This window comes from Lissotriton vulgaris, unplaced genomic scaffold (assembly GCF_964263255.1).
Source record: "Lissotriton vulgaris unplaced genomic scaffold, aLisVul1.2 SCAFFOLD_987, whole genome shotgun sequence".
NCBI classification, from domain to species: Eukaryota; Metazoa; Chordata; class Amphibia; order Caudata; family Salamandridae; genus Lissotriton; species Lissotriton vulgaris.
The window spans coordinates 112,901-257,079 of NW_028246738.1; the positions used below are offsets into that span (position 1 = coordinate 112,901).

Sequence of the window (144,179 nt, forward strand, 5' to 3'; positions counted from 1 at the left end):
TACTCGATTTTTAACTTCTGAAATACTTCAGGGTCTAATGTATATTAGAACATTGGATTGTTGCAAGCTCCTTTGAAGACAATTAAGGGCTCCCTTCTTCTACGGCCTGGTAAAGGCCCGCAAAGCAACATTCAAATGTTTTACAAAGGCCTCTCAGAGCTCGAGGGGGATTTAAATCCCCTCGAGCTTCGAGAGGCCTTTGTTTTTTTGTTAGAACATTCTGCCCTCTAGAGGTAGAATGTTCCAATAGCCTTATAGCTCTTCATAGTAGGGCTATACTGGCTATTAAAGTCTCACTCCCTTGTTAAAGTCCATTGCCTTCGGCTCGGCCCTTTAAGGCGGTAGCGGGCCTTTAATAGCAGGTATAGCCCACTACGGCGAGCTATAAGTCTGTAATGTGAGACAAATGTAAATGTAAATGTATAGGCATTTATATAGCGCACTACTTACCCGTAGGGTCCCAAGGCGCTTCGACCGCTGCGAAACCCTTCCTGGCTTCCCTGAGAGATGGTCCCTTAATGGGTATCTCAAGGGTGAGACCAGGCATCCCCGGCAGTCTGGTGGGGCCGTTAGTGAAGATGAGGCAAGCTAATGCCCAGAGTTGCCGAGTGTGATCGCTGATCAGAGTGGGCACTGAGGCGAGAGAATTATCGAGTCCGCTGACCCTGGTCCAGAAACCTACCGCGCCGGGAATGGAACCCTGGTCCCGGGCCGTCCTCTGCTCTCGGGTCTGCCGCCTCTAACCAGTGAGCCACACTACTTCAATGTATAATTTTTCCCACCAGAGTATAGCTAATTTAATGATATTTGAAGTGCCATGTGCTAATGCCACTCAAGTAAAATGTATTCATTTTATATTGGCATATGTATTATAGACCATTAAATCTAATTGAAACTTAACCCTGAAATCTGAACAGTTGTTAATAACGCACTGTGCTGTCTTGCCAGCCGATTTAAGTCATGCTGGTCATATTTAGTTCATTACTCAAATTGCGAGATATCATTAGCAATGTGCATGTCACCAATACTTACTGCTCTGCACAGCCAAACATGACCCCTTCCTCTTGGGGCCATGTTTTATTTATGTTTTAGTGCAGGAAGGTGGTCCTTCCTACACACAAACAATCCTGTCTGCAACACAGATGCACCAATGCACTATGGTGCAAGCGGGCATGCATTGGAACTAGGCTGTCAAAAGTGCTCCAGCACTTGAAAGGAGCAGGAAAGCACCATATATTTGTAGAAATGGTGCACTTTGGCCCTCTCCCTTTCACGCAGCATAGAGAAACAATGTGGCTTGCAGCATTGCATTGCCTGAAAAATTATACATATGGCTGTTCGTGCATAGCTCCTTCATGTGAAAGGAAGAACATGTTTGCGAATATGAAGAATAAAAATGTAATTTCTAGTACGACTATTAAGACATCAAAAAAGCTGCAGTGGATCACAATATGTATAACCATGCAAAAAGATTCCAACTTTCCTAGAATTACCTAAGGAGTGAAAAAATAAACATGTTGCTATACATATGACCTTTCTGCTTGTCACTGTAAGCTAAAAACAGTTGTTTTAATTCTGCTCTGTGACCTCACATCAGAATGTCTGCCGCAATTCTCTATAAAAGGTGACTGGGTACCAATCAACTCGCCGATTAAAAAGAAATAAAGGCAGGTTTTATCTAGGGATTGTAGAATCCCACTTATTATAATCCAGTTTTGCTTGCCCCATTGCTTTGCTACTCAGTGCTAAGTTTTGAAATCTTTTTAATAATGGTTTATCTTTAATCTCCTTTATATATCAACAGCACCAATGTATCTTATTATAAGTTATGCTTTCAGGGATGGTTATGGACCTGAATTAGAGTCCATTGTGAATGGGAACATTTCCAGTTTATGGACAATGTGCAAAATATGCCTACAGTCGATGGAGGTACAAGGTTAAGGAAGGAGCACGGAATAAGAATTACGAGGATGTCATGTTGATCTGTTGGACGTTTCACCTGTAAAAGAAGGGAAGGTGGTTTTAGAGTGTTTGGTCGGGGGGATAATGTTTATGGGAGGGTAGATGGGTTAGAGTTCCTTGTTTTTACAATATTAAGGACTTATGGAGAGTCTCTACATGTCCCTAATATTCAGAGAATAGCAAAGCCAAAAGTTGATGTATTGTAAACACCAAGGGGCTCATTTATGAGAAAGTCATGCTGTGTGCGCTGCGTAACAGGGAAAGGGCATGAATGCACTGTATTTCAGTCAAAATGGCACATTCCTGTCTTCTCCCGTGTGCTGGTGGCCTTTTGGCAACCTTGCGCAGGAACCTTTGCACCCTCCTGCACAAAAGCAATACTGTGAGGCATATTCCTCTTTCTATATGTGCTGCAGGATGCAGCACACATAGAATGAGGAGGTAATGACGAGAAATAAAGATATTTCTCCTTGTTATACCTACTTGGGAAGGTGTATCTTTTTGGTGCATTCCCAGGTTTACTAGATCTTGTAAGTATGACTATGTGTCACAATCCATGCACGCTGCACCCATGGAATGCCTTCCCAATGCAGAGTGATTCAATGCAACAATTTGCACTGTTTTGCGTTACTCCAGATTTTTGAACACACTCAGAGCCACACAAAGTGGTTTTGCGTGGCTTTAAATACTTGACTTAGAGGATTGCGTCACACATGTACCAGCTCCTATTTGCAGTAAAAACACATTTAAAAACAAGCAAGAGCCGTTCTTCACCAATGGAAGAGCAAGGAATAAATAGAGCTTTGCTGCCCCCTTGGTTGATAAATAGCATTAATTCTCTCAGGAGAGTATTATTTTCAAAGTGTTAACACAAAAAAATTCCTTTGATAGTCTATGGTGGAAATTGCCTTGGCAGACTGTGCAGGAGAGAAGTCACAGTCTTGTGAGCTGCAACTGGTTTCCTTAGTGCCCAATCCTCACAGATAAACGTGTTTCACTGAAGGTATTTCTGCTCACCTTTGGATAGTACAACCATCAGGACACTGCTCCTGAATTGAATCCAGCCCTGCCAAGTACCACAAATCAGGGATTAGACTAATTCATTTTAGTGTGGTTGTGCGCATCACCACACTGAAATACATTGTCAAACATTTATAGCGCCTCCTCAGATGTCAAGCAGACCACTAGCTACTAATTAGCACTACTGACAGGAAGCTGGCAACTCTCGGTCTACACTGCTTGCAGCATGCTTGGGGGCTGGATTTAGGGGCTACAGTGTAACAACTTCATCCGCGGCACCACATTCAGATTCACTTATGTCACGTGCCGACTGGAGTGAATCAGTGTCTTTTGACAGGTAATGACTACACACACTCATAAGCATGCCTGGGCACCTGCGGCATGAGCAGGCAGTGTAACAGTCAGTATAAATTTGGCAGCGGACACCATGAATTGTCGTGCCATGTGGCCGTAATGTGATGACAGCCGCGACCCATCCCAGATCATGGTCACTGCCGGAGCGGCCATACTTTAATTTCAGCAGGCAGCCTGCGCGAGCCATCAAATCGTAGACAGTGGCACTGTCCGCAGCCCAGGCCGTGCAGGGGGCAGTCATCATTGTGGGTCCAACTAGCTTTGAACCAGGCATGCTGAAGCTAAACCCTGTTCACCCATACCAGACATGCTGTTGAAGCGGCCTGATCACTGCAAGCACTTTATAGTAGCTTGCTGAGTCTGAGGATGGCTGCCAAACACAGGTTAGGAAAACTGAGGATGATAGACCCTTCTCCTTGCTGAATCTTTCCCAGAACTGAGGTGGTTAAATAAATAAAGCACACAAATTATTTTCATTGGGATACATCAGCTCCTCTGAATACTGAAAACAGATATTTCACTTGGTTTCAAGAAAATATTTCTTCTTATTCTGTGTTATTTTTCCCCATATGCAAAATGAAATCTTTTACACATTTCTTCATAAAAATATTTGTTTCCACAAAGCATACATTGCAAAACCATGTTTCCATGTATTTTAGGTGGATTATTATGTTATTCGTTATTAATGTAAAATTCAGCTGTCCTTTAATCTTACAAGTAGTGTTTAAGTTTAAGAGGTTGGCTCTTCAGTGTTGATCACTTTATCATTCCTTTATAATATTTGGCAAGTCTAATGCATATGCTAAGTTTTATTTAAAAATAAAAAACACCAAACGCAATGGAAATTATTCAATAACCCTCATTAGATTTACAAGAAAGAAACAGCAGTATATGTTTGACTCCACTGGGACAAGCAGATATTTGGTGTCAGTCAAAAACAGTGGACTCAAAGTTACATTCAAATGAGCCAATTTCCCCCCAAAGTGGAGCGGAGCAGTAACAAATGAAGCTTCATCCAATAACATCATTAGGAAGTGATTTAGTGATATCACCTGAAATAAACACATTTTGAGCTGCTCTGCTAACTTACCCCATTGGAGACTTCACTGCTTAACCTCATTTGACAGCTCCGCCGAAGCATTGTACTTGCAGTGTCACAGATGAAGCTAACAGCAGTTCTCTCAGCTATGCAAAGCTTTTCATGGGTGTTCAGTGGTTGGGGTCCTCTCTCATCATTGTAATGCACTGAAGATTCTATCCTATCACTAAAGTCTTCAGAAGTAGACCTGGCCTGGCAGTTGAGGCTGGGCTCGTCCCATTGGGTGCAGGGTCAAGACGGATTTGCATATGGCTGGTTTCAAACTGGAATGGCATGGTGAGCAAACAAACGATGGATTTAGGACCAGATCTCTGTATTGGGGTGAATGTATGACATTGTCCTACATTATGTCCATCAATTGTTCTTTTTGTACCTTGGGATGAGGATGCTTGTAGAAGCATCTCTCACCATGAAGGGCTCCAAGTTTCAGAGATGCCCATGTCCAGGAACAATGTTCTCCACTTCATTTTCACTGGAACAATGTGTGAGCTCCTATCCAGCTATAAGACTGACACACATTTCACACAGTTGGGATCATACCTCAAAAGTTACATTAAAGCAGAAAAAATAACTGCAGTTCAGAAGCTGAGGAAATCCAGCAGGGCATGGGCTTTATCAACAGAAGAGTCATATGTGATATTGATATAATTAACTGGGCAAAACTTTTTAGTTTTACATGCATAAAGGTGACACTCAAACAGTCACTCGTAAGGCACTGAAGTGTCCCACACGATCACAATGCACACACGGAAAGTTCACACATATGCAGACAAACTTGGCAGCTATGATCTTCTCCAATGAATCCCAATTTAATTTACTAACTTAGAGCATGCCACCATGAGCCTAAGTTGAGTCTTTTGAAAAAATTACAGTGGGGAATTTCTGGTGCTTTACAGCAGTTTTGAGATCTTCTTTGAATTTCGTGTTGCTCAAATGGTTGTAACTTCTGATATTTATATGTTTCTCCCCTATACATTGCTTGGTTAGGCTAAAAAAAGAGTGTCACTCACAGTCGCTGAATGTCACTCATAATTACACTGAAATTATGAAAATATCAATCATAAGCAATCTGAAACCTTGGCAGTTATGTAGGTCCCAAGACTCAGTGCTAAGGCACCACAGGCTTCCTGTTTATTTCTGGGTGGTGGTCCTGAACATCGTGCAGAGGACTTAATTTGCTGTGTCTTACCTCGTCCGTGTCATATCATGGTGTCCCCTCCACTATCTCAATAGTCCCAATCTGAAAATGATCATCTGTTCCAAAACAAACAAGACACACGAGACCTCTGAGGAATTGGAGGCTTCATGTTGATTTTTGAGACACAGTTCTAACCCTCATACAGAAGACTCAGGGTGTAACTTACAAGGGGGCTGCACCGCTGTTAAGTCACTTTTTTATGCAATAGTGGTGCAAGTACTTCAATCACATCTATGAGGTGGAGCAAAGCAACTTTGCGTGCCTTTGCATGGCCTCATAGATAAAGAGTAAGACAAAGCAGTGCAAGTTGCTGCCTATCCTTACTCTACGAATAAACAAAGTGGAATCCACTCAAAGTGATAGTGATCCCTAGAGTGATGGGGAACACACAGTGTTGTTTAAATGCCCCTCACACACCAACAGGCCCCTTGGTGTCATGCTTCATCATCGGGGCCTTCGCACCCCTCTACGGGATGTGGCGTGCTGCGACTCGCGGATACGCAGGAGCACTTAGAAGTGAACTATGTGTGGGGATGTGTGTTTTACCAAAGTGTGAGTGAGGTGAGGTGAAAAAAAAGTGAATGGTTAAAAAATACCTGGCACGTGGGAGGAATTTTTTTTTTATTTTGGTTAAATAGATACGAGTTAGGGTATCAAAACCACTGTTTAGAGTGTCAACATGTTTCGGAGGTCAAAGCCCCCTTCTTCAGGACAAGGGTTATGCACTTACCCTCCCCTTACTCACATGTAGAATGTAAAAGTGTATTTAAAAATAATTACCACAATGTGTAATATTCCTAACTATGTTTTTATGTTAGTGAATGCCGTTGCGCCCAATTGGCGATAGAACTTAAAGTTCTCAACTATAAGACCTCATGAGCCTATGCGTATATTGGGGGATCCTTCCTTTCTGCTCAGAAATGACGGTTACTGCAATGGCTAATCGCCTGCCTTCCCTCTACGCGGCTCCGATGAGTAAAACACACACCCCCACACATAGTTCACTTCTAAGTGCTCCTGCGTATCCGCGAGTCGCAGCACGCCGCATCCCGTAGAGGGGTGCGAAGGCCCCAATGATGAAGCATGACACCAAGGGGCCTGTTGATGTGTGAGGGGCATTTAAACAACACTGTGTGTTCCCCATCACTCTAGGGATCACTATCACTTTGAATGGATTCCACTTTGTTTATTCATATAACTAGGGAGACTGAATCCACTGACTCTCTCTCTCCCCCCTCCTGTTAAAATCTATCCTTACTCTACATCAAGGAGTCATTCTATGGGCATTGATATGGGGTTTCCCATGCAACACCCATGGATTTTGACGCTGCCCCAGATTTCCTCAATCACAAAAACCTGGGGCAGCTCCAAAAACATACACCTCCCCAGAGTAGGCGTAACAAGGAGAAATATTTTTACTTCTCGTTTTTTCTGCTTGTGTTGTGCATTGTGCAGCACACATAGAAACAGTAAAAAGCCTCTCAGTATATTTTGTGTGGGAACAAAGCAGCACACATAGAAAGAGTAAAAAGACTCTTGGTATGTTTTGTGTGGGAAGGTATCCATTCCAACTCAAAAACAAACCTGCATGAAATGGAGGCACCCTTGCACCATGGTGAAAGGGTGCCTACATTGGTGCTAGGCAGCAAATTATGTGCCACTGGGGGGGGGGGGGCGAAGGACAGGAATGCACCTTACTTGATGAATACAGTGCATTCCTGCCCTATTTACATTGGCCTAGGGAAGCACAGCAAGAAGACTTGAGGTGCTGTCCGACTTCAATTCCTCATAAATTAGTCCCTTAGTCTGCCCAGGAAATTCTTGGATCTCGCATACACTGGTGAGAAAAAGCTTTAAGTCTTTTTAGACTGAAAATCCCATGGTTAGTGATGTAGCTAGACGCATTATTTGTTGAACATACACCAACTTTATTTCATTGTCCCATCTCACCAAAATACTATTTCATGCTAATATGAGCCTTGAGAAAGCTCATTGGGTACACACTAGCTCTGTGGTACAATAATTATTATGCCATACCCTCTATGACACATTCAGCTTGCTATACAACACTCTCAACCCTATGGTCATTGGTTTCCTCTTGGAAGCTGCTTATTAGCTTTTAGACACCATAGAATCAAGCAACTAAAACGTAATAGAATGCCTAGTGTTGCTGACATCTACAGTCAACACTTAATCACACCTGTGTCAGATTTTCACAAAGGTTGAAGACCTGCTGCACCACTACCCATTGGCTTCTCCAGGGATCAAGTTCTTCATTCAGTAGCCAACAGTTTGTGGGCTCTAACCTCCACAATAGGTCTGCTCTGGAAACAGTTATATGTCAAAATATTATTTTTAAAAGTATTGTCCCAAAGACAAAATCATGAATTTATTCAAATATAGCCAAATTGGGTGTAGTTTTTCTTTATTCAACCCCAAAGGAGCAATACTTTCATAAATTACATTTAAGATACAATACTTATGTTGGTCAATATTCTGGTGATGACGTTCTAGGGTCACACCCTGGAAGCTTGCTCTGCCAAGTATGAAGCAGGCATTCACTTAGAAGAAGAAGTCTTCTTCCTCTGCACCTCAGCAGGGCAAACACTTCCAAATATCAAACGGACTGTGTATAAGGACTGAAATGTTATCATTTCCCCACCTGAAAGAAACACAAGACTGCTTTCCTATCAGTCACAATGATTTAACATTCTGCAGAGTATGTGTGTGTCTGCATCTCAGTAATGAAGGCAAAGGACCAACAACACACCTTATTGCTATATTTCACCAGACCATCAAAAGCATGCCTTCTTGGGGCAAAGTCATTGTATAAAACTGGATACATGTGGTGCTATCTACTAGGGACTACACAAATAAATGACATTTGCTGATTATTTGTATACTGTTTCTAACATTTTTATTGAGGAGACCACAAACACTTTGCTACTGGTTAGCAGTAGTAAGGTGTACACAGTCCAATGGCCAGCAAAAACGAATACAGCAAAAGAAGGTAACAATCTGGGGGAATACCACACAAAAGATGATCATTACCAATAGTCATGAAGGCTGAAAGATACATGAAGAAAACTGCTTCCAATTTCCAACCCAAAATGTGTCACGCTGCCATCACCACAGTAGACAGGTGCAATAGCATGTAAAGTATCAAGGTCAGTTTATTGGCAGATTTGTTTGCCTAGGCCGCTTCCCCGATGTTTACTTGGTACCATCCACAAAATGTGATGTGGCAGAGCAGGATGTATATGGGAACAAACATGAAAGTCCCACAAATATAAGTGCATTCTGTGTTGCACAAGTGTGGAAAATTGGTGTGGGGGGACATTGGCCAGAGGTGAAGTAGAACATGGGGATGATCAGCTAGAGAGTTTGATCATTTGCACTTTTCAGAGTACTCTGTCAGTGGTTAGTGGGCATTTTCTTGTCAGTCCTGGGAAGGAGCTGCTCAAGTTTGAGAGGATACTGGGAAGAAAGAGTTGCGGTTAGCTAGCCATGCAGCCTGCAGCATATTTCAAGGTTTATCAGACAAATTAATAAGGATCAGCCATGGTATGTATCAATCTTTCAAATTCTCATTTGTCTCAGATATAATGTCAGTAGATAGTTAAACCCCCTTGAAGTCTGGTTCATTGGTCAAACCTGCCCCATGCACCCAGCAGCTCTCACTGAGACCTCTGGGACAAAGTACATCACAAATGTTGTACAATACTAAAATAACTGATGCTTAGGTTTTGACTAATCATATACATGTTCACTATAATGCTCATGGTGGCTTTTTTCTTTACGGCTCTTCAAAGTTCACCACTCAGGGTTGTATCCTTGCTCCAAAAATCCATATTCTCTTTGTCTGCCCTCTCTGTACTGTCAAAATCTACCATCCCCATCCTTCCATTTCCTCTCTATAAGCGACAAACATATATATGTACATATAATAAATGCTCAAGACTTCAAGGTGCCTACAGGTGGAACCCAACCTACAGACAAAGCTGGCCCAATGGAAGTGGGATTGGCCTATAAACAGCATGGTGCTGTTAAAATGTGCATCACTTTGGCCTAATTATTTATTAATTATATAAGGAGATGTGGTTAGTTCTAATTGTGGTCCTGTTCATAAAACCTGACCCTTGGCCTCAGATGGTTCCGGTGGCCACAGGGAATTATTCATGATGCTTACTATGATTAACAAGGCTGAGAAAAAGATGGATTTTAGACTTCTAGGGTCATTTTAAACTTTAATGGAAGGAATACACTTTAACTCATAATGATAATTTTTAGATAATGACATGCTGAGAATTCCGACTTCACATGCATCCTTGGTAGCACACCCTCTCATGCTATACCTTTTCTCCGGCTTACCTGAAACACAAAGACAGCACACCTCAGTTTCCCATCCTCTAGTGTACTTTGTAATTTTGTAAAACTGTAGAACTCTGCATAACATGCATTGTTTGACTGCGTGAGATAGTATGTGAGTATGAAAAGCTGTACATCACATAAATCTGCTTGTTTGAAGATTGAACTGAATTTTTTTTTTCTACAAAAAGAAGGCACTAAACAATTTACTTATTTCTGTTCAGTTATGATTCTAAGAACTTAAGAGGAGAACATAATGTGCCATTAACTGCACTTGGTGGGAACCTCATACCTAGATGGGTAATTTTCTCAGGGCGAAAATAACACATTCCTAGAATGAAGACTTTTGCTGCAATAAGTCACTTGAGTATTATATTGTTTGTTCATTGTACTGCATTCTACATTCTTTAAATCTTTAAGCTGACACATGTTTTGCTTGGTGTTTGGATTGATTAATAAGCTTTCCAAAGGCTGAATTGGACAATAAATCAAGAAACCAAAAGTTGAAACAAATAAAGAACCTCATTCCAAAGTTAATCTTATATTTTCTTAGGTATGCAGTGAGTATATTAATGGAATTAAGGCATCATGTGATTGACTAACAATACATTTTAAGAGCGTACCCTTCCACAGCAATAAGTCAGTACAGGTGCCCAACAGCCTGGACACTGACCTATAAGGATATCAGTGATGTATATTTTAGTGGAAAGTCAGCAGGTGCACTTAGAGGGGTTGTAACCTGGCACATAGTTATCAAAGCAAAACGTTTAATTTATGTATTGTAATACCATGGCTGCTGTGGCTGTTTTGGGTAGCATTTACTGAACCATTGTGCATTTGACTGACTGTTACCCCCATTGTACATATGGGGGCTCAACAACTTTTTATCTTTTTTGGTTCACGGTAAGAAGAAGCAATTCTTGGGGAGACCCACTTTGGCTTAATAATAGGCAGAGCATCTCACACCAGTCTACAGATGACTACATATTTGCCATCCCCATGCCACAGCTGTTCCTACTGGCTACCATATAGCTATTGAAAATGGTGCGAGTGCCATGCCTTGTTCTGACTGGGCGAATGCTTTGTCAATCTGACTCTTCAACAAAATGATCTTTCAACAGTTATGATTGGGCATGCTTTTCACCAATTAGAATATATTTCATACAGTTAAGACCATTCCGATCTGGCTGCTAGCGGTTTTCTGTGTTTTGGTGCAAAAGCATTTTCTGCCTTTCGCTAGCCTTCTCTTGGGGCATATTTCTTTGTAGTTTTATACATTGTGATCTTGGTTCAAAAAGAGGGTTCTACAAGCAAACCAGACTATGTTACATATATATGTTTGTCTTGTGGGGAAGCATAATGTAAAGAACTATATTGCAGGTATCTAGTTGCGGCATAGGTTGAGAGAAGAGAAGCAAGGTAACTGTCAGTGGCGAGGCTGGATATGGTCCAGAAACATAAGATCTTCAATAACATCTGCTCATAGGGAGCCAGTAAAAGAGAGGAAGATGAACAGGAATACTAGTTTTCCTGCTGAGCCCCTGAATAAGTACTCTGGTTACGTAGTAGTTTTTCTATTTTCTATTTCTATTTAGGGAGTTTTGTAAAGCGCTTGGTGACGCACAGCGGCGTGTCCCCGCGCTAAGGAGAGAAATTTACTGGGATCTACAGAAGCGGCCTACCTTACTGAGCGAATAGTGTAGTTTTAAGCTTGGCTCTAAAGATTAGTTCAGATGGTTCTAATCGAAATGCCATCGGTAATTTGTTCCATCTAGAGGCTGCAAGGTACCTAAAGGACCTTTTTAGAGGCGATAGCCGACAATCCTACTAAAGAGTATTGCAATAGTCTAATCTAGCAATGATAAGAACATGAAATAGATTTTTCTGGAGCAGCTCTGCAGGAATTGAATAATTATTATGATTACTTTAAGCATAAAGAAGCAGGTTGTAAGCTTCTCACAATGTGCCACAAAAGAGTTTGTCCTCAAAAATAATGCAGGGAATTATTCAACAACTTGCCTGAGGACAACAATTTGGTAGAATCTCAAAATAAATCACCATGCCCATAATCCCCCGCCTATACAATATAGTCTAATATATTCTGGAGAGATACAAATACTGCATTGTTATTGAAGGCAGTGCATTTGTCACAATTAAAGACGATTTAGTGGAAATATGTGTCTTTTATTACAATTGGCTATACGTGCTGCAGTGGTAAACTAGACAAGGGTTTTTTTTTATTCATTTATTACAAAAGTTCACATCTCCATTATTCTCTTTCATTTAAATGGTAAACAGCATATGTGTTTGCACCCAAGTGACTTAATATGAATGTGATACAGTACTCATGACTTTTATACACAATATGTCACGTACATCAGCATTCGGGTCCAATACTCTACTTACAAAACCTTAATAACTCACCTCCACCACATCCATAAAAACTGCACACAATCTGAACACACAATAGGCAACCTTCGGAAACTGTACATACTATCTGAAATCTTCTTAGGTGAACTACTTCTATTACTTTCTCCATTATATTTTCTGTTTTGCATCTCTATAAAACCACAACAATTAGACATAACTTTCTTTACACCTATTAACCTTCCCACCTACCCTCCTCCACCCTGTACTACCCTAAGCACTTGGCTGCTTCATCGGACACTATCTCAGTTCTCTATGTCTACTCACCCTTCTTGAGCTCCATCGCACCCTTTCAGTCCACAAAACACAGAGGGGCATATTTACGAAAAGATATCGCCACCAGAACATCATTTTAGCGATGTTCTGGTGGCACTATGCCCTTCACATATTTACAAAGTGGCATTAAGCCACTTTTTGTGGCTTAACACTGCCTTGTAAATAAGGCCCCTCTACATGCATCACTTAGCGTGAAAGGAGCATGCATTGGGTGTATCTGTTGGCGTTCTACTACAACATCCATTGCTTTTGACGCTGCCCCAGATTTACGAGGAGGTGTAAATCTGAGGCTGTGCCAAAAACTAACTCCATGCAAGAGCAGGCATAAGAATGGAGAAACAAGAAGAAATCAAATTATTTCTCCTAGCTTTTGCTTTTTCTATGTGTACTGCATTCTGCAGCACACATAGAAATAGCCTCCTTGTGTACATCAAAAAACATGAGAAAGACAACACAATGCATGGTATGATAACACTTCTTATAATTCTGTATGAGGTCCTAATATTCCTAATCCCCAGGTTGCAGCAAATCTACTTCCTTCTGATGCTTTGGGATGTTAAACTGAAAAATATGACATGCTCAGCCGATTTTGCCACCTGTGGGCAGAACAGGCAGATTCTGTCACAATCACTAGGGTGCCAATTCCATTTGACTGTAAAATAGCAAAAAGGCAATATCCCCTAGCGAATTTAACATAGAAAGGCTTTACAAGGGTGGGTTAAAAAGTATCCAGGAATGCTTCCAGATGGTAATCTACTTTGAATTCTAAAAAAGAAACAGTAGGAGACCCGGCCGTAAGAGGGTATATAATTTGGTGGTCAGTATAATGCCAATAGGTGCCTTTTAGCTCAGATTTAAAATTAACCCAGCATTGGGGGGGGGGGAAACAAAGATTCTTGTACCCAGTCTGGCCCAGCCGATCTTTCATTATCCAAAGCCAGGCAATCTTACAGGTCATCTATGGCCATATGAAATGTCACGAGCTCTGGGGTATCCCAGAGTCTCAGCCAGCACAAAAGCTGTCTTAACCCAGCAGTGTCATTGTTGCGTTTAAGGCCATAAATTAGATGTAGGGGTGCAAGCGGGTGCTTTCTGGTAAGTTACTTAGGTTCCTCATAACAATTATTTTCTATAATTTCTAAGGGTATAATGTCTTGGAAGCCCAAATGCTCTCCACCTTACAGAGTGTCTCCTAGTGCCTGTTTTTTGTAGATTTCAAAGGCTAGAGCCACCGGGTGAAAAAGGAGCTGCAGTGAGCCCTCATCTGAATATGGGGTAACCAGTCAAATCTATGTTGAGTGTAACCCCCAGACAAATGAACGCTCTCAAGAGCCACTCCACTGAGAGTTGGGTTTGCATGGGTAGTTGGACAAGGGTTAAAACCCATGTACTTTGTCTTGCTGAGGTTATTCTTCATCCTCAGTAAGTATGGGCGGAAAATCCGTTCCGCTCGCGGATTTTGCGGATTTTCGGTAAATTCGCAATCCGCGAGATTAGCAAATTTCCCGCAAAATCCTCAAATCCGCGAGCAGCGGATTTTATGGCTTGCTCGCACTGTTCGCGTGAGTTCGCGGCTTCCCAGTTCAACTTCGCGCCCCGCGAATAAGCGCTAAATTGCAGAAATACGATCTTAGCAAAACTGAAAGTACTTACCAGGTTCAAAAGTTCAAGCTCATCATTAGTAGCCATTTCCTGTAGTGCTTCCCAAGGGGCCCCTCCAGAGTTCAGTTGCCTACTTGCAACTATTATGTGACCCTGCTCTGACCCTCAGAATAGTTACACATATGCCACAAAGGTCCTGAATTACAGCTAAGGGAGACAAGCAGGAGCCAGGCTGGAAGTTCAAATCCAGTGACACATTAATCAGCCCCTAATTCATTATTGTCAGTTGGGGCAGGGCAGGTGTTGTAACTAATTTTGCAACAATGAAAGCACTTAGCAAGTGCAAAAGATCACTAATCAGGAAGCACTAAAGAAGCAGGTGCCAGCTAAAAAAATATTCTGTGACACAATAATCAGCCCCAAATGAATTCAGGTCACTTGAGGCAGGGAAGGTGTGCTTTGCTTTGCCACAATAATGTACACTGGACAACCAGAGGGTGCTGTGATGAAACAGAGGGTGGCATAGGTGAGCCAGAGGGTGGCATGGGTGAACCAGAGAGTGGCAGTGGTGACAGAGGGTGGCAGTGATGAAGAAGAGTGTCCCAAACAGGCTGGACACGTAGAAACAACAAGTTCGCAAAACTTGCGACCCGACAGGTAAGTTCGCGTTTGCGAAATTGTACAAAAACCCTCGCGACCTGGCAGAATCCCGCACGAACACACAAAAAACAAATTTTCTCGCGAATTTGCGGATTTTGCGGATTGCGAGTTCGCAAATCCGCAAAATTCGCGAACCCGAGATTCGCAAAATTCGCCCATGCTTAATCCTCAGCTGCTTGCAGAAGGATCCAAAACAATCCAGAAGACTCTAGACCCCTATAGCCCCTTCCATGTCCATGGTGGGCGTGTGCGGGGAACAGCCAGGGGCCGTCCATTCTGTTCTGTGCGTGCGTGGAATTTGTCAACACAGTGGGGGAATTTGCGCTGCGTCGAAGCGGATAGGGAATTTCTATAATGAAAGGGTATTGCCTGCAGACAGTAGGATGGGGATCATAACCCCGTCAAGATGTGAGGCGACACTCTCATATATCCAAAGCTGTGATACTAAATCATTTATATTTAAGAGAAAAAGGGTTGGAGCCAGAACTCACCACTGCATTACTCAATGATTATATGGGATGGATTGTGTTAATTTACCCTGAGGCCCGCATTTGACCTGGGCATAAATGGTCGAATGTGGTCTAGTACAAATTTCTATAAGAGATTCAGGGACCCCCATTCCTGCCAATACCTTCCAAAGAGATTCCCTGAAGGTCCAAATATATAACATAAAGTCCGCCGCCCCCCACGTGAATGTCATTCCAGTCTAACAATTGCAGGTGGAACACTTGGTCAATTGTTCCTAAGCCATCCCTGAAACCCACCTGCAAGGAAGTTAGTACATTTGAATTGGACATCCGACTAAACAAATGTTATGAACTATCAATGAGGCTGATTGGTCTGTGGTTAGCTTGGATCATTTCACCCCACCCAAGTCAAAGGTATAGATGCACCGAACACTATAGCACTTAAAACAAAGGAAAAATAAGGCCCTCATGCATCTGTATGAGTACGAAAGATCACCTGGCATCTTATCCAAACCTGGGCCTTTATTTGTTAGAATCCAATTGTATGCTTTAGAAATCTCAATGTTGGAAATACTGTGGACTGTTTGCTTCACCGACTCAATGTAATGCTCAGCCATAAAATTACAGAAGGGGTTAATACTTGCCACCCTGGTGACTTAAGTATGAAAGGCAGCCTGAGACAATCCCTGGTTAACAGCTTCTGAATCTACCTTGGAGAAATGCTCAACCCAAGCAGCAGCAGAAATGTTACTATCCAGTGGGGCATGGATGCCAGAGTCCTCATTGGCAATGTTACAACATTGATCATCCAAACAGACAACGCTCGCGGTGGTCTTCCCTTCCCTGTGGTGGCAGCACTTAGGTTTAAATTGACAAACCCTGCTAGGCGTCTAGAGCAACTAACCAACAGTCAGATTTTATGCGAAGCATATTGGCGTCAAATCTTCTTCTTAGCGCTGTAAACAATGTGAAGGTATCTCGAAGCAGCGTGTAGCGCAGCTTTAAATTACTTAGTTCCATGGGCATTCCCATGCAACCAGCCAAATTGGTAAATATGGCCGAAAGTCTCCTGAAACAGGCAGATGTCGAATGAATCTGTGAAAAGGCCCGAATCAGGGGACTCGTGTTTTGACACCAAGCCAGCAACATCTTCATATGGGTGTGCAGGTCCGGCGCAGTGTCACCCAAAATGTGAGACTCCAAGGCTATGTGGGATAAAAGAGGAGGCCCAGCATAACTAAGGGAGAGCATGCACACTAAAGAAGGAGTAGGGGAAGAACATGGGGCATTAGTGGGGGACCTTGGTGGGAAGAAATTTATAGACTAGGAGCCAGAATATCGCTATCCCTGCTAGACAGACCAGGGCGTCAGTCTAAACTAGAGAGGGAGAAATCTGTTGGAAGTCGAGACTGAAAACCAATTCCCAGCAGCAATCCTGGAGAGCAAGGGCTGGGATCCCTCACTTTCCCTGGGTGACAAATGCTTATAAAAAATGTCAAGGAGAGAAGGTTAGTGTTGTCTCTCACTAAACGGGCCCCAGCCCTTTTCTTGACCAACCACTGAGCCAGACCAGGGTTCTTACAATTGATACCAACACAATCCCCTCTAAAGTTTTTCGGTGATGGGCCCACCCAACCTTTGGTGATGGGCCCCCCCTCCTTACCAATAGGATGTCCATTATTCAGGGATTTAGAAATCAGTATAATTGATCAACCAATACCTTATTTTTATGGTACACATAAGACTCTTCACAGCATCACTTGGGTGGGGGAACTCCAGCTAGAATGAACACAAAGCGACAGCAGGCCGGGGGGATGCTCAGGAAGGACTGAGGCTGAGAGGAGGGGCTTTAATCTGCGAGTTAGGCCCTTATCGATGTGCCGTGTACAGGCCACCAAATCCTAAAGTTTGAACCCCTGAACCATCTGCCCCTCTTGCTCCTGACTGTGGGGGCACAAATCACATCAAAGTTAGGAGGACTGGTCAGGACCTACGCTACCCAGTAACCTTGAGGGGACAGCTGAAGGAGTAGTATTATCAACAGAAGTAGTCAACTGCGGTGCACAGAAAACTGTCAAACTGAAACAACATTTAAAGAAGAAATCAACAGGCTAACAGTATGTTCATGGTAACAAATCTCATCCAACAAGGGAGAAATACTCCCTTTGCTGCGGTGGGTAATTCCCCCGCTGTGCTGGGGGGCGGGGGGTATGCACAGCGCCCACATGCTCATGACGAGCTCAGCTCGTCATGAGGCAGGACGCTCCTGTGCTGTTGACGAGCTGAGCTCGTCACCGGTGCACCCGTTCCCGTGGAATGCTCAGCACAGCAGGGGAATTATCCCCGCATGAAAGCGTTCCACGGCTCATGACGAGCTGAGCATAGAAGGTGATACATGCATGCACAGAAGATGAAAATCTGTCCAAAATGCCATCCCAGTCGGTAGGTGGTGGTACACCATCCTCAGCTGTAGGTCTAATTGAAGCCTGCCCAGACGTCCCCATCCTTCGTTTTATACTTTCTTTTGGAGCTAGGTTCACTGTCACTGATTTGCGTTATGTCTGGATTTCAGAAATCTGGTCTGTAGCCATATCCACCATTAATTTAGGTGGAATGGTGGGACCTGTGAATGGACCTGCCGGGGAAGCTGGAGGACAACCAGAGGCGACTCCAAAATCCAGAGAGAGATGCCTTTCGGTTTGTTCTATTTTCTTTGAAACAACATTGACAACACAAATCAAAACAAGCCTCCAGGCCTGTCCCTTACACTTTCTGTTTTGCTCCTTATTCTTTCCCCTCTATGCAAGGACCTCAGGAAAATGTGAGGTAGGAGTGAAATTAATGTGCTAAGCCCACAGGAACAGACAACCACCGAGAGATAGCACAGCCAGGGCACTACACGACAACACCAGGAGGCTCAGCAAGCTACAAGTGAAAGAAAATAGGCCTGGCCTCTTTTTTCTCTACAAGACTCCCCCCTCTCCTGGGCCCCACCTTGCAGTGGAAATGTCTGAGGGAAGAAGTCCCACCCCAAACCGGTGCAGAGATAAAAAAGTTTAGCTTTATGTCCAACCCCCACTAGCCTGTGTCTACATAGTTGTGGAAACTTTAAATGGCATTATAGCTAAGGAGTTTCTGGTGGGGGTATAGGATGAGTAGCGTAATCTGGAGGCAGCAGCAAACCCGCCTCCCCAGCAGCTGCCTTAAAACATTTAAATCCCTGATAAGAGAATGGGATTCAATAAAGGGAATAGCGTTCCTGCGCTCATGCGCGCAAGAGCATGCAAACAAGTTTCCTTTCCCATGGCCACTCAGGCAAGTAAACAATGAAGGGGACACAAAACATACAGGGCAGTGTAGTCACAGCACCTGCATGAGTTAAAAAAAACCTTGAGGGGGGCCCAGTCCAACCTTCTCTGCACTTGGTTGGACATGGATGAGCTTGTCCTTGGTATGGGCACTGCCCGGTCACAACCCATGTGTGTCCTGTACCACTGGCTCAGGCTGCGACACTTTGTAACGCTGATGATCGGGCAGCCCAGCCCCTCTCTGAGCGTTGGCACTCTGATAGTGCAGGGATCTCTGGGACTGAAGATCCCTTCCAGGAATGTAGAGATGTTCAATATGGCAGGGGGCTCCATACCCCCACACACAGCAGCTGTAGTCCTCTTCTACTATTACCCCTACTCCTAGGTATATATAGTTTCTTTCTGATACAACAGCATTTACCACCACCACAATTTTCTCACGACCAAAGCTATGCATAAAATCCTAGGTCTACGTCAAAACACATTCCAATTTCACTAGCCAGAGAGATTTGCTTCTGCACAGAGGTCCCTTTCTGCAAATAAAAGGTTGTAATTAACATGTTGATTATCAGGAATTCGGGCTACTGCATTAGTACTTTAGTGACCCTTCCATATCACGTACTCACCCCTAGAGCACTATGCCCTCTGCCGTGAACACCCCAGGCTGGATTCAGAAAGACTAATGTATAAGTATGTGTGACTTACTATTGTAGTACCTCTAGGTTACTCATGAATTTCACAAGTGAACCAAGATTACCCATGGAATTAAGGAGTGCAACAAGTGTAATCACATCAACACCTCTACCTTCACACTGTTGCTAAGTTGACAGGCTCTTTGTTAAGGACAGGGCCCTCCCTCTACAAACTACTTGCAATAGTCCTCAAAGCCTTTTATGGGAATCCCAAAATTTTCTTTCTGATGCCAAATATATCTCTTCCTGCAACTTAACCCTTTGATGCTCATGACGGAGCGGTTCCGTCATGAGCATCGGGTTGGGCTGTGCTCATGACGGACCGCTCCGTCATGAGCACAACCCTTGGGGGAAGTGCTGGCACTCCCCCCCTGGGACATTGATCTTGCCCCCACCAAGGGGGGTGGCAGTGGAAACTTTGCTGCCGACCCCCCACACGCTTCCCCATGATGTCAGCACGCACAGCGCGAGCCGACGTCATCAGGAAGCGCTGGGATGCCTGGAAGCCATTTGCTTCCAGGCGTCCCAAGTAAGAGGAGGTAGGTTTTGGTCTCCGGTGGGGCCAGGGTGGGGATTTTTTTAAGTATTGAGGCATCGGGGGGGAGGAAAGGCGTTCCGGGGCAGGTGCGCCTCGCAAAAGTGGCTGAGTGAAATCTATAAGATTTCACTCAGTCACTTTCAGGCCAATGCTGCGTCAAAACCCTGCGCCTGCTTGAAGCAGGCGTAAGGCTTGACACAGCATTGGACAGATAGGGCACCCCCGAGCCTGGCTGAAACTCCAGCAATGCGCCACCTTTACGGTAGATGTGCGTCACGCATCTGTGCCGTTTTTGCCCCATGGTGCGCCGCATTGTAAATGCGGCGCACCATGGGTGGCGGAGCAGCGGCGCAAAATAACTGGTGCATCCCTGGGGATGCGCCAGTTATCATGAATCTGCCCCAATGTGTTTTTGGCAGAGATTGTTGAGCAGACTAATTTGTATGGCTAACAGCTGTAGAGGGACAACAGTGCCAGCCTTAAACCTCACTCTATAGCTACACGGTGGACTCCCACAAATCTGGAAGAGATTAAGAAGTTCTTGGGTTTAACTTTTTTGATGGGCTTGCTAATGAAGCCATCAATGTCTTTATATTGGTCTACTAGTCCCTTGAAGGCAACTGCTATTTTTCCGGCAGTCAGAAGTCGTCATAGGTATTTGCTTCTGCTTCGGACGCTGCATTTTCGATAATGTTTTAGCGTTGCCAAAAGATCATCCTGATTGTGACCGTCTTTTTAAGATTCAGCCATTGATCCCTTTATTGATCGATTTTCTGAGATCAATGCTCTAGGGAAATAAAATTGCAGTGGATGAGGCTTTGGTGTTGTTCAAGGGCCGCTTGGCTTTTAGGCAATACATTCCTAGGAAGAGGGCACGCTATGGAATTAAGCTGTATATGCTGTATGATAGTAGGAGTGGATATGTCTCTAATTTCAGGGTGTACACTGGTAAGGAATAGAGGATTAACCCCCCTAGTTGTCCGTCCACTTTTGGAGTGACTGAGAAAATTGTATGGGAGCTTGGTAGAGGATTGTTTAACAAATGCCACCATTTATATGTAGATAACTTCTACACTGGTGTGTGGTTGTTCAGGGAATTGGCCAAAGTTGACACTGTTGCTTGTGGCACAATGCACTCTAACCGTAAAGGTTTCCCAAAAGAACTTGTTTGTCAAAAGCTTGTGCGGGGACAGTGCAGTGCGTTGCGTTGCTAAGAGCAATTAGCTGTGAAGTTTTCAGACAGGAGAGATGTCTACATGCTGAGTACCATCCATGATGAAAGCACTGCACCTGTGACTGTTTGGGTCAGGTTGCTGAAGCGCGCAAACCTGTGTGCATTTTTAACTATAATAGGCTTATGGGTGGTGTTGACAGAGTAGATCAGAGTTTGGAACCTTACGCTGCTCTTTGTAAGGCTTACATTTGGTACAAGAATTTGGCTATCCATCTTTTCTAATTGGTAACCTTTAATACTTTTGTTTTGTTCCAGGATTCATGTGCTGAGTCAAAGATTACTTTTGCTAAGTTTCAGGAGTCTGTAAAAGGCAGCCTTGTTTTAGTGGAACAGGAAAGTGTTCCTAGAGTTGGAGTGGTGGAGGATGTCGCTAGATTGAAAGATCGCCACTTTCCTGATCACATTCCTCCCACACCCTCAAAAGACTTTCCAAGTAGGAGATATAGAGTCTGTTGGCGAAGAGGTATGCGGAAGGAGACTCGTACGTACTGCCCGAGTGTCCTTCTAACCCTGGGCAGTGTGTGCCGGCACTGTGATTCTACACAAAAATATGTGGAAAATGTGGGTTTTTTCAGCTAAATTTGAGGTTTGAAAGGCATTCTGGGTAGGAAAACGTAGGGGATCCATGCAAGCAATACCTCATTGAACTCTCCCGGGTGTCTAGTTTTCAGAAATGTTTGAGTTTGGTACTTTCCCCAAGATGACCGCCAATCCCGGGGCCAAAATCTCAGGTGACCCACCTAAAATCAGGTAGTTTTGCTTTAGCTAAGTTTGAAGTGTCCACAGTACGATGTTGGCCATTTCCTGTTGTAGCCACTATGCCTACCCAGACAAGTAAGGAACCATTTTTATTGGGAGACCTAGGGAGAACGCTGGGTGGGAGTAAATTTGTGAAACCATGCAGATTCCAGAACTTTCCCAAACAGAAATTTGAGAAAAAAGTATCATTTTTAGCATAATATGAGGTTTGCGAGGGATTCTGGGTAGGAGAATGATGGGTGGCCCATGCAAGCTATACCTCGCTGAACTCCCCAGGGTATCTAGTTTCCAGAAATGTGTGGGTTAGGTATATTTTCCTAAATGGCTGCCAAGCCCTGAGCCAAAAACTAATTGGACCCCCATGCACAACCAGGTTAGTTTGTGATAGGTCAAGTTGATGTCGCCTCAATAGGTTTTGGGGCCTTGCCTGTCGCGGGTCCATGACCCACCCACACAAGTGAGGTACCAGTTTTATCAGGAGACCTCGGGGAACACTGGGTGGGAGGACATTTGTGGATCCACGCAGATTCCAGGACTTTCCACCACAGAAATGTGGGGAGAATGTGTTTTTTTTTTACAATTTATTAGCTTTGCAAGGGGATCTGGGGGACATAAACTGGTGGGAGGCAGTCAAGTCACCCCATCCTGGATACCCTGGGTGACTATTTTTCAAAAAATATACGTTTGCAAGGTTCCCCTTGGTGCCAGCAGAGCTATGGTTCAAAAACTACAGCTAGGCACTTTGACAAAAAAGGGTAATTTTTCACAGCAAAATTGAGGTGTGTCCACTTTGCGTTTTGTGCCATTTCCTGTTGTGGGCACTAGGCCGACCCACACAAGTGAGGTACCAATTTTCTCAGAAGACTTTTGGGAACGCGGGGTGGGTGGAAATTTGTGGAACCACGCATATTCTAGGACTTTCCACCACAGAAATTTGGGGGAAATGCTGCATTTTTGACAATTATTTAGGTTTGCAAAGGATTCTGGGTAACAGAACCTGGTGGGAGGCAGTCGAGTCACCCCATCCTAGATTTCTCTGGGTGTGTACTTGACGAAAATGTATATGTTTCCTAGTTTTCACTAGGTGGCGGCAGAGGTATGGATAAAAAACTACAGCTAGGCACTTTGCCAAAAAAGGGTAATTTTCACTGCGAAATACAGGTGTGTCCATGTTGCGTTTTGTGCTGTTTCCAAAGGATTCGGGATAACAGATCTTGGTGGGAGGCAGTAAAGTCACCCCATACTAGATTTCTAAGCGTGTCTAGTTTTCAAAAATGTATAGGTTTGCTAGGTTTCCCTAGGTGCCAGCAGAGCTATGGTTCAAAAACTACAGCTATGCACTATGCCAAAAAAGGGTAATTTTTCACTGCGAAATTGAGGCAGTCAAGTCACCCCATCCTGGATTTTCCCCATTATCTAGTTTAAAAAAATGTATAGGCTTGCTAGGTTTCGCTAGGTGCTGACAGTGCTAGAGTTCAAAAACTACAGCTAGGCACTTTGCAAAAAAAGGGTAATTTTTCCTTGTGACAATGTAGTGTGTTTTGAGCCATTTTCCTGTCATGGGCACTATGCCTACCCACACAAGTGAAGTACCATTTGTATCGGGAGACCTAGGGTAATTCAGATTTGTAAAGCAACTTTTATTACCTATTGACTTTTGATGCATTTCTGCCTTCCAAATGAAAGACAATGTGTAAAAAAGAAGTCATTTTGAAAAATGTCAGATAATTCTCATGCTAGTATGAGTATTCCCAATTTCGAAAATGTGCAAATATCTACTGTTTCTAAACTCTATATTTTGTTCCCATTTCAGCAATAAATAGGTGTCTTTCATACTGATTTTTCCATGTATACATTTTCCCACAATTAATTGCAATATACGGGTACATAATAAAAAAGCTGTTGCAGATTGCTGGTCAGTTTTTGACTCTGAGTTCGTCAAGTTCTCGGTGAACCTACAAGTCCTATATATCCCCACAACCAGTAAGGTCCTGCGGATGTAACGGTATATTGGTTTCAAAGAGTTGTCATAATTAGAAGAAGTTACAGGTGAAAACGTTCATACAACTAATTTTTAATTTTTCCTATATTTAACTGTTAGTTTCTATAAAGAAACATTGATGGATCTACACAAATGACCCCTTGCTGAATTCTGAATTGTGTCTTCTTTTCTAAAATGTATAGCTGTCCAGGATCCATTATTGCTTTCATACCTATTTCTACTAGTAACTAGAAGGGGGTTGAAAGCACAAAAAATAGGAAAAATAGGCCATGTCCCAGAAAAATGCCAAAACTGTGTAAAAAATGTTGGCTCATTACTCCAAAAGCTGGGAAAATTATGATTTCATTCATACAAACCCTTTTCTGATACCATTTGCAGGGAACAACCCCGTTACTTTCATTTTTTTTTTTCAAAACCAAGTTTATTGAGCATAGAAGTATCAAGAATGTGGTATCTTCACACACCAAGATCACCACAACAGTATCAATGTAACGATGACATAGACAGTAAAGGATGAGGCAAATGCCAAATAAGCTCAGTTTTAGAAATGCCCCAGCAGCCTACTCTAACCCCCAACTACACCCCCCGTACCTAACACTCCCCCCCACCACAAGTGTACAAAAAAGCAGCAAAAAAGGAAATGCATAAAGAATAAGCAGGTAGAACGCAACCAGGGCTTTGCCGCATCAGGCCAGAAATGTCACTGTGATCAAATGTCCTCCTTCTGCTCCGCCGGGGGGTCCAAGGACAGGCCACGGTAGTCGGCCCACCGCTTCCAAATCTTGAAATGTTTGCGCGGGCAGCCCCGCGCCTCGAAGACCGGCTTTTCCAGGCCCATGAAATAATCTAGCCCAGCCTTCCATGCAGACAGGGGGGGGGGCCCTTACAGATTTCCATGCCCGAGCCAGGTCGCGTTTGGCCACAACCAGCCCCAGGAGCAACAGGTGACGCTTACATATGTTGCCCCCTACCCCTTCCATAATATGCAGCAGGCCCAGCCGGTGGGTACGAGGAAGATCCCAGCCCAGGACCTCAGCCAGGCAACTCCACACGCCCCTCCAAAATTCAGTCAGGCGACCACACGACCACACCGTATGCATCAGGGAGCCAGGCACTTCCCCACAGCGCAGGCATTCCGGTGACGCAATCAAGCCAGCCTTCCACAGACGCTCATGCGTATAATAAGCATGGTGCAAGTATTTGAATTGGATCAGGCGGAGCCGAACCGCAACGGCGGTGCCACACGGGGTTTCCAGCGCCTCCCTCCAATCGTCCTCGTCCAGGGCACCCACGTCCACCTCCCACGCCTCCCGAAGGGAGCGGAGAGTGGAGGAGCAGTGGATAACAAGTGCCTGATAAATCCTAGAGACTTTCTTGTCTCCCAAGTCTCCCATAAACACTTTTGCCTCAATCGGGCTGAACTCTGGCAGGGAGTCGAGGCCGGCAATGCTCGGGGCGAGGGCATGCCGCAGCTGGAGGTAGCGGAAGAACTGGGACTGAGGCATCTGGAACTCCACTCGGAGTTCCTCGAAGGACTTGAGGGTGGCGCCGGACATGACCTGGCCCAGTTGTGTAACTCCAATAGCCTCCCAGCCCTCAAACCCAGCCAAGGCCGCCAGTTCCGGAAGCAGGCTATTGTGCCACAGCGGCGTTTCAGCAGTTAATTTGCCCCACCAACCCATGCGGCGCAGGGATTGCCGCCACACCGTAAAGACCACTTTAGTGACCGACGGCAGTCCACGGCGTATGCGAGCCGAATAAAGAATAGTGTGAAGCGTGCGATCTCCCATGAGCAGTCGTTCCAGGGCATAGGCCGGATCACCCCTGTCCCCATACCACCATTCATTGAGGACAAGTAGGTGAGACGCTTGGTAATAGGAGAGGAGGTCCGAGGTGGCCAAGCCACCACAGTATGTGGACAGAAAGCACGTCCTCAAGGCCACCCTGGCTGCACCACCATCCCATAGAAAGCGGCCCAGCACCGAGTTAACCTGGCAGAACCACTCCATGCCAATGGGGTGTGGGAAGTTTTGGAGTTGGTATAGCAGCCGCGGCAGCGCCACCATCTTAAAGATGGCCGACCTCCCAAAAATTGTGAGTGGCATTCTGGACCAAGTTTTAACATCTGTCTGGACCCGTTCCCACACCGGCAAGACACCACGTGCCCAGGCCACAGCCCGCGAGTCCGAGAGGAAGACACCGAGATATTTTAGGCCATCCGTCGCCACACGCAATTCGGCGGCCCATGGGTCAGCAACCACTCCGCCACCCAAAACCCACAGGGTCGATTTGTTCAGATTAAGGTGGAGCCCCGAGACCTCGCCAAACCCCCGCATGATCTCCAAAACCCGGGGACCCGAGCGCCGTAGATCAGTGAGGAATAGAAGAACATCATCTGCATACAGTGCAATCCTATCCGCCAGGTCATTGTTCCAGACAAAGCCATGTAGTTGGGCGTCCGTTCGTATCCGCGACGCCAGGGGCTCCATGGCGAGGGCAAATAGGTAGGGCGATAGCGGGCAACCCTGTCGAGTACCACGACCGATGCGGAAGCGCCCAGAGACAGCGCCGGCCACGCGGACCGAAGCCGTAACATTAGTGTAGAGGAGACGAATATATGACAGGAAGACAGGCCCTAGATTAAGGCGGGCTAACAAGGTGAACAGATACGCCCAACTCACTGAATCGAAGGCTCGGTCCATGTCCGCAAGAAGGAGTGCCGCCTGTTCATCTCTAGTGCCCATGGCGTCAACCGCCGCCTGCGCCCGTCGGATATTATGCCGGGTGGCCCTGTGCGGCATGAATCCGGCCTGGTCAGGGTGGACCAGGTCAGCAATGTGAGGCAAAAGACGGTTCGCCAGGGCCTTCGCCAAGATCTTGGCCTCGATGTTGAGGAGGGAGATCGGCCTGTAAGAATCGTGTCGGTCCGGCGCCCTGCCCGGCTTCAAGAAGACCACTATCTCGGCATGACGCCAGTCTGGCGGCAACTCGCCCTGAGCCCGTGCCGCCTCCAGGGCACTGCGAAAGTGGGGTCCCAGCTGGACGTGGAACTTTTTGTAAAATTCACTAGGATAACCGCTCGGGCCGGGCGCCTTGCCAGTGTTCAATTGGCCCAGGGCCTCCCCGAGTTCCTCAGATGTAAGCGGGGCCTCCAAGGCGGTTCTGGTCTCGTCGGGGACTGCCTGCGGGAGCAGGTCATCTAGGTATGAGGCAATCTCGTCCACCATCAAAGGATCACGAGGAGCGTATTGCGCCTCGTAATAACGGGCAAAGCTAGCCGCCAGCAAGTCTGGGTCGGTCATGACCGAGCCATCGTCCGCCGTGAGACCAGGCAGCACTAGGGGCTGGAAAGTCGCCTGGCACAGCCTATGCAACATGGTGCAGGACTTGTCGCCCCACTGGTACACCCTGCTGTGCGTGCCGAGCCACGCCAGTCGGGCCTCCTCGTACAGGACTGAGGCATACATCTGTTGGGCCTGCAGGAGCTGTCTCACGACGCCCTCATCACCCCCGAGTCGACTACGCTGCTCCAGCTCCTCAACGCGGGCCGCGGCAGTCACAATGGCCTCCCGATGTTTTCGCCGAGCCGCCACACACCAAGCTATATCAACGCCCCAGAGCGTAGGCTTCAGCGCCTCCCACACAACCAGTGCGTCGACATCCCCCACCAAATTCTCGCGCCAGAAGTGGTCAATCGCCTCGCGTAAATGGGTCACATACTCCGGCCGCTGCAGCTGCCAGGAGGACATACGCCAGCGAAAAGGTTGTCGTTTAGAGGGGAGGGTCACGGTAGCTAGGACAGGGGAGTGATCCGAGAGGCCTCTGGGGAGTATCGCGGCATCCCTGACGCGACTCAGGCAGGCACCTGGCACAAACAAATAATCCAGTCTCGAAAAGGACCCATGTACCGCCGACACATACGTAAATGCACGTACCGCAGGGTGAAAATGCCGCCAAACATCAATCCAGCCCAGACCACTCACAGTCGCACACAATCTGGTGGGAGCGGCCGCGGGGGGGGGGTCAGACATAACAGGAGCTCGTCTCAGGCGATCCAGGCCCACATCCATAACCTCGTTCCAATCGCCCCCCACCATGGTCAGAACCTCCGGAATCTCGTCCCACAGCGCGAACAGCCGCTCGGACAAGGCCCACTGCAGGGGGGGAGGGGCGTACACACTACCAAAAACCACTGGCTCGGAACCCAGCAGGCCCTTGATAAAGACATACCGGCCCTGAGGATCAATCCATTGTTTCTCATGAACATAAGCCACCCTACGGTGTACCAGTATGGCCACCCCCGCGACCCCCTCGTGAAGCCCGCATGATAAACCTGTTGATATCCAAAACTCTGGAGGCTAAGGGCCTTAGAACCCAGCATGTGAGTCTCCTGGAGCAGAAGCACATCCACCATCTCCCTCTTCCCCCATCGCAGCACAGCCCCATGCTTGATTTGATCCAGGAGACCCCTCACATTCCATGTCACAACCCGCAGAGTCTTTTGAGGAGACATAGTCACAGTATCAGCCATTATCATCACAAAGTCTAGGATCCGGCCCTCCGTCCCACCCTGGCGCCACCCGCAAATCAACAAAAATCAAAGCCTCAGACACGTGTGGTCCCACCCCCCCAGACCATGCACTCAGCAACCCCCCCCAACCCCGAACTCCCCCAACATTAGTAACACAAGAGCCACCCCCCACACCCCACACCCCACACCCACCACCCCAATACCTCAGAGAACTTTGAAGTATCTGTCGCGGCATGGAGAGACCCGGGTCCAAAACAGAGGACCCAGGGCCAGCCATACCAATGGATCCCAACAACCCAACCATGGCACACACACACCACCCCCCCCAACAACACTCACATCCGTGAGGGTCTGAGGCCCACAAACGGTACCCCCCGAACCCCACAGTGTCCCCATGAAAAACAACTGGAGTCCTCACGTGGGAACCGACCGGCATACAAAAGACAGAATAGAACAGTCTCACCAGCCAAAGTAGGGCAACTCAACGTTCAGCAAAAGGAATCTAGTCCCAGCAATGTTCAGCTGCCCGCATCGGAGTGCTCCGAGTCCCTGGCACCACCCGACTGTGATGCACTGGCGGAGGCCGACCTCTTCTTAGAGCGAGACCTCCGATGGCGGCCCTTCCTGTTCGGGCGATCCGTCCGCTCTGGCGACGATCCCTGAGACCTGCCCGGGTCCAGTCCCGGCTGGGGATGCGGCCGGAGTCGGACCGCTTCGTCGGTCCAGCGGAACACCTCCTCCGGTGAATCAAAGAAATGGGTCCGGGACTGATACACCACCCGCAGGCGGGCCGGATACAGGAGAGAGTATTGGAGCTTGAGTCCCCTCAGCTTAGCCTTAGCGTCCATGAAGGATTGTCTCTGCTGCTGCACCATCCTCGTGTAGTCCGGGAAAATCATGATGGTATGATTCTCGAAGGCGAGCGAGCCCTTGTTCCTCGCCTCCCGCAGGATAACATCCCGGTCATGGTAATTGAGCAGCCGGGCGATGACTGGCCGTGGGCGCTCACCCTCCGGCGGCCGCTGGGTCAGAGCTCTGTGGGCCCTCTCGATCACGAAGCACGTAGGCAGTGCCCCTTCGGGGAGCCAGCTCTCTAGCCACTGGGTCAAGAACCTCTCCATGTTGTCCTTCTCGCACCGCTCCGGAAAGCCGATGAAGCGGAGGTTGTTTCTCCGCGCGCGCCCTTCGGCATCTTCCACGCGGGCCGCCAGTGTCTTTTGAACTCCCTCCACCTCCGCCAACCGTTTCTTCAGGGCCCCAATGTCACCCTCGGTCGCTGTGATGCGGGTCTCAGCCCCGGTGATCCGCTCCACTGCGTTGCGGAGGTCCTGGCGCAGGAGAGTGACATCCGCCCCGACTGCCCCAATTTTGGCATCAAGCATGTCCCGGGACTGGGTGATGGCCGCCAGTATAGCTGCATTGTCCGGTCCAGGGCCACTGCTGCCACCGGCCGCCCCAGAACCGCCACTCGGCCCGGTGAATTTGTCGATGGGGCCATGTTTAGGCGGGCCACCTCCTCTATCCCTGGTCATGGCACGCGCCGGGCAGGGCGGACAACACCCCGGGACCGTTGGGCACTGTCGCAAGTCTTGGATGGAACGGCAGCAATGAAGTCACAAAGGAGATGGCGGGCTGGTCGGCACAGATCAGGTGTCGCGAAAATCGAGGTCCCGGCTTCACCAAAGCGGGACAGGCCTCGCCCACACTCGTCACCACGAGCGGCCATCCAAAGCTCAGAAATAAGCTGCGGCTCCGTGATCCGTGGGCAGCTGCAGCCAGCGGGCCGAGCCAAGAGCGGTGCAGCGGATGCCACCACCGTCCGCCAGTCCGTCCCCGGCCGCCTCGGAGCTCAATGACCCCAGTCTCCAGCGGCCACGAGGCCTCGCAGTGTCGTCGCCCCTTTCTGGTCACACAGGGGAAGAGTCGTCCTCTCGTAGAGTAGGAGCCAGTGGCGCCGTCCTGATCTCCAGGCGATCGTAGCTGTGAAGTTGAGCCAAGGGCGGCGCAGCGGATGCCACCTACACCCGCCAGATCGCAACCGCCACCAGGCGTCGCGAAACTCGAGGACCCCGGTCTCCGGCCGGTCACCAGGCCGCACGTCGCCGTCGCCTCCCTCCGATCACAGGAAGGGAAGAAATGCAGGATCGACACACCAAAGTAGACAGGAGACTTCGCCAGATCGATGCCAACCACTGGGTATCAACAGTGGGCTCGGGGGCCAGGATAAATGATCGAATTAGGTCCGGGCCGGCGGGAGCTCTACAAGGCTGCGACCGCCATCTTCGCCCGCCAAACCACGCCCCCCCAGTTACTTTCATTTTTGCTGCCCTTTTCCCCCATTTTCTCAAAAACATACAAAATTTAGCTGTATTTTGGCTAATTTCTGGGACGTGTCCAGGGGAATCCACAAACCCTGGGTACCTTTAGAATACCCATGATGCTGGAAGAAAAGGACACACATTTGGCGTGGATACCTTCTGTGGTCAAAAAGTTCCTGGGCCAAAGCGCGCCTTACCCCAAATAGCCCAAAAAAGGCTTAGCACAGGGGTGGATAAGGTCTAGCAGCGAAGGGGTTAATATTGGCTCATTATTGCTTCATAACTGCAAATGTACTCCCCTCCTTCACCTCTAGGTCCGGTCCTTCTGGAACCAAAAAACTGGAATACTCTTCCACTGGCTATAGGGCCAGCCCAACAGGACAGGAGTTCAAAGGTCAATGTGCTTAACTGTTTATGCAGCCAGGTTTTAAATGGGCTGGGTTCCTCCATCTCTCGGACCCAATACTATTTTAGAACAGACATTGAAATGGGTCCCTATTGGGGACTATATTCATGACCTTAAATTCCATTGGATTTCTGAACAATAAATGATAATCCATGTCAGTAATTCAGTTCTGGTTTATATTTCACATCTTGTCCTGAATCTTGAAACTCCATTAGTGTTAGCTATTTCCAGGATGTTGGTTGTCTGCATTTTTGCAGCATATTACTCTTGTATGGTGCATGCTTTAGACTAAGCCATTTTCAGGTGTTTATGACAGCCGCGACTGAGAGCTCTGGACTTGAGACTAAAAGCAGTGTGAGGTTCTTACAATGCCTGTCATTGGGATGTTCGTATTGCATGGTCAACCAATCCCTGGCTTTTCTCCACACACACAACCATTGACAAAGCCAACAGTCTTGTCTAGTTTGAGGTGTTCTTATGTTGTTGTTTTACTATATGGGATAAAATAACAGAAAGCTCAGAGAGAAACCAAAATACTGCTCGGGTGGCACACACAGAAATTGTTTGTCACTGCTGTAACTGCAAAAGCCACGAGGCTTGCAGAGATCCTCCTACCTTTTATCTCATTTGAGCTCTGCATGCAGTTCTTCCTAAGAGTACAGCTATGTCAGTTGTGCCTATGTACCTCAAGCAAGCAGTCATTTGCCCGTTACACTGACCTGTTAACATATTTCAGATGTTACTATTGTCACATATCTATGGCCTTGTTGTTTTTTGTTCCACTCCATCCATTTTCACTCCCATGTATTAAGTGTATTCTTTTTTACAATGTACAACCCTGTTTTTTTTCAAAATGTTAATTGCTGCTGCATTTAAATAAATGCATATTTTATTTAATTTAATAATTAACGCTTATTTTATTTTAGCATTCTTATCTAGTGCTCGTAGCCACAGGTCATAAGTGCGCTGTACAATTATACAATATGGTGCACAGCTTTTTACTGGGACCTTTTAATAAATAACCATATTAAATAACTTATAATGATAATGCATCATTGATGAGGGTTACCTGCTCTGGCGACTTGTCTGGTGAAGGTGGCACACTGGTACTCCTTGCCCACACAGAAAACTTCCCCCTTAGGCGTGCATCCATCAGAGGACTCGTCCGTGAAGCAAGCTGAACACTTGTATCCGTTCAGCGTCCCTTTTGCAGGATTTTCTAAGGGAGCAAGGAAAATACATCTCTGGGTTTTTTTCACTACATTTTAGGAATAAACACGTAACAAACGTAATGATGTCCGATCCAATGTCAAAGAAAGATGAGGACATGTTCTTACAGGAACACATCACTCCTGGAAAGACTGTCCTAATTAGCCACCTCCACGAGGTTGCTACTCATTTCTCAAATCTCCCATAGAATGGGAGTCCCAGTGTGCACTCCTGGACAAATACACAGTTTCCAGAAAGAGGATAACCAAGGCCATCTTTAAACCTAGTCAACTCTGGACATGCAACACAAAATGTTCTGCCAGTCTCACCTGCAATGCAAGCTGTCACAGCATCTTTATAAATAAATGGATTATTAATTTTCCCAAGAACCTCTGCCCACAAACTGTGGCCTGTGGACTCCACAGAATAAACTTTGAAGCCAACCCCATAGACCTCATAGTATGTAAACTGTGCGGCCTTTTCACTCTCTACTGGGGTAGTAGAGCCATGCCATTAGAGCTTATTCTTGGAGAAGTATTTAATAGAGACTAAGCTATAGCACGATAAAGTAAATAACACACAAACTCAAGATGGAAAGGGCTTTTATTTACAGGGGTGCTAAAGAATAAATTAAACACAATACACAGAGAACCCTGAAAGGCCCTAACACCTTCTTGTGTTGAGGAACAACATAGAGCACTCCTATAATGTTCATGCACTTGGTTGGTATTACATTGTTGTCCCAATAGGATATGCTTGATTTGAACCAGGGAACTTTGGGACTTGCAATGATGCAATGTTACGTGATTGCAACAATCTTAAGATATTTCGGACTCTGTTCTAATGGCTCTGGCCTGAGAGGACTAGTCTGCTGGTTGAAGCTTCAGCTACTCAATTTCTAGACAGAACACTGTTTAAAACTTTAAAACTTATTAAGGCTGTAACAGTTTTTTAGTTTGTAGCAACAGAGGGATGTGATAGTGGATTGATACTCACTGTGAAGTCCTCCATTAATTATGGATGGTGTTATCAGACTCTCGGTCACAACTGAAATCTCCTAGTTGTAAGGTACACCACCAGTCCCCATGAGAACAGGACTTAAGGATGGAGACCCAGCACAAAGAAAAATAGTATCATCTCTATTAGTTCCACCATCAAATCTTCTTCTTTGTGTCCTTGGAAGTGGAGATTGATGGCTCTGGGTTGGGCTCTATTCTTTGACAAATTCCCCCAGGGCCAGACTGGGAATCCAAAGCAGACCTTGGAAATTTTGTCAGACCAGCCACCCAACGGTGCATAGCATGTGCATTGAGAGAACCTGACCACTACAAAGAGGGGTATTGGGGTGGGGGTTCTCCGTCTTAGAAAATCTTGGGAAAAAATAGTGCAATGTACAACACATTTTTCACTTTATATATGTAGTAGCAGCCCGTCCCGAGGTAGTCCGGGTATGAATTGCTGCCAGCCAGTAGTATATTGTTTTGTAGGATTTCGTTTTGTTAGCATTTCTTATCTGTGACAGGCCTGTGAAACGCTCCGATTCACAGTGCACTGCTGATGCACTTAAGAGTGCGCGTTCAGTAGTGTGTGACCTCGAGTTTCCCTGCTTTATTTTTTTCTTCCAATATTATATAGCGCAAACTCGACAACATGGCATGAGCACAATTCACATTACAGAAGAACACATTCATTTGTGGTAGGCACGGGGAGACAAAGCGATTTGCCTGGAATCACAGGATGTTGAGCTGATGCCGAGATTCTAACGTAGCTCCCCAGCTCTAAAGTTCGCAATTCTAAAACTTGTGGAGGGAGGTGTGTCTAAAAGTGCATGTCGGTGCTGGCCATCAATGAGAGTATGTTGCAGGAGATGTGGGCCGCCGTGCCATGTACTTACCGGGGAAGGGTAAACACCCATTATTCTGCAACTTTCTTTCCGCATACCATCACTCCGCATCCTTTCATTACGAAAGTACCATGACTCCGCAATGCCGTTATAATGCATGGCATTACATTTTATATGCTTTTACCACGCATACATTTACAAGGGTATTTTTAGGATTCAGGGGTAGGTTTGGGTTTTGGGGTACATGGGTATTCTTAGGGTTCAGGGGTAGGTTTGGGTTTTGAGGTACAGGGGTATTTATAGGGTTCAGGGCTAGGTTTGGGTTTTAGTGTACAGGGGTATTTTTAGGGTTTAGGGATAGGTTTTGGTTTTGGGGGTACAGGGTATATTTATAGGGTTAAGATGGGTTAGTGTTTAAGGGTGTTGGGGTATTTTAAGGAGTAAGGGTGGGTTATGATTATGGGGTACAGGGGTATTTAAAGGGAGCAGGGTGGGATTAGTTTTTAGGGTGTAAAGGGTAATAAAATAAAATAATAAATAAAAATAATATAAATAATGCAATTTAAAAGAATAAGGGCCAGATGTAGGTCACCAAATACCGGTGGGTAACGGCCGAATTCGGCCGTTACCGACCTGTATTTGGTGATTGAGATGTAGGGGCCATTATTTTACAGAATCGGTAAATTTACCAAATCGGTAAATTTACCGATTATGTAAAATACCGAATCAGTAATTTTACCGATTCGGTAAATCCCAGATGTAGGTAGCACTGTTTACATTGCTATAGGCCTTCAGAATTCGGTATTTTATCACCCAATACAATTGGGTGGTAAAATAACGAATTCAGGTGTATATGCACATCTGTGCATATACACCTATGCCATGTGACACACGGCACACAAGCCTGGAATTGGGGTGTACAGGGTGTCAAAGTGACACCCCGTTCACCCTTGCAGGATTCGCTATTTACTGATTTGGTAAATACTGAATCGGTATTTCCCATTGATTCCTATGGGCTTCAAGGCCCAAAGGAATCAATAGGAAATACCGATTCGGTATTTACAGAATGGGTAAATACCAAATCTTACAGATTCGGTATTTAAGAGTAGGTAAATAGGAATTACCTACATCGGGCCCTAAATGTTTTAATTAAATTAAACAAATGTGTATATATATATATATATATATATATATATATATATATATATATATATATATATATATATATATATATATATATATATATATATATATATATATATATATATATATATATATATATATATATATATATATATATTATCTACTGGCGGTCGCCAGTAAGTAGTTATAGTTAGGATTTTTTTCAATGCAAAATCTCAAAATTCTATTTGGAATAACTTTGGCGCCGGTTGACGAATCTGCCCGAAAACTTCCTCAAATTTGCCTCGCGGAGCTCCGGTCCTTCCTTGAAAGTTTCGGGGGGATTCGTCAAGCGGGGCCCGAGATAACAGGGGGGTCCCAAAACGTGTTTTCCCCATGTTAATTTCCATAGGGCGGTCAAACTCACTTGTAGCCCGAACGGCTGAATGGATTTGCACCAAAATTGGCAAAATTGTAGGGACTGGTAGCCCGATGTGCCTTTGCTATGTCTCAAGATATGTGCTCCAGTGGTTGTGAGTAATTTAGGTTAAAAAATATATATATATCTATGGCAGCGCCCCGGTACGCGCACCGGGGAGCGCTCTGGGCGCGCCATGCGACTTGCGCACAGAAAGCTGATTGGCTCTCGGGTGTCTGTAAACATTCGAAACAGTCCAGAGCGTCCGCCATCTTGTGTCTCGGTAAGATCGAGACACAAGAGGTGGCCAAAACAAAGGGGGAAATGACCATAAGGGGGCAGGGTAGACCCACTCTGACCCCCTAGGTTTGACCTGGGGGCTATAAAAGGGCCCCGCGGGGCAAAAAACCCCATTTTTTTTCCTGATTTTCACGGAGGGAGCGCCCAGTACGCGCTTCGGGGAGCGCACCGGGAAGCGCACAAAAGAGAAAAAAGAATGCCAGAGTTTAAAATTTTTTGCCATATTTTATAAATGGGAGGTAGTTCTGAAAATAACTTTTTTAAAAATTCTTTTTGTTGTTTTATATATTTTTTTATTATTTTTCTGAACATTTTTTTTGTATTTTTGAACAATTTTATATTTTTTTGTGTTTTTAAGGGAACAAATAAAAAACAGGGAATTGGAAATGGCTCAACAGGAGCAAAAAAAAGAAAAGAATTACTGCTTCCTTTTCTTGCTGCATTGGTGGTTGTCCACAGCATTATTTATTAAGGTGACACTAAGTTCACCATAACATAATGTTTTGCCACAGAAAATGCAAACAATTTTGATAGTGCCAAATTTTTGTTGAATATTTGGCACCATTTGGCGTCCTTCAGGACCAGAAAGTGAGTGTTCAGTAAGCATGGGCGAATTTTGCGAATCTCGCGTTCGCGAATTTTGCGGATTTGCGAACTCGCAATTCGCAAAATCCGCGAATTCTCGCGAATTTGCGGATTTTTTTTTGTGTGTTTGCGCGGGTTTCTGCCAGTTCGCGAGGGTTTTGTACAATTTCGCAAACGCGAACTTACCTGTCGGGTCGCAAGTTTCACGAACTTGTTGTTTCTACGTGTCCAGCCTGTTTGGGACACTCTTCTTCATCACTGCCACTCTCTGTCACCACTGCCACTCTCTGACTACTCATGCCACCCTCTGGCCCACCCATGCCACCCTCTGTTTTATCACAGCACCCTCTGGTTGTCCAGTCAGTGTACATTATTGTGGCAAAGCAAGCACACCTTCCCTGCCTCAAGTGACCTGAATTAATTTGGGGCTGATTAATGTGTCACAGAATATTTTTTTAGCTGGCACCTGCTTCCTTAGTGCTTCCTGATTAGTGATCTTTTGCACTTGCTAAGTGCTTTCATTGTTGCAAAATTAGTTACAACACCTGCCCTGCCCCAACTGACAATAATGAATTAGGGGCTGATTAATGGATTTGAACTTCCAGCCTGGCTCCTGCTTGTCTCCCTTAGCTGTAATTCAGGACCTTTGTGGCATATGTGTAACTATTCTGAGGTTCAGAGCAGGGTCACATAATAGTTGCAACTGGCAACTGAACTCTGGAGGGGCCCCTCAGGAAGCACTACAGGAAATGGCTACTAATGATGAGCCTGAACTTTTCAACCTGGTAAGTAGTTTCAGTTTTGCTAAGATCGTATTTCTGCAATTTTGCGCTTATTCGCGGGGCGCAAAGTTGTACTGGGAAGCCGCGAACTCACGCGAACAGTGCGAGCAAGCCATAAAATCCGCTGCTCGCGGATTTGCGGATTTTGCGGGAGATTCGCGAATCTCGCGGATTGCGAATTTACTGAAAATCCGCAAAATCCGTGAGCGAAACGGATTTTCCGCCCATGCTTAGTGTTCAGTAGAGGAGGTGCTGGCCACAGGGGGTGGGTTGTTTCGAAGTTCCTGTACTTCAGCCTGGGCTAAGTTATTGGGATGCCACCTCTCCATGTGGCGGATCATGGTAAATTACCAAAAGAATATTTCATTTTGGGATTGCCCCTGGAGAGGGCTTTGCCACAAATAAGACAGGTGACTTTGGGGGCGTTCACCTTTTTCTGGTCTTCAGGAAAAGAAAAGAATTGCCAAATAAAGTGCACTTTAACGTGCCTTTGCCTTGGTTCTTCAGGCAGGAAGCGCCTTGGTTGTTCCTCCCCCTCCTCTTCTTCCTCCTCTTCTTCTTGTCCTCCAAGAAACTGTGGTGGTGGACCTTCTTTTCTTGGTGGTGGTGGTGGGGGTGCACCAGCTGCAGCTACAAGTGATGCCATTGTTTGCTCAAAAATAGCTCTTGCTCTCTCAATGAAGAAAGTTAGAATGAGGAAAAAAGGAGGGGGCTTTCATTATTTGGAGAAAAAAAATGATGAGAACCAATGAAAAGTGTTATTTTCAAGTCACATGACCCGATGCGCTTACGTTACGCGCTCCGGCGCGCTTACGTTTTGCGCTCCGGGCCGCTCGCGGAGCGCTTCCGGGTGCGTTTACGCAGCGCGTCATAAGACACATCGCGTGGCTACGCAATACGTCACGCTTACGCGGCGCGTCACGATGTTGTTTTCGATCGCGACATTAGCGCTAACGGGACGCTTCCCGGTTCGCGCTCCGGGGCGCTTCAAAATACTACGCTTTCTGGGGCGCTCACCGGGGCGCGCACCGGGAGCGCTCCAGGGCAAAAAAAAAAAACAATATACAAAAAAAAATTGGAAAAATTGTAGGGACTGGTAGCCCGATCTGCCTTTGCTAAGTCTCAAGATATATGCTCCAGTGGTTTTTAAGAAAATTAACTTTGAAAAAATATATATTGGGCTACATTGGGCTACATATATGTTAGAGCCCAAATGTAGCCCAAATGTAGCCCAATGTAGCCCCAAGATGGCCACCAGAGACAAAAAAATACAAATGTAGCCCAAATATCAGCCAGATGTAGCGCAACTATAGCCCAATGACAGAATGTACCAGAGTGTTCTAAAGAACAACTAGAGCGCTAACAGTCTTACTTATAAAGTGAGACTTATAGTTAGGAATTAGCATTAAAAAAAACTTTGAAATTCACTGAAAAAACAATAGGTTTCACACTAGTTATAGTTAGGAATTAGCATTTAAAAAACCTAGGAAATTCACTGAAAAAAACATAGGTTTCACACCAGTTATAGTTAGGAATTAGCATTTAAAAACCTATTAAATTCACTGAAAAAACCATAGGTTTCACACCAGTTATAGTTAACTGGAAATTATACTGTCATAAAAGCATTGAAATTCCACGTTATAGTTAGTTGGACTCACTATAACTTGCGTGTGCAATGCACTGCTGATGACGTCACATACTACATCACTCATGACATGGTCAGTGACATCACTCATGACATCACTGATGACACTGATGACACCATCCTTGTGACAGAGTGACAGACCTCCTTTCAGTGTAATGTAACCCTTGAAACACATATTCAAAAATAGAAACTAACATTTTCAAATAAATGGAGATACCCATACCAGTTACAACAACCAATTTAGAAATTAAACCATCTATATACACATCCACTCATTCACCGACAGTTCTATATAGTCACTCAAACATATACTCACTCATCATATGTAGTGATACACCTATACATCCTGTTACACACCGACAGTCATCCAAAAGTTACTCACACATGCAAATAAACTATTGAACATCCATTTATTTGCATATACAACTATAAACAAACTACTACCTTACTTCTAAGGAAACTTACAAACACTTACTCACTTAAACAATCACTTATAGAAACACATACCTATTTGAAAAGGAACTCTTACAATCTCTCACTCTCTCATATACTCACTTATATACATCAATACTCACAAATACTAGAATAAAACATATCTTGTTACTGATAAAGACACTAGTGAGACAGCCATTCACTCACTAACACACACATATACACACTCATCCACCCATACAGTCCTGCACATATGCTCTCTTCAAAACACATGCAAACAGTGAGTCAATCATTGATGCATCTATGTACTAAGTAATACCCCCACCAAACCATACTGACACTCATACTGATACTAAAAAAACAACTAATAACCCATATACACACACATGTAGCTACTCACCAACCCATGCAGCCACTTATACACAGAGTGAAACACTGATACATATATTTAAATATTTAAACATTACTCGCTAATATATGTATTCACTAAGATACACTTAATAAGCCAGTTAACCAATCAATTTTTTTTTTTTTTAAATATCTTTTTAGACACTTATTTAAATATTTATTCTTCCATCGACCTTTACATATACATATATAAAACATATTTATTTTTCAGAAAGACACACATTCACTGGATGGTGTCATCAGTGATGTCATGATTGATGTCACTGACAATGTCATGAGTGATGTAATATGTGACGTCATCAGCAGTGCATTGCACGTGCAAGTTATAGTGAGTCCAACTAACTATTACGTGGAATTTCAATGGTTTTATAACAGTAACATTTTCAGTTAACTATAGCTGGTCTGAAACCTATGGTTTTTTCAGTGAATATATATATATATATATATATATATATATATACACATATATACAAACATATATTTGATGTTTTAATAATGTACTTTTCCAATGTATATAACTTTACCACACATGCATTTGCGTTATAATGGCATGCGTGATAAAGTCATATGCGTTGTTAAAGTTTTAGAAATGATGTCTTTGCGGAGTAATAGTCCCGCGTTATAAAAATTGCGGAGTGATGTTAAGCGGGATGTTGGTTTGCGGAATATCATCACATATTCCCGGGGGAGGGATATTCCCTTTCTTGCTATTTCTGTGGAGGCGGGCCTTGTGTCTGGATGTGCGTGGCGCGAGGCTTGTGTGCAACAGAAGTGGAAAATCTCCAGTGTGCGCTTCAGGCGTCACCGGAAGTTAAGGTGAGATTACATTCCGTGCACAATGGCCCCTGTTTGCGCTCCTTCCGGCCCTTGGGAATAGCTCCATGCCTGACCTCCATACAGAAAAGCAGGTGCACGTCACTGGGAACGCGGGGCAAGCACACCCGGAGCTGGAATGTACAGAACCTGGGAAGAAAAAACAATTAAATATTGGGCACAACGCTTGCTTTTTTTCCCTGTAATTCCGCGCCCCACACACGCCCACACCCCCAGCACACGCCCACAGCACACAATATGAGACATGGCATGAAAGGCGGAACGTACCACATGCCCCCAGCGTTTGTCATGCCCCCAGCACACCCCCACAGCACAACGCAGACAAGCCCACAAGGGACTACTTTGATGGCACGGTTATTTTACCTTTTACATGTATATGGTGGGCGTCTGCATAGCCTATGTCCTTCTGCTGCAACTGCCCTTTCCAACGCTGTATTGGGTGTTGTGATTGGTGCTGTGGTTCCTGAGATTACCCGCCTCAAAGGTTTGGGCTCTCTCTGTATTATATTAGTATAGATTTGCTTTAATGCATAGTAAATGATGACCTTACAGTGCACCAGGATATGACCACCAGCGCCTCTCAACTCTGCATGCATCTCTCTCACATGTGTTTTATATGTTTTATAGTACCTCTCATACCAGTTTAGGGTGTTGGAGTACTTCACATACACACACACAGACACACACACCCACACACACACACACACACAACGTAAGACACATGTGTAATCAGTGTAATCAGAGTATAGAAAATGTTACATAAGGCAAAGGGGACTATAAGATGTAGGATTCACATGCTACTGATACCGGTAGGCAGATTTTAAGAGTGTTTGGTCAGGAAAAGTACAAAACCAAGAATCCGTACAAAATGAAGTGGTTAGGGTTGACTTTACTAATTAGAATTAATTTCTACCCAAACAAACATTTTTTAGCAGGATAAAGAAAGACTGGGAAGAACATAACTTTCTAACCTATACCATGTAGCTTGCATGCAGCTCTTTGATGGCACTTCATTGCTCATAGTGCTAGATTACCATTGCAATTTATGTACTGCACAGTCACAAACGAATCTCTGTAACAAATGAAGTTGCCAAATGGGCTATAGACGAAAAATACTGTACTGTGAAAGTCCATGGGACTTGTTCTTTGCAGCATGCATATTAACTCTCTGCGCTACATTTGATGAGTTAATACTTAGACTAGACAAAGCACCCATCTCTCTCCAGCACACTGGAGTAATCATGCCACTTTTATTGTTGTCTGAGAACTGCTGAATACACAAGAAAATTGCAGTACTTTTAAAACCGTCCCCCACTAACAAAACCGCACCCCACCCTTCAATACTCCAGGAGAAACAACTGATGCCTGATAGGGCCTGTCCAGCCTTGCATCCTCCATATTCTCCTTCATGCTGGGCATTGTGCAGATCATCCCAGTATTAGGACAGCCTCTATTTTGTGAAGAGGAATTCAGCTCCTTCATTCATAGATAAAGACTGCCTCTATCAGCTCAACTCCTCACAGGTCACACCAGCCAAGCATATTCCAAGAATGCACATTTTGTCCGCCACTAGGGAAGGGCCATAGCAACCATCCAGAAGTTTGTTTCAAAGTAATGCACCTGTTTTGAGATGGTGAAAAGAAGTCCAAATGAGAGGCCCTCCAAAGTTTGTATCTCCCCTTAGTGGTCAGGGCAAGAAGTCTGACACAATCAAGTGCTTCTTTATTTTAATAGACCAGCCTCTTTTTAGTCAGGGTGAAGTGCATCACATTATTGTGTCTGGGTTACACAGGGTTCTCTGGTGACAATAGAATAACTGCCTCTTCTGTGCTATAGGTTCAGGGTATGCTATCTCACTGGAGGGTATTCCATATTCGTAACCATTATGAATTCACAGGTTTTCCACTATTGGGCTTGAGCTGGACATTCTAGTGCTGTTTTCGTGAATTCTAATTTGCCGGGATATTCAACTTACAGCAATGGCTTACATTCTAGTAGGATCTACTATTAGCATTTCTCTCCTTTCACCATATATGAAGGCACCTGAGATAGTGCTCCTGTTGTGCCTAGACCAACCAAGGCAGTTCCATGTCACTTGGTGGAAGAACACTCCATGTGGTTTCTTGTGGCAGCTTGTGCTATGGTTAGCACTACCTCCACTTCTAAGACCCTTGCCCAGCAGGCATTCCATACCTAGAACTTGTTTTAGGGCAAGAGTAGCTGGCCTGGACTCACCATCCATCTTCGGCTCATCAGTTGCAATGATTATGTGCCTAGGGATTGTGAGGAAGTTCTTTGACTGGCCTACTGTTTCTGAAAGAGACATAGTTGGACAGGGAGTGGTGGTGTTACAAGTGAGCCAACCTGATGCCCTTTACAAACACAGGCTCCTGGTTTACTGGCTGGAAGTTGCGGTTTGAGGTTTGGTACCTGTCCTCCTATCCAAGCCATCCACAGCCAGCTCTATTACCTCAGAGGGGCTTCTAGCGCAACTCCAATAAATGTGCTGAGCTGAAATCTATTCAGGCGGGGGAATATTTGGGACATTACACTTTAAGTGACCCTGTGCCCCACAGCAATATTGCCTATCCCCATTGAGCTGATGTGCCTCCTTCCTACCTCCGCCATTCACATTTGTGTTAAACTATAAAAAGGGAATTACTGTTTGCATTTATTTTTTTATACATCTTTTTATTAAGTAAACAAACAAAGGACATGGCAGTGCGTCCATTACCAAATACGTTTCATACACTTCCAAGGCTGTCAATCTTACTGTTTTTATTCTTGAAATTTTGGCCTTTTGCCAAATGTCCTTGTCACCAAGGTTGCTTCTCCTGGCCTCCCTGTTCACAACTCACTTATTAGAATGTGCTGTAAATAATGTTATGCCACTGCTCTGTGAATCAATCATGACAAAGATTTTTTGACCAGACGTAGCAAATTAGATTTATACACATTAAATTAAGCAATCCATGGAAGTTTGCCAAGTTCTTTCCCTTCACAATATTCCATTAATAAATGTTTTCCAATTCACATTCAGCATCTCCTAAGGACCTTTAAATTGGTTTAAAACTGATTAGAACATTGGAATGTTGTGCGCTCCATTGAAGACAATGGAGTGTTCTGGGCCTATAAGGCTGGTAGACAACTTGATCATCAACATTTTACTGTTTAACAATGCCTAATGGATCCCAAGGGGATTTCAAACCCCTTAGCTCTGTGAGGCCTTTGTTTTACATTTGGTCCGCTTCCTTGTTAAAGGCCATCACGTTCGGCTTGGGCCTTTATTTTAGTTATTTTATTTTAGTTTTGTATAGCTCCAGAATCGACTACGAGGAGTATCTCTGCACTTTGGACGCGTATCAATTACAAATGCAGAAACTGTAGAACGTAAAAGCAAAACAAAATGGTTTTAAGTAGCTTTCTAAAACAAATGTGGTTCGAACATTCTCTTAAATGTAGGGGTAGTTCAGTCTAGTGTCGCTGGCCAAGATATGAGAGAGCTTTTCCTCCTAATCTTGCTCTCCTGATTCGGGGGACCTTCAGCAAGTGTTTAGTAGTAGAGCGTAAGGATCTTAGGTGATGATAGAAAGTGAAATTGTCTGACAAATAGCTGGGGCCAAGATTAAACAATGCCTTGTGGATACTGCAACAGACTTTAAATGTTGTCCATTGGCGTATGGGTAACCAGTGAAGTTTTAAAAGAAGAGGGCGAGAAGCTGATCTGGGAGGCATGCTCAGGACCAGTCGTGCCTCCATGTTCTGAATCACTTGAGGTTTACTAATTGAGCTCTCATGGCAGAGAGCAACAGGCCGTTACATTAGTCCAGGCGACTTAATATGAGTGCCTGAGTCAAAGTCCTTCAGCCAGAGTCTGTGAGCAAAGGACGAAGTCGAAGTAGGCCCAAAGTATGGAAACATGTGCCAACTGTATGGCCAATATGTTCCTTAAAGGTAAGGGCCTGGTCCAAACAAACTCCTAAGTTCTTAGGGAAGGTTTTAGGAATGGGAGGCTTCCCAAGACTTATAGGCCATCATTTGAGTGACCATAATATGGGAGCCTCTCCGAAAAGTAAACGCTCAGTTTTCCCAACATTACATTGGAGGAAGTTATTCTTCATCCATTGTGAGATAGCACTAATGCCCAAAGAAAAGGACTCCTGGACAGTAGGAGTGAGTTCATTGAAAGGAAAGAGTAATTGTGTATCGTCGGCATATGATATTGGAATAAACCCATATTTTCTTACAACATTGGCCAAGGAGCCACATAGATATTGAATAAAGTAGTACTCAAGCAAGAGCCCTGTGGGACTCCCTTGGACAGTTCCATGGGTGCCGAACGATATGGACCAAGGTTAACCGTCTGAGATCGACCAGATAGAAAGCTTGACATTCACTGAAAGGCGGAGTCTCTTAGTCCCATTTCCCTTAGCCTTCTGAGCAATATTTGTTGGGAAACCGTGTAGAACGCGGCAGATAGGTCCAATAGCACAGGAATCATAGAGTGGCCGTCTTCTAGAGTCATTCTGATGTTATCTGTGACTACTAGCAGGGCTGATTCAGTGCTATATTTGGGCCTGAAGCCTGACTGAGAGGAGTCTAGACAGCCTTAAGTTTGACGTGGTATGAGAGATGTTTGTTGACGTGTCTCTCTATTAGTTTACTCAGAAATGGTAAGAGCGAAATGGGACAAAGATTGGTCAGATCAGTCTTTCAAAGAACAAAACCTTCTTTTATTGACAAATTAAAAAGTCGTTCAATCAATGGAGATAGTTGAGGAATTAGGGTAATGGCTACTCCAGCAGGAATCAAATCGAGCCAGACTTAACTTGATGCATTAGGGCCTCTACATCTGCTGTAGTTAGTAATTGATTCTGATATTTCTGTGGTCATAAGCATCTGATGTGGGTTTCCTGAAGAGACATTTGTTTCATAAATTCATTCTATTTTTTGTGAAAAATGTAATGCAATATCATTATATAATGTTTGTGGAGGTGCTTCAACATTCTCACAGGCCTTAGGTTTTATAAATGACTGAGGAATGTTGTATAAAACCTTCGGAGCATTACCAGCCGGTATAAGTTGAGTGGAAATGTTGTTCTTTCATGCATTTTTAATGCTACTATGGTAACTTGACAAAGAAGTTAGAAACTGAGTGTTGTCACCTTCCTTATGGGTAGTACGCCATTTCCTCTCGTATTTCCTACACAGTTTTTTTTGTGTATGTAACTGGGGGGAAAACCAGGCAGCTTGCAGGCGTTTTGAGTGGGTGGGAGAATGTTTCGGAGGTGCAAGGTGGTCACTGGCCCGGGTTTAACCCTGAAGCAGGCCTTTAATGGCCAAGTAGAGTCCACTATGGTGGACTGTAAGGCTATGTTATTGTTCCACCAAAATCCGAAAATGATAGAAACCTTCTGGAGGTTCTACCACGCTCTATTGGAGCCACGTTGCCTGCGAAGGAAAGTGCTTAGTAAAGCAGCTATATTTTTTCATCTACACATAACGGAAACAGGTAAGGTGCCAGTTAAACAATTCAGCCATGAATTTACTGGTCATGGAGGGGTACTAGAGTGAGATGCATCTCTTCCGGGAAGGAGCGACACTGGCAGCTGGAAGCTCAAACTGTCTCAATTCTAAGACATTAGCAAGCTTCATCTCCTGCATCTCATCTTTCTGTTTAATGTCTTCCTCTCTTTCCCTTTGTGTGGCTTTACTTCTTTTTCTCTAGCAAGCCTTTGCTTATTTATTTGAAACTCGGTATCCCACTCTCGCTCTTTAAACCTCCTTTCCATGTATCTTTCAAAGTGTGCACCCTATCTATGGGGGCAAGCAATGCTGTGGGATTAGGTATGTGCCCAGTGGGGGAAACCGGGGCCCCAGGAATAGCAAGGGTGGAGGGTCAGAATCTGACAAGACTAAACCTACTGCTGTTTCTGTGCTTGTGATGATGATATTTTCACAATTAAATGTTTTGATATCCATACTGATATTAACATGTAACACACAAATATACTAGGTGTGTACTATTCACGTTTAGACTGACCACAGCTAATGTAGATCCCGTTTTAAAATGGTTAATGCAGCGTCTGGCTGCCATCTTGTTCCATGTTGTGTATCTTTCTTTTTTTCAGGAGAAAATGAACCAGAAATCTCAAATGGTGTCATTTGTGTTTACACAATCTGTTCAAAACACACTAACAAGAATGTGCAGAGTACTTCTTGGACCAAGCGTATCTCATTATGTTGCAGATAACCGTAAGTCCAAAGTATGTTTAGAGTTGGATCATTGTGGAGTGGCCTGTGAAAATAATAAATGTGTGTTACCTTCACGTACCTTAAAGCGATCAGCCCTTTGCGAGGGAATCATGGGTAGGTGTGTCAAGTGTGGGAACTGTGGGGCATATTACCAACAACTAGCGATAATTATCGCTATGTTGGTTTAGCGGCGATATTTTTATCGCCGAGTTGCGGCGATTTTTATCGCTTAGGAACCTTGCTATTATCAAGGTTTATCTCCTAAGCGATAAAAATCGGCCGAATTGCATGAATATCGCTGAAAAGTCCGCGATATTCATGCATTACCGAGCTAATGCTCTTAGCCATGTTATCCACCTACCATTGGATATTATGGCACATGCGAATAAAACTGCGGCTTCAGCTCACATGAAATTGAGAACGATTAGGAAAATACTACCTTTCCTACCGAACACGGCCGGGAAAACACTGGTCAGCTCCCTAGTCCTGTCCTCCTTGGACTATTGTAACGCTCTATTCTTAAATGCCCAAGTCCGAGTGACAAATAAGATGCAGTCAATCCAAAATGCAGCCGCACGAATGCTGGCTGGGATCCCCAAGTTCGCACCAGTTACAAACATCATTAGGGATCTCCATTGGCTCCCGATACGCAGCCGTATCAAATTCAAATCGCTGTGTATTGTTTACAAGTCACTCAATAATCAAGGTCCCCACTTTCTCAAACAGAATCTTCTCCATCATGTCCCAACCCGATCTCTTCATTCCTCTATTCAGAACCTCTTGGCTGTGCCTCGCACTAGAACAGTCACCTGGGGCGACAGGCGTTTCCTGGTTGCCGCCCCTAGACTCTGGAACACCCTTCCTGCACATATCCGAGCAAGTCCCACCCTGTTCACATTCCGCAAACAGCTAAAGACGTGGTTATTTGACCAATAGCCTTGTATATCCTCTTTACCGCAGTTGCTGATCCATCCCTTAATTAGCGCCGAGACGCCCACGGGTATTCGCCGCGCTCTAAAAATGTCAATAAATAAATAAATAAATAAATAAATAACATGGCTAAGACCTGTCTTGGGCAGGAGTTAGCTTTTGGAGATATTCGCGCTTAGCGCGAATATCTCCAAAAGTTGGTAATAGGAGTTAGCGATGTTAGCGGCTGTTTGCAGTCGCTAACATCTTGGCATGCCCACTTTGCATGTCATTAGTGATAAATATCACTGACATGCAAAGCGGGGTCCAAGATGGTCGCTATCTCCTACTAGCTGTCGCTAACTGGTGTTAGCGACAGCTAGGTAAAAGGGAGATAAAATTATCTCCGCTTTCTTGGCTTTTAAAGCCAAACAAGCGGAGATAAACTCCCTTGATAATATGCCCCTGAGTGATTTAAAGTAACGCAATGTAGACAGAGATTCAGGTGCATAAAACATATGCGCTTTCACCTTCCTTTACAGCAGAAACCTTTTTCCTGACATCCTAACAGAACCTTTCCCTGACTTAGCAAGGTAGATTTCTCTCTTTATGGTAGAACTGACCTTGCTTAATTTGCCTTTGAGATGTATAATAGTGTTTGTTCAGGATCTCTGATTTGCTGTGAATGTATTGACTAACACATTTATGTATTGACTAAAAACGAATTTGATGATTTAAGTTTAAAACGTTGCTATATCTATGATAAATATTTATGGTTTTGAAACTTAACCACTCTCTGTCTTAATTGTGGAGCCAAATGTGTTTCACTTTATTGACTTACATTGATGTTTGATGCACTCTCAGTCAGAACTAAAAATGTATTGGAAAGTGTTTTCAGAAACTGAATTTGTACCTTAATTTTCAAGGAGCAAAGTGCTCCATCACTGGTCACATTGTGGGAATCCTGTCACCTCGAAAACTCAGCCACAAAAATCTGCCTTAAGCAGCCCTGCATATGTCAGCAGCATTCTGTACAGGCTGTTTTCAGCTGATTACTTGTCCATTAATTTGTGCATGTGCAGTTCTTCTTTGACAGTCCGTTTAAGATTAACCAAATAACTGCAAATTCATCCAGTAATGAGTCTGCGGATTGAACTCCCTCTGGATTCTTCGTTGATGGTAGGTGGATTGCTTCCTTTGGGCTTCCAAATAGCAGGCATCTAAAAGTATGTGTTGGTAATGCTACTATGGTGAATTTATAAGTACACATTTTACAAATTGAGGTCTCCTTTAAACATTTATAAATCTTTCTCATTTTCCTTACCCTTAAATTCGTCATGGTTACACTTGTCCGAGTAGCAGCACGCTATTGTGATCTCTATGAGAACGCCAGCGCTCCTGATCACAACTTCTGCTCCACAGGTGGCCTGTTTGGTGGGGTGCACGCAAGCCTTGAAAGCTTGTAAAACGACTTTGGTCCCTACGTGAAAAGAACACATTTTATAGTTAAAATAAAGGGAATTACAGCAACAAACAGCTTAATATCTAATACCCACACAAACCCAGGTACTCTATCTCCGAATGACACTGCGGCTACCTGGGTGATTTTTCGACTGTTTTTAGAATCTCTTCGTTCCTTTCTCTAGCCCTTCAGTACATTATGTACTTGCTTCTCTCAGTTCAAAGTATGTTGTTGAGACCGACAGCTACCCTTCTGAGTTACGACAGCAGCAACATGTGTTCCTGGCATGGCACGAAAGTTCTATAAATCTTCCAGAGGTTAAAATGATGTCATAATAAGTAGAAGTGGTCACAACTGATTTATGTGCAATACAAACGAATGTCTATACAATTCCATCTAAATATTGAGCTACTAGAGTGTGGGAGAGTAATCCACATTTCTCACCCCCATAAATCGCTACACATTCGTAGCAAATTCAAGAGCCTTAGCTGGTCTCCCGCTGCATTGTTCACTCAGGGCATATCATCAAGGGCATTATCTCCGCTTTAGCTGCACTTTTTGCCGCTAAATCGGTGCTAATCTTAACACCCTATCAGCAAGGTCACTCTATCGTGTGAATCCTTGCCTTAGCGCCCTTTCCTTCAACGCCCAGCTTTTCATCTCTAATGTTTATTTATCGCCATGCTTGTATATATGCCCCTAACTTCTTCCAGCCTTTTGTAACTGGTCTTGCTAACCTAATTTCCAGAATATCTTCTCAGCTATGCTCTTTACACCAAGTTCAAATGCATTTAGGTTCAATTGCTGTTATCTGTCCAGCTCATCCATAAGTTTGAGCTGACTGTCTCAACAATGTTCCAGTGCTTTGCCAATATGCCGCCAAATTTGATTCTTCCAGACATTCTACATCAAAAGAGTGCAAAACCTCATAATTGTTAACCCGAAATTATGTGAAATCTCAGAAAATTGTGAAAAATTACACGTAATGTACACAAAATGCACTTTGGGTTATCTTGAGCGAACACTAAATATTCTTCACACTCAAAAGTCACGGACAAAGGGAAAGGTTCATATTGGAAATTTCTCTTATGGCACATTTTCTGCAAGAATCTGTCCCCTGCAAGACCTTTTATGCTCCAACAGTTTCCACCCCAGAAAATGTATTAAATTACACAATGTCGTTTCCTCGACTTTTTGCAAAATATGCCCAATGTAAAATTACGCAAGCTTTCAGTAAAATGAACATGGTCTTACTTTTCACACACTTTGCCGAACTGCGCCCTGATCAAATATACAAAGTGTGCAATATTAGAATTAATGAACTGCCCCCGGAGCAACTGTGAAGTTGCGCTGCTTCAATTGAAATACAGATCAGATGTTTAAAAGCTTCCCGCGTTTCACAGTGCAGGCTTCAACCCACCTACACTTTTAAGGGAGATTAGAGATCTCCTTGCAGTCGTGTGCAGTGAGTGACTGCACCCGCATTCAGGGTAATGTCTGAGGAGGTCCATGGGATTCTATTTCTACCCCTCGAGAGAGCTGCTGTTAGGAAACGCACTGAAAGTGCACTATCTTTTTGTGGCGAACCCTCAGTACACCTCTTAATGACATAACATAACATAACATAACGTAACGTGTATTTGTAAAGAGCACGTTCACCCAGAGGTCTCTTGGCGCTGAATAACAGATGTTCATTGTTACCCAACTCAATGGTACTCATTTTATCGACCTCAGATGGATGAAAGGCTGAGTGGACCCGCCGGGATTTGAACCTGTAACCATGAGGTCGAACACAGGCCCCTGCAATGGATGCATTAGTCCATTAAGCCACCAGACCCGGCATGTTGGTGTCTGTGCCCATGCTGGTAATACGGCATGGGAGCAAAGGCAAAGTGATTCCCTCATTTACATGGAGACATGCCCCCTGCAAATGAAGAAACGCCCTTTCATGAGAGCACTGGAGCAACTTGTGCACCAGCGTTATCTGTATTACAGAAGGGGACACACAAGTGTCAGCTGCTCCTTCTGTAGCACCACTGGGCCTAGGGGAAGCTCGAAGCTGGCGCACATGTCTGTTGCGCCCCTGGGCACAATGTACAAAACGGGCCTGGGTCGGCAATGAAGACACAATTCCTCCATGCATCCATGGACACGTACCTAATGTTTTTTTCCGCAGGCCACTGCAACAGTAAGTGACTCCTTCAGGGCACTGTTTAAAATTGCCAGAGCAACTTTCTTTGTTGGCGCTTACACACCTCTCACAAATGATGGAATTTCCTGAAAAGAAAAGAATGTTTATATTGTTAGATTTTGTGTGTTGTTAGATTTTCCATTCTACAACTATTTTGCTACTGGGCCCAAAATGTTTGTCGGAAACTTATATTTATGATATGTGTTGGCTCTGAGAACGATTTCAAAGGTACATTCTTGTTCTACTGTGCAACATATTGTATGTTGTATTACATATGTGGGTATTTGATTAAACTGTATCTAAATTTCTCTTTTTGAGACTATTGTCCAGTCTGGGGACAATGTACACAATCAGGCTGGTGAGTCATTTTCTATATTTTATGCAACATAAGAATTGGCGTGAGAAGTCAAGTCAAGTTGAAATTTGTATAGCGCACTACTCACCCAGAGGGTCTCAAGGCGCTTTGGGGAAGGGGGTTTAGTTATTTATCAAACAGCCAGGTTTTGAGTTGTTTTCTGAAGGAGAGGTGGTTCTGTGTAAGGCGGAGGTGGGTGGGGAGAGAATTCCAGGTTTTGGCCGCTAAGTAGGAGAATGATCTTCCTCCCATGATGGCTCTTCAGATTCGTGGAATCGCGGCAAGGGCTTGATTGGATGATCGTAGTTGGCGGGTGGGGGTGTAAAAGGTCAGGCGCGTGTTGAGGTAACTGGGTCCTAGGTCGTAGAGGGCCTTGTGTGCGTGGGTGAGGAGACGGAACTTGATTCTCTTGTTGACGGGGAGCCAGTGAAGGTCTCTCAGGTGGCCGGAGATATGATTGTGGCGTGGTATGTCTAGGATGAGTCGGGCGGAGGCGTTCTGAATGCGTTGGAGATTTTTCAATAATTTGGCCGTGGTTCCGGCGTATAGGGTGTTTCCGTAGTCCAGCCGGCTTGTGACAAGTGCTTGGGTGACCGTCTTTCTTGTTTCGGTGGGGATCCATCGGAAGATCTTTCGGAGCATGCGTAAGATGTTAAAGCATGATGACGAGATGGCGTTGACTTGTTTGGTCATTGAGAGGGAGGAGTCTAGAATGAATCTCAGGTTTCGAGGATGGTCCATTGGTTTGGGCACGCTGCCTAGGGCCGGTGGCCACCATGAGTCGTCCCATGCAGAGGGGGATGATCCTAGGATGAGGACTTCCGTTTTGTCTGAATTCAGTTTTAGGCGGCTGTTCTTCATCCATTCGGCTACGTGTAGGTTGGTTTTGGCGGTGTTTGGGTCTTTGGTGAGGGAGAGCATCAGCTGAGTGTCGTCAGCGTAGGAGATGATGTTGAGGTTGTGCTGGCGTGCAATGGCTGCGAGGGGGCTCATGTAGACGTTGAAGAGGGTGGGGCTGAGGGATGATCCTTGTGGTACTCCACAGATGACTTCGGTGGCCTCTGATCTGAAGGGGGGAGGCGGACTCTCTGGGTTCTTCAGGCGAGGAACGAGATGATCCAGTCCAATGCTTTTTCTTGTATCCCGAAGTTGCTGAGGCGTTGTACAAGGGTGCTATGGCAGACCGTGTCAAACGCTGCGGAGAGGTCCAGGAGGATGAGGGCAGCTGTTTCCCCGTTGTCGAGTAGTGTGCGGATGTCATCTGTGGCTGCGATGAGGGCGGTCTTGGTGCTGTGTTTGGCTCCGAAGCCGGATTGTGAGGGGTCGAGGGAGCCATTAGACTCGAGGAAGGTGGCGAGCTGGTTGTTGACAGTCTTCTCTATGACTTTGGCAGGGAATGGGAGGAGCGAGATGGGGTGGTAGTTCTTAAGTTCGGTGGGATCTGCTGTAGGTTTCTTCAGGAGGGCGTTGAGTTTGGCATGTTTCCAGCTTTCCGGGAAGGTAGCGGTGTAGAGGGAGCAGTTGATGATATCCCGGAGTTGGGGTGCGATGATGGAGTCGGCCTTGTTGAAGATGTGGTGGGGGCATGGATCGGTTGGTGATCCGTAGTGGATGGAGTTCATCAAGCGGATGGTGTCTTCGGTGCTGATTGGGGTCCAGGTGCAAAGGGGGTGGTGGGGGGCTTCCGTTCGGTGGTGAGGGGAGTGAATTGTTCACCGAAACTGTTATGTATGACAGCGATCTTGCTGTGGAAGAATGAGGCTAGAGAGTCGCAGAGGTCTTGAGAGGGAGTGATGTCGTTGGTGCCGGCGCTGGGATTGGTAAGCTCTTTGACGATGCTGAAAAGTTCCTTGCTGTTGTGGGCGTTGTTGTCGAGTCGATCCTTGAATGCTGATTTCTTGGTGGATCGGATCAGCTGGTGGTGTTTGCGGGTGGCGTCCTTGAGGGCGGTCATGTTGTCTGTGGTTGGGTTTTTTTGCCAGGCTTTCTCGAGGGTACAGCAGTTTTTTGGGGAGTTTTTGAAGTCGTCATTGAACCAGGTGGCTTTTTTGCTTCTTGGGTTGTTGTGGTGGTTTTTCAAGGGTGCTAATTCGTCAGCGCAGCGGGTGATCCATTGTGTGAGATTGATGGCTGCATGGTTTGGATCCGATGCTCTGGCGGGAGGGTGTTGGTTTAGCGATGTGGTGAGCTGGTCGGTGGTAATTTTGTTCCAGTTTCTGCGGGGGACTTGTTGTGGGTGGTGGTGTGTCGTGGATTTTCTGAAGTTGAAGTGGACGCAGCTGTGGTCCGTCCACTGGAGTCCTGTGGCCCGATTGAAGGAGATGTGTTTGCTGGAGGAGAGGATTGCATCAAGCTTGTGTCCGGCCTAGTGGGTGGAGGTGTTTACCAGTTGTTTGTGTCTGAGATTGTCGAGTTTGTCCAGAAGGGTGGTGGTGTTGCTATTGTTGTTCTTTTCTAGGTGGAAGTTGAGGTCTCCTAGGAGAATGTAGTCCACGGAGGGGAGGGCGTGTGGGCTGATAAAGTCAGTGATGCCTTTGCTGAATTGTGTGCGCGGTCCTGGGGGTCTGTAGATGAGGGTGCCTCTAGGTGTGGTCTTGGGGTCGGTGTGAATCTGGAAGGGAAGATGTTCGGCGGCTGTGAGGGTGTCGTCGACGCTGGTTGTGATGCGGATGGAGTTCTTGTGTACGATGGCGATGCCTCCTCCTGTTTGGTTGATGTAGTCCCTTCGGATTATCTTGTAACCGTCCGGGATGGCTATGGCGATGTCGGACGCTGATGAGGCGTTCATCCAGGTTTATGTAAGAAAGGCGACGTCCGGCGATGTGGTGTTGAGTAGGTTCCAGAGTTCAATGGCGTGTCTGTGACTGAGCGGGTGTTGAGCAGGATTTACTTCAGGTGGTTGTTGTTTGGGCTCTGTTTGGTGTTTGTGGTTGCAGTGTGGGTCCTGCTGCAGCAGAATTTGCAGGATTGGCAGGTGAATGGTCCATGGGAGCGACCTGGGGCGGCTTGGTGGCAGTCGGGGAGTCGGCCGGTGTTGAGTGCAGTGAGGGTTGCGGCGTCGTACTTTTGGCGGGTGGAGTGGTTTTTGTGGAGGCCAGGGGGTCTGGCTCTGGGCGCTGTCCAGGCGTGGACGGGCGTAGAGGGGCTTGCCTTTGGCGCGCACAGGGCGCGCCCGCTGCGCGTGAACGCTGCGCGTTTGCCACTCTGCCAAAAGTGGAGAGTGGAAGGGGGCGGAGCGAGGGAGGAGCAGCTAGGAGGCGGGAGCGGGGTGGGTAGGAGCGGTGATGCAGGAGGGGACAAGGGTTGGGCTGAGCAGCGGCAGGGAGCGGGGTGGAGGGACACAACAAATGTTTCTGAGAATGAAATCGAAACTAAGCAGAGAGTCACAGAGGGCAGGGGTGGCGGCAGCAAACAGGGGGCACGACTAAATTCAAGCAGAGCACACGAACACAGGCACAACAGTTGTATATGGCGCAAAAGTGATTATAAATTAAATAGAATATTAGAATAAATTAGTACACAAGACCGGATCCTTGGCGGTGATTTTCCGGGGCACAGCAGCTCAGGGGCACACAGGAGACACAGCTGCAGGGGTCAGGCACGAGGCGGGTAGAGCGACCCGCTCTGACCAGGTCAGGTCGAGTCACAGCTCCCCGTCTCGTCAGTACAAGCCTATACTATTCGTGGGAGGGAGGAGCAGCTGGGAGGCGGGAGCGGGGTGGGTAGGAGCGGTGATGCAGGAGGGTACGGGGGTTGGGCTGAGCAGCGGCAGGGAGCGGGTGGAGGGGCACAACAAATGGTCTCTGAGAATGAAATCGAAACTAACCAGAGAGTCACAGCGGGCAGCGGTGGCGGCAGCAGACAGGGGGCACGACTAAATTCAAGCAGGGTACACGAACACAGGCACAACAGTTATATATGGTGCAAAAGTGATTATAAATTAAATAGAATATTAGAATAAATTAGTGCACAAGACCAGATCCTTGGCGGCGATTTTCCGGGGCACAGCAGCTTAGGGGCACACCGGAGACACAGCGGCAGGGGTCAGGCACGAGGCGGGCGGAGCGACCGGCTCTGACCAGGTCAGGTCGAGTCACAGCACCCCGTCTCGTCAGTACAAGCCTATACTATTTGTGGGAGGGAGGAGCAGCTGGGAGGCGGGAGCGGGGTGGGTAGGAGCGGTGATGCAGGAGGGGATGGGGGTTGGGCTGAGCAGCGGCAGGGAGCAGGGTGGAGGGGCACAGCAAATGGTCTCTGAGAATGAAATCGAAATTAACCAGAGAGTCACAGCGGGCAGCGGTGGCGGCAGCAAACAGGGGGCACGACTAGATTCAAGCAGAGCACACAAACACAGGAACAACAGTTATATATGGCACAAAAGTGATTATAAATTAAATAGAATATTAGAATAAATTAGTGCACATGACCTGATCCTTGGTGGTGATTTTACGGGGCACAGCAGCTCAGGGGCACACCGGAGATACAGCGGCAGGGGTCAGGCACGAGGCGGGTGGAGCGACCTCCACCCGCACTGGCACTGCTAATAAGTCTGGCTTATAACTGAAAGTTCCTCTTCTGTCACTGATGTATTTTAGGAAAACACTAAGTCATCATGAATTCACTCTGTCACTGATTCCTGGACTGATAGATAGATTCATCCATCCAGTGGGGTATTCTTCCATTTAGACCATTATCCACCCACAATAAAACATATCTACAAATGCCCACATGAATGATAAATAAAACAAGCGTACGTAAAAAAGTGAAATCATACGACCTCCTAAGCTTGGTTGAAAATGCAAATATAATATTGATCAAATGAAGAGAAGGTCATCTTTCAATGGTACTGTACACAGTGTACAACCGTTTTACTTTTTAAACATAGATGTCACATTAAGCATTTGTCCTGATCATATGTGCACATTCATCTGAAATGAGGACACTTCTTTGTCTGGGTTGGTGACCAATCAATTAGTTTTCTGTGTTTTTATTCCATAGATCATCTTTCATTTCATACATTCTTTTTCATGAGTGTCCCGCAGCTCACCCACATTCCTACCAGTTGCTGTCTTGCCCCAAAATGTAATTTGCTGCATCTGCTGTCATTATTTCTAAAATGGTTGCCCATCTTGTAATGGAAGTGGCTAAAATGTCTCATTGTTTTATTTTTCCAAGATGGTCAACATATTTAGAATTGTTATGTCCTCAACCTTGGCTTAATATTGCGTTTGCATTTTAAGATTGTTTGTTATTGTGCACATTGGTCATTGCTTTTACTGCTGTCTGCAGCCTTTAACTAGTGACTATCCAAACTTAAAGGCCCGTTGGAATTAACCACCACTTTTCACAATAAATTAGTCAGGCTTACTGCCTTTGTTGTAACTTTTCATATTAAGCATATCAGAGGTGGATGAATGGATTGATGACATGCAGGAAACGTTGTGCCTACACTGTCCCTCCCACTGAATCTGCTGCCGGCGCTGCCACAGCAGTGGCCACTGAAAGCACTGCTAGTAAATGGAGTTCCGAGGGACTTTACAAACAAGAACATCTCCTTACCCCAGCATTTTGGCTCTTCTGCACCTCTAAGGTGCAACTAGAATTCTGTTGCCCCATGGGATAGAAAAACGCCTGCAGGCCCACAGGATAGTTGTAAGTCAGCCCATCTGAAGGTCCACATCCTCGCATGTCTATTATGGGCGTGCCACACAAGATCCAAGAGTAATCTCCAAATAGTCTACAACTCCAAGCCATACAACGCACTGCATATTGTAGAGAGAGTCGGCCCTCCATTAAAACCAAGATCTGTGCTCTATGAAGACACCATCAGCTTTTTTCTAGGCTCACAATATCAGTTTCAACTATAGAGTGTGGCGATTGACAAGAACTGTACAAGTCTATTCAGTGGCATGCAATTTATGGCTTATGACTCCCTTCTGCAATCCCAGTAAGACCCGTGCAAGGGCAACATCCAAACATCATCTAGATAGAGACAGGTGCTTCTTAGGGAGGTGATGCCTTCTTTCCTACTCTCCATTGATACTCAAAAGTGTTTGGTGGGGTCAAACCCAACCCACCAGGTAGGGTCGAATGAGGTCGGTGAAAACACTGGTGATGCTGAAAACCACTGGACCTAAGCAGAGGTGCACACATGTGGCTAAAAGTAACTGTGTTCCAGAAGGTCCACCGCTAATGTTACAGCAGGAGGAGGGCCCTTATTTTCACCTGCTGCAGTGGAACAGGCCTATCGAGCTAAGTTGACATCGTGGAATAAATGTAGTAATTTAAAAAACTCAATGGATGCAATTTTTTCATACAATAAAGAAGTCAAAGGACTGCAAGCTCCCCTCCAGCCAAACACTACTCCCTCTAATGAATTACAATTTGAAGGCAACCAGGGCAACTCAGTGAAGAAGATAAAATCGGAAAGCAAATGAAAATCATCATTCCAGATGGAAGAATGGGTAGTAAGAAGTGTTAAATCATAAGAGAAGTACATTCAAAGCAAGCACCCATATGCAGTACTGGCAGTGACAAGTTTAGGTCATGGGTGCACCTTCAAACCTCAGATAACAAACACAGGGGGCCATTGAATGGATCCTCTATTATTAATCAGGCAAAAAAAAATGTAACTTCAGTTGCGCTTCCAATTAGAAACAATGAGCATGTAGTTAAAGCTGAAGTACACCATGCTCCATTATTACCAGCAGCTATATTGGAGTACTTTAGCCCTCCATTCTATGAAGTGACAAGCAAACAGGATCCACCAGCAAGCGCACCTTGGCCCCAGGAGCATACACTTAGCTGACATATAAATTACTCTAGATGGTTGCTGGGCAGGCTGGCCTCTTCCGCAATTTCATTTGCCCCTACCTTGGAAGCTAGCCCCAATTGCAAGAAATGAGTCTGGTTGAAACAGGTACGATAGCGTGTACTTTGCTCTCCTGGGATCCATCACCGGATCAGGCTGAAACTAGTGTAATAGTAAACAACACTCAAAACTCTCCAATATAGCAGGATCAAACAGATGAAATGCAGGGGACTTGAGAGGTTCTGCTAAATTCATTCCAAGCAGTAGTAGGTGTTCTAACGTATCAGTCAAACAAAGTTGACTTGCGGGTCAATTTACTTGGGAGTTTATGTCACTGCAATTGATACCAAAATAGCGGCCTTAATTAATCTGATCCAATGAGCACAAGCAGATGCGGCACAATTGTTAGTGGCCTGTACCTGCGGTCCATTGATTGACAATTTATCCACCCTTCCTGCATAACTTGATGCGGTACTAAACAAAATAAAACTCCAGCTTAAGCCAGAAACTGGGCAACCACAAAAAACAAACAATCTACAAATTACCTGCAATGAGAATCAGTTAATGATAGTACTGAATAACCCCCAACCTCCAAGTAGGTTGAGTCTATATAGACCTCTCCAAAGACACCTTCTCATGTCATCGGAACAAATGATTCTTCGGAGAGGGCTAACTTGTCAGCGTCCAAACAGCAACGCAAATGACAAAGAAAGGCCCACAACAATCAGCCCTATTAAGGGGGCAAAACCAAACAGAGGGATCAGATAAATTCCATCTTCAGAAGAGCTTCCAAAAAGAAGGTGTCCGCTCGGGTGCATGTCTTGAAAGCCAGCAAAAGTCACTGGGAGTAACGACGCCATACCGGGTTGCCAAATCCTTCAAAGAACGCCATTTTCGCCGACCTCGCTTCAGCTCCACCGCCGAGTTCATCCTCCCCCCGCCGCAGCCTCACAACAACAGCGCTGCCGCAGAGTGGGGGAGAGGGAAAAACTACATTTCCCAGCGGCCTCCGCGTCCGGAAGTCGCGTCGAGGCGGAGCGCGCCAGGAGGCGCTTAAAAGCAGCCTTCACCTGCAGAGGAGCGGGTGCATGTCTTGAAAGCCAGCAAAAGTCACTGGGAGTAAAGACGCCATACCGGGTTGCCAAATCCTTCAAAGAACGCCATTTTCGCCGACCTCGCTGCAGCTCCACCGCCGAGTTCATCCTCCCCCCGCCGCAGCCTCACAACAACAGCGCTGCCGCAGAGTGGGGGAGAGGGAAAAACTACATTTCCCAGCGGCCTCCGCGACCGGAAGTCGCGTTGAGGCGGAGCGCGCCAGGAGGCGCTTAAAAGCAGCCTTCACCTGCAGAGGAGCGGGTGCATGTCTTGAAAGCCAGCAAAAGTCACTGGGAGTAACGACGCCATACCGGGTTGCCAAATCCTTCAAAGAACGCCATTTTTGCCGACCTCGCTGCAGCTCCACCGCCGAGTTCATCCTCCCCCCGCCGCAGCCTCACAACAACAGCGCTGCCGCAGAGTGGGGGAGAGGGAAAAACTACATTTCCCAGCGGCCTCCGCGACCGGAAGTCGCGTCGAGTCGGAGCGCGCCAGGAGGCGCTTAAAAGCAGCCTTCATCTCCCGCGTCGCGGGAGCGCGCGGGGCAGCGCCGGGCTAAGCCGGGGCAAAGGGCGGGCCCTCTGTGGCCCTCTGTGGCCCTCAGGGGACCGAGGAGGATTGGACGGGCCATTCCCCTTTCTCCTGCGTTAAGGTACTCTAATACGCCTTGCTCTCTAACCGCTGCGTACTAAAGGGGAGTCTCTCATCACTGTTATACCTCGGAAAATAACGTGAAGATGTCCAAAACTAGAAAGACCCCCGTGGCCACTAGATCTGTAACAAGAACAATAAGTGCTCCCAAAACCCCTCTTCCTACAATAACCGCTATTGACTTAATGTTACAGAAAACAATCAGTGTGGTGGCTGACGCTGTCCAGGATACTGAAAGACGACTATCTCTAACGCCAGACCTGTGTTTTCCGGACCTTTCTCTACACACCACCGAAAACGTTAATTCTAAAGACAATACAATGAATTCCCAAGAATCAATCTTAATGTTGTCCTTCACAGGGCTCCCAAGTCCCCAACCAAGAGACAACACTCCAACTGCCCTGACTATTCCCTCCCCAAGTAGCAGCAGGGACAACAGCCTTATGGTGCCTAGCGAAAACGGAACTAATATATGCTTGTCGTCTACAGACCACTTAGATCCTGGGTCTTTACCCTCAGCAGGTTTAACATCTACAGCACCTACAGGAATAGAACCTCCCCCGGCTAAGAGATTAGGGCCAAAACATACAAACAGGTCCCGTGGATCGCGAAGCAAAAAAACATCTATAGCTAAAAAAAAGTCTTGTTTAAAGGCCAAAAAACACCATCCAGCTAAAGATATTTGGTCCACTTTTAGACTGGCTAACCCAACACCTATAGCAGTAAATTTTGCCCTCCCTCAACCAGCCAGGAGCTAGGGTCGTCCCTGAGCAAGCAGCAGATAGGTCCTATAGATATGACTATTGTCCACTCAGATCAGTCAGACAACATACCGACAAGCAACGAGCTACTCCTGGGTCAACTAGAAGCCCTAATCAAGACCCTCTTGAAGCCCATTAGTGAGAGAGTCATTAACATCGAGAAGGCTTTAGGGAAATTTGAAAGGGCCCAAAATGACGCATCCTCCACTTTACTTAAAATATTGAACGCACCAAAAACCACCTCCACCTTTGTACCAGCCCGCAGTTCACTTGCCTCAAGTAATAATAAAGCAGTAAGGACAAAGCAAACTACTCACAACACTGCAAATAACCACACTCTGCCAGCTTGTCTGGATAAAACTCCTCATTCTAAGCCGAGAAATAATCTAGACACGGTGACTAACCCCTCTCCCATAGTGGCCACTACCCTGACTAACGCCCAAATTCCACCTGACAATGAAACCGAGGAAAGTGAATGGGCAGCTGAAAGTTCCCCAGCCAAACAAGTACAAACCCACCTAGAACTAACGAGTCAAACTAAAACTACACATTTGAGTATACCTACATTGCAAACAGGGGACAAATTGCCAAAACCAGTGGCAGTTAAAAGACCACCCCACATAAACCTTCCCCCTGAATCCAGTCCTTATACCAGCGTTATGATTGGGGTGCCTAAATTACCGGAGGAGAAAACAGAATCTCATGCGGAACTAAAAAATAAGGTCAGCCACTGGCTTACAAATCACAGACCGATTCCACAACACATAATTGGCCATATCTCACATGTGAAAAGAGTAGACTGGGTGGGCACCAGATTCAAATCAACTGAGGGTGATTGTATCGTGGTAACCTTTGGTGATAGTCGTGCAGCTAGTTTTGTGAACAGCTGGAAAAGTGGCGTGACTAATAGCCTGATCCGTACAATGGATTTAAGCTATTTTTATCCCTCCAATAATCCAAGTCACAATGTAAAACAACCACAGCTAACCTATGGACAGGGGGGGCCGCCTGAGCAAACGGCGTATCACCAAGCTAGGGAAACCTCATGGCTGTATGACCCGCCTACCCCGCTGGATCACATAAACCACAGGAATGAACCCCCATGGTTTAACAGGCAAAATAGACATCGTACAAGCCATCAGGAGAGAAGGGAGTTCCCACCCCGCCCACAGTTTCAGCACTACCCACATCCACAACAGCTAAACATGCACTGTGGGGTCCCCGTCTCAAACAGATATGACACGCTTTATGCCCCAGAATATCTGGACGAGATTGATTGACATACTGTACCCCTAATCCCCCCTCCTACATACTCAGAGTCTTCATGCATGGAAGCAGTTCCCAATAATCCAGTGAGTACTATACTAGAGTGCACAAACAATTCTACTCAAGGGTTAGTTGTAACCCCCGAGGCAGCTTCTTTAGCAAACCAGTCAGAGAGCACGTTGCCCCTATATGAGCTTAGTCCCCCACATCCTCTTATTCAAGTCTATTGCGGTATTACCGGCGTTGTAAACTCTCTACCCAGCATTGAAACACAAGCAGACACAATAATTGATCAAGGGAATCAAGTGACACCCCCACCTACAACTAACGCCCAGGAAGCAGGCCCAAATGATACATCACCATGTACTATAAAACTTTTATCCTGGAACGTTGCAGGCCTGGCTTCCAAGGTAAAGGATCCAACATGGGTATCACACATAAAAGACTATACCATTTTGTGTTTCCAAGAAACATGGCTGGAAGACGTAAACGTACATATCGAAGGCTTCCAAAGTTTCTTCCTACCGGCAACTCCATCGAATAGTGGAAGATCAAAGGGGGGCTTGGCAGTTTACGTTAGCCTTGCACTCATCTGTCAGGTCTCAAACAGGGAATCCAACAATAGACATATCCAAACCCTGGTACTCAGGAGGGGCAAAAGGGCATTGACCCTTATTAACTTCTATAACGCCGTATCATCAAATAGGGAGTGCAATATTCTCCATCTACATAACTTCCTTAAAGTTAAAGCATCAAGTCTGCCCCGCAGCACCATCATTGCTGGAGACCTTAATACGCATCCATGTGGTAACCCTGCAGAAACACCAATTGGACTTTTAGGATGCAATAATAGATCTGGTTTCCACTTTGATCACTCGCCACGTGGTACCCATGTTAACAACTTAACTGACGACAGGAACCTGACAGTTGCAATGTCCATATCAGAGGATTCTTACATTTTTGACGTCCCCACGTATAAAGGTCCTAGAAACGGCACTTATATAGATCACATTCTTCTTTCAAGAGATCTCGTTGATCTAGTAACTGACTTTGAAATTCAAACAAGCTTGTTCAGTGACCATAATCCCATCTCCATCAAAATTAGAGGAGGTATCTTCGAACTTCGAAAGCCCAGGAAAGACTGCGGCCGCTTAAAGCCAATAAATGGAAACCGACGTTTGAAGTGGTCAAAAGTCAACAGTGTTACCCTGTATAATTCAATTAATAACAGCTGTGGTAATGAACTCGCACTTTGTGCCTCCCCTACCACCTTACCTGAAGTGACCTTAACCGCCTTCTCAGTTGTGGTAGATAGAGTTGGTGAACTGTTAACTATACCAGTGAAGGGACATCATGAACCCCACCCGAAATGGTTCGATCAAGCTTGCTCAAAGGCTGGACGAAACTTTAAAAAAGCACTAAAGGCCAACCTCAGAGATTCTACCCTTGTAAAAGAACTGAGAAACATCTACAAGACATCTTTAGCAGCCCGAAAAAAAGAAGTGAAGGCAAGCATTTTGGATTCTCTGAGTGATCCAGCAATTCTGGGTAACAGCTCCAAGTTCTGGAACATTATAAACCAGCCCTTGTTCGATGACCCCAGTAACTCTGTGATTGGGTCAAACATACCCGAGGATGAGTGGTTAACTCATTTTAGAACAATTTTTCAAAGTGACGATGCACAAGCGGACATTGATTTTAATACCTCTGATGAAGAATTGTTGTGTTTTACAGTGGGGGAGGTAGTAAAGGGTATCCAGGGCCTGACCAGTAACAAAGCACCGGGCCTTGATGGTCTTCCCCCTGACCTCTTTAAATCAGACACTCAGCTATGGGCACCAGTCCTTACCGCAGTAATAAATGCCGGGATCTCTAAAGGTTGCCCGAAATTATGGGGGTCCTCGACCATAGTGCCTGTATTCAAGAAAGGGGATCGTAGAAGTGTAACATGTTACAGGCCAATATCACTGATCAACTCAATTGCTAAGGTGGTGGGGGGTATTATTTTAAATAGGCTAGTACTCTGGGCCAAGGAAAAAAACATTCTGTCACCCATCCAATACGGGTTTAGACCAGGTCATTCCACAATAGCTCAATGTCTGAACATGTATCTAATAAATGGCAAATACACCCTGGCCAGAAAAGGGTCTATCCACATGGCCTTTATGGATTTATCATCCGCCTTCAACTGCGTTGACAGAGGTAGGCTCTGGGAGGTCATGCAAAAAATGGGTGTGGAGCAAAACCTCATTAATTTTTTAGCAGATTTACATTCGGACACCAGAGCAAATGTTCGCTTCACACAGGATATGAAAGTAACTAGGGACTTCAGGATAAACCGGGGGGTTAGACAAGGGTGCATCCTAGCCCCGTTTCTTTTTAATCTTTATATTAATGACCTGGAGGAACACCTACTAAAAACCGGTGCAGACTACCCATACATAGGGAGGAAGGGCGTGCCCGTCTTGCTATATGCGGACGACGCCGTCCTAATCTCTAGAACGGCGATTGGCCTTCAAACTCTGCTTGATTCTTTTTTTGTATTTATGAATTCCCGTGGTCTGAGCATTAATAACTCGAAATCTTTCACCATGATGACCGGCTCAGGTCCCAAAAAAAGTTACCCCCATTCTGTAAACAACGAAAAAATACCGACAACTAGGACCTTCTCGTATCTTGGTGTCCTTTTTGACCACAAACTAACTTGGGCACCTGCAATACAAAAGAAAAAGGGTGAGATAGTGCGCGTAAATGCAGGTATAATGGATTTTGCTAAGAAAATAGGAAATAGCCCAGTGGCCGCTGTTCTGAAGTTATACCAAGCTAAAAGCATTGCAGTTGCATGCTATGGGAGTGAAATATGGGGATCTGAATCCTTAGACGCCCTTGAGGTCACTGAAAACAACTTTTTAAAGCAAGTTCTAAGGCTCCCTAGGGGTTCGGCAAACTTCTCTGTCCACACAGAATTAGGTATGCCTTATCTAAGCGATAGGATTGCGGTAAACCCCTTGCTATGCTGGCTAAACAGTTGGCTAAACCCAGATATACCCCTCACTAGAAACATCCTGCAAGAGGCTTTAGAGTGGGAAGGGAAGTATAAGATCCCGTGGTTAAAATATATTAAAAGATGTCTCTCTGAATTAGGCCGGCCTGACCTCTTTCTAGCCCCAGAGAAAATAACCAAATCTGATGTTATTTACGTGAAGAATACCAAGTGGGGCACACAGGGGCTGCGACAATAAGTCTCCACAAGATCTGGCACACTTTTTATTTTTCTGCTCATATTATACAGTCCCTCGTAAATTGTTTTTAAAACCTTTACTACAACGGCTCCATTTTGCACACTACAGACCAGCACTTCATTACCTTCAAATGCTAAATAGCGACAGCACCCTGTTCTTATGTAGTTTTTTAAAACTTGCACTTAAACACAGGAAAAGCATGGAAGGTTAATCAACTTTGTTTCCGATATGAATCTTCTTTTTAACATTGTATTTTTACTGTTTTTAAATTACAAACTTGAAATTTCTGCTTGTGCTCGTGTTGATGTGGTAACATACTCTATTTTTCGCATAAACTGTACCTTGTGATAAATGTTTTTGATATGCACTTTTATGATTGTTACATGCAAACAATCGAATAAAGATATTTTACTTACTTAGGTGTCCGCTCCGGAATCATCAATGGAGGCCATAGTAAGAGGAGCAAGCTGGAGTTATCCGACAATAGCAAAGTCAACTTTGCAAAATAATTGTAACCAAAAAAATGAGGGTGCCTCATCCTTATAGCACTAAACAAGTCACCAAGAGTACATGAGATACAAGCAGAACCTTGGGTTATCCAGAAGGAAACAGGTCCCAGTGACCCCCAGCAGCAGTTAGACAAGTGTGAAAATGCGACCACCTGAAGACACCAAATGGATGGCACCGTGGAGTGGTGTGGCTCACCAGTTAGAGGCGGCAGACCCGGGAGCAGAAGTCGGCCGGGACCAGGGTTCAATTCCCGACGCGGCAGGGTCGTGGACTTGGGTCAGCGGACTCGATAATTCTCGCTTCGGTGCCTACTCTAATCTGGGGTCACACTCGCCAACTCTGGGCATTAGCTTGCCTAATCTCCACAACGCCCCCCCCCCCCCAAAGCCGGGGATGCCTGGCTCCACTCCTGGGGACTCCCAGCAGGGACCATCCCACAGGGAAAGCCAGGACGCGTTCCCCAGCGTTGCACAGCGCCAGGAAACCTCCAAGTAACAGCGCGCTTTACAAGTGCAAACATAATAATAATAATGGCACGCCAGATCGTAAGTCCTGATCACAGAGTACTGCACCTCTAAAAACCATCAGTGCTGGAAAGTGTTTTACTGGCAGTAGTACAAGTCAGGTACCTCCAGACCTACCAGGGATCATCTAGTTAAAAGAACTAAGCAAAGGTGCCATCCTGCAGGTCACAATAAAACTCCCTTTGAATGATGATCACAGTCACTTGAAAGCTGAGATCAAGTTCCAAAAGGCAGTGAAGGCGCAAAACACCAGTACCTTGCAGAACAAATTAATTTTCACCCAATGTAAATACTTTTTATTTGCTGATTAATTAGAATGAATAATAAAGACAGACCAGTACAAAATGTAAAACATCTGTAATGGATAAGGCACAAATTCAATTGAGACAGTGTGCTTTTTTGTTCAAAAAAGGAAAATGTGTTTTAAAAAAAGGTTAAAACTCTCAAGGGGCAGAGAATCCTCATAATTACAAGCAAGCAGTAATGGTGCCTCTAAGCAAAACACGGTACAGCGCGAGCTTGTGATTGCATTCCATGCACTGGATTGTCACTCACGCTCCACAAACTGTGCCCCTGCTGCACTTGTAACAGTATATTAATTTGTAGTAGGAACTTTTAAGAGAGCTGGAGTGACTGACTGTTTACGAGTGTCAGCGCGGTGGGGTCGTAGGATCTTATCTGGAGGGCGCATTGTAGCAGTGTCGTCTCAGCTGGCTGACGGTAGGGAAAATGCACAAAAAAGGTATTACTGTCTCCTAACTGCCACATAAACGAAACTAAGGGTCCAAACAGGGTTGTTGCCTGGCTGGAACCTGTTATTTCGAAGGGAAGACTCCCAGGCAGATTAAAAGCAGAAAATAATGGATTGAATAGAATATATGATTTATGAGGTTGGGTTGTGGGCCTCAATCTGCGTAGGTTTGCAGAACCATCCATCAGCGTTTTTTTAGCTATCTCAGCTTTGTTGAGTGTCCCAGCTTGTAACAATTAACAATTTGTAGTGGATTCTCTCACTTTACGCTTCTCTGTTGTGGAATACTCACCCCTTGTGGGTCCTTGGGGGGACCCGGGGAGAGCCGTGCGCGAGCTGGTCTCTCCCCGGGTAGGTTTGCGCGGGTCAATGGCCACGGCAGGTGAGGGTTGATTAGTGAGGGCCAGGTGGGGGAATTAGGGCCAGCGCAGGGCAAGGGAGCATTGAGCACTAGGGAGGCGGGTGGCAAGGTTCGTTTTTGTCCCACCCACCCTCCCTCTTTTTTCTACAGGCCTTTTTTGTTTTTCCAGTACTTACGTGCTGGTTTAGTTGTTTTTTTTTTTATTTTGCCACTTTGAGACAGGTTGATTTTTCTTTTTGGGCGTATTTTTAGTGGGGGGTGGGCAGCCTGGAGCGGATTGGTCCATCCTCAATAGGCAGTTGTAGGAAAGGAAGGGGTATACATAAGAGTTAGGGGCTTCTGGTTTGGTTAGGGTTAACTTGGTGGGGGGTTTATCAGTGGGTAGGAATGATCTGTTAGGCTGAGAGCAGTTTGAATTAGTAATTAAATAAATACATATAGAAGTGGTTTGATGTGTTGTTTATAACTGGTCTTAATAAAGTGGCCTTTCATGCTGACTAAGAAGTTGTGGACAGTGACTTTATTACGCGAGCGTGTGTGCATTCCACAATAGAACCTTGAACTCGTTTTTTGAATGATGAAGTCAGTTATTTTGAGTTTTGTCCTCTGCTGGATGGTGTAGAGTCCCTCTCACCAATAAAGCTGTTTTACTGGCACTTACTTGTTTACAGAGACTTCTTCTCTATGTTTATGGAGTCCACAAGCAGCAGTGGACTGCAGAACCCATGAGGAACTTCGAGATCAGGACACCGATTTTTGTCTATTTCTCTTTGGAACTTCTGAAACCTCACAACCCTCCTGTGGTTTATGTGACCTTTCACTTCCTATCGGCACAAGTTTGGTAGCATGTCAGGGGTGGACGTTTCAAGGTACTGTCTCTGTGCTTGCCCCTTCCCCTAAGCAGCAGTCCAAGCAATGGCTTCCTGCAAGCTGGGGGCAGGTATTTGGAATGAAACATCCCGTCACCCAAGGCGCCAATTCTTAGTCAGACGCTCATAAGGCAGGAGTCAGGCCTAGGACGAGGGAATATGTGATGTCATTACGCACGTTATGCTCGCAGCGTAGCCAGCATCGCAACCATTTTGTTTTGCCCATTTTTGACCATGCCTGCCTCTGCAGATTAGACACAGTTTACAGCGGTGACATGCACACCGTGTGGGTCAGCCTGCATTCCAGGCAGGTAACAGTTGCCATCTGCTAATCCGCCTCAAAAAATTCAAAGACGGCCCATCTTGTGAATCAGTGGTGATTCCCCAGTGACGCACTGTTTCCTCAGCAGAGCTCTTGTTATTTCGGTGACAAGCACACGTTGCGTGTCAATAACGTTTTTTCTTTCTATGCGCTTCAGTAAGTCAGCTTTACACACCTACACTGAAAAGCACACCTGTCATGTCATACTTTGCAATTCCACATGCTGCACCTTATTTTCAGCAACAGTGACACGCACACCCTGTGTGTCATTCATTGGGTCCTTCTGTCTCAGGTTGTGCATGGACTGCAAGCAGCACAATGGTGACATGCACACCAGGCGTGTTATACAGGTACTTTAACTTGGAGCAGATGTTTAGCTCAGATAACAATTATGGTGGGGGTTCTTGCTCACGTTGGTACGCATTCATGTTTGTTTCCATTTCCTGTGCATCCATCTCATAGTGGCAGGCACACCTTGAAAATAATTTGCTCTCTTTGCTTTATTTTTTTTAAATTTAATTTAATTTTGTTAGGTTTTCCACAACAGCTAATGTTCTGGTGGTTGTATTCTACTTGTATTACCTATTGAAGTGTTGTGCCAGCTAAATCCTATAATTACTCACCATGCAGTCTGTTTCTCCCCCACCCCTTTTCTCGAGGTGCCTGGAAACCTACCCATAACATGGAAAAATTAGTATGATGCAGTTGTGGCTTACTTGTACTGGGGTGAATGTATGACATTGTTCCGCATTCAGTTCAACTGTTGTTTTTGCATTTGTCACCCCGAGTGGGACGGGTATGTTCAGACGTGAGTCCCGTGCTCTCCACGCCACTGGAGTCAAGCTATCTTGCCTGATTCCGGGCCAGGAAAGACATGGCTTGGCAGTTCGGGCTGGACTGTTCCAATGAGGCACAGGGCCAAGGCTGATTTGCATTTGGCCATGTATGAACTGGGGTGGTGTGGTGAGCAAAACAAATGATGGATTTAGGCCCAGATCTCGGTACTGGGGTGAATGTATGACATTGTTCTGCATTCTGTCCATCAACTGTTGTTTTTGCATTTGTCACCCCAAATGGGATGGGTATATTCAGACGTGAGTCCTGTGCTCTCCACGCCACTGGTGTCAAGCTATCCTGGCTGAAGACGGCTGATAGCCAGAAACCAGTTAGGATACTTGATTCAGTTCCAGGGAAGATATGGTTTGGCAATTCAGGCTGGACTGTTCCCATGAGGCATAGGGTCAAGGCTGATTTGCATATGGCCATGTCTGAACTGATGTGGTGTGGTGAGCAAAAAAACAATGGATTTAGGCCCAGATCGCAGTACTGGGGTGAATGTATGACATTGTTCTGCATTCTGTCCATCAACTGTTGTTTTTGCATTTGTCACCCCGAGTGGGACGAGTATGCTCAGACGTGAGTCTTGTGCTCTCCACGCCACTGGAGTCAAGCTATTCTGGCTGAAGTTGGCTGATAGCCAGAAACCTGTCCTAGGATGCTTTATTCCCGTCCAGGGAAGACATGGCTTGGCAGTTCGGGATACACTGTTCCCATGAGGCACAGGGTCTAGGTTGATTTGCATATGGCCATGTCTGAACTGGGATGGTGTGTTGAGCAAAAAAATGATGGATTTAGGCCCATAACTTTGTACTGGGGTGAATGTATGACATTGTTCTGCATTCTGTCCATCAACTGTTGTTTTTGCATTAGTCACCTCGAGTGGGACGGGTATGCTCAGACGTGAGTCCTGTGCTCTCCACGCCACTGGAGTTAAGCTATCCGGGCTGAAGATGGCTGATAGCCAGAAACCGGTCCTAGGATGCTTGATTCGGGGCCAGGGAAGACATGGCTTGGTGGTTTAGGCAGGACTGTTCCTATGAGGCACAGGGTCAAGGCTGATTTGCATATGTCCATGTCTGAACTGGGGTGGCGTGGTGAGCAAAAAAACGATGGATTTAGGCTCAGATCTCTGTACTGGGGTGAATGTATGACATTGTTCTGCATTCTGTCCATCAACTGTTGTTTTTGTATTTGTCACCCTAGTGGGATGGGTATGCTCAGACATGAGTCCCGTGCTCTCCACGCCATTGGAGTCAAGCTATCATGGCTAAGACGGCTGATAGCCAGAAACCGGTCCTAGGATGCTTGATTTCGGTCCAGGGAAGACATGGCTTGGCAGTTCAGGCTGGACTGTTCCCATGAGGCACAGAGTCAAGGCTGATTTGCATATGGCCATGTTTGAACTGGGTTGGTGAGGTGAGCAAAAAAATTATGGATTTAGTCCCAGATATCTGTACTAGGGTGAATGTGTGACATTGTTCTGCATTCTGTCCATCAACTGTTGTTTTTGCATTTATCATCCCGAGTGGGATGGGCATGCTCAGACTTGAGTCCCGTGCTCTCCACGCCATTGGAGTCAAGCTATCCTGGCTGAAGACGGCTGATAGCCAGAAACCGGTCCTAGGATGCTTGATTCCGGTCCAGGGAAGACATGGCTTGGCAGTTCAGGGTGGACTGTTCCCATGAGGCACAGGGTGAAGTCTGATTTGCATATGGACATGTCTGAATTGGGATGGTGTGGTGAGCAAACAAACAATGGATTTAGGCCCAGATCTCTGTACTGGCGTGAATGTATGACATTGGTCTACATTCTGTCCGTCAACTGTTGTTTTTGCATTTGTCACCCCGAGTGGGATGGGTATGCTAAGACGTGAGTCCAGTGCTCTCCACGCCACTGGAGTCACGCTATCCTGGCTGAAGACGGCTGATAGCCAGAAACCGGTCCTAGGATGCTTGATTCCAGTACAGGGAAGACATGGCTTGGCAGTTAATGATGGACTGTTCCTATGAGGCACAGGGTCAAGGCTGATTTGCATATGGCCATGTCTGAACTGGGGTGGTGTGGTGTGGTGAGCAAAAATACGATGGATTTAGGCCCAGATCTCAGTACTGGGGTGAATGTATCACCTTGTTCTGCATTCTGTCCATCAACTATTGTTTTTGCATTAATTCTACTTAACTCATGGATGGTGGAGAGACTTCTTAGGAAGACTCCATATACTGACACCTTTCAATTGAAAACGCTTATGTAGGGATGTCACCTTAGCACTAGAATAGGGATAGATTTAATTATTTTCACTCACAAACCCTCAATGCAGAGAAATTAGAACTCATGCTTTCTGATTTTCTGTATACTTCTTCTTGAATCAATAGTTTTATTCATGCTGCATCATCTACATTGGATGTGTAGATTTGACTTCATGATAATCCTTTTGTATTTTTATACCCTCTTGTTTAGGTGCATTTATGTCCAGTTATTTTTGTCTTTGTAGTTGTCAGTGGGTATTATGTATCAAAGAGTATCATTGGCTAATTAACTGCTGATTAACTACTTTTCTCACCCTTTATGATTTCATGCTGTGAAAAAGAACCATTAGAGGTGTAGAATTAATGGGCCCGGTGCTTTCACGCTATTCCCTCTGATGGACCAGCCTGGCTGTAGATATGGCTTGATTCTGTATTTTAGAAGTGCAGATCTGGGTTTTTTTGCAGTTTTCCTAAAAGCTTCTCAAGTCATATATGGGTTTTCCTCTCCTCCCTATGTGCTATCGGGTATCCAGGGATTGAACTTGGTACAATGGGTGTTCCACCTTGGTCCCCCCTTTTCCTCTGTATCCACTTCCCGACAGTCCTGTGTCTCTTCCCTTGCTTACATACAGACAACAACTGTCTGATGTTGCCTTTCTTCCTGCTCACACTCCAGGGTTCTTTCTCCTCTGTAATACTGCTGTCCTCCCTGAACCACTGCGGTCCTTCTTTTATGGTGCCCACTCACTCAGGAGTCTACATGATATCTCATGAGCCACAGGAACACTGCTGCTCCCTTATCCTGTGTGGATAGTGCCAGCCATCTTGGAAGTACTGCGCTCGATAGCCGTCTGACTACACTGCCTTTCCAAAAGGAATGGGGCCATTCAGTGATGGGACAATGGGACATGAAATCCAGACTATACTGCAGCTTCCAGGTGAGGTTGGATTGATCTGTCAAAAGAATAATGTATGACCCATTGGGTAATACTGCAGGGCTTCCATAGCCCACTAGATGGCAAGACATTCCTACTCTATGGTCTTATAATGTACTTCACTGGGAAACAATTTGTGGCGGTCATACAAGAATGGGCACAGGTCGCATTGCCGGTCGGGTTGAGATAAAACAACACCCAATCCCGGAAGAGAGTCACCGACCTGTGGCACAAATGTCTCGTCAAAGTTAGGACACTTGAAAATAGGGACTTGACATAATGCCATTTTAAATTGATGGAAGTTACGCTCCTGAAGCTCAGTCCATGGCACATGTTTACCTGTGTATGTCTGAGGTAGAACTAATTTCGGAAAACTAAGAAACCAACCTTCAAAAGTATCCTACAAGACCCAAAAAGAGCCTCTTCTTATTTTTGTTGTGGGTCGTGGAATCCTTTGAAAGGCCTTGAGGTTGTTTAGCTGTGGTTAGATGACACCTGCGTTTATGGTGAACCATAAATACTCTATGTGTTCTGTGGCAAAGGTGGTATTCTTCAGATTCAAAGTGTATCTCGCTTTCAGTGTATGTAAAACCTGTCCTAGGTGTTGCAGGTGTGTCTACCAGTTAGGATTATTTACCACTGTAAAGTCTTTGTATGCCACTGGCCACTGTGTAGGCCTGATGAGCTCTTTACAATATGCCCACAAGTCTCTGGAAGGTGGCAGGGGCATCACAAAGGCCAAATGGCAAACTCTTGAAGTGATAAATCCCTGAATGGATCAGAAAGGCTGTCTTCTCTCGTGCTTCAGGCATAATGGGTATTTTCCAATATACCTTTGTGAGTTCAATCGTGGACAACACCCCTGCTACTTCCAGCCTCGCTACCAGTTTATCTACCTGGGGCATGGAATAGATATTGAACCGTTATATGGCATTCGATTGGCAGAAGTTATTACAGAAATGAAGACTTCTGTCTCCTTTCGGTACCAACACCCTGGGTGAACACCAAGCACACTGGGAGGGTTCTATTATGTGTGCTCTCAGCATGCTTTCTACTTCCTGTTCCATTGTCTGTCATCTCACAGCTGGATTGTGGTATGGAGTAGGCTCAACCACACAGGTCCCATCCGTGATCATGTTATGGGACACTAGGGACGTGCATCCAAATGCACCTGAAATCATGGTTTAATAATGTAGCTAGCTGTTGTTTTTGTTTGAAAGTTAAAGTATTCCCCATTTTAACAGACTCATCATTGCTGTCTACAAATGGTTGAAGGGGAATATCTAAGAGGTTAATGGTGTTCACGTAGCTTACGGAGACTACTGGGGCCATTTGAGCGGGCAGTGATTCCTTTCATACATTCAAAAAATTTACATGATACATTTGTTCCACCCGCCCTCGGTGTGGAATACCCTGTACATTGCTGGTGTCCCTTATTCTTGTACCTGATAAGGACCTTACCAACTGGCTAGGAGTTTCTTTTCAAGCGTGTGTAGTAATATCTGAATTCCCGCCTCTGCCATGCAGAGTTTTTACATCAATCTTTTCATATAAAATGTTGCAGCGATATTAGCATTGATGTCATAGAAGATTTATGAGAAATGTTATATGTGGGTAAATTAGCAGTGCATGTTGAGGGCGCAAGTTCTAGTTACCTTAGAGCACGTGTTTTAGTTACTTGAGATTACTATATATGTGCCTGTGTGGGTCTGTGAGTGGGTGATCGAGTGATTCTCTGGGTCTCTGAGTGAGTGTGTGTGGTTGTATGTGCCTGTCAGTGGGTGTGTGAGTGGTGTTCTGGGTCTCTGAGTGGGTGTGCAAATGCCTGTTTGGATGTGTGAGTGAGTGTGTGGGTGCATAAATGGATATGAGTGAGTGTATGCGTGGTTCTGTGAGTGAGTGTCATTTTTTTAATTGGGATTTTGTTCCATGGATCTGCCACAGATTTATATGGTGGGCAGTACTGAGAATTAGGGTAAATCTGTGAATTCTTGCGTTCATAAAAAGAAATATTTTTTATAAATTTCTTGCCCATGAGGGGTCCCTCACAGATCCTTCCATCAGTCGCATGAGGGTCAGGATTTCTCCCCGGTAACCATGTCCCAATTGACAAAATGGCAGCTGCAACTTTTCTCTCATGTTGTGGCCAGCCAATCACAGCATTGCTGCTAGTGCGTGGATGCATGGATCCACAACAGTGTATCTGCCACGGATCAGCTTCTCTATATATAAATACCTCTTTTTTCTTTAATACCTCTAAAGCATCTGCATAGATTTACACCAAATTACAGAAAGTACTTTCTGTACCAAGATCTAGCTTTATGCCAAATTTGGTGTGCTTTCAGCAGTTTAGGCTGAAGTTGTGTCTAAAATACCTGCGGGAAATTGCATGGGGAAACACATTTTGGGACCTCACCTTTTTCTTGTCCCCAATTGACGAAATACTCCAAAACTTATCAGATAGCTGCTGAAGTGAGTGGTAAACTAGTTTTGAAAATTTAAAGAAGATTCTTCAAACAGCATCAAACTTATTAACAAAACAAAAAACACTTTTCTTGAGGAAACTAGGGGCTAGATGTAGGTAATTCCCAAATACCGATTCCTTAATTCTGATTTTTACCGAATCGGTATTAAGGAATCAGTATTTGGGATGTAGGTAAATATTCAGTAAAAAATAATAATTCGGTAAAAATTAGCGATTTCATAGAAATCGGTAAACAAATTACCGAAAACCCATTACTGAATCGGTATTACCGATTCTGTAATACCGATTCGGTAAATACTGATTCGGTAATTTAAAAATCCGTATTTGTCGAATCAGCCAATCCTGAGCAAGCACATGAACTCCCAACCAGGAAGTGGCCACACCCATGCAGGTGCACTGAATCTGTAGCTGTTGGAGAGACAGTTAGCAGGAGCAACAGCAAAGGAGCTGCACAGCCAACGCCCAGCTCACACAGAAGAACTGCACCGTAGCCACACCTGAGAAAGGAAAGGATGCTGCTGGGAGCAAAAAAAAAAGCACAAATTTAGTGAAAGGGAGTTGGAGGTCCTCATTGAGGAGGTAGTGAAAGACCATGACCAGCTCTTTAGGAAGAGATCACTAAACGTTCCTGAGTCCCAGAAAAGGAGCATTTGGATGACAATCCAGGAGCAGATCAATACAATTGGTGTCACACATCGCACAACTGAGGACTTAAAAACGCGATGGTATGACCTGAGGGCACATGCCAAGGAGAGGATAGCTGAGCAACAAAAACAAGCGGGGAAGACAGGTGGGGAATGGTCCACAGCGCCTGCTCCTACTGCTCTAGACTATCTGGTAGAATCCACCCTCCAGATAGAGAGCGTCAGTGGCATCGGGGATGTGGATAGCTCTGCTACACCATCCAAGAGACAAGGTAAGTCGCATGAACAGCATGCTGCCTCCCCTCCCTAACCCCAATCCCCCTGCAACAATCCCACTCAAGACCATTTTTTATGTAGGATCAGCAATGCATCATGGGAAATGTAGTCCCTATCAATGGGTAGCAAATTAGCTACTTCCCAATAAGCATAGGCAAGTCACAAACATCAATGTATGAGATAGCAGAGGACAGACAGCTAGAATATCAGTTGTGAAATTTATTTGCACACAGTTGCTGCAAGAAAAGTGAGTAATAGTACATTCTGTATCCACAGGCGGAACAGCGCCACAGGCTGCAGAGGGGGAGACTGCTGATGCCCCAAGTGAGGAAAACAGAAGTGAGGAGGAAGTCATGTCACCTCCAGACATTGCACCAACAACGCCACCATCACCACCACCACCACCACGGTCCAAGAGATACACAGTGATTCCACTCCAGGAGATAGATGCCACAGAGGAGGACATGCAGGAAACCCCACAGACAACACCGGGCAAAGACACACAGCCATCTGGGGCACAGTCCCCCATGGTGGAAAGGTCACAGAGTCCTGATGCTGAAGTATCAAGTGTCTTCTCAGGACTGGAGGCCCAAATGCTGGAATGCCAGTGCCTGCAAGGGAAGACAATGAGGGCCATTCAGAGACAGATGGTGGCTAACAACAGGAAGGTGGCCATCTACTGCCTCAACAATACTGTGGCTGAGGAACTGAAGGAGGTATTGGAGGCAGTGAGGCAGTTAAGTGGCAGAATGGATGGGGAGGGCACTGCAAGGAAGGGAGACAGGCAGGTAATTGCAGGCTTCACCAAGTCCGTGAACAGGCTGTGCAATGCGACCAAGTGCTGAGTAGGAGATCTGTGGCCATGAAATTTGAAATGGCAAAGTGCAGCCGTTAGGTTACCCAGGGCCTGGTCACAGTCACCAGTGCCGTAGAGGTGATGCAGACTAACCAGATTGCTGCCACTAGTACAGGGGATGTGGAGGAGAGTGAGGAGGCAAGCAGTGGTAGCACTGAAACCCCCCCTTGCCGGAGAGCAGGAGGCGCAGTGTGAGGCATGTATCTGCTGCAGGACACAGTGCTGCTGAGGACAGTGTGCATGCAGAACGCAGCACTGGTGTGCAGGGGCACAGGAGATAGGCACGGCCCTCTAATCACATTCTGTTGGGGGTGACATAACGCTTTTGGTCACATAGCTGGTGTTATGGGGTGCTGGACAATTTCCTGTTGTAAGGTATATTAAACACCCTAACACAAATCCAATACCTGACTTTGTCTCACTACTTACTCAGAAATAATTTTGTGTGATCTCTAACCTTCTGTCTCCCATCTGCTGCAGCTGCACCACCTGCTGCGCTGTGCTGTGGCTTTGTACTTTCCTCATCCTCATCCTCCTCTTCAGAATCACACATTTCCACAGGTGTACCCTTCTTAGTGGCAAGGTTATGCAGCATGGCACATATAGCTATGATTTTGCAACACACCAGGGGCTGGTACTGCGTGCACCTCCACTTTTGTGCAGGCAGCGGAACCGGCTTTTGAGGAGTCCAAATGTAGCTCAACCACACTGCATGTCGATCTATGTGCAACATTGTATCTCCTTTCACTTGGGGTGGATGGGTGCAGCTATGGAGTCAGGATGAAAGAGGGCACCACATAGGCACTGTCACCTTTGTGTAAGGAGTAAATAAGGAGTTCACAGTCTACAATCGCAGCAACAGGTGTATACCTCACGGGTTGTCACATGTATTTACCTAGAAGGTTGCCTTCTCCAAATTCACCTGCAAGGAGATGGGTCTAGATCCCACTGTTCCTGAATATGTATGAAACATGGGTGCTCCCTTGAAATTTTGGAACTATGTTGGTGATAATGTTAGTCGCATCACATATGACCTGTACATTGTTGGAATGTGTGGACTTGCAATTGCAGTATATGTACTCAGACGCAGCAGGGGGGCAGATTGGTGTATGTGTCCCGTCAATGCAACAAATGACGTGTGGGAACTGGGCCTTCTGATAAAAGTCCAACTTGGTCTTGTGCTGGGAAATTTGATGTAGTGTGCCATCCTTTGCAACATGGCATCCAGGAATTTCCTGAAAAAATGTGACAGGCAACTTTGTGAGACTTCACCTGCCACAGCTATTACCCCTTGGTAACTGCCAGATGCCAGGAGGTGCAGGCAAAAGAGTACCCGTACATGAGTGGGTATAGTGTGCACCCTTGATGTCTGGTGCTCCAGGAGTGAGTGCAGGTCCCGTATGAGGTCTAGGATGGTGTGTGGGTGTAGCCTTTACCACTCATGGATTTCACACTCAGTCAGTTGGAACAGTGTTACAGGCAGTCTGTACAGGCGCTCCTCCCATCTCCAGATCCTCAATCCTGCTGCTCACAAATGTAGACGCCTTGCTATCACGTAGAGGGCTGCCATTGTGTTCACACTGTTGCATTTTGGGGCTGCTTTATGCAGTGCACCTGATTACCACCTCCTTTGAGTCAGTGCTACTTACCGATTCTTAAATACCTTTTTTTAGCAAATTCGGTATTACCGATTTTTGGTACATCGCATTACCAATTTTTTACCGTTTCTTTATTTACCAATTCGGTATTTTTGTCTGCCAATTGGTAAATAAAGAAATAGTCTTTAACTGGTTTCCCATATTTTTCTCTATTCCTTATTACCGATGACGATCGGTAATACCTGCATTGCACATGGCTAAATACCGGTCGGTAAAGCTGAAATTTACTGAATTTTGGCGTTGCCGACCGGTATTTACCCCCTACATTTAGCGCTAGGTCCTAACTATAACTACCTAATTGTTACTGCAAATTGGTCATTTTATATATAAAGGTCCACATTCATTTGTCTTGTCACTACATTTGGTTCCAAAATATGTGCTGTAGCCCACTCTTGGCCTCTAACCTATAGGTCCTGGGTGCTCTTAATGTACACTTATATTAGAGACTGGGGTTAAGTATGCCAATTAAGGGTATGTCAATGTCACCATGTTGAAAGAGGGAGCACAGGCACTTTACCACTGGTTAGGAGTTTACAGCCATCAAAAACTATCAAGGCAAATATCTGGGGGTAAAGCAGGCAAGAGGTAGTCATTTTCAACAGGTGCATAAGTAAATGTCGGAGCAACACAGTACTATTAGATACTTCTGTTCCCATTACATTTCATTTACATAGGGTCTGGATTATTTCATAATCAGGTAGGTCCAAATAGTCTGGAAATCAAAGTATCTGCCTTCCCTACTTCATTTTTGAGTCTACTAGAACTGGTGGTGCAATCCGGGGGACCTTCGATTTGATCATTAAGGTTGTGTCTTATCCTAGGATTCATAACCAGCCCTGGTTTCTCAGATTATCACTAAGAGCTAGATGTAGGTAGGCTTTTACCGGTCGGTAACGGACGAATTTGGCCGTTACTGACCGGTAAAAGCCTTTTCCTATGTAGGTGGCTATTTTACAGATTAGGTAAATAACGAATCGGTATTTACAGATTCGGTATTTACCGAATCATCATTTACCGATTCGATATTTACCGAATCAGTAAATGATATATAGGGAGCACTGTAAACAGTGGTTCAGGGCTTTAAGAATTTGTTATTTACCACCAACTATTAGTTGGTGGTAAATAAGGAATTCCTATGTAAATGCATAAATGTGTATTTACACCTGTGCCATGTGACAGACATACATGCCCTTAGGGCATGTATGTATGCCACATGTGCACAAAAGCACTTATCAGGGGTGCAACAGGGTGTCAAAGTGACACCCTGCCACCGTTGACTTCTTCACAATTTTACCGAATCGGTAATTTCCGATTCGATAATCGACATTCATTCCTATGGGCCTTCAGGCCCATAGGAATGAATGGCAAATACCGAATCGGTAAATACCGATTTGGTAAATACCGAATCGGTAAAGTTATCTACATTGCAATGACCGATTCGAAAATAACGAATCGGTAAAGTTCGGTATTTTCGAATCGGTAATTGTAAATTACCTGCATCTAGCCCTAAGTTCCTTCTTTCCCACTTTAAACTGTACTAGGAGTATATCTGAAAGCCTATGCTGTTCTTTATGTGTAACATGGCTCTTTCCTGGCTAGCTCAGTCTGCCACTACTTGCAGACATAAAGCAATAGCAGGAGCATTAGGTGACTTCCAGTTTATAGCTGTCCCCCTTTGGGCTAGAACAAAAACCAAGTTCAACAAATTGGCAAGCTGATTTTTGGTGGCTAGGATCTGGCATCAAGCTGAAATAACACATTTCATCAGTGTTTAATTGAGTTTTTCAGTTATTTCTGTGAGTTTTCCAGCGAGAAAACCCCTGTACCATACAATAATCCGCTGTGCACAAACCTGTACCAGAAGTTAGCATTTTCACCTTACATTGTGGGCATCACGCCAGAGGCAATGAATGTATTTTGACTGCCCATTTCAAAGTTCAAGATATCCATTATAGAATATTGAGTTGGAGTAACGTAATCTGGTATTCTGGGCACCATTGATATACAATTCACTTTAAGTGTGCAGTCCATGTCTTCAAGGCTCTGCGTCCCTAGAACCATTTCTCCCTCATTAGAACTGTAAATAGATGTGAAACTTCTCTTTACCCAGTTCCTATCATGGTTAATAGATTCCATATTTCATGTGTCGGGGATCTTTTAATTTTGTTGCCCCAAAGCTCTTGTACCACTTTGGGAATCTAATGTGAGTTATGAATTGTCCCCTTGATATCTCATAATGCATTCTTATGCGCCATGTGCTTAAGAACCCTGTTGTAGAAGTTTCTCATCTGTAGTTACCCCCATTGAGGTCCAGTATACTAAACTGTGGGACCCACTCTGTCCACCTATTCCATGGAGGCTCCAGATTAGGGAAGTCAGAGAATGTGGGCCTCTGAGAGATGTTTTAGTCTGCCCTGTATTGTCTTCAATATTATCCCTTTCCGTTCTATGTATCTTTGCCCTTAATTACAGTAATGTGATGCTTCCAAGCTATAGGGTAGATACATCTTGGGGCATTCTGCTGTTCGATATGGTCCAATTTACCTGCATAACCAATAGTTTCCCTGAACTCTTCTATAACTTCTATTGATGGTACTACCCTTGTCTGCATACCATTAAATAACGCAGTATATCATCTGCTTAAAATATAATAATGCCTAGCTTGCACCTTTGTTGTTTCAGCTTTTTGCTTCTATGCAACTGGGTAAAGGTTCCTTTCCAATTTCAACCTTGAGGGGTCCTTTGCTCTACTCTGTATGAATCCTGTTTTACTGGATTCTGCCTCTTCAGTATGCCCAGATGTTTTGCTTTTCTGATCACCCAGTTTTAAAACTTTTTACAGTGGGTGAATGTTGGAAATGGGGGTCTCTAGTTGGCAAGCACTTGCACCTTTGTCCAAGTAGGGACCCTTCTTCCTAGTCAGGATAAGGGAGTTATACTCCTAAAATAACCCATGCTCACCCCCTTGGTAGCTTGGCATGAGCAGTCAGGCTTATCGTAGAGGCAGTGTGTAAAGCATTTGCACATAAGCAACAGTGATACAGGGTAAGCACTACAAAAGGACACCACATCAGTCTAGAAAAATAGCCAATATTTTTATAGACAAGACCAAAAACAATAAGAGTCCACAATACAGTACTTAAAAATCTACAGTTATCAAAATACGCTTTATAAACAGATCCTTGATGTTGATAGCTCCACTCTGGGCTATCATGGCGGCGTGAGCAACCACATCCATAAAATTCAGGCTGGTCCCAGCATTGCGGACCAGCTATGGTGTGGGGAAGACCCGCAAACAGAACCTGTTAGAAATGCAAGGCGCTGAGGCTCTTGAAGTCACTCGTGCTGCGGGTTGAGCTCCTTTCTGTTGGGATCAGGAGTGCTGGTGTCTGCAGGCATTGGGTGCTGTGGTGCGAAGTGCAGCAGTGTGGCGTGCGGTGCCCTCCGGTCGCGGAGCAAGCAGCGGCATGGTGGTGGCATCAAATGGCGGCAATGGTGAGACCAGGGTCGCTGTGCGAGGTGAAGGCGATGCTCGTCTTTGGTGCTGGCAGGTCACGGTGCAAGCAGCGGCATCCTTGTTTCTGAAGCACTGTCGTCAGTGATGAACGGAAGTCAATGGTGCTGGCATCGGTAGGCCAAGGCTGCGTTGTGGGATGAGGGTGGTGCGTCGTGTAACTTTACGAGCAGTGCCCTCGAACCACGGGGCGTCAATTTTGGCGTGGAGCGGTGGCGTTGGGGAGGACAAGGCATCATCGTGAAGCAAGGCGGTGCAAGCAAAGGCTCGATGGTGGCATCAGCAGGTGTAGTTGGTGATACCAGGGTTGTGGTGTGGCATTGCAGCGGTGCTCTCTGCGATGCCCTGGCTTCAGCATGAAGCTAGGCAGTGCGAAGTGTGGTGCCCACAGGTCGTGGTGCAAGCAGCCACTCAGTGGCGGCATCAGCAGGAGGAGGCAGTGATACCAGGGTCGCGGTGCGGCCTTGCAGCGGTGCACTCTGCGGTGCCTTCAGGACACAGAGTTGGTAGCGGAGTCATAGGCATTGTTGAGTTTCTTTTCTTCTGTTGCAGCACAGTCCCCAGTGTTGAGGGCAGAAGAGTGTGAAGTCTTTGCTGTTCATCAGACTTCTTGAATAGAGGGCAAGCTCTACCTCAAGCCCTTGAAGGAACTCACAAAAGTAGATTGCAGAAAGTTCAGTCCAGTCCTTTCACTGCCCAAGATGGAAGCAGCCACTGTAGGCCAACACAGCAAAGCACACAGAAAAGTGGTAGTCCCGCCTCACAGCTTCTCCAGCTCTTCTTCTTGGCAGTCTTCTTGATCCAAAAGAGTTCTAAAGTTCAGGGGTCTAAGCCCCAGTATTTGTATCCAAAAATCCTTTGATCCTCTAGGCAGAGGGTATCTGTGCCCAGCCGGAACCAGATCTGCCTTTTCTGGTGTGATTTCCCGGTAGGGGTGGAGAAGGCATTGTCAGAGGAAGACCAGGCCTCTGACAATGCTTTCTCCACCAAATGCCTTTGAGGTGCAAGGAAATCTCCTTCCTCTTCTCCCATCGCTTCCCAGGTCTCTTCAGCCCTTTCCTGACCTACATAGACTATCAGGGGCACCCTGGCTTCCTAGCCATCTGTCGTCCAAAACTTAGACACCCAATCCACATTCCGTGAGAGGCACACAGGATGACTGATAAAGAAAATACCTACTTCTTAAAAGTGGTATTTTCAGACACAGAATGTAAAAATCACCTTTACTAAAAGATGCATCGTTAGATTCTCAGTTCAGGCATACTACATTTTATTTTCCCACCTAATTACCAGGGCAGTTATGTTTATAAGATCTTATAAATAAACTTCACATACTGTCCTCTGGGGAACAGGTAGCCTTGCAATAGTAAAAAATGAAATGGGCTGTAATTCACTATCAGGACATGCCACACACACCAGGGCATGTTCTACCTTTCACATACACTGCACCCTTCCCACAGAGGTACTTTGGGCCTTCCTTAGGGGTGCCTGACATGTAAGAAAAGACAAGGTTAGAGACTGGACAGTGTGGGCAAGGGCCAAGTCGACATGACAGTTCCAAACTGCGCACAGACTCTGTAATGGCAGGTCTGAGATACCTTTTCTGGGCTACTCATGTGGGTGGTACAATCCATTCTGCAGGCTCACGTGTAGAATTTGTTTTCCAGGGCCCTGGCACACAAAGTGCACTTTACTAGAGGCTGACAAGAAAACCAAAGGGACAATCATGGAAACACCAAGCGCTAACATACTTTACCACAGGAGCACTTGCACTTTACCACTGATCAGCATTGTGAAAAGTGTGCAGAAACACTACACCAGCAAAGACAGAGTCAAAACCGGGAGGGCAGAAAGCAAAAACTCTGGGGAAACACGCCAAAAGATCCCAAGTCTAACACTGAGTCTCACTACTGATATCTGACCCACTGTAATGACATAGCTAATGGACTGCGCATGCTATCACCTTTTAAAGTAAGGCTGCTGCAATACAACAAGGTTGACCACGTTTGCACATGTGTGTGCACACGTCTGTGGGTTACGTGTAGGAGACTATTGTTGTGCCAACCCTGTAACAGCACACAGGTATTGGGGATGCTGCAGGATTAGGTATTCACAGAGGATAGACCTTATGAGTGAAGTAAACACTAACAAAAGTCAGTTTGTTTTACTGTTTATCCTGTAGTGGCACCTATTATACAATTGAGGGAGGAGCCTGTCTAAGAGTGGAGTTTCATTCCCCCCTTAGCCTACAGATACCATTGATGTCTTGAATTGGAGTGTAACCTGTACAGGAACTGTGAAGTGTTCCATATTTTTTCCTGGCTCATCACAGAGTCAGAGCCCAGGCATGGTGTCATTCTGCAGTGCCGAGTTATTTTCATTTACTCCATCAGCAGAAATAAAGGCTGCCCCACAGAAAAGGAGTAATTAACAGTATTTCACCCAGCTACTGAGGAAGAAGGAGTGGGGTGAAATGATCTCTATCAACCACTCAGCTGTCACACTGTACCAGGCATTGGCTTTCCCAAGCTCACTGAACAAAGGAGAGTGCCCAGACAACTGGAGTCAACCCAGAGGGGGGCAGTCTTTGAAATTCTAGTTTGCAAGTCCCTGGCAGTGATGTCAGTGAGGGGTGGAGCTGAGACCCCAAGAGCTGTTGTGACCAGTGCCCCCTGGATGACTCCATTTTGGATTGTCCCAACATGCTGCGCTGTTATGTATCATTTTGGGACCCTATTGTAAATTTCCCGATTCATGCCCTTATAGGTATAAATCACCATATCCTTATTAGGCATAGAAATCATAACTATATTAGGCATAGCTCATGCAGGCCAAATACGGCAGGGCTACTTACGCTAGTTCCCGAAAATCCACAACGATTTCTTGGAAAAACCCGCCTTCAGCAGTCAGGGACTTCACCTTGCTTGAGTATTGATTTATCTTTGATGACGTTATTATGTCCAACTGTACATCAAACTCGGCACCTTCTAGGTATAAATATGCCCAATCTCGCCCAAGCAAACACACAGGGATTTGGAGCAGTTAGACTATCTACTTGCCTGACACGCCCCGCTACAGCAAGTGCCGAAGGAAGCCGACCCTCCAGCAGATGCACTGAGAGAGACGCTGTCTTTTCTCCTGACGAGAAATTCAGCTCCAGTGTTTCCAAACTACCCTTGCGGGTTGTTGGGAAATCGAGTCCCGAGACCAGCCTTCTCCATTCTAAACTAAGGTACGGGGCTGATTAGACCCTTAGAGAAATCCTGGGCAGATTATTGGCAAAAGAATACTACATTTATGCTACACCTCACTTACTTCCTCCCTCGTACTAAGCTTAGGTTAGGTACACCGGGGTAGGCGTATTTTAGAAGCACCAGTTGAATACTTGTAGCCTCTGTTATTTATATATGTATTTATATATGGTTTAGGAACCATACAATGCTCTTACAGTATTATTTTATTCTACTATTTATACTGTATGCATTATATTTTACAACCAGTGTCACACTTGTAGCAGTTCATTTCTTATGCTTGAGAAAGAAGACTGTTCAATAAATCCTTTTATTGAAAGGCCCGTCTATCTATTTCTCTGCACCTCTGGTGAAACGAAGCATGCTTGACTGACTGAGTGAAATATCTATCTATTGTTTCCACGACTCTAAAGATGTGTTTTATATTAAGTTGTCATGTTTATGCGGTTGTCAGAGACTAATCCCATCTTGTAAATTCGAGAAAGTTTCTAGTGACCTCTGAGCTAGCTGGCACACACAATTAAGTCTAGTATATTCGATAGAGACGTAGTCGACCTCAGTCCTACATCTAATCTATAGGATGTATTATTCCAATGCACAGAGCCTATTGGGAATATATGAGCTACACTACATGGTGCCCAACGTTTGGTAAGGCACTAATTTAACGCAAGCTACTAGAGTAACTGAGTTGTGCTTTTCACAGAGACCCCTTCTATCCCGTCCGTAAAAAATCCAATAGTCGTCTGGAGTGGGTTAAAGGATAAAATATCCAACATAACTGAGTAGGACGAAAATCCTATGTATTTTTTTTTGGTTTGTTCAATGTTGAAGGATAGAGTGTTCCAAAATATTGTGCACCGTATCTTTATTTCCTAAACTTGCCCTGGAAACATTCATAAAAAATGACTGAGCGTGACGTAGAGTTAGCTAGAGCTGCAGCAGCAGTAGCACAAAACTTAGATTCTACAGGGTTTAATGAGAATGTTATACACATCCCGGTAAATGTAAGAAAAATTATAATTTCCAAACTCATAAATAAAGGAGTATCTTCAAGAGGTGGTAAAGTAATTGTGATAGAGGCACATGAATATTGGCAGACAGAGGTATTCTATTCATGGATTGTCTTTCCACAAGCAAATCCTGTAACACATGAGTTCCACTTCTACAAGATGGAGGAACATCCAGCGGAATACGTTCCTTTCGAGAACGTTGAGTTTCCACTAACTTACCAAGAGCATCAGCTCTGGTTTAATGGCGCCCTACAACATCAAAATCACATTGCCAGGCTCGGTCCACTAGGTAGACCAGTAGCTACATGGCCTGTACTAGTCAGCTATGCACCACATCCTAACATTGAAAGAATGTCAGATGTAGAACTGTTAGCTCAGCTAAAACAACTAATAAAAATACATAGACAATTGGTACAATATGTCATGCGGACTTTAACAGTCCAACCTGCTATAAGAATGCCACAGCACACCCCTCATCAGGGAAATACAAACAAAATCACACCACAGACTATACATTCAGTAATCGGTAAGTTGTCAGCAAAAAGGGAACACATTCCATTCTAGTTAGCCCAGAAAACTACTCAAATAGAGGCAGTATTTCCCGATAGTACACCTCATGAAAAACACAGGATTCTAACACTCTGATTACCAATGGGGATTGCACCACACGTAGAGGACTGTGACACTTGGGGTACAGTCTTCGCTTCAATCTACACAAAAAAACATGCTGTCCCGTCTATGGCAGTAATACCAGACGTTCTGAGACAGATTCAAAATGAATACGGTCCAGAACCGGCCTTGAATCTAGGTATGAAATTACTGAAAGATTTCAAACAGGTCTCAGCTATCTTATTAGCTAACATTAAAGGTCAGTCCGCCAAAAATTAAAAGAACTTGATATTACTGAGCCACTGTATGAACTTGCCAGAATTATTGAAAAATCCTATGAAGAACTAGGAAGAGATAGTTTGGGAGGGAAAGCTGTAAAGATTGAACTAACAGAAAATCCTGAAAAAGTTTTTATCAAAAACAATCTAACTACTCCTAAAAAGAAATGGGAAAATAGTAGACAGTCACTTCCTAAAGAGAAGCGCTCTCAGTCAAGTAACCTTAGAAATAGGCATAATTTAAGAAAACCTGATAGATATCAAGATACTGATACATGATCCTCTCGTACCTTTCAGACTTCCTCGCAGAAATCCGAAAGAGGACGATCCGAACAAAAAGAAGAACGTGTGAAGTCGAAAGACGATCAACACGTTCCAAAAAATAAGAAAACTCAATTCTCCTAAAAGAAGGTAGCAAGTATTAAAATCAGACATGCCGAGGATATTGAGGACACAACTCAAGAATGGGGAGTGGGCCCAGACAATGCTGGACAGCGCAGCAGAGGTCACCATAGTTCGCAGGATCCTGAAAGATCATCTCGGGACAGTGGATATAAATGAATGCATTCAGGTTGAAACTGACGATGACCAGGGTTAGTGTACCTCATAAGTTATATGAAGGAACACTCCGAATAGAGGGGGATATAACTAGGAAGATAAAAGCACTCTTTTGAAAAAATTATTCAAAGGTTATGACATCCTTCTAGCTGAAAAAGACTGGCCACCTGAATTTGTCAGGGAGTGCCCACATGGCGAAGAGATCATTATGCCAGCCTTCTCTAATCATATTCCTATTCATAAAAAAATACACCTATGCCAGAAAATGGGCTGTAGCCCAGGCTCCAGCATTATATAAAAATCATGTGGGATCGGATGAGGATTCTCCTCACCATAAAATCCAGTTAAAAAATCAACCTACTGCTCAGAAGCAGTATCCAGTAAAGCAGGAAGCTAAAAAACAAGTCAGGGAGATCTTAGATCAACTTTAATACCAAGGGGTGATTGAAACATGCACCTCGTCAATGAACAATCCTTTGTTTCCTGTCTCCATTGTCGTAGTAAGCAAGATCTGACTACGCTATCCTTTTACTGTTTATAATTGATTGTAGTAATCCACTTGCCCAAATCATGCACGGTCGGTTACAGTGCCGAGTCAATAGGGATGTCCTTTTATCTTGGTGATAGATAGTAAACAATTCCTGCAGATATAGTGGTGTTACACGTGTTCTCTCGTTTTTCAGTATGGTTAGCAGAACTTTAACTCATAAGCAGCGTACACTTTTGTAATGCCAGAAGCCTCCCTTAGTCAGATCTGCAATCTTGATTTTCGTCATTTCTTCAACTATTCCTTTTTCTCTAGAACTGACGGTAGAGCTGATATTGACGACCTACGTGCCCGTCTAGTTAGAGTATCAAACCAATAGGTATGCAGTTTGATAATGTGTCAGCTCATTCTATGCCAGATGCACTTTTGTTTTTTACTTAGTGCAATTGTTCCGTTTTATTCCCCTAGTACTGACGCCAGACTTGGTAGTTGTGAGGACGCATTTAACTTACTGTGGAGGAAGCAGGACATAGGTCTGTGTACACATGAATATCCATTAAAGTGCCCCTGATCTTGTCTGTATGTGATGTTGGTATGATATAAAAATATATATGCAGGATCTTTATCCTTGAGATGTCTCATTCATGATTAGAACACATTTTTTTAATGTCGGAGTTTGTAGTCCCGATGCCGCAATAGGCCAGTGGTATTTCTCACGATTTTGCACCTCAAGCAGGTCTGACATCACATTACCTGAATGTTATTATTATGAATATGATTGTTGTGAGGCTCATATCATCTTGTAATTTACTAAGCAATTCACATGTACTATGATGAAATATTTCTTCTCCTAAGTATTATGTGTACAACAGATAGGACTAACATCCCACCAGATCGTGTTGTTACTGAGGATGTTTTTTTCCCCCCATGCAAATCTAGTAGGATAATATCTAATCTATTTTATTTTTGAATTCTATATAGTCATTTGATGCATTTATGTTTTATAGGTATTCACCCCTGAAGAAGGGAACAGGGCTTCCCAAAATGCATCGGGCGACGCTTCTTCTCAAGCTTTGGTGCTATTGTGTTATGCAATGAATGACCTTTCGCAGAGAGCTATTTGTATAAGTACATGAATATATGTAATATTTGGTGATGAAATACAATTTGTAGTGAATCATTACAACTTTTGCATAGGAATATATTGAAGTCTTTATGAAAACTTTTGCAGAAAAATAAACTTGTAAAGCTGAAGATCAGTCTAAAGATTATTTATCATTTGTAGTACGTTAAGTGCATTTAAGTTCTTGAGAATTATTATTCTCCAGGAACAGTGCATCCTGCTTGTAGGCCTTGCTTACATTTACTTTGAGTTCCAAACCAGATGAAACATATTGTCTAGTTTTAGACTACAGACATTTAAACTCTTGTTGCAAAACTTGTAAGTACAACATTCACACAGTGCAGTACTGATGAATAATATAGATCGGAAGAAATATAAAACTACTTTAGATATTTCAAACGGTTTCTTCCGTCAAAACATTGCACCAGAGAGCAGGTACTTGACTGCTTTCTCAATAATGGGGAAAAAACGACACTTATGTCGTCTCTCTCAAGGATTCGAGAACAATCCTGGATTATTTTCAGCCAGAGTAACAGAGTTACTACAAATGTATGATGATGAGACATTATTCTATGTCGATGACATCTACCTTACAGATGATGATTTAGACAGGCACTTGAACAGGGTGAACACCATAATACTTGGGTTTGCCTCAGAAGGGCATAAATTCAGCTTTAAAAAGTCCAGAATTGCCCACCTCAACCTCCTATTCTTGGGATACGAACTTTAAAGTGAAGGCAAAAGCCTGGCAGCAAACTTTTTAGATAAATGTGCGCTGCTCCAAACTCCAAAAATGCTGAAAAACTTACAGTCAATTCTAGGATTCCTAAACTTCAGAAGAACTTACATTCTGAATTACGCAGAAAGGGTTAAAACTCTCTACGAACTAATCAAACCTGATTTCAATCCAACGAATTGGACTCAAAAACACACAGAAATTTTGCGTTCAGTACAAACAGACGTGTTTGGCAACAACACACTTACAAACACGCGACAATGTACGCAACCTTGTTATCCGAATCATCCCAGGGAGATGCGGATGCAAATACCTAGCCTTTAATTAAGGTGAAAAGGTACCAATAGCTTACAAATTACACTTGTACACACAACCTCAAATGAAATTCACTTCAACAGAAAAGATTCTGACAGCAGTTCAAACTGCTGTAGCAAAGGAGAGAGCCCTCGCACAGGGTAAACGCATTAAAGTCGTTACACCTGTACCTGCCTTAGAGGCAGCGATGAAGGCAAGCATTCCAAATGCAAAAGCTCTACATCCAAGATGGATACAATGGGTTAATTCTCTTGCTGCAACAGACTTTGAATACGTTTTTGACCCTTACTTGAAGACACAAGAATTTCTCCAATACAAACAAGAATTTCCTCTGCCTACTGAAATTCGACCTCAAGAACATTACAGCTGTATAATATATACGAACGGATCAGCACAGCCCGCAATTGGGTGTAAACAATCCTATAGTGCTGCGTGCGCGATTGTTAAAGGTCGCTGGCATGATGGTAAATTAAGACCATTGGTCACAAAAACTCAATCTCTCGGAGGCTGTACAGCTCAGCGAGCTGAACTACAGGTATTCAAGATGGCACTTGAAAATACCGATCGCGAATTCCCCACACTCATAGTGTGCGATTCGTATAACTGCAACCGGAATTACAATGAATATCTGCAGACCTGGGTTCAAAATGGTTTTTAAAAATACAAAAGGTGGCACAATCAAGCATAAAAAGCTTTGGGAACAAGTAGTTCTTTTACAGAAAGAACTACAAAAGACTCACGTGATTCATACACTGAGTCATCAGCGTGATGGCGTTCATTTCTGAATTACGCAGAAAGGGTTAAACCTCTCAACGAACTAATCAAACCTGATTTCAATCCAACTAATTGGACTCAAAAGCACACAGAAATTTTGCTTTCAGTACAAACAGACGTGTTTGGCAACAACACACTTACGAACACGCGACAATGTACTCAACCTTGTTATCCAAATCATCCCAGGGAGATGCGGATTCACATACCTAACCTTTAATGAAGGTGAAAAGGTACCAATAGCTTACAAATTACACTTGTACACACAACCTGAAATGAAATTCACTTCAACAGAAAAGATTCTGACAGCAGTTCAAACTGCTGTAGCAAAGGAGAGAGCCCTCGCACAGGGTAAACGCACTAAAGTCGTAACACCTGTACCTGCCTTAGAGGCAGTGATGAAGGCAAGCATTCCAAATGCAAAAGCTCTACATCCAAGATGGATACAATGGGTTAATTCTCTTGCTGCAGCAGACTTTGAATACGTTTTTGACCCTTACTTGAAGACACAAGAATTTCTCAAATACGAACAAGAATGTCTTCTGCCTACTGAAATTCTACCTCAAGAACATTACGACTGTATATATACGGATGGATCAGCACAGCCCGCAATTGGGGGTAAAGAATCCTACAGTGCTGCATGCGCGATTGTTAAAGGTTGCTGGCACGATGGTAAATTCAGACCTATGGTCACAAAAACTCAATCTCTCGGAGGCTGTACAGCTCAGCGAGCTGAACTACAGGTATTCAAGATGGCATTTGAAAATACCGATCGCGAATTCCCCACACTCATAGTGTGCGATTCGTATAACTGCGTCCGGAATTTCATTGAATATCTGCAGACCTGGGTTAAAATGGTTTTTAAAAATACAAAAGGTGGCACAATCAAGCATAAAAAGCTTTGGGAACAACACAGAAAGAACTACAAAAGACTCACGTGAATAATACATTGAGTCATCAGAGTGATGGCGTTAACTTTGCAGGGAATTCATTGGCTGATGAAGCCGCGAAGGCATCTGTGCAAACGGCTTCCGTAGCTACAATCAATCGTTCGTAAACAACGATAGACAGTGAAACTATGCTCGCTGTCAATGCCATGAGCAAAGGCAGTGGAGCCACGTTACCTCTAAATTATCCACTCGAGAATACATACATAATTGATGCAAACTCTGTTCCTTTTGCTCGCATCCCTGGAGTGGGGAATAGGGTAATTCTAAACAGGAAACGGAGAGGTGCTCTCGTTTTTGAAGCACATATGGGAGAGGGTCTGATACATCAAGGGATCTCTAAATCTCTACTAGAATTAGAAGAAATGTACTGGTGGCCAGGGATGAAAGCTCATGTATACGAACTCGGAATTAATTGCGATGACTGTTACAAATACCACAGCTTTGAACACTACCAGATTCCTGACTACAACGTAGCCAGCCCAGTACAGACACCACTGTTAGACAGCATAAGGCTATCTACATGCGGACCTCCGAATGGACTGATGCAGTCCCACAAATATTAAGACCAGATTCATTTGGATGTGGCATTAGCGCTCAGCTGACGCCCGAACTGTTATAAAAGATTTGCGAGTCTTTATTGGCACATACGCAATCGGCACGCTACATTCTGACCAGGGTTCTGCGTTTAGCTCTAGGGCTAACAAGGAGGCTATGGCCAGCTTGGGCGTTGCATTGGGATTTTTGAGTTCACTCCACCCTGAGGGAAATTCGGTCGTGGAGAGAAAAAAATGTGACATAAAGCAAATTATGACAGCTAGGGTATTAGGTTCGGGTGATGGGTGGGTCAAACTTCTAATAAATGTCCAACTTAGTCTTAATAACCTGCCAAGAAACTCTCTGGGTGGAATCACACCATATGAAATCCTTTTTGGTACTAGAATGTTGGTTGAAGATCTCGATCATCACACTTCAGTGGTGGAACAAAAACCCTTTGATATCAAAGATCGTTTGGCTGTATTACAGGACTTAAATGAAACAAGAAGAAGTCAAAGCAATGCCAGCGAAAAACAAACGACCACTGAAGAAAAACCACCTGTCCCAGCAAGACCTGTCTGGATTCCAAAGATTGGGAATCTGGTCAGGGAGAAAATAGCAGACAAGAAGGAATTTGGGCCTTCTTACTGAAAATTAGTACCTGTGCTAGCAATCCACGGATCAAGAACAGTACTACTGCCGCCCCTTGCTGGAAAAAAGGAGAACTGGTCTGTATCAATTGACCTGGTAAAACCCCACCATGTGGCCGATAATAAGTAGTAGGCCCGGTGGATTCCCAAGATGTAGCAGACAACCAAATCTTGCTACATTCCAAGAGGTACAAACTGAAAGACTCATCACTTTTGAAGATTCTAAAGTAAGAAAAGAAGGACTTTGCAATAAAGCCATGGAACTTGTGCCTCTTGAAACCCAAATAACAGTTTGTCAAGAAAATCCCGTCTACAATAATGTAGCATCTGACTATACAAACATGTCAAGGGAAAAAAACAGCTCCAGCGATTCCAAATAATAACCCAGATGGAATACCAACGATTGACAGAACTGCCTCTGTCTATTTTATCAACTTCGATAACTTTTCTGAGGATCCCAGTGAACCTTAAACTACACCAGAAAATAAAACTTTCAAGGAAAAAGTAAAAAAAACTTGGTCAAGAGCTTACAAATACATATCTGGTTTCACCATGGGTTGAACTTTGGATTGTGTTAGGTGTACTTTATCTCCTGCTATGGCTCATTTTTGTGTTAAGTTTGGGAAAGCTGATAGATGGAAAGCACATTAAAATGGACACAGCAAGTAAGAACATCAACTTGCTCCTGAAGCCACACAAATCATCTCAGTGTGAACAACGAGACCTGTCATCAGTGAACATCACAGCGGTGCCACTACCTGGTGGAATAGCATGGGATACAACTGAATATGACAATAATGGCCCTGTTGAGCTGCTAAAGATTCCTCATCAATTTAAAGTTTCCGTGATTGATTTTGTTTTGCCCAGCACATTTTCTGATGATTGGCACTTTGAGACTGTTAATAACATGATGTCAGACTTAGAAATGTCAGCAGCATTTACAAAACATGAATACTTTGAAGGTTCAGCAAATTATAAAGAAATGTATTGTTTTAGTTGTTTTGGCCATCATTACTTGCAAAAATCTGCAAACCCTAGAAATGTTTTATCTTTTAATCAATGGGATTGTCCAACTCCTCCAAAAGGTAGTTCTAAAACGTTTATTAGAAAATGTCCATATTTTAAAGGTTTTAATGTTACAAACCATGAAAGTTTTTACTTTAAAAATGTGAATAAGACAGGCATGAAGAGTCTGCTGACAAATACTAAAAATGTATTCTGCTGCCTTTTATGCTCAATTTTCCACCATAGGCTTTGACTTTTGGAAAGACAACACTGAGACAAAAACTGTTTGGGGCACAAAAGACTGGCAGGTACAAGGTTTAGAAGCATTGTTCAGAGACTGCATCATCCCAGAACAAATTATGTTCCTAAATGACACTGTTCAACAGACATCTTGTCTTGGCATTGCTAAGATAAAAGATTTAAACAAACCGTCCATACCTAAGCCCACACCTGATAGAACAGAACAAATCCTGAATGGAAAAAATAGTTAATCTGGCCCACAGACACGAATAACTGTCAAGATAGATTCCTGAACAAGACACAAGGGTTCACAGTAACTCGGCCAGATCCAAGATATATCCAAAGACAACATCCAGGGATAATAACAACTTATAGTGTAGGAAAACAATGCCTTGAATGGCTACAGTAATCCACACTCCCGGAAATAAAACAACACTTATCTTTGCTTAAAGATGGCATCGAATTACGAGAATTCTTACTTGGACCTCATAATCCACATCATAAACGTTTCATATACGCCGGTATATACGCTGCTTACAATGAAGATTGGAAAGTCACGCAAATTGAAACAGCTGAAAGGATACGAGAAATTGATCGTATTAGTTTAGGGAAATCACTCTCTGTAGTTGACAACGGGCTAACAACTCTGTTGTCCAGAATGTATTCTTTGGACAGCATTGTGTCATCTGCCATAGACATAATGGAACAGGACTTGCTAATGTTACAATATGGCAATTCTCAATTACGTTCTATAATGCTACTAGGCTGAACGTTGCAAAACCTTTGTTCTGGCTAGGTGCCCTGGCGTTTAATCAACACTACGTCAATGCTTACTGTATTTAACCTTACAGATCAACAAATCTCGTTGGCACAGAGGGGAGCAGAGTATACGTTTCTGAGCATTGAAAAATACATAGCACCATCACGATACCAGTGACGACTTTCCAGTTTCAGTATTGCTTAAAACATATACCAGCAGGCCTGCATGAAAGGTTCAGTAAAAAATAAATTAAGTTGATTTACCATACATACACAAATGTTGGAGAGGGGGAAAGGAAGTATTTTTTAGTGGTAAAAATTGTGAAAGCTCACTAAGCGGTACACTATTGTGTCAAGGTAATAATTTACACGGAGCCTGCAAAGGTTCTTCCAATAACCTTTCTTGCCACCTGCAGGGTTCGCCCACAGCGGTGATAGATCCAATTTTCAGGCAGCTTTCCAATGGTAGCTATGTTATGTTAAATGATCACAGCTGTTGTGGAAGGATGCCAGGAATAAGCTATCTCGTTACTGTGTCAGCCAGGGTCACTTGCTGTATGCAAGTATTGTTTACCAAAACTAAGACAGACGGGGAGTTGCCACTATGGCCTTCACTGAACATCTCTTCTATACAAATTGATACTTTAAGCAGAATGAAAGCCATTTTTTTGCAAAAAACTGCCACTAACCTCGTCCAGAGAGATATATGATCTGCAAGTTGCATGGACCTCTGCAGAGATACAAGCATTATTATCAACAAACTGCCCAGAAATGTTAGGTCGTATCTTTAACATGTCAGATACCAGCGGTATTGCGCATGTATTTAACACAATTTTTTCGGGACTGTTAGCACCATTTGAAGCAGTCCTGGGCATTTTTCCTAACTTCGTCCACTCTGTGTTCGGCGACCTGCCTCTCATTTTGGGACTCATAGCAGGGATCTTATTTTTATTCCTCCACTCCGTTATGGCAAATCCGGCCACCAGCGATACCCTAGTCAGCATGGAAAATGTGCTGCAGGCTATGAGGTACCATGACAGAATAAGACAGATCCTTGGCTTGGCTCATTTGAGAGCTCTGAACACCACATGGTTCCTGTCATTCAGATCAATCTGGCAAGACTGCATCTTACCTGTTCTATGATGCCTGCTTTGTGGAGAGGAATGCCTGTAGATGTCTGTCTAACACTACCATCGGTTGTGCCAACAGATGCTGACACTTTACTGGGTCTGGTAAGGGCTCATGTGTTGTGTTGCCCCCAACGGCTACCAATCCTGATGACCTCATTCATTGAAATCTCACCGGCAAATCCAACTGGAGGTTAGATACGTGGATCAACAGGCACACAGGTACCATCTGCTATGAACATTGCTAACGCGGCAACCAACGCTGGCGGCCATGCATCACATTTGTGCACAATTGACCTTCTTAATGAAGTAGTTGAACTTTCATCTACTGTGGTAGATGATTTTTTGGCCAGCCTTGATGACTTAATGTTTTCTCCTGCCACCGAGAATAACCTTTGAAATTAGCACACAGCGTTCTTTCAAACTCTGAAATTCGACATTTCAAAACAAAAGCTACCAAGTTTGGAACCTTATTTTAACGACAGATTTATTTGACTTTTTCCAAAAACAAAATGAACTTTGGCACAAAAAGTAATCTGCTTAAAGTAGAACTATTCTTAGAGAACAAGAAATTCCTTGAACACTTCCTAGAAACAAAATTAGCCTAATCCACATACAAAAATAGTTTGTATATTCTGCTATGGGATGGTCTCAACCTTTTTATTCTGTAACTAAGAGCCATTTCATAAATGTAATTTTTGTGATTCATTCAGTTAGCATTGCTAATATCATATCATATGCTTACAATGAAGTTCTTTCCTTTAAATGTGTACTGTACAAAAATGCAAATTTTTTCGTGTGCAACCATTTCAAATGCATTTTATATGACTTTTGGGGGGTTGTAAACACATGCTCTAGATTATATGTTTCAGTATTTACTCTTAGATGAACTTAATAGGGTGGAGTGGATTTTATGTATCATTTTAGGACCCAATTGTAAGTTTCATGATTCATGCCCTTATATAGGTATAAATCTCCATATCCTTATATAGGCATAGAAATCATAACCATATTAGGCATAGCTCATGCAGTCCAAATACGGCCTTCAGCAGTTAGGGACTTCTCCTTGCTTGAGTATTGATTTATGCAAGAACTCATAGAGTTTTCAAAGAACTGAGACTCTTTAATGATGCTATTATGTCCAATTGTACGTCAAACTCGGCACCTTCAAGGTATAAATATGCCCACACTCGCCCAAGCAAACACACGGTGGTTTGTAGCAGTTCGACTATCTACTTTCCTGACGTGCCCTGCTACAGCAAGTGCCGAAGGAAGCCGACCCTCCAGCAGACGCACTGTGAGAGACGTTGTCTTTTCTCCTGCAGAGAAACCCAGCTCCAGTGTTTCCAAGCTACCCTTGCGGGTTGTTGGGAAATCGAGTCCCAAGACCAGCCTTCTCTATTCTAAACTAAGTTACGGAGCTGATTAGACCCTTAGACCAATTTTGGTCAGATTCTTGGCAAAAGAATACTATATTTATTCTACACCTCATTTACTTCCTCCCTCGTACTAAGCTTAGGTTAGGCACACCGGGGTAGGCGTATTTTAGAAGCACCAGTTGAGTACTTTTAGCCTCTGTTATTTATGTATGTATTTATATAAGGTTTAGGAACCATAAAATGCTCTCATAGTGTTATTTTATTCTACTATTTATACTGTATGCATTATATTTTACAACCAGTGTCATGATTGTAGCAGTTCATTTCTTATGCTTGAGCAAGAAAACTGTTCAATAGATCCTTTTATTGAAAACCCCTGTATACCTATTTCTCTGCACCTCTGGTGAAATGAAGCATGCACGATTGACTGGGTGAAATATCTATCTATTGTTTCCACGACTCGGAAGATACGTTTTATCTTGGGGAAACAAAGTTGTTATGTTTATGCGGTTGTCAGAGTCTAATCCCTTCTTGTGAATTCGAGAAAGTTTCTAGTGACCTCTGAGCTAGCTGGCACACACAATTAAGTCTAGTATATTTGATAGACACCTAGTCGACCTCAGTCCTACATCTAATCTATAGAATATATTATTCCAATATGCAGAGCCTATTGGAAATATAGGAACTACACTACATCGCAGGAAGGTTGGATCATGCGTGGAGCGATTATCTGGCACCCCAGGTTTGGCCAAGGGTGCCTGTCTTCTGGAACCTTCCTTTTCCATTTAAAAACTCTTGTTCAAGGAAGAGACACTCTCTTGCCTGTGAATTTCTGTATACTTCACAGCTGGATCCTAGGGCTGCCATGGAGAACTGAAACAAGGAACCATATGGCCCCCACTCAGGACACAGGACTCTGTACAATTGACCCCAGGACCAGTGGTTCTCCCCAAGGGCCAGTGAGGCTGGTCCCCTAAAGCCCCTAAGAACAAGTTGATGGAAAATCCTCAACTTTCTGCACCCACCAAAAATGAACCAAAGGGGCACGGGTGCAGGGGACCAGGAAAAACAGATTTTTGAGGGCTGCACCACTTTGGAGTTGAGGAGGGTTGCTGCAACTGCCCTCGGTTGATAGAACTCGCCATCAGAGTAAAACCAGCCCAGGATCATCCAAATCTGCCCAACGAGGTATGAGTGGGGCCCGGCACCCCACAACAGCAATCCACGGCATGAGTCCTCACGAAAAATGAAGAGAAATAAAAAAGTAATCCGACTGGGTCTTCCAAGTGCTGCTAAAGAATACATCTTCTCTAGTAATCTCACTGCATAATGACTTGCGGGCCACGTATTTCAAATACCTGTTTTTCCCAAGCTGCCCATGTATCTTTGCGTTATCGATTACCAGTCTGCTTTTGATCAGATAGATAAGGCAAACTGTGGCACAAGATAAACAACTCGAAAATCCTATCTCCCCTTCAGACAAGTGGGTAAAAGTTAAGGTAGGAGTTGGTATGCATCTCTCCAGACTCATTTTAACCACAAAAGGCCTGAAGCAGGGTTTCTTCCTTGCCCCCCTGGTTTCATCTTTTTTATGAAGACCAACATTGAACTGCTGCAACTGTCAAGTTCTGAAGTTGGGGTGGTTCATATTATCAAATCTGTTTATCCCAATGACTTGGTTTTGATAGGCTTTAACACTTGCTTAATGTAACACAAACTTTCTGGGTCGAGGATGGGCTAATGCGCAACTTAGAAAAAACGAAAAGTCTGATACTAAATCAACGGAAAAAAGATCCCCATGTTGGTACTTAACCAACCAACTTCTGGAGATAGTAGCAGAATATAAGTAATCGGGATTAATAATAGACAACAATGGGTTATTCACTCCCCAGAGAGAAGCACTGAGGAGACGAGGGAGTGCTCTAGTTCTTCCATTAAAAAACCTGAAGAAGACAGTTGTATGGCACAGTTTTACACCTTTAATCCAGGTAATTCAGGCAAAGCTTGTATCAACAGTAACCTGCAGGAGTGAGTTAATGTGGGCAGAGATGAGATCATAGATGGAACAATGGCAGGTGCTTTCAGACTGATCTTATGCCTCCCTAAGTACACTTCATCAGCACAGATACGGCTAGTTTGGCCTGCAGAAGCAGACACACATCAGAAGGGGCACATATATAAAATGCTGGTATAACATAAAGATAGCACAATTAAATACCCTCAATTCCCACCTTTGTATGGAGTTAACAACCATAAACAACTCTCCTGCAAGAACCTACCTCAATGAGTCAATAAAACAGTTGGGCCTACAGGACCTGTAGGAAATACCTGTAACGCATGCAAGCTTCAAACACCTGGCAAATAAGACCATCAAGCAGACCTCACTATGAGAGGATAAAGTAACTCTGCAGCCCTGCTTTGCAACAGTGGCTCTTCTGTTATGGCGAAGGAGCATCACCCCCTCTGCTGAGCGCCACCAGAGGGAAAGGGCAGAAATAAAATGATAATAAAACAATTGTATTTTTCAGCCTACAGACTGGAATAGTGAGCCGAAGGAGGGGCATGGCCACCTACTCTGAGGCTGCAGTTGCAGCACCAGGGAGGAGGTGGGCACTGCCAAGTGCTCATGACGGTTTGGGCAGCCCTCTAGGGATGGCCAAACCATCTTCCGCTTGGCCTTTCTCCACCTAGCTGAGTTATACATCTGGGTGGAGAAACCAGTCTAAGTTTGAGCACCAAACTGAGATGCTCAGACCAATCCCAGTACTGCTCACATGCTGAGAATAGTATTCCCATTACTGGAATGGGGTAACGCAATGAGGTTCAAGGACCTGGGTAAGACAGTTATACAGAAAAACAACGGTCCCAACCAAATAATTCCTTTTCAGAAAACAAAATCTGTACTCAGTTAGTTACTTAAATGAACTTCTTAAATCAAATTGCTCCGTTGAATCAATCAATATTGCCAAAAAGACAATTTTTTCAAAACATTAATTATTGTCAAATACCTGACGCAAACCAAGGGATTATTTGAAAAAGTTAGGAGTTTAATGATTTACTCCATTGGAACTCAATAATTAAATATATACATTTTTACAATTATATACAATTTTGGACTAACGGTAAAAAGAAGAGCAGTCAGCTTCTAAAGAAGTGCAGGAAAAAAGAAGAAGAGAAGGTGATTGTGATAAGAAGGGTGTAAGCCTCAAAAGAAAAAGAGTGACAAGTGAATAAGGATTGTAACAATTCAGATCTGTTGTAGCTGTACTGAAAATCCAGCTACTTTCACAAAAGGCCACAGTTAGTTGTTATTATTTTCATTCATTTATACAGTCACAGGTGACATGTATAATGGTTTTCCAGGGTGGTCCTATTTGTATATCTCAAAGAAGGGCGTCGACGTTTCGACCCGTCTTTCGGTGCATGGGCAAGTTGGAGCCTCGACCTGCGGGTCTTCCTCAGGACGGATGTTGCACATACGTTTTTTACTAGACTTCTCACAAAAGTAACCCACGGATTATTTATGGGCTGCCTCCATCCTCCTATTCCAAGATGGACGGATGGTATGATTGATTGTAGAGAACCACCCTGAGCTAGGTGGTGCAGCGTCTATGATGGTTATTCAGACCTTGATTGACAAAATTCGAGCAGAGCGTCCCCGGACACTTCCGTGTCAGGCGTTGAACATATCAAGTGTCAACCAGTGGGGATCAGCAAGTGTTTAAGCAAGCAGGCTTAATTTCAGAGACAGACAGACAAAGCATTTAAAAACACTAATTCAATAAATAATTAAGACACAACACACCATACAAATCTAACACCAATTTGTAAAAATAAGATGTATTTTATACAAATAGGATATGTTTTATCTTTAAAATGACACCAAAATAAAAATAATCTAATGCAGCAAACCAAAGATGTACATTTTGAAAGATTTAGCATTATACAGCACATAGAAACCTGGAACACTTATTGGGACGTCTGGTTGTGCTAGACTGGGACGAAGTCAAAGTTTTGGGTGACCCGCGATGAAGCCCTGTACGGCTACCCCTTGCAATAGTCCTCAGTCAAAGTTTTACCTTCGGCTTTACAAACTTTTCTGGAGCTTTTACTGCTGGAGTCCCACAATGCTCTTTACCAGTCTAAGGTTGGTGAGGGTTCGCCGGCTTGCTTTCCAAGGAGCTAACAGTAAAACTCTAAAATCCGAACCTCTAGGCTGGGGAATCATATTGATGGTCCAGATGAGCTCTGTAAACCTGTAGCTTGTTGAGAGTCCACCTCTTGAAACAAGTGAGGTCCACTGGAGTGTAGTTGCATAGTGTGCAGCAGGCACAGTCAGTCAGAGTGCAGGGTCTGGTTGGTGCGAATTAAACTTCCAGCATGGACCCTTCTTCTCCTCTTAGTTTTAAGCAGCAGATCTGAAAAGCTCTGCCCCTGTCAAATGCTTATTCATTTTTCTCTGGAGTCAAGGAGGAGGGCACTCCTTTCCGGTGAGGTGCAGTGCAACACTGTAGAGAATGACTACTTCTTCCAAAGTGTGGCTTAAGGGCTTCCCAGATAGCACTCTTCTTCCAAAATTCAATATAGCTGAAATATCATCAGAGGAGCAATAACTAGTAAAATCAACCTCCAGTATGGTTCATTTTTCATAGCTCTCATTCCCCTGACATCTGCAAATTCATTCCTTAAGCCTGGCATCAGAGGAGATGCGATGGAAGGACCTGGCCTTGTCTGCCTAGCCCCTTCCTTCTTTGAAGCTCATGGTTCACAATCCATCCCCTTTGCTCTGGCATTCCTGTGTAGCAGAGCCTTCTCCTGCTAGATAGCCTTTCTCCCTTGGTGCCCTTTATTACCTTATCAAAGCAGTCTTTTAACTTATTTTCTGTACATTTCAGGATAAAATCAACATCATCATAGTGTTGGAATTATCAATACCATTCTCCAAAATCCGTAAATAATATTTTTCAGTAATCCCCATTGTAATTATAGATTTCTTAAACTATTCCAATGTTAACCTTTGAGCCTAAGAATCTACAATGGGGAAAATGAAATGTCAACTTTCTACAAAACTGAGCTTATAAAACATCTTTTATTTGGACCTTGCTTAAAGCTGCATGACTTCCCATCCATTGGATACAAGGGGAGACTTTCAGGGTTCTGAATGTTCGAAAATAATGCAGCTTCTCACTCCACAGTGCTCCTAGCACTAAAGTCGATTTTGGGAACCACTTCACTACTATGGGGGAAGTTAAATTTGCAATTACTCTATCTCCAGGACATGTAAATCATCTTTTATGTGTCCTTCATATAAGTACCGCGGACCCCCACCCCTGAGGGGCCCCTAAAATGGCAAAATATTTTAGTTTATCAATTTTTAAGCGCCCCTACCACCAAAGTCGACTTTGGGCACAATGCATAGTTATAAGCCGTCCTGCAACACATGGTAACACATGGCCTCCAAACTGAGGTTCAGAAAATCCCTGAAAACATGGCTGTTTTCCCTACCCTGATCTGCCTCACATCGCCTTCTAATCTACAGCGCCAAGACGCCGCGGCATTCGAGCGCTTAATAAAAACTTCAGTCAGTCAAAATGACCTCAGGCTCTCAGCAGTGCACAAATGCAAGTGCAGAAAGAGCTGCTGGCCTCTAAAATGCCATGCCTTATTATATACTAGGGTTTGTATATACTGTGTGTGTTCATGATATCACTGTATTTTCATCATAGCACTGGACCTGGTGTTGGTTAAGTTCTTAGTTTCAAATACCTAAGTATTACATAACCACGGGTTTTATTTCTCATAAGACTTTATTATTGATTGGTTCAGCATATTGATTGCACATATTGTATAGGTTCACTATCATGATCCATAATGCTTTGTTGATCACTGCAATAATGACAATGATTCCTGCTAAAGGTATCTTAATGTGGTTTATTATGAAACAACTTTATTAAACTCACTTGGAATGTGTCGATGACCCCTCTAGGAGGTCACCAGTGATTACATAATATCATCTATTTTATATTCTATCTGCCAATGTATATATTTGTGAATTACTGCCTAGTATATAGTAGTGCGTGAGTGTTATAAATGTACTTCTCCTTTTTCTCATGAAAATGTACTGACTGGACAACGATTTATTCAGTGTTAATATTGTGTGCCAATGATTGGTGATTACTAGCCCACACCACCTCCCTTGAGTAGGCCTTAGACTGCAATGCTTCGCTACCCTATAAGCTACAATGAGGTGAGGACAATTGTGGACCTATTACTTGCGATGGCCCCACAACTAATAGCCCAATTTTCAACAACTTTGATTATGTGTATTCTGTCCATACTTTTTCGTAGGATTGCCACTGGAATTATGCGATTGTGCGGCCACAAAAGTTTCTGAATAATTATAGATTGGTTGTATGTGCTACACAATCCTTCATCTGCCACATATTCTGCATGTTTTAACAAAAAAAGATTTGTTTCTAGCTCAAATCGTTTAAATGTTACTAAAAATGCAATGACAAATGTTGCAGCACAGTGGAAGGCAGTTTGCAAAGCTGGACTGGTCACCTTTCTATTGCTTATTACTATATTTGGTGTTAAACTGGTACTAATGAGGTGCAACCAAAGCTGAGATAGTATTACCCAGTTTACAATAATGAAGTACTTCTATTACAAAATGTGCTTCACTATGCAGCATAATTTGCTGCATAATTTACTCAACCCTGCTGCAAAATTTGGCCTTCTGCATATTTATGTCAGAGCTTCTTCTCTAAAATAGTGCATACAGGTATGTCAAGCTAATAGTATTGAAGGCTTTCTCAAAGTCTATCGACACTATTAAAGATTGGAGGTCTGAAATGGGGACTGTCTCCAGAACGTGACTGAGCCGTCAACCCATGGACTGCAATTGCAAGTTGGTAGGTGTTTAGCACATCTGATAATTATAGAATGCGCAAAATACCTCAACCTTTGTTTCATTTTTGGCAGGTCAAACCTGCCAAAACGTAAGGGGGTAACAGCATACAATATTTACTGTATCGTATAGAGGCAGCAATGGCGGTGGATTGTCGCCCCTTCGGCTCAGATCCAGCAGCAAAAAAAGAAAACAATAGTTCATTATTGTTTTATTTTTAAGCATGTTCAGGGAGGGCCTGGGTGTGGGAGGTTGAAGAGGAGTGCCATTTGTATTCCCTAAGTGCACATATGTGTTTGGCCGGCCATTTCAGGCTGATCGAAACACACATGCGCACTTAGGTTTCCCTAACCAGGCAGTATTGAACAGCCAAATTAGATAAACCGCATTAACTCCAGATACCTAATCGGAGCATCTTTCCAGTGTCTGCTGGGGCAATGAAGTCCCAGCACTAAGAGACACAACGTGTCCAGCAGCAGATAAGTTTAACTTTTCTGTAAATGATTTAAGTTATTAATATAGTTCCCCAGTCCCCCTCCCATCCTCCCCACCCAGCACACCCTGCGCCACCTCCCGCACCCCCCCAGCGTCTCACTACTCTTTTGTATGTGGCAGTCACCACTGTGTATAATGCAGATCTTGGTGAGTTAAACACCAAAATGCATAAGTTATTCCCGACCCCATGTAGTAACAGTTGTTATTTTTTACACCCTATATATATAACGTGCCAGTGGTATTGTTATTTATCAGGTGTGATAAATAGCACCTACATTCATAATTAGGCCTTAGTGGTGCTGAAAACTTGTGAAGACCTTTTCAGAGAGCCCACACACATTGCACAATCACCTTCAGATGGTATTCTACCTTCACTTCACGGTCATTACTTCGTATTACCTTTACTATGCAAATTTTACACACCTTCGGTCCATGGGCACCCACATTGTACAGTCACCTTCAGACTATGAATTTACTGTTCGAATTTCAGTCTGACAATCAAAGTTCAAGCTATATTATATGTCCTCTTTCAATCTGATTAGCGGCTGATTAGACTCCCCATTCAATGTTTTTTCATTTTCGGAAAATTTCACTTCAATGTATTTTTTATCATTTTCTATGAATTTTTTGTTCCGTGTAAGAAAATGAACACGTATTTTTAAACATTTATTTGTCCTGTCATGTACAATTTCACAAGACCAACCACAAGTTGTTTGCTTTTATTAAGAAGCCATTTACAATGCATTATTTATTTATTTATTTATTTATTTATTGTTAATTTTTAGTTCTTTGTAAAGCACCCAAAGCCCCGACAGAATGATGAGAAATAGTCAAACACTGCAAAGGATGTCTCATATAGTTGGGCACGAATGAACACATGAATAGGAAAGGTGAAATATTAATTATGTCTAAAGTGATAGAACCAATCTTTAACTGATGAACTTAGGCATCTGCTTGACAACTAGATGTAAACGTCCCATGTTTTCCATTCAGTGAAACCGCATACCCACTGGAAGACCTAGGAGCTAGCATTTTAAAAGCCTAGTTTCAATGTTTGCCATTTTTCTAGATGTATGCAAAAAGAGAAAATGATTTGTTTCTGTAAAGAGGCGAAGCACATTTTCAAAAATGGAAAAAAATCAGTTTGTTCAGGTGCATGATTATGATTATTGGAAATATCTGTTTTTTAAAATAAAAACATCTATATGAAACGTTGGAAAGCAATCAGTTAATTGAAATACTGTCTTTCTACTTTTCCCCTCATTCACCTGTACCCACAGAGAAGCCATGCAGTCTACTGGAAGAAATACCTTGCACATGAAACTACTCCAACCCAATTATTGAATGTATTCATAATTTATTTTATTCCCTGTGCATTCTCATTGTCAAACATACACAAGGAGAGGGTCCCCTGCCCATTTCTCAAATGTTGCTAGGATGAGATGGCATGTACCTCACTGGTAGGATTGTTTAGCACTCTGGTACATGTTGTAAGCATGTACTGTTTTGCCTTTTCTAGTTGTATCACTCAGAGTTGCTGTCTGGCAGAGACTTTAAAGGTTTTCTTTTGGACTATGTGATCCTGAGTTCTTTAAAGTGAACTAAAAATATTGAGAATCAGCTGATGTCTCACCTTCGGTAATCAAAGAAGCGAGTAAGATGGTGGAAGTGAGGAACACCCTCATGGTTTTGCAGGAAGGATGGAGCTGGGAAGTGCAGAAGATCAGTGTCTGAGCAATTCTTCAGGCCTTCTCCACATCTGATTGTTTGGCCATAGTATTTATTCAGTTTAAGTGGATGGAGGGGATGTGCTGCCTAAGCTTTGATGTGGCGGTCTCGTTATTTCCCGCTGGTCAGAAATTGGGTGCGTCCCTCAACCATCACTCCACCCAATACATTATTAAAAGAACAGGCTGTCCTGACGTAATGCACTTATCTCTACCAGCCGCTTCAAATGGCAATGTATTGTGTACACTAACACACCCTTTCTGAGAATTAATTTTGGGCATCTTGCCTTTGGTCAGCTTCCAATGTAATCTCTAAGCAGCTCAGGCAGGCTCCTCGGTCTATCCATGGTTCTGCTACAAAATTTATCAAAACACCTTTCTTATTTTATACCCACCGGCATGGGACTATCATTTAATGAAAAAGAAACCAAAATAATTCTCCAAACTCCTCAAGTAGATATGAAACAAACCACTACCAAATAATGAAATTTGAATAAGTCATATATAAATGATTATAAAAGGCATAACATATCAACACACAAAGGACTATTCAGAGGTTATTATACAATTAAACACAGTGAAGTTACAGTATGTGAATACAAACAATTATACACAAAAATAACAATACAATTGAATCAACAATTTTTTTTACATATATAACACAATCAATTATATCAACATCATAATCTTGTGTGACCGTACTAACTTAAACATAAAAACTTAATTGATGGATCTAAAGTTTAATTGAACTATAACATTTGATTTCCATATACGTCAACGTTTCGACCCCTTAAAGAAGTGTGAAATTGATAACTATCGCTACGGGGTCTTCATCAGGACTAAAGACTAAATTATGCGATGCCTGCATAAAAAGAATAAAGTCTACATTAGGAAGTGATGTGGGAGAATTAAGTGTGTTGAATTATTGATACTCAAACTGAAACGCAAGACTTGCTTGATACTCACTATGTTCCTCAAATTGAGCAGCCTCGCTTTGAAGGTCTTCTCTGTAAACAAAGCGGAGATGCACAGTGTGCTCCATCCAAGTTCTGTAATCCATATAAAAAAAAACCCTGTCATTAACATGGTACATGTTAGTTACCTTTTTAAAATATTAGGAGGCAGTACAAGGACTCACCTACAGCGTCAGTTGTTGAAGAGTCAATAGAATAAAATAGGTGACATCCTGTGTCAACAAACGGGGCCCATCGCCTCCGTTGCCAAAGAAAAGGAGGTTTCAAATGCCTACCTAGTGGGGGCTAAACATGAATGCATAACATTAATGAAGTATCACTTGAGGGGTGCATGTAACCTCAGCATCACACTGGACTTGTAGCTCAATATGAATCACCAGATCAGCTTCAACAGCCTCCGCATACTACGTGAGACATTCAAGTGGATACCCCCTAGCACCAGGAAAACGGTCACTCATGCACTCACCACCAGCAGATTTGACTACATCAATGCCCTCTACACCTTTGAATTGAGTGAGTGAGTTGAATTCAATCAATTCCCTCTACACCTGAATCAACAAAGAACTCTTCCGCAAATTCCAGACTGCTAAGAACGCCGCAGCCAGACTAATCCTTGATATCCCACGGCACAACCACATCAATCAGCACCTCTGTGATGTTCACTGTCTCCCTGTTGAAAGAAGAATAACTTTCAAGCTGTTCATCCATGCCTACAAGGCCCTCCACAACATTGGACCGCAATACTTCAACGACCGCCTCTCTTTCCATGCCCCCAAAAGAACTTCCGCTCAACAGACCTCTCCATAGCCACCATCCCATGCTTCTGTAGGACTAGAGTGGGTGGAAATTCATTCTCCTACCTTTCAGCCAAGACCTGGAATGATCTCCACTTTAACCTTCGACGAAGCCTGCCACTTCACCAGTAAAGACCTGGCCCAACATCTGACCCCAACGGAGCTGCTTACAGCTATCCCTCAGTGCCTTGAGACCCTAACGGGTGAGTAGTGCACTCTAGAAAATCTTGATTGATTGATGGATAACAATGATGCAGTTCATGATGCTAGCACCAGTGAAATGTAGGAAGGAGAAAGACATGTGACAAGATAGAATGTGAATGCACATTTTTTTATTCATTATAATTTAACCACAATGTTATCACCATAACGATGTAAGTGAGCCAAGTGCTCCAAATGACCATCCAAAATACTGTTTCTATTCTTAGATGGTATAAGTATAAAACAGCCATTGGCATAGCCAAAAGGTCTCATCTTTGGGTTTAGCCATGCAGCACGTTATCCTGGGTGCTGTGCCGCCAGGGATTGAAGAGCTATACAATAGTTATACACTGTGTCATGCAGTGTGATTCAGAAATACATTCTTGCCCCAGGAAAAATGTATGGACTCATTTTAAGGCTTTTTAGTAACCCTGGGCGAAGCACTACGCTACGCTTGCGTAGTTTGCGAATTTTGCTCAACTTCGCACTACGCAATCTGCGCATAGCAAAGTGCGAACATGCGTAGCGCAGCGGACATTTTTTGCTTGTTCGCGGTCCTCAACGTCATGTTCACGACCGCGAGCAAGCAAAATGACATCCCGGTGAGACTCTCAACACGGGGAGGTCAGGTTTCTCATTGTGAGTGGTTGTGCATGCTCGCGACCGCTTGCAAGGAGAAACTACCAGTTCGCATTAAGAAAGCTGCTGCTCGATTAAAAATCTACTCGAGCGGCAGAAAACTACAGCTCGCACTGTGCAAGATGCCGTTTTCAATGATTGCAAAGTGCCGGATGCTTGTTCGCACTGTTTAATCATTGGAAATGCATCTTGCAGTGCGAACATGCTACTACGCAGCTCGCGTAGTGCCATGTGAAGTTTGCGTAGTGCGAAGTGCACTTTGCGTAGCTTCGCGTAGCGCTACTTCGCGAACTATGCCCACCCCTACTTTAGCTCACAGACTGAAATACAAATGCCTCGGTGCAAGTCAATGGCAAAATAATTTTCCGTGTATGACTGCATCACTGGAGTATTCAACAGCCTATAAATGAAGAAATGAAGTACTTTCCGATGGAGGAGACATCACAACCTGCCTTTATTCACCTAAAATCCTTCTACAGAGTTTTCCATTGGAAACAGGGCTCACGCCATTTGTCTATCAGCCTGCTTCCAGCCTGCCCACTGTCCCAGCACCTTGTGTATAGGAGTACTGGATATATAAACAATAACAAAATGCTCCCATTTGTCAGGTAGAGGGGGAATAATGAATAAACACAGATGGCATCAACAGTACTTAATCTCTGCGCACCGAAAAACAAGAAAATTAACATCACCTTGTGTAATTTAACTGGCGCTTTTGTAAAGTGCTCAAATACCTTTGTGTTAAACGAGTTTTTGCTCTAAAAAAATGCCCCCCCAAATTATTCTGACCATGTTAAATCAAGCGTTGTTCAGTTTAAAATCACGAACCATAAAGCCATCCTACAAATCATAAACATCTACACATCACAGGGTTATAAAATTCATTAAATTAATGAATCAAGTTAAAAATCTAACAACAAACTCCAACAAACTTTACACATAAAATGTTACTTGCAGAATGTCCAATTGATCCAGTACTAAAGCAAAAGGGATCTCTTCTCTTCACAGTATATACATCGAAGTACCTTTAAAATTAACCATAGAGTTTGACAACTCAATGACAGTCCTAAAGAATCGATTAGGACAAAGTGCTCGGTGCAATAAACATCCATTTCTAACAAAGGTTTAGGTCCTGTCATAATTCTGTCTTCCTCTGATTATATCAGACTAAAGTGCATTTAATTTAAAATTTCCATCAATATTAAAAAAGGCATAATACAGAAAAGTGCAAAGTGCTGGAATATATAGAGTGCCGAATACAGGATATACAATAGAAACATCATTCATCATCTTGTGACTCGGTTTCTTCATGGACAAGGTCTTCAAAATGTGAATTATTGTGACTTATTTTGATTGCCTTCTGAATAAAAACAGCCACACATTGCAAACTTTCAAATTTACTAGGCTACAGAGATATTGAAAAGCAGGTTTATATAAAAATAACCTCTCCCTTAAAAATAAAGGTCGTACAAGACCCTTCCTGAGCCCTCGATAAAAAATACAAAATAAAATAAAATGCAACTTTGTCTGGTTTGATTTGCCTTCACAAGGCCACTTTGGCAAATTTGCATTTCACTTGCCCATTTTTGGAAATGCTATTAAAAAATGAGCTAAACCCGGGGGCGGAGCTTGCCAGCAACCATGAGGGCCACCTATGCCAATATCTCTGCGTAGCCAATTTAACATTAGTAAATTATCCTTCATCTGTGAGGGTCTTACTGCCATTAATTACCCAGCGGACGATAGCGGAGCGTATGTGGAACAAGAAGAACCGTCCTGGGGCTCTTCACGCCCTGCACCGAGCAGTGGCGGTTTTACCGTGGGGGCGTTTGGGCGCCGCCCCTCCTGTTTTCTCGCCGTGCTAGAAGAAGGCAGAAACAAATGGTAGTTATTTATTTATAACTACCATTTGTTTCTGCCTGCCCTACTCGCACGGCGAGAAATCAGTCAGCAAACTTCCTCGAGCTCGAGCCTCAGGGCAGGGGGGGAATGGCTTGCCCACTGTTGTGAATACGGGCTGTTTGGACAGCCTGAGAGGCTGTCCAAACAGACAGTATTAGCAACAGTGGGGAAGCCGCTCCCCCAAGCCTCCTCCCACTCTCCGTTCTGCAGCATGCAGACTAGGAGACATGACGTATTTAGGGCAGCCGGCCGAACCAATCAGCGCCGGCTGCCATGGAGGGGAGGGAGGCTGCCTGCAGCCTTCTGTGACGACTGGTGACGAGGGAGGCATTCAAAAAAATCCAGGATGGCGCGCGGGAGTCTGCAGTCTCGGCCCTCGGGACAGGACTCGAGTCGAGAGCCAGAGCGGGAAGCCAAGCCAAGGTAAGTTTTTTTACATTTATTTTTATTTTTATGAGGCAGTCAGTCCGATTTTACGCCCCGCCTATTTCAAATGTCACCAGCCGCGACTGGCACCGAGTGAGAGGCAGCTGCCTAAGGGGAAGGTCCCTGCTCTAGGCCCGAATCCCCGTCTTCGAGTGGTGACCAAAACCAAGAGCTGGACTGCTGCCTGGAGACACTGCGGGTGCAATTGGTGCCATTGCACATTTGGCGCACGGAGCAGAAGGCGATGTAATCCCCGGTGGAGACTGCAGCAGTAGTCCGTTACCGTCCCTATCTGCATGGCTGAGAACAGGTAGGGAGTGTGGATGAACGCGGGGAGGCAGAGGGAGATGCGCGCTTACGCCACATTGAATTACTTCGGAGGCTGCTCTTCCCTGCGACGTGGCTCAAGCCATATACAGCGGACCGTAAGGCTGACGACTGAGAGTGCTGAGGCAGTGATCGGTCCTAATTGAACTGGCGCAGTGTGGATGATGAGGCGAGCTGGTGCAACTGAGGCCACTTGACTGACTATGGGGACACACCAAGCACAATACAAACACTGAGTTCCAACTAGGAGCGCTGGCAGAACCAGCTGGACTTAACGGGCGGCTCCATGGTGCCGGAACGCTTGCTTTATTTTATAATTGGCGGTCCTGCTGTAGTGACCTCTTAGAAAACAGGATACAAAGAAGTTGTTCTTAGGTATTTATTGAAGTTAGTTCGTAGGAAGAAAAGTGCATGCAGCAGATCAGTCAGGTAACAGCAATATGTTCTTACAACATTCTATGATCTGCAGAACACACAACGTAAGGTTCTATTACATAATACAGTTCCATTGGCAATTAAGGAAACATGTAATCACCACACATCCCCCTTCTTTATAACTGAAGAAAACAAAATAATCACAAAGTTACAAACGCACAAAATCATTAAATTTACTTGGAATACAAATAGATCTTCCAAAGCTGCTAGACTTAATAACTCCAGCATTTTGTAACTCAACTGCAGCTGGATCAGGAAATACCTCTGCTGCAGGAGTTTCTGGTACTTTTGTAACACCATCCATTGTGCTACTGTCGGGAACAGATAAGACAGGAATACCAGTGGCCCTTTCAAGATGTGAAGAACTGATACCAGGCATAGCTACACATTGAGGAGACTCTGCAACACCCTGCATGTCAGGATTCAGCCCCTGTTCAGCATTTGGCGGCACCGAACTACAATTTCTATGATGCCGGGGTGCTGACAGGAAGTAATAAAACATGTCATGGCACGCGAGAGGTTGCGCGTAATTCTTCCTGTTGTGGTTCCTCGTCGGGTTGACGAGGATCGCCCTGATTCTGGGGAGAGTGTTTGGAGCTGACGAGGCTTGGACTGAGCATCGGTGGAGACCGTGAGTAAACGGAGCGGTGCCTGTGGATGCACCGCCTCTCCCCTGTTGCAGAGCTCTGTTAGCGGGCGCTTGCCTCTTGCGGATCCTCTCTATTGGGCACAGCGGATTACTGCGAGCCTTCTGCCGTGTAACGCCGTATGTGCGAATTCATTTTTGCCTAGTAGACAGACATTACAGTGGGTTACTGCGTGCTAAGGAGGCAGCGTAACGCCGTCTGCTACTAGAGATTGGGAAGGTGTTTTATGGACATTACAGCGGGTTACTGCGTGCGGCTGCAGCGTAATGCCGTCTGTATATTGGGATCCTTACAATCAGTGCTTTATGTGCGGAGCTTGGCGGTGGTCGCAACCGCAGGTTACCGTAACTTGTGGAATTTACTTTGGATTGAACCCTTTTGCTTTGGCTGTGAGAATAACAGCGTTCTTGGTTTGTTTTGATATTTAAAGATACTGTCTTCCTAGGTAGGGGGTAACCAACGATTAAATTCCAGGGAAGGCTTCCGTATTGTTTCGTTGGGTAGCCTTCAGTCAGGGTGACTTTCAACCTTGTCTTGCTGCCTTCAGATTAACTGTTCCATGTTGGTTCTCAGTTCCTGCATGGTTCATAGGAATTACAAGCAGGTTAGGGGTCTGGATAAAAGCATTTGTGTTGAGAGTTCGTTAATGATTGAACATACACTGATACTTTATTCTGCTTTCCTCATCAGATGGTGTTACAGGGTGTCATATGGTGTTTTGTTCTAAACATATGCAGAGGACGTACAGGTATTCTTGACATCTGTGATTTAGCGAGAATTGATGAGAGTAGTTTGTGTAAAAGTATCTTATTGTTGTGTTTCTGCCTTTCAGAGCCTTTGTCCCTGCTGACCCCTCCCCTACCTGGTGTCCCTCGCTTGATAACTCGAAGACCCTGGGGGGGAACCCCATGTCAGGGTACTTGGTGATGTCAGGAGATGGTCCTTTATTCTACTGCAGCTGAATCCAGCGAAGCCAAACCTGACACTGCACACCTTCTTCCTCCAAATTTGACAAAGCATCTAACCACCAATAATCTCTACAATCATCCTTCCTGTTCTCTGAACCAACACATGTTTTAGATAAAGCTATACGACTCATGTGATGTATGCTTCCGTCCTCGAATTGAACAGTATTTTTCACCACTTTGGTGATCAATTTAGGATTAGAAAATCTATCTTCCAATTTCCCTGATTTTTTTCCCAGTTTGATCCTGGCCCATTGTCCAACTCTCACTAAAACCTCTTTAGTACCATGTTTGCTATCAAAGAATTCTTTGTTTTTCGCCTGGGAAACACTAATGGACTGCTTAACTAGATCAACATCCCATTCATACCTTTTGCTTCTACTCATCCAGCCGGGATTCATTTTACAATGAGGAAATCTTCCTCGCATTAAACCAAAAGGACTTTCACCAACCGTTTCATGCGAAGTTATCCTGTAAGACCAGATGAGTTTGTTGAGTTCATCCTCAAAATTCTTATTCGCTCTCTTCGCTAATTGCAAAACTCCCTTTATAACTCTATTTACTCTCTCAACAACAGAATTACCCCATGGATGATAAAGTGCCATACATTTTTGTTCAATACCAATATTGTTCTAAAATGTTTTCATCATATCAGATTTGAACTGAACACCATTATCTGTAAAAATTGAGGCTGGAAAACCTTCCCTCAAAAAACACTTTTCTAGAAAACAAATCACAACCTTTGCGCTCACTTTCATAACTATTTCAATTTCTAACCATCTTGAAAACAGATCAACAAGTACCAAAATGTACTTAAAAGAACCATCCTGCCAAGTTACAGGTCCTAGAATATCCAATGCAACACATTCCCAAGGCAAATTCGGGCAACCTAGAGAAGATAAAGGAGGGTTTAGAGTCTTCTGCGTCTTGTCTGCACATCCACAAATGATACAAGTACGTACCTTTCTTTCTATATCCACGTCAATTCTTGGCCACCAATACAAAACTTTTATGTTCCTTTTTGTGCGAGAGATTCCTGGATGTCCCTCGTGGCCTATGTCAATATTTCTATCTCTAAAGCCAGAGGGCGGTACAATTCTTCCTCCCCTGCAAACCCAGTTCATTTCCAAACTCAATTCATCCCGCACCTCCCAAAATGGCCTCAGTTTCGGATCGGATTTCGCTTCACTAGACCATCCGTTAGCAATTTTATGCTTTATTAAATGCAAAATTTAATCTTTCTCGTATTCTTCCTCCCATGTTTGCTTAGAAAGGCCAGGAATGTCATCAAACACCCCAGCTACACAATAATCCTTCAATGGAGCATTGTCTATCTCTTTAAGTGGTAGCGAAAGTCTACTCAGAAAATCCGCTATTACATTTTTAGCACCTGGAACATATTGTACATTATAAACAAAATCTTGTAACCTCATTGACAATCTAGCAATTCTAGCGGAAGCCCTGAAAAGACCTTCCGTGGTGAAAAGTTTAGTCAGAGGTTTATGATCAGATCTGAGCAAAAATTTCTTCCCCCACACAAATTTCCTAAAGTGCTCCATGGCCCATACACACGCCAATGCCTCTCATTCTATAACAGAATACTTTTCCTCTGCAGGAGATAAAGAACGAGAGGCAAAAGCTATAATTACTTCATTGCCATCACCGGAAAATTGTGTAAGAACACCCCCAATACCAGTGGCACTCGCATCTGTTGTAATGATAGAGGAAGCATGAGGATCAAAACCTTGTAACGAAGCTGCCTGCGCAATATCCCTTTTTATGTTTTCAAACGCCTGTTGACACACTTCACTCCATTCAAATGTCACCTTATTTTTCATCAAAAGACGCATTTCATACGTCTTTTGGGAAAAATTCTTAACAAATTTTGCATAAAACTCTGCTAACCCCAAGAAAGATCGTAGATCGTCTTTAGACTTAGGTGCAGTTGCTTTGAGAATGGCCTCAACTAGCCCAGTCTTGGGTTTAATGCCAAACGTCCCAATCTCATGTCCTAAGTATGTGACAGACTTCTCTGAGAACTTACACTTAGTACCTTCCGCCACCAATCCATTGCTCTTGAGAATCTCTAAGACCTCTCTAAGAATGGTATCATGGTGAGTTTTGTCTCTGCCCATGATAAGTAAATCGTCTTGGAAAAAGACAACTTCAGGAATATGACTGAACAAATTAGACATCAACCACTGAAATACTGCAGCGGCCGATGCTAACCCAAAAGACATTTGCTTAAACCTGAAACAGCCAAAAGGTGTACAGAATGATGTAAGATGTCTACTGTTCTTATCCAACACCCCCTGATGATATGTGGCTTAAAGGTCAAGTGTGGAGAAGCATTTTGCATTATGTGTTAAAGAAAGCATTTCATCATAGCACGGAGACTGCTCTCCTGGCTATGACGGAGCACCTTCGGGCCTCCCTGGACCAGGGTCAAACAGCGGCACTGATCCTATTAGACCTCAGTGCCGCAGTTGACACTGTTTGCCACCAGACCCTGCTTTGCCGGCTGTAAGAGGCAGGGATCACCGATATGGCTCTTGCCTGGTTTAGGCCATTCTTGACCAACAGGTCATTTCGTGTCTCCACTCCTCCCTTCCTCTCCAAGGCGTACGCTATTGGACAGGGGGTTCCTCAGGGCACGGCTCTGAGCCCCACCCTCTTCAATTTGTACGTCCAGCCTCTGGCTGCTGTCGCCAAAGCGTGGGACCTTAACATTGTGTCGTACGCTGACGACACGCAGCTAATGGTCGCTCTATCGGAAGGAAAGGACATGGACCATCTCAAATTCAACTCAGGCCTGGCTGCTGTAGCAGAGTGGCTAACAGCCAACTGTCTGCAACTTATTACCGCCAAGACGGAGGTGTTATTGGTGGGCAAAAACCCAGGACTTTGGGGAGATCACTGGTGGCCTTCTAACCTGGGAAAAGCTCCTACACCTAAGCCAGTAGTAAAAAACCAGGGAATCTGGTTAGATTCTGCTCTAAGCTTCAACACCCAAACTAAAAAGGTTGCCGCTACATGCTTCGGCATTTTACGAAGCTTAAAAGCAATTCTAAAATTTTTCGACCCAGATACCAGACAGGTGATTGTCCAATCTACTGTGTTATCCAGATTGGATAATGCCTCTTCTCTGCTTCTTGGGACCAACAAAACAGAAACTGCCCGCTTGCAACGCGTTCAGAATGTGGCTGCAAGAGCTCTAATTGGCCTGCCCCATTTCAGCCCTACTTCCAAAACTATTCGCAAACTTCACTGGCTTCCAGTAGTCCAGCGAATACAGTTTAAAGTTTTATGTATTTCTTTTAAAATTTTAAAACAATCTAACCCTAAAATGCTAAAGCCTCTGCTGAAGATGTATGTACCCACGCGAGCCCTTCGCTCGGCTGGTCAGAATTTGGTTGAAGTCCCCCGGTTCAAGCGCAGTAGAGCCGGCGGACGTTCCTTTCGGTTCCCAGCGGCAAAGCTATGGAACACTTTACCAGGCCACATTCGAGAAATAAATGACCTGTACCAATTTAGGAAAGCTATCAAAACTCATTTATTCCCTTAATTTCCGGGTGACTCCCTGTTGTGTTTTGTTCAGGATCAGCGCTGGGACGCCCCTTTGCTGGGACAGCTGCGCGCTTTACAAATTCCTATAACATAACATAACATAACATCAATCCTAGGAAGGGGAAATTGGTCCACCACAATGTTATCATTCAAATACCTTAAGTCAACACATAAGCGGGCCTTGCAATTGGATTTTTGGGCTACGACCAATGGCGAAACCTACTCAGCTGCTTCAACAGGCTCTATGACCTTATTTGCTAGCATTTTGTCAAGTTCTCCCTTAACCTCATCTCGTATCATGAGGTATGTTCCTTGCTTTGTGAATTCTCAGGATTTCACCTTCTTTCAAATGAATCTGATGGGTAAAACCTTTCAACTTTACCATATGACTTGTGACTATCTCAGGAAATTCTTTTAGCACCCACTTCTTGGTATCCTCAGATTCACAGGAAACTAAAACCTGCTCTTTACTATTAGGATTAAGAATGATATCTAACAATTTCTTGTCCTTCCAACCTAACACAGATGGCCCAACGCTGGCTACGTACAACTTGCCTATGGCTTTCCTTTATTTAAAACGGAAGATCAAGGTTCTAAAAACCCAAAAAGTCAATATCTTTGCCTGTGTAGCTTTCAGCGGATACATCATTGGTTTCTAACCAAGGTCCTATTTTGTCAATAAATTGACTCTTCCAAACATCTTGCGAAATAATAGTTAAAGGGGACCCTGAATCTGCAGCCAACTGAATGATAATGCCACCAACTGAAACCAAACACAATGGTTTAGAAGAGGAAGAACCTGAAATATTCACAACTATGTTTTTCCTTTTAATAAGGTTAACCTGTGACTCACTTTCCGGTGACGAATGGAAAGGGGAGACCACTCGGTCACCCCGAACGTATGGCTGGGTGCCCCGATCGCCCGGGAAACCTTTGCAGGCGTGCGGTGTGTCACCGGCCGGTATGCCCAAAGTGGCGTGGTTGGAGCACACCCCCGCCGCCTAAGAGGGTTCTCCTAACACCCGCCAGGAAGTCCTTGCACTTTTGGGCGGGATGGGGATGCTGCCCCGCCTTCCCGCCGCAAGATAAGAGGCACGGGAATCCAGGCAGGCGTCCTCTTGTTCCTGCGCTCTGAAGGCTAAACCAATCGTGAGCCCTCAAGGGAACAAGCTGCAGTTTTTGAACGTGGTAATCGGTTTTTTTTCTGGTTCAGTCGTCGAGGCGTATCTGGAATCCGAGGAGCTACTGGAAAACAGGCAGAGATAAAGCAGAACGACAGATATGCCTGGAAAGAAGAGTGGAAAGGGCTCCGAGATGGAATGGATGCTGCGCACACTGGTAAACCAAGTGTCGGCGATGGACAGGTAAAGTAGACCGACTGGGTCGCGGCTTAGCGGCGCTCCAGAAAAAAGTGGAGGCTCAGGCGGGGCCCTCAGGGAGACCTAACAGGATTGTGGGGCCTGCTTTGCCAAACGTTACCCCAGGGAGGATAAGGGGAAAAAGAAGAAGGGGAAAGTGGGTCCTAGCGAGGCCCCGGTCCCGATGGAGGTCCTGCTGGTCCCAGTAACACCAGCGGCCAGCCCGGTACCCACACCGGATGGGGGATTGCCAATCCCTGTGATTATCATACCACTGGATAAGGATCAAATACCCCCCGAACTAGCGATTCATCTGGCGGCGGTGTTGCCTTGGTTGAAGAAGGGAGCGGGGGGATCCGCGGCTGTGGAAGATCCAGCTGAAGAGTCTAGGCAGATTATTGACCAGCTCAGGCAGGCAAGGGGCTCTGGGGCAGCAAACGTGCCTTCTACTCCTCTGCAGGTGGCGAACCCGGCCGCGGTCGAGAGTCGGAATAAGGCGACGGACACGACCGGAGGTACAACAGAAGACGGTAAGAGGTCGCTCCCAATAATGGGGGAGGGTGCTGTACCTTCAAGGCGGGAATGCTTGGCACAACATGTTCCTATGGCAACAACAGAGATGGTGTGGGCGAATAAGTACATTAATATGTTTTCATTGTTGACGGACAATCGTGAGTTCGAATATGCCAAGACCCAGAAGGATTTATGGCACCCCAGCGAATGGAAGGCAAAAATGGCAGAATTCAGGGTGGAAGAGTCTATGATGAACTGGATCAGGGCTTTTTCTGTTTTTGTACCAATTATGGGTGAGCGAACACCAGAATTGTTGGGAGACCTTGCTTGCTACCAGAGCAGGATCACGAGCTTCCAGGAGAAGTATGGAGGGGACGCATGGAAAGGGTATGACCTGTCATTTAGAAAAGCGAAAGAGTTTAATGAATCACTGACTTGGGATTGTTTGGACACTGTATCTTGGCATGCATATGTCACGCCGGGCTCGGCAGGTGGATCAAGGTCAAGTGCAAATGGCTTCAGGGCTTTTCAGCAGAAACATCCGCAGCCCTTTCGACCGGCCCATGGGGGAGATGCTCAGTCTAGATCGGGCAGGAATGGAAATAAGCGAGGAGTATGTTGGGGTTTTAACAAGGGAACGTGTAACAGGCCTCAGGAAACATGCAGGCTCAGGCATGCCTGCGCAGGTTGTGGTAACACCTCCCACCCCGAAACTAGCTGCTGATCCAGAGGCAATAGTACTGGTGGAGAAGGGGGTACCAAGCAGGATTGACACGGTGCCTCGGATGACCAAACAATCGCCCGTGGATATTCTGGCTTTGACTCCCTGGCTGAACAAATACCCTGATCATGTGTCCGCCGGGATCCTGCGAGATGGCTTCTTGTATGGATTCAGGATCCCAGCGGGTGATTTTCAGGGGGGCCCCCTTATGCAAAGACCAACTGTCCGTTACGCACAACCCGACGGTGGTCGCCAAAAAAATTGCAAAAGACGGTCGCTTGGGGCGGGTTGCGGGACCGTTCGGTGAACCAATCGACGCAGGCATTTGCAGTGTGAGGTATGCATCATTCGATGACGCAGTGGTAATGTTGAATCGCCTAGGCCCCGGTGCATTGTTAGCAAAATCGGATATTGAATCCGCATTTAGGTTACTACCGGTGCATCCCCAGGATCAGCACTTGTTGGGTTTTGCATTTCAGGGGAAGTACTACATGGATATGTGCATGTCGATGGGTTGTTCAATTTCGTGTGCCTATTTTGAAATGTTTAGCTAATTTCTGGAGTGTGCGTTCTCGAAGGCCTCAGGGCACCAACATGTGATGCATTATCTTGATGATTTTCTGTTTCTCTGCCCCGCGGGCTCTCGGGACTTTGCACGGGCATTGCAGGAATTCTGCGTGCTCATGCGGGGTTTCGGGGTCCCGTTGGCGCCAGGTAAGACAGTGGGTCCAACTACCTCCCTGGAGTTTCTGGGTATTGAACTAGACTCCGTGGAGGGTTGCTTCCGTCTGCCGGCGGAGAAGATCGCCAAATCCAGGGCCTCCTTGTTGCAATGCCTTCGGAACGACAAGGTGACACTGCACCAACTACAGCAAACGGTGGGACAGCTGAATTTTGCACTGAGGGTTATACCGATGGCTCGCCCTTTCTCCCGATCCATTGCCTAGGACATGGTTGGCCTTAAGGAGGGGCACCATCGTACGAGGCTGTCGGCAGAGGTTCGCCAGGACATGCTCATTTGGCTGGCATTCCTGACGGATTTCAACGGCCGGGTCGTTTGGAGCAAAGCCCCGGCCTTGTCAGCAGAATTAGGTTTATGGACCGACTCTGCGGGCAGTGTGGGGTTTGGTGAGATCCTTCGTAACTGATGGTCGGCCCAGAAATTGCCAGCATGGTGGGAAACAAGTGGCTTGACGAGCAACATTGGTTTCCTAGAGTTATTCCCCATCTGGGTAGTGTTGTCGGCCTGGCCAGAGGAGTTCCGAAACCGCTCAGTGATATTTTGGTCAGATAACATGACCGTGGTTATGTGCATTAACCAGCAGGCAGCACGCTGCAAGTGGATACTGCGATTGTTGAAAGAAGCTGTGTTGAAATGCTTGCAGCTAAATCTATAATTCAGGGCAAAACATGTGCCGGGAGTACTGAATAATGCAGCTGATGCGCTCTCTCGTTTCAAAATGCAGGCGTTCAGGGATTGTTTACCCTCAGCGGAGCTAGTGGCAGCGCCATTTCCCGAAGCATTATGGCAAATGGGCGCCCGGACTACAAAACCTCGTGACAGCCAGTTTAGTGCCCAGGACAATAAAAGCTTACAAAGGGGCGTTCCGCTCGTACTGCACCTTTTTGGGCCCTGCATGGGAGCATAGATGGGGTCAGGAGGGGTCCTTTACACAATTTTTAGTGGCACTTCATGAGGCGGGCCGGTCGGAGGCAACCACCAGTCGGTATAAGGCCGCCATATCGTTTATGGCTCATCTCCAGGGGATCAGGGACCCGACTGACTCCTTTATAGTCAGAAAGGCGCTGCGCGGCTGGCGACGCCTAGAGGGTTGCAAAAAGTATACCAGGCATCCGATAGGATTTGACAGGTTGACCGCTTTGTTGGCTAAACTAGAGGAGACATGCTCCTCACCTAGTGAGGTTGTCCTGTTCCGGGCAGCATTTGCGTTGGCATTCTATGGGGCCCTGCGGATAGGCGAACTGGTGGCTGCCAACAAAAGGGATACCGAGGGTGGTCTGCGCAGGGACCACACGCAAGTGAGGGGAGATTTCCTGCAGATCATGATAGCCAGGTCAAAAACAGACCAGGAGGCCCAGGGGAGTAGCATTGTGTTGCAGTGAGCTCCGGGTAGTCCCTGTTGTCCAGTGAGGCACGTTGAGGCCTACCTAAAACAAAGGGTGACGACATGGGGGGGCCTTGCTGCGGCATGCTGACGGCACCCCGTTAACAACGTTTCAGTTCCAGAGAGTGCTGACGATCACAATCGCAGCTGCGGGCTTGAATCCAAGTGATTTTGGAACTCATTGGTTCAGGATAGGGGCCGCCTCAGAAGCGACGGCCGGGGGTCTGCAGGAAGACAATGTTAAACAATTGGGGCGCTGGTCTTCAGATTGTTTCAAAAGTTACGTGCGGCTGCACATGTTGTAATTTACTGAAGAAGTGCACTCACACTTGTTGTCTTTTGTTTGGATTACAGTTTCACGAGCCTGTGACGCAGGGCGGAAATTGGGACCGGCCCAGTATCAGCTAACCACCATTTCAGGAACAAGGAATGGAAGACGAGTGGTCTGGGTCGTGGGCCACTCAAGCTTGTTTCCGGTCCAGGGAAGACATGGCTTGGCAGTTCGGGCTGGACTGTTCCCATGAGGCACAGGGTCAGACTGATTTGCATATAGCATGTCTGAACTGGGGTGGCAGAGTGGGCTAAAGAACGGTGATGGATTAAACACAGATCTTTTGACTGGATGTGAGTGTTTGATTGATTCATATGCTCCATCCATCACCACCCCCTTTTGTACCACTTTGCCCATCATAAGTGTGGCAGGGTATGCTCAGACGTGAGTCCCTTGCTCATTTTGCCACTGGATTCAAGCAAGCCGGGCTGAAGACGGCTGGAATGCCAGAAACCGGTCCTCGGAAGCTTGTTTCCGGTCCAGGGAAGACATGGCTTGGCAGTTCGTGCTGGACTGTTCCCATGAGGCACATGGTCAGACTGATTTGCATATAGCATGTCTGAAATGGGGTGGCAGAGCGGGCTAAAGAACGGTGATGGATTAAACACAGATCTTTTGACTGGGTGTGAGTGTTTGATTGATTCCGATGCTCCATCCATCACCACCCCCTTTTGTACCACTTTTGCCCGTCATAGGTGTGGCAGGGTATGCTCAGACGTGAGTCCCTTGCTCATTTTGCCACTGGATTCAAGCAAGCCGGGCTGAAGACGGCTGGAATGCCAGAAACCGGTCCTTGGAAGCTTGTTTCCGGTCCAGGGAAGACATGGATTGGCAGTTCGGGCTGGACTGTTCCCATGAGGCACAGGGTCAGACAGATTTGCATATAGCCATGTCTGAACTGGGGTGGCACAGTGGGCTAAAGAACGGTGATGGATTAAACCCAGATCGTTTGACTGGGTGTGAGTGTTTGATTGATTCAGATGCTCCGTCCATCACCACCCACTTTTGTACCGCTTTTGGCCGTCATAAGTGTAGCAGGGTATGCTCAGACGTGAGTCCCTTGCTCACTTTGCCACTGGATTCAAGCAAGCCGGGCTGAAGACGGCTGGAATGCCAGAAACTGGTCCTCGGAAGCTTGTTTCCGGTCCAGGGAAGACATGGCTTGGCAGTTCAGGCTGGACTGTTCCCATGAGGCACAGGGTCAGACTGATTTGCATATAGCCATGTCTGAACTGGGGTGTCAGAGTGGGCTAAAGAACAGTGATGGATTAAACACAGATCTTTTGACTGGGTGTGAGTGTTTGATTGATTCAGATGCTCCGTCCATCACCACCCCCTTTTGAACTGCTTCTGGCCGTCATAAGTGTGGCAGGGTATGCTCAGACGTGAGTCCCTTGCTCACTTTGCCACTGGATTCAAGCAAGCCGGGCTGAAGACGGCTGGAATGCCAGAAACCGGTCCTCGGAAGCTTGTTTCCCGTCCAGGGAAGACATGGCTTGGCAGTTCGGGCTGGACTGTTCCCATGAGGCTCAGGGTCAGACTGATTTGCATATAGCCATGTCTGAACTGGGGTGGCAGAGTGGGCTAAAGAACGGTGATGGATTAAACACAGATCTTTTGACTGGGTGTGAGTGTTTGATTGATTCAGATGCTCCGTCCATCACCATCCCCTTTTGTACCGCTTTTGGCCGTCATAAGTGTGGCAGGGTATGCTCAGACAGGAGTCCCTTGCTCATTTTGCCACTGGATTCAAGCAAGCCGGGCTGAAGACAGCTGGAATGCCAGAAACCGGTCCTCGAAAGCTTGTTTCCGGTCCAGGGAAGACATGGATTGGCAGTTCGGGCTGGACTGTTCCCATGAGGCACAGGGTCAGACTGATTTGCATATAGCCATGTCTGAACTGGGGTGGCACAGTGGGCTAAAGAACGGTGATGGATTAAACCCAGATCGTTTGACTGGGTGTGAGTGTTTGATTGATTCAGATGCTCCGTCCATCACCACCCCCTTTTGTACCGCTTTTGGCCGTCAAAAGTATGGCAGGGTATGTTCAGACGTGAATCCCTTGCTCACTTTGCCACTGGATTCAAGCAAGCCGGGCTGAAGACGGCTGGAATGCCAGAAACCGGTCCTCGGAGGCTTGTTTCCGGTCCAAGGAAGACATGGCTTGGCAGCTCGGGCTGGACTGTTCCCATGAGGCACAGGGTCAGACTGATTTGCATATAGCCATGTCTGAACTGGGGTGTCAGAGTGGGCTAAAGAACGGTGATAGATTAAACACAGATCTTTTGACTGGGTGTGAGTGTTTGATTGATTCAGATGCTCCGTCCATCACCACCCCCTTTTGAACTGCTTCTGGCCGTCATAAGTGTGGCAGGGTATGATCAGACGTGAGTCCCTTGCTCACTTTGCCACTGGATTCAAGCAAGCCGGGCTGAAGACGGCTGGAATGCCAGAAACAGGTCCTCGGAAGCTTGTTTCCGGTCCAGGGAAGACATGGTTTGGCAGTTCGGGCTGGACTGTTCCCATGAGGCACAGGGTCAGACTGATTTGCATATAGCCATGTCTAAACTGGGGTGTCAGAGTGGGCTAAAGAACGGTGATGGATTAAACACCGATCTTTTGACTGGGTGTGAGTGTTTGATTGATTCAGATGCTCCGTCCATCACCACCCCCTTTTGTACCGCTTTTGGCCGTCATAAGTGTGGCAGGGTATGCTCAGACATGAGTCCCTGGCTCACTTTGCCACTGGATTCAAGCAAGCCGGGCTGAAGATGGCTGGAATGCCAGAAACCAGTCCTCGGAAGCTTGTTTCCGGTCCAGGGAAGACATGGCTTGGCAGTTCGGGCTGGACTGTTCCCATGAGGCACAGGGTCAGACTGATTTGCATATAGCAATGTCTGAACTGGGGCGGCAGAGTGGGCTAAAGAACGGTGATGGATTAAACACAGATCTTTTGACTGGGTGTGAGTGTTTGATTGATTCAGATGCTCCGTCCATCACCACCCCCTTTTGTACCGCTTTTGGCCGTCATAAGTGTGGCAGGGTATGTCAAGACGTGAGTCCCTTGCTCACTTTGCCACTGGATTCAAGCAAGCCAGGCTGAAGACGGCTGGAATGTCAGAAACCGGTCCTCAGAAGCTTGTTTCCGGTCCAGGGAAGACATGGCTTGGCAGTTCGGGCTGGACTGTTCCCATGAGGCACAGGGTCAGACTGATTTGCATATATAGCCATGTCTAAACTGGGGTGTCAGAGTGGGCTAAAGAACGGTGATGGATTAAACACAGATCTTTTGACTGGGTGTGAGTGTTTGATTGATTCAGATGCTCCGTCCATCACCACCCCTTTTTGTACCGCTTTTGGCCGTCATAAGTGTGGCAGGGTATGCTCAGACGTGAGTCCCTGGCTCACTTTGCCACTGGATTCAAGCAAGCCGGGCTGAACACGGCTGGAATGCCAGAAACCGGTCCTCTGAAGCTTGTCTCCGGTCCAGGGAAGACATGGCTTGGCAGTTCGGGCTGGACTGTTCCCATGAGGCACAGGGTCAGACTGATTTGCATATAGCCATGTCTGAACTGGGGTGGCAGAGTGGGCTAAAGAACGGTTAGCAAAGACACTCCCGGGGTGCACGATAGCCTGGTCACACATGATTCCTAGGAAGGTATGGAGGGGTGGGCGGTCCACGACAGCTTTGAACCTTTCGGTAAAGAGGGTCAACAATAAAATGGAGAAATTGTTTCGCTCTGCTCATCTTCAAAGCATACCTCATGGGTGCATCTGGGGGGACCACTGTTATGCAGACGATGGGTTGCACCTGTACAGGGAGGGGAATGACTTATTCATAGGAGACATGATAGCTTGGCTAGTGGGATTGAGGAGACATGACCTATAGGAGTTGTGGGGGGGGGCCAGATAGTCGGTCAACTATCTGGCCTGTGGCGGTAAGGTCATGATCGGTGAGCAGTGATTTCAAGGTCCCCAGTGGGGGCGCTACCCATTATGGATGGGAGCACCCGGGGGAGGCGGCCATTGGCCCCTCCCACGGGGGGGCACCCATTATGGATGGCATCGCCCAGGGGGAGACGGCCATAGGCCCCTCCCAGGGGGAGACGGCTATATGCCCTTCCCACGAATTTCCCGGGGGACGGATATCGGCTTCGGCAGAAAAGATGTACAAAATGGGGTGGTGATGGATGGAGCATCTGAATCAATCAACCACTCACACCCAGTCAAAAGATCTGGGTTTAATCCATCACCGTTCTTTAGCCCACTCTGCCACCCCAGTTCAGACATGGCCATATGCAAATCAGTCTGACCCTGTGCCTCATGGGAACAGTCCAGCCCGAACTGCCAAGCCATGTCTTTCCTGGACCGGAAACAAGCTTCCGAGGACCGGTTTATGGCATTCCAGCCGTCTTCAGCCCGGCTTGCTTGAATCCAGTGGCAAAGTGAGCAAGGGACTCACGTCTGAGCATACCCTGCCACACTTATGGAGGCCAAAAGCGGTACATCCATCACCACCTCCTTTTGTACCGCCGTCGGCGGAAGAGAGTGCGGGGGAAGGGGGGGAGTCCATGCTGTCCTTCTTACGGATACCCCGCACGGGAACTCGGACGACCTTAAGATGGCGCAGAGTGAAAGGGGGCCCCCATGACAAAGGAAGTTACAGTTGGCTACGAGGGTAAAGCCCTTGGCGCATGCGCCACTCTCACGAGAGGGCAGAAATTTGGTGATAGGGATCTGACACCGGTTAAGACCTTGCCGTTGGCCCCTAACGATTGGATGTACAAAATTCTTATGCAATGCATTATGTCATGATGTTAGACTCGGTTAGGAAAATCTTTGTATTAGACATTTGTTAAGGTTAGCCTGGATACCTGTCTTCATCAAGTGTAATGAAAGTTGAATTTTGTACATGATAAATGAAACGTTTTAATTTAAAGTTTTAAATTTTGTTTCATATTTTATGAAATACGGCCGGGGGGGGTCGCGAGGCCCCCCTGCCTTCCAAAAGTTCAAACTGTGTCTGTCTCCTACCATTGGGATTGGTGGTGGAAGGGGTGGCGGGCATCCCGGACCATGTGGAAAGGGGAGACCTCTCGGTCACCCTGAACGTATGGCTGGGTGCCCCGATCACCCGGGAAACCTTTGCAGGCGGGGGGCGTCTCCCCGGCCGGTATGCCCAAAGTGGCGTGGTTGGAGCACGCCCCTGCCGCCTAAGAGGGTTGTCCTAACACCCGCCCGAAAGTCCGTGCACTTTTGGGCTGGATGGGGATGCTGCCCTGCCTTCCCGTTGCACCATAAGAGGCGCGGGAATCCAGGCAGGCGTCCTCTTGTTCCTGCGCTCTGAAGGCAGCACCACTCATCGCTCGTGAGCCCTCAAGGGAACAAGCTGCAGTTTTTGACCCACCCACCAGCCCCTGTTGCAGAAGTTTGGGAATTAGCAAAGTTCTGATTCGCAATTGATTGTGATGCATAAACGGCTTCTTTAGGCCTTTTCTCCCATCATAGATTATTCCAAGAGTGTGTATGCAACTGAATACTTGTCTATAGGCCTTTTTTTCCTTTGTAGAAGTGTAATGGACTGTATGCAATAAAATCGTTTCTCTGTTATAGGACCTTTTCTCCTTTGTAGCAATGTTTATAGTATGTTGGATACTATCTTGGGACGTCCGCTCGACAAGGGCGGGAGTAGCAGTGAGGGATATATCTAGCTGTAATATAAGATTAAGCATAGGTTTTTTCCCATTAGTAGGTAACTGACTGTCGTATTTATTTAGTCTTCGGTCGGGCGGTAAGGTCATGATCGGTGAGCAGTGATTTTTAGATCCCTAGTGGGGGCGCCACCCATTATGGATGGGAGCGCCCGGGGGAAGGCGGCTATTGGCCCCTCCCACGATGGGGTGGCGGCACCCATTATGGATGGGATCGCCCAGGGGGAGACGGCTATATGCCTCTCCCACGAATTTCCCGGGGGCCGGATATCCGCTTCGGCGGAAGAGAGTGCGGGGGAAGTGGGGGAGTTCACGCTGTCCTTCTTACGGATACCCCGCACGGGAACTCGGACGACCTTAAGATGGCGCCGAGTGAAAGGGGGCCCCCATGACAAGGGAAGTTACAGTTGGCTACGAGCGTAAAGGCCTCTGCGCATGCACCACTCTCACGAGAGGGCGGAAATTTGGTGATAGGGATATGATACCGGTTAAGACCTTGCCGTTGGCCTCTAACGATAGGATGTACAAAATTCGTATGCAATGCATTATGTCATGATGTTAGACTCGGTTAGGAAAATCTTTGTATTAGACATTTGTTAAGGTTAGCCTGGATACCTGTCTTCATCAAGTGTAATGAAAGTTGAATTTTGTACATGATAAATGAAAAGTTTTAATTTAAAGTTTTAAATGTTGTTTCATATTTTATTAAATACGGCCGGGGGGGTCGCGAGGCCCCCCTGCCTTCCAAAAGTTCCAACTGTGTCTGTCTCCTACCATTGGGATTGGTGGTGGAAGGGGTGGCGGGCATCCCGGACCATAGAATTATTCTCACTCTCTTCATGCACACACGCTACTTTCCCTTTAGGTTTTTGTTTAGACTTGCAATTGCAAACTCTTGAAAAGTGACCAATTAGACCACACTCCAAACACTTTGCAGACTTGGCTGGGCATCTTTCATAAGTGGCAGAATGTGCATAACTGCCACATCTGTAACACACTACATTGCTGAACGATTTCTGTTCCCTACCCTCAAACTTTTTCCTCTCAAAGTTAGTAGGTTTCTTTTTCTCGATTTATTTTTGACTGTTATAGAAACTTTTCTTTCGACAACCTTCCCAACCACCTCATCCGCACTCTTCTTATCTTGCGATAGAGTGACTTTAGCACAACTTTCTGACAGTTCTGCCTTTTTTACCAAAGCTATGATGTCTTTTAAACAACCTTCACCTTCCACCCACAATTTCTCTTGAAGAGTTCTATTCTTAGTATACATCACTATTTGATCTCGAATCAAATCATCGTGCAACAGTGCAAATTTACATTTTGCCGCCAATTTCTTTAAACTAGAGACATATTCCTTGATAGATTCATGTTTTTGTTGTTTCCTGTGGAAAAAAGAATGTCTGGTAACAGCAATGCACACTGCAGGGGAAAAATTATCATCAAGGTCAACAATTGCCGCCTTAAATACATCTAAATCTCCATCAGCAGTTTGATGTTTATGCATTTCATTGAATATACGTAAACCCTCAGGTCCTAAAGAATATAACAATATTCTTTTTTTCCTTTCATGCGAGAATACACCATTTACATCCTCCAGATTAGCTATATAATTTAAAAAATACTCCTTCCAGTCCAACCATGCTACAACTGGTTCACCAGGAATAGACAAAAACTCTTTAGGAGAATTACAGCCTGATTCATCAAGCCGAAACTGGCTCGCAAAGGGCCAGATTCTGAGAATCTGGCCCTTTGCTAGCGCTATTTTTGCATTTGGGATTCATCATCCCAAATGCAAAAATCGGTAATAGCGATTTCGCTATTTTGCGAGGAATTACATTTAAGGAATCTCTATTTGAGATTCCTTAAATGCAATTCATCATCCATTTAAAAATTGCTAATTCGCAATTTCGGCTCGCTATTTACCGCGAGGTCAAACCTCGTGGTAAATAGCGAAAACTTAGAAAAATGCTTTTAAAAGCATTTTTCTAAGTTGCATGTTGCACACACACATGTCCTTTGGACATGTGTGTGCGCAACACCTGTTTCAATTTGCATTTAAGGGGTGCTACAGGGAGTCCTTTGGACACCCCTGGCACCCTTTAAATCGCTATCTTATTTGCGATTAGCTAATTGCTAATCGCAAATAAGGAATACTCCCCATTCATTCCTATGGGCCTTTTGGCCCATAGGAATGAATGGGGAGCTATTCCTTATTTGCGATTAGCAATTTTCTAATCGCAAATAAGGATTGTGTAGGAATCGCAATTCTTTTTGCGATTCCTACATGAATCCCGTTTTGTGAGTCTGTAATAGCGATTCCTTATGAATCGCTATTATAGACTCGCAAAACGGGTCTATGATGAATCAGGCTGGTAATTTGTAAATTATGAAGATGAATGTCTCTGGTTGCATTGGTGTTTCCTGTGGGGTTGGATCTCGAAGCTGTTGCTTCAATTGACATCTTTACAATTAATATTAAAAGTCAGAAGAAGAGAAGTGGTAAAAAAAACTAAAAAACAATAATTGAAACTGTCATCAAGAAAAAACGATATACCAGTAGCTTCAAGAATGAATCCTGTGCTGCATGCACTTGCAAAAGAAAACAATTTGAAAATTAAACTATAACTTCTGTCGGTGCTGTTAAAACAGTTTATACTTCATGCAAAATGCGCTAGAAATTGGTGAAACATACCAGAAAATGATCTTTGTAGTGAAGAAATTCGCTGTGAAAACGCTCTTCGTTTCAGTGATTGCGTTGCCATAACAACCTCAAGATGGCCGCAATACGTGAGCGAAATGACGATCAATGACGTAAGCGCATTGTCAGCAGAATCATGTGAACACGCTTGGAGCTTTGTAGAAGCTTCGCTGATGCGTGATTTGAAAAGATGTGCGCAACTCCACAGAAATCCGGTAAGCGTTGAAGCAGGGTTTTCAAACAACAATAATGGTTGACGATAGAATTGCAACGTGCTGCTTCCAGTGACGATTGATTCAAAATTAGTTTTCACAAATGCCACAATCAGTGAACGGTGAAGTTAATAGCAACGCCACAGTCAAACAGTTAAGAATGCGCGTTCAAGAGACGATGTCTTCCTGCAGTCATTCGTAAAGATATGCACACGAAGGCTTCAGTATTTGGGCCACAAGGTTTATCCAGCATGAGATGGGTGCACCAATCCAAAACATGAATCACCCTTAGACACGTTCAAAATAGTTAGGTACTCACGATTGAAAAATCTGGTGATCTCAAAGATATGTACCATAATAGTACTGGAGAAGGAACGCTGTGCCCATGCTCGTCGTCAAATCTGTAGTGACCTCTTAGAAGACAGGATGCAAAGAAGTTGTTCTTAGGTATTTATTGAAGTTAGTTTGTAGGAAGAAAAGTGCATGCAGCAGATCAGTCAGGTAACAGCAATATGATCTTACAACATTCTATGATCTGCAGAACACACAACGTAAGGTTCTATTACATAATACAGTTCCATTTGCAATTAAAGAAACATGTAATCACCACACCTGCCATGCTGGGAGTGTGGCTACAGCACTGATGTGGGCTTCTTTAATGCACCTAGGCACCCCTTTTGAAATTAGGGCTGAAGCCGTGGATTTTTTTTTATTGGCACCTACACCCCTCAGCTATGGTATAGTCTGAGGCGCAAGTCAGGAGCAGTGGATGCTTCTCATTATTGGGTGGACCCAGTGAAAGGCCCATTTGGTAGACGCGACAGAGGTGAGGATAGGCCTGTGTCCAAGCCGAGACAGGTCACTGTGCGAGTCGACAGGCAGTTGCATAGGTAACTTGGCGCCTGTGGGGCGCAGTAATAGTTTTGCGCTCCCTTGCGTGCTGTGACACAGAGAAGAGTTTCTCGGTCTGCTGGTCTGAGCTGGAGAGGCTCTGTACCACAGAGACGCAGCAGCAATAAGTGATCTATAGATCCCGGTTCTTAGCTGGGCGTCCCTCAGAGTGGTAACACTGGCTGGCGCAACAGTGTTGGTCACTGAGGATTTGACGCAAAAGGGAGCTAACTGTCTGACTGGAAAACTGATCTTGAGGCTGCGGAGTGCACAGAGCGTATACAGCGATGGGCAGAGCTGATAAGTCGCAGACTAAACTCTCCTTTGACCAAAAGAAGACCAAAGGGAGAGACAATGCCTCGGAGGATGGTGATAATTCACCAGACCCAGCAAATGAAGATGCTGAGGGAGGGTTATGCTCGATGCTTGTTGCAATGGAGAAAGGCTTGCAGAGCAGTCTCTCACACTTGTGGACGTAAATAGACTCCCTCGCCTACAGAGTTGACAGAATGTCAGAACGAGTGGACAAGCATGCGAAGAGGCTCGACATGTTGGAGCAACGGATTACAGAGGTTTGTATTTGTATTGTATTTTGTATTGTGTATTTATAAATCACAACTATCGCTCCGAAAGGAGCATCCTGGCGCTAGCTAGATAGTGTGCAAACGATTACCAAGGCCGAATTAGATAGCGCCCATGACATAGTCATCTGGAAGATTGAAAATCCAGGTTTTTAGTTGCATCCTAAACTGGTATTCTTGAGTCAGAAACCTGAGATTCTTGGACATGGAATTCCAGGCTCTAGAGGACAGAAAAGTTAGGGTCTTACCACTCTTGGTTTTGTAGTTAAATTTAGCTAGTTTTATCAGATTATCATTAGAGGATCGTAGCGTCCTCGAAGGGTTGTAGTGGGGGTAACGCCTAGTAAGATACTTTGGGCCTGTGCTATTAAATGCCCGAAAGGCGATGATCAGGATTTTGAATAGTATCCTTTTATGCAGAGGAAGCCAATGAAGGGTTTTCAAAGCAGCTGATGTTGAAGATTTCCTTGGAAGTTTTAGTACTAATCTGGCTGCTGAATGTTGTACACTTTGAAGTTTTTTCAGCATGGATTTTTTCACACCTGCCATCAGGCCATTACAATAGTCGAGGCGGGCGAGGATTAAAGCCACTGCTACCGCCTTTCTTGAGTCAGTGGGTAGGAAGTCAAAGAACTTCTTAAGAGATTTTATGATACCAAAGCAGCTTCCTGCCACATTCTTTACATGTTGGTTGAATGATAACTCGGTGTCAAACAGGACCCCGAGATTTCTCGCTGTCCCCACAGTCTGAGTGGGAGAAGTGGAGTCCTCTGGCCACCATTTGCTGGGACAGAAATTGAATTTTTTTCCCATAGGGAGGATTTCTGTCTTGTTGGCATTACGTTTAAGATGTTTTTTTTTTCATCCAGTGGAATACATCCTTCAGGCAGTTCTTAAGGTTTTGTTCAGCATTAGTGGAGTTTTCATCAAGGGGCACAATGAGTTGAGTATCATCGGCATACGATGTCACAAGTATGCCGTATGATTCAATCAAGGAAATAAGAGGGACCAAATAAATATTAAATAGTAGAGGGCTCAGAATGGAGCCTTGAGGAACTCCAGACAAAACCTTTTTTTCTTTAGAGGGGAAAGGGCCTAGTGCAATGGTTTGGGATCTATCTGTTAAAAAGGATGTTATGAACGCTAGTACCACATCTGAGATACCAATGTCTTTTAATCTACCTAACAGTATTGTGTGCGAGATGGTATCGAACGCTGCTGTGAGGTCTAATAGAATCAGGACAGCGTTCTTTCTTTGATCCTGCAGTAGCTTTATAGAGTCAGTCAGTTCGATCAATGCTGTTTCCGTAGAATGATGAGGACGGAAACCTGATTGTTGGGGATAAAGGATATTGTAGGTTTCTACATGGCTTTTTAGCTCTTTATAGACCATCTGTTCAGTAATTTTACCCAAGACTGGGAGGAGTGAGATTGGACGTAAGTTGGCGAGGTCTGTGGTGGATTTATTAAGCTTTTTCATCAAAGGTTTCACGGCTTCCTGTTTCCATTCTCGTGGAACTATACCTGTGTTGAGAGAGGAGTTTACAATCCCATTTATGATGGGATTCACCACATCATTTAGCTGATGGAGAATTCTTGGGGGGCAGGAGTCAGAGGGAGTGTCAGATTTGCAGGCCAGGATTACTTTGCGTGTTTGGGATAAAGTGACCGGTGTGAAAATTTCAAGACTACCAATCGTATTTTCTCCCTGATCAGGGAGGGTAGAATTCTGAGGGGCTAGGGGAGTAGGAAAGTCTTTCTGTATTAAGTCAATTTTCTCCTCAAAGAAGTCAGCTATTTGATTGCAGAATTCTTGGGATGGAGGTATTTCGGGCTGTAACGCTCTAGGATGAGTAAAAGTCTTAACTATAGAAAACAATGTTTTTTGTTTTTGTTTTGCTTCCTTGATGACATTAATATAATATTCGTTCTTGGCAATTTTTATGCTGCAAAGATATACTTTCCTCAGCTGAGTATAAGAGTTTCTATCTGCACAGTCATAGGTTTTACGCCAATTGCGTTCGCCTTTCTTACATAATAGATGGGCTTTGGCTAATTCTGGAGTAAACCAGGGGGCATTTGTCTTACCTCTTTTCTCCGTTCCCCGGGAACGTTTAGGTGGGGCACGTTCTTTGATCTCATGCTGCATCCAATTATGGAAGCATTTAGAATCTTGTTCTACGTCTCCAGACAGACTGGGAATCTGTGTCTGAATGATGGGCATGAGCTTGAAACTGTCCTCTACCATTGTCCAGTTAACATAGTTCTCTGAATGTTGACTGGATTTAACTAAATTCTGGGGTCATGAGGTTCTAATGCAAAAAGGGATCAGACTATGATCTGTCCAGATTTGTGGGACAGGGGTTTGGGTTTCTAGAAGGGGAAAGTTAGTGCATACCCCATCTAATATGTGTCCTGCTGGATGTGTGGGCTGTGTTACCCTTTGTTGTAAGTTAAAAATGTCCAGGGTCTGATAAAAATTAAGTGCCTGCATATCCACTTTGGATTCAAGATGCAGATTAAAATCACCCAGGAGAGTGAAGTGAGGGTAACGGATAAGGAGCTGACCTAAAGAGTCACTAAGAGATTCTAGGAATCTAGTTGCACTGCCTGGGGGGCAGTAGATTAATCCTCCTGAAAAGGAGGAGGTCTTGTTTAACTTGATGGAAAAACCGAGCCCTTCTGTTCCTTTGAGGGGATCTAGATTGAATGTGTGACATTTCATGTGATTTCTTAACACCAAGGCTACTCCTCCACCTCTCCCCTTCAATCTGTCCTGCCTAAAGATGGTATAACCTTGTGGAAGGGCGATGGCCAGGCCAGGTCAGTTAACCATGTTTCGGTTATGAGGAGGAAGTCCAAGTCTAACTCAAGGAGGAGATCCTTTATATCTTGGCTATGGCTACACATGGAGCGAGCGTTGATCATCCCTCCTTTAAAGTATGAAATATTATCGACAGTGTCGGTTAGAGAAGCTATTGTCTTGACTGGGGACCAAGGAGAGGTCCACCTGCAAAGCCTGCAGCTAAAAGGCCCTCTAATGTTGTTCATCTCAACATTGCAAGTACAGCTATTTACTATGTGTAAACTTCGAAGTGCGCTTGCCTGGTACCTTACGATGGAAGGTCCATGTCCAGAGTTTCCTGCGCCTGTCGCGTTCTTGGCACGGACGGGCGCAGACGGGCATTCCTTTGGCGCGCCTTCGGCACGCCGCCGTCGCGCCCGCTGCGCCCGCCCGCTGCGCCCACACGCTACCCGGACGGGAAATGTTGTGCCTCATATGCTGATGAAGGAGGGCGTGAGTCGTCGGAAGACTGTAACACTAGTCTTCTTTCACCCCCAAGATGGCGGCCGTCCCTGTGTCCAATCGCGTCAGCTCTTACTCGTCTGCGCGTGGACTAGAGATCTATGTGCTGCGAGGAGAAGGGTGAAGCGTTTCTAAAGGAAAGTGATTCTTCTTTAAAAACACCCGGTGACACCCAAAGGTTTAAAATACAATAACACAATTTTAAAAAACAGTTCGTCAGTCTAACCCCCGGCTTTCCGCCTCAGGGGAGAATAATTTGCACACTAATCTGTGCGCGCAAAGTGTGGGTCTGTTTTTATAGCTGGGAGAGCGAGATTCGTCGGAAGACTGTAACGCTAGCCTTCTTTCACCCCCAAGATGGCGGCCGTCCCTGTGTCCAATCGCATCAGCTCTTACTCGTCTGCGCGTGGACTAGGGATCTATGTGCTGCGAGGAGAAGGGTGAAGCGTTTCAAAAGGAAAGGGATTCTTCCTCAAAAACACCCGGTGACACCCAAAGGCTTAAAATACAATAACACAATTTTAAAAAACAGTTCGTCAGTCTAACCCCCGGCTTTCCCCCTCAGGGGAGAATAATTTGCACACTAATCTGTGCGCGCAAAGTGTGGGTCTGTTTTTATAGCTGGGAGAGTGAGATTCGTCGGAAGACTGTAACGTTAGCCTTCTTTTACCCCCAAGATGGCAGCCGTCCCTGTGTCCAATCGCGTCAGCTCTTACTCTTCTGCGCGTGGACTAGGGATCTAGGTGCTGCGAGGAGAAGGGTGAAGCGTTTCAAAAGGAAAGTGATTCTTCCTCAAAAACACCTGGTGACACCCAAAGGTTTAAAATACAATAACACAATTTTAAAAAACAGTTTGTCAGTCTAACCCCCGGCTTTCCGCCTCAGGGGAGAATAATTTGCACACTAATAGGTTGAGGAGGCACAGACGACCGAGGACACTGGGCATAAACAGATGGGGAAAGTGATGCAAATCCTACAAGACCAAGCGGAAGACTTGGAAGCGCGCTCTAGGAACAACTTGCGAATTACGGGCCTTCCGGAGTTTATCCCGACTGCCAACATGGAGAAATTTGTTAAGCAGTTGCTGGTAATTCGCCTGGGTGTTGAAACATTCTCTACTATTTTCGTAGTTGAAAGAGCACATCGCTCTCTGGGACCGCGCCCGGAGCCCCCCTGAGGCTGATCATAGAAAAACTGCCTAACTACTGTGACATAGACTCGGCACTGAAGGTTGTCAGGGAGACACAGTCACTGCAGTATGAAGGCTCCAGCATCTTCTTGTACCCGGACTTCACAATTCGGGTGCAATAGGCTGGCAAGCAGTTTGCCACACTGAAACACCACTTGTGGGAACTCAACCTGGATTATGCCATGCTGTACCCAGCAAGACTGCATGTCAATTGGCAGGGTCAATCACGTATATTGACAGATCCGAAGTCTCTGCAGAAGGCCCTAAAGGAGTGGACTCAGGAGAAACAGAGAAGCCCGGACCGAAGTCCCTTGGAGGGTGCAGTCGGAGGCAACTTAGAAGAGCAAGACTGAATGAGAGACTACATGAGTCACAGATAAGAGGGTTCTTTGGAGGAAGCTTTCTGGGAAGAGAGTGAAGATTGTGAAAATATGATCACATTGCATTGTTCTTTACGATATGGCAGTTTTGTAACAATATGGGGGTGTGGTTTCAGGGCATGGGCATCTTTCGTACGCTATTTGTGCTTCCTGTTGGGTGCGCCATTCCAATTTGGAAATGTGGGGAGCTGGGGGATGGAGAGACCACTTGCAGATGATTTTTATTGGTTGTTTGGCAAGCAGGGCTGCACCTAGTCTGATCTATATTATCTTCATATGTGTTGTGCAACATCTGCCCACGAGTGAAACATGCTTCTTGAGAACTATTTTGTGGTTGGAAGGTTGGGGGGATTTAACTTTTGTTTTGGATATCTTGAAGTTGCTCCAACTCATGTTTGATTGACGAAGCGGGAGGGGAGATTGGTGGGGTCCTTCGGGCAGGTGCAGTTGGGGACTGCCAGTCGTGGGAAGGGGGAGGTGGGGGACATACCCTCTTTCTCCTATATTATCAAGGACAAGTTGCTGCAGAGAATAGTCTCCAAAGTCTATTGGCTATCCATGTATTACAAGGCAAATCGTTACACTAAAGCGCAATTGAAGTGGCCCAGAGACCTGAGTAGGGAGATAGACGATGCAATGTGAGCCTATTGCTGTATTAGCACAAAGTGGCCAGTAGAGGCCAATGCGTCTCTACTGGCCTGGTCGCCCCCACGCTCCACCTGTCTCCTGCTCCTGTGCCTCCCTGCTGCCTGTGCCTGCCGCCGCAGCCGCTGACGCCGCCTGCTCCCTCCTCCCTCCTCCAGCGCCCCAGCCGCCGCAGGGCGGCCCGCCAAGCCCGCACTCGATTTTCCCGCCGCTGCCAGCCCGCGGTCCCGCCCCCCGCCAGCCGATTGGCTAACTCGCTCCCGCCTCCCCGCAGACCCTCCCTACCAGCTCCCTTCTTATGACGCCCCCAGAGCGACCGCGCAGCGGGAGCACCGAATGAGCGCCGAAGGTGCGCCAAAGGTAAGCCCGTCTGCGCCCGTCCGCGCCTGGATCGCGCCCAGTGCCAGGACCCCTGGCTTCCGCAGTCACCAGCCCTCCCGCCGGACCTACGCCGCCACCGACCTCTACGCACTCAACGCCAGCAGACTCCCGGGCTGCTACCGAGCCACCCCGAGACGCACCCACTGACCCTTCTGCTGCAACGCCTGCAAGTTCACCTGCATCCGGACCTGCACCACTCCAGCAGTGCCCAAGACCTCGACGAGCATCAGCAGCAGCCACCTGAAGTGCATCCTGCTCAACACCCGCTCAGTCCACAGACACGCCGTCGAGCTCTGGAACCTGCTCGACACAACATCACCGGACGTCGCCTTCCTCACAGAAACCTGGATGAACGCCTCCTCAGCGCCCGCCATCGCCATCGCCATCCCGGATGGCTACAAGATCATCCGGAGGGACCGCATCAATCAGACAGGAGGAGGCATCGCCATCATCCACAGTAACTCCATCCACATCACGACCAACACCGACGACACCCTCGCACCCGCCGAGCACCTGCACTTCCAGATCCACATCAACCCCAGGACCACCCTCAGAGGCACCCTCATCTACAGACCCCCGGGACCATGCACACAATTCAGCGAGGACATCGCCGACTTGGTCAGCCCGCATGCCCTCCCCTCCGCTGACTACATCCTCCTCGGGGACCTCAACTTCCACCTGGAGAACAACAACGACCGCAACACCACCACCCTGCTGGACAACCTCGCCAACCTCGGACTCAAGCAACTGGTGACCACCCCTACCCACTACGCCGGACACACTTTCAACCCCGTCTTCTCCTCCAGCAAGGACATCACCTTCAGCCATGCCACCGGACTCCACTGGACGGACCACAGCTGCGTCCACTTCAGATTCAAAAGGACCACGATCCACCACCACCAGCAACAGGTTTCACGCAGAAGCTGGAACAAGATCACAACCGACCAGCTCGCAACTTCCCTGAGCAAGAACCCACCCACCAGCGCAACGAACCCCAGCCAAGCGGCCACCAACCTCACAAAGTGGATCAGCGACTGCGCAGATGACCTTGCCCCTTTGAGGACCCCGCCTAGCAGACCCGGCAGCAAGAAAGCCCCATGGTTCACCGACGAACTCAAGAACGCGAAGAAGAACTGCAGAGCCCTTGAGAAAGCCTGGCGCAGAGACCCAACACCGGACAACATGACTGCCCTCAAGCTCGCCACCCGAATACACCACCAAGAAAACTGCATTCAAGGAACGACTGGACAACAACGCACACAACAGCAAGGAACTCTTCAACATCATTAAAGAGCTCTCCAACCCCAACGCCGGAAACAACGACATCACCCCTTCTCAAGACCTCTGCAACTCCCTCGCCTCCTACTTCCACAACAAGATCGCAGACATACACAACAGCTTCAGCACTCAACCGATGCACGCCACGACCGAACCACCGCCCCCCGCGCCTGGACCCCGATCAGCACCGAAGACACCATCCGCATGATGAACTCCATCCACTCCGCATCTCCGACCGACCCTTGCCCTCACCACGTCTTCAACAAGGCTGACGCTGTCATCGCACCCCACCTGCGGGACATCATCAACTCCTCCTTCAACACCGCCATCTTCCCGGAGAACTGGAAGCACGCTGATCTCAGCGCCCTACTAAAGAAGCCATCAGCCAACCCCTCCTACCTCAAGAACTACCGACCCATCTTGCTGCTCCCGTTCCCCGCAAAAGTCATCGAGAAGACCGTCAACAAGTAGCTGGCCGCCTTCCTCGAGACGAACGGATCCCTCGACCTCTCGCAGTCTGGCTTCAGGGCCAACGACAGCACCAAGACCGCCCTGATCGCAGCCACCGATGACATCCGAGCTCTGCTCGACAATGGAGAAACAGCGGCCCTTATCCTCCTAGACCTCTCTGCGGCCTTCGACACCGTCTGCCACCGTACCCTAGTACAGCGCCTCAGCAACATTGGAATCCCGGAGAAGGCACTGGAGTGGACTATCTATCCTCGCCGGAAGGACACAGAGATTCCGCCTCCCCCCGTTCAGATCAGAAGCCACCGAAGTCATCTGCTGCATTCCTCAAGGCTCCTCGCTCAGCCCAACCATCTTCAACGTCTACATGAGTACGCTCGCAGCCATCGCACGACAGCACAACCTAAACATCATCTCCTACGCCAACGACACCCAGCTGATCCTCTCCCTCACCAACGACCCCGCCACCGCCAGAGCCAACCTACAGGAAGGGATGAAGGAAGTAGCCGAATGGATGAAGAACAGCCGCCTGAAACTGAACTCAGAGAAGACAGAAGTCCTCATCCTGGGATCCTCACCCTCTGCCTGGGACGACTCCTGGTGGCCCCCCGCCCTAGGCAGCGCACCCAAACCAACAGACCACGCACGCAACCTGGGCTTCATCCTGGACTCCTCCCTCTCCATGACAAGACAAGTCAACGCCGTCTCCTCGTCGTGCTTCAACATCCTACGCATGATGCGCAAGATCTTCAGGTGGAAACCCACCGAGACCAGGAAGACGGTCACCCAGGCCCTCGTCACCAGCCGACTGGACTACGGCAACTCCCTCTACGCCGGAATCACCGCCAAACTCCAGAAGAGACTCCAGCGGTTCCAGAACGGCTCAGCAAGACTAATCCCGGTCATCCCCCGCCGCAACCACATCTCCAGACACCTGCGAGACCTTCACTGGCTCCCGGTCAACAAGAGAATCACCTTCCGTCTCCTTACCCACGAACACAAAGCCCTGCACAACCAAGGACCAGGATACCTCAACAGCTGCCTCAACTTCTACGCTCACCAACGCCAGCTCCGATCGACCGGCCACGCCCTCGCCGCCGTTCCCCGCATCCAGAGAGCTACCACAGGGGGAAGGTCCTTCTCCTACCTCGCCGCCAAGACCTGGAACTCCTTCCCGACCCACCTCCGCCTGACCCAGGACCACCTCGCCTTCAGGAAGTAGCTCAAGACCTGGCTGTTCGAGCAGTAGCGGACCCCCCTCCCCAAGCGCCTTGAGACCCTCCGGGTGAGTAGCGCGCTATAAAAATGCTTTGATTGATTGATTGATTGATCGGCATAGACTCATCCACTTCAAGTACTTGAATTGGGTATATTACACACAGGAGAGACTCTGTAGATATGGATAGCGGGATGGGGCTGAATGTGACAGATGTAACGAACAGAGAGCTGATCTTATATACCTGGCATGGCTATGCCAGGGAAAAGCTAAATTTGGGGATTTCATTTTTAAGGAATTGGGATGAATAGTGGAGCTGCCTCTTCCCCCGGAACCCACACTGGCATTACTCTGGTACTCCAAACTGATACCTAAAGGAGTCCGTAGGCTGGTGGATATGGGGCTTCTGTTTGCAAAGGGTAGAGTGGCAATGTGTTGGCTGCGGGGCCTTGCCCCCATAATTCCACAGTGGTCAAGTGATATGTTGTACTGCAGTACGCAAATGGAACATTTTAGCAAAGTGCTGCCACCACGTAATCGACCCAAGAACTTTTGGGCTTTGTATAAGACATATATTGACACTAAGGGAATAGTAGCTACAACTACGGCAGTTGTAAGTCAGGAGCCACGTGAGATCGACATAACTGGCTAGGGGGCATTATGACTCAATGGATACTGGAAGTTGTTCTCAAAGAGTGCAGCAATGTATAGTTTCTGATGGGTGGGCGGGGAAAGTGGTTTTATTCTTGCAATCAAACACAACATACTCTGTTGTACTTGAAACCTTTAGGTGTTGTTGCGTAAAATGCTATATGATTATTATGCACAATGCCAATGTCACTCTACCAGATATAGTATTGTGTTGTTTTTTCCATGTTAAACTTTAATAAAGAATTAAAAATAAAAAGAGCTAAACCCATCTGTAGCCTTGTAAGATAAAATCTGTGTTGTGTTTGTGAGCTGTAATTGATCATTTTGTATCCCTATCCCAAAGTTCCTATCACAGTATTCCTTCGTCAAGGGTTTCATGTTAGCAACAACTTCCCTCAACCAGGTATATGAATCCATCAGGATAATCTTCAGTTCTTTTTATCATACTCAAGTTTGTGGGAGGGGTTTTCCAGATCAACAATCGAGACATATTCCTTTAAAAGATTTCTAATGTATACCAGCCACAGGATTGTATTACCATGGTCAAGGGCAATACAGTCTCTAATAACATCCAGTGTGAACTTTGTACCCTCTTTACTCCATATCCCATACCAAGTATTTAAACTTATGGTACTTATAAAATCACTAATATACGGTGCCCCAACTTCTTTATGATTACTATATATGGAAGTGGGGTTTGGTACAGCTAGCAGTCTTCGCAAAAAAATATTTTCTTGGGTTTGAAGTGTTGCACAGTAAGCCAGCCCCCAAAGTGCTGCACTGTAAAAAGTTCCACTAAGGCACTTGCTCCTATATAGTGTCATGGTTTCCTTGATTGGTTTATTACCCATCTTTTTCAAAAATCTGAAAATGGCCTCAGTCGTCCAAACAAATTTTAATTTACAATCTTCGATATGAGCTCTCTACTGTCCCTCTGCAGTGAAAGTAAACACATTAATTTGTTGCTTTGATAGGGACACTGTTTACATGGCAAATCTTCGTTTTTGGTTCCCTTGCCTACACACCATTGGAAATGTCTTTTCAATTTGAGTCCTAAATCTTTATCGTGCATAAATTCTGCAAATTATTCTATAAGGTTCTGAAGCCCATTTGCAGTCCTTGATAAAAGAACTGCGTCA

General features: G+C 45.3%; 1 protein-coding gene across 1 annotated transcript; it reads right to left on the bottom strand.

Moving 5' to 3' along the window:
* Nucleotides 1-9,873: 9,873 nt before the first annotated feature.
* Nucleotides 9,874-59,946, bottom strand: LOC147665759 (phospholipase A2 inhibitor and Ly6/PLAUR domain-containing protein-like). The gene is made up of 6 exons (XM_086949538.1): nt 59,917-59,946; nt 58,845-58,944; nt 51,583-51,702; nt 49,288-49,443; nt 32,291-32,440; nt 9,874-10,004 (listed from the first exon to the last, which is right to left on the bottom strand). The coding sequence occupies exons 1-6, from the start codon at nt 59,944-59,946 to the stop codon at nt 9,874-9,876; spliced, it is 687 nt and encodes a 228-aa protein (XP_086805664.1).
* Between the last annotated feature and the right edge of the window lie 84,233 nt (nt 59,947-144,179).

Excerpts from the sequence above, each read along its gene's own strand:
- LOC147665759 (XM_086949538.1), bottom strand. The coding sequence starts at position 59,946 with ATGGCGTTCTTTGAAGGATTTGGCAACCCG. Across the intron at positions 51,703-58,844 it reads AATTGGGGCTAGCTTCCAAG|GAAATTCCATCATTTGTGAG; the intron begins GTAGGGGCAAAT and ends TTTTCTTTTCAG. Across the intron at positions 49,444-51,582 it reads CCTGCGGAAAAAAACATTAG|GGACCAAAGTCGTTTTACAA; the intron begins GTACGTGTCCAT and ends CTTTTCACGTAG.